This window comes from Eupeodes corollae, chromosome 1, assembly GCF_945859685.1.
Source record: "Eupeodes corollae chromosome 1, idEupCoro1.1, whole genome shotgun sequence".
Lineage (NCBI taxonomy): Eukaryota > Metazoa > Arthropoda > Insecta > Diptera > Syrphidae > Eupeodes > Eupeodes corollae.
The window spans coordinates 235,999,993-236,144,171 of NC_079147.1; the positions used below are offsets into that span (position 1 = coordinate 235,999,993).

Here is a 144,179-nt window from a genome sequence, read left to right on the forward strand (position 1 = left end):
ATAACCCTTCCTATGTACTTTACGAGTCAATAAAAATATAACTATCAAAAGACTAAAAACGGCGTTTTCTATTTAATTCAAATCTTGCGTTAATTTTGGGACACCCTTTATTATGTTAGAATTATGTGATTCATTTGGACTTCGTATTCAAAATGGAACCAGTTTGAGTCATTGTTAAGGAAATCATACATTTTATGGAGGATAAGGGGCATCAGTGATAGATTATTCAATTTTAGGTGAAGATTGGGAGTCTTTTGAAACCCCATACTCGGATAATTTTTCAGTGGTTTTTATTTTCCAATGGCTTATACAACCAAATAAAGAAACCTGTAACACGCTATTACTTCCTAGACTCAAATGGAATATCTCAAGAATGCAGGCATATAGACAACAAGTTGATTTGAAACTTCAATCAAACCAAAATGTAGAGTTCCCTATGTTAGAGCAAATTATAAAGTCATCTTAACCTCAACAACAAGGCTGTGGAAAAATGAGCAAATTTATAAAGGAACCTTGGTTTGATGAAGAATGTCAAAAAGCCCGTAAGAAATCGCATGGTTGAGATTTTTCCGGAATTCCCAAGGATTATTTAGAAGAAACTACTTAGAGGCTAACTCTCAATATGAGGAGCTATGTAAAAACAAAAAGAAGAATTATGAGGAACCGCAGGCTTCTAAACTGGCAACCTGCAAAACCGCCACCGATTTTTGGAAACTTGCGTGGGCATTGAATGGTAAACAATTCGCAGTGCATAAGAAACTATGTGCAAACTTTCTATCCACTCATTTCATAGAATTAACCTTCAAGAAGTGGAATTAACTCTAGGATCTCTTAAAGATGGAAACGCGGCAGGTGCAAATGGTATTCATGTTGAGTTCTATAAATACGGAACAGTCTTGTTAAAATAACGTATGGTAATACTTTTAAATGGAGCATTTGAGGAACATATTTCCGTAAATGAATTTCGAGGCGCTATAATCTTCCAGATACACAAAAAAGGATCCTTGTTGGATGCAGCGAACTATCATGGAATTTCTTTTCTTATTTCGACTTATAAGATTTTTACAACACTGTTACAGAAGAGACGTGGATTGCAGATCAGAATCTGTTAAAAGAGACTCAAGCGGTCTTTAGATCAGGTTACTCTACAATAGATAATATTTTCATTGTCAGGAGGCTGGCTGAAAGCTTTATTAAACAGGGAAGAAAATTGTAAGCATTCTTTATTGACTTCAAAGCAGCATTCGACTCAATCAACCGAGGTGCCTTATTCTACAAGCTATATGATCTGGGCTTGTCTCTGAAGTTCGGACGCGAAGAGCTGTATAGAGGAACACAAGCTGCAGTGTAGAACGGAGCTGACCTTTCTGATTGGTTCACAACCACCCCTTTATAGATGACTTTGTAATTTGGTGTGGTGCTGTCTTTGGAACCTTACAGTCAATACTCAAAAATCTAAGGTGATGATCTTTAAGAAAGAAGGTCGACGAAATGCCTCGAATGAAAAGTGGAATTTCTACGTAGAAGGTATACAATGGAGTAATTTTTTCGAGAAACCTGAATTTGGAGAAACATTTTAGCGAGAAACTACAAAAGGCATAAACTGCAATTAATATTTAGTGGAAAAGATGCTTTATGAACAAAAACATAGCTCACAGTATTAAATATAAGGTATTTGAAGAAGTTGCTGAAAGTATCCTTTTGTATGGCTCACAAGCATGTGGATGCAAAAAGCTGGAGAAACTCTTAACACATTATGTGAAAAAAATATTTCGTCTGCCAAAAAAATACTCCAAATTACGTGATTTGCTAGAAACCGGACTACCGCCTCAATTTATAAAGACCCTAAAGATGCAAGCAGAATATACAGCTGAAGCAGGTGGGTCCTTGTCCAGAACAACTTACAGTAGGCTCAACCATACTCTAGCAAAAAGGAATTACTTCCATGATGCTAATAAGGTAATCGTCATTGCTACAGTGGTCAAGTTAAGAAGCGAATTACTCAACCTGAACTTCATACCGCACATAACCGATTTATCACCGGAGTGTAGGTACTATTTGTAATTTAGCAGGAAGAGAGAACGTCATACATTTCGTCGGAACGTGTCCAACTTTAAGGGAAACTAGATGAAATATTCTTGGAAGTGACTTTTTATCAGAGGAACAAGCTCTATAACTATTTCAAAGTTACGATATAGATCCAGAATTATGAATGAAGACTTTTGACGCTTTAAATTTGTTATTATTTTTATTATTTGCTTAGCTATTATCTTTTTGGCAACACTTGTTTAAAAATCTTTAGCACGTTTCGTGTTTTTTCCACTGTCAAACATCTTTAGTTTGGTCTATAATTTACCCATGAATCGTCTTACAAACTAACAACGCTTGCAAATTATTAAATCTTATTATCAAAATGTGTGCTTTTTTAAGAAAGTACATCTCAAACTTCTTCCATTTTCAGTTAATCGATCCACTGAACGTTTATTGTGACTTAATTTCGTACCAAATTTACATTGTTGTTCATTAAACCACCAACACGCTTACGAAGAGTGCGATCTGAAGAGAATATCACAGCTGTATTGGCCAGTGTTAATGATGACCATCAATCATTGCTTCGTCGCCATTTGCACCAAATGGGCCTCTCTTATTCAACAACTTGACAATTTTGATGGGCTCTTGGAAAGTTGGCCGAAGATCAAATTTTTTACCGAAAAAATTGTATTCAGCGACGAAGCTCATTTTTGGCGCAATGGGTACGTAAATAAGCAGAATGTTCGATTTTGAGGTAACTACCAGCCAGAAGTATTGCAAGAGCTACCAATGCATCTAGAAAAAGTCACAGTTTGGTGCGGCTTATGAGATGGTGGCATCATTGGACGTAACTGTGAATGGTGAGCGCTAAATTGAGATGATACTCAACTTTTTTTCTGCCTAAAATGCAAGAGCTTGACTTGCATGATATGTGGTTTCAACAAGACCACTGCCACTTGCCACGCAGTACGCGCGACAATGGATTTATTGAGAGGCGAATTCGGTGAACATTTTATTTCACATTCCGGACCGGTCAACTGCGCCTAGATCGTGCTATTCAAGGCCTTTAGACAATTTTTGGTTGGTTGAAACTAATCTCGCTTCAATTGACGGATTGGAAGTCAACATTACCGTCCGAAATGTTGGAAAGAGTATGGCAAAATTGGACTTAGCGGATTTACCATTTTTGAGACGTAGTCAAGGTCAACATTTTTATGAAATAATCTTCAAACATTAAATTTTATGGACCGTACTATCGAATCAAAAAAAGATTTCATGAATTTTTCTGAATTGTGTGTGTTTTTATTTTCTTGACAAATTTTCCTACACCTTTTAAAAAAGGACAGACGAAGTTCCTATGATCGAAACTAGGTATTGTTTATAAATAAAATAAATAAGAATGGACCTAGATGGCTGCCCTATGGAACACCAAATTAACTCGAACATTCATTACGAAATATTACACTATATTGCTTATTTTCTAAGAATGATGAAATAAAATATAAAAATTGTCGTTTAAAATTTGAAAAATAGTTTAAAAAATAGTGTTTTATGACACAGCTTCTCAAACACTTTACTTTTCTTGAAAACATATTTTCAATAGATACATTTTGGTTAATGGCTTGATGATAGAGAATTTGAAAAAACAGCCGTTTTTAGATTTTAGTTTTCAAGTTCTATTTTTTTTTAATTTCAGAAATATTAATGCAAGACTCAAGGGTTTAACCAGATTAAAAAATTGCACATAGTTGGAAATTTAATTTTATATGAAAATGGTTTAGGCACTTTTATAAATACAAACAAATTTTACAAAAAATCAAAACTATTTAAATAAAGTTATGGAGGTAGAAGAAAGCCAAGGTACATAGGTACAAATTTGAATTTCAAGACCATGAAAACTTACCGTCTTTGGAGTTAAGATTTCAACTTCAAACTTAAATATTTCCATACAGATATTGAAGATACTGTCAATTTAAATTGTCCAGGAATCAATCCACGGTCTTATAATTTATGCAATAATCCTTAATAAAACCAAAAAGCTATATAATACGAGAAGACTGTAAAAACTTTTTTATGTCATGTACTTTTGGGTATAAAAACTCGCCATTAAACAATCGACCTCTCAAATCAGAATAAAAACAAAAACTTTTTTATGTCCCTCAAGACTACGAAACTAAAAGTAGGTTTTGAATGCACTCGATTTTAATTTGTGAATGGGTTTGTTCTTCATCACCCCGAGCGATAGGTATCTAAAGGTACATACATATAAACAGCATCAGGGTAGAAAGTACGATGGGGTTGCTTTGCCCGTTGGACAACATCTGGTGCATAGTTGCCCGTTGCCCGTATATAGATACAAACGTAGCTAAAATATTCAATTTTCGCTGGCTCTTCCGTAGTTGCAAGTTGCAAGCTCTACAATTCGTATTCGGTTCGGTTCGGATTTCATTTCGTTGTGTGTTGCATTACACTTGTAATTATTTCATGAGATTTATCCTTTTTTGGTTGAATTTTAACTCTCAGGACGAAGTAGGTAATACCCATCGGTGAATGCGACAAAAATTCCATTGGACACATTCCTTCTACTGCTTCTCTGGTTTTGTTTTTGTTCTTCTCTTCCTTTTTATTATACATACATATATATATATTTTTTTATTTGTGGGTTCCTACTTGCTTTTTTGGCACATAAAGTCACCGGAAAGGACATCATGCTTTGCCTATCCTATACACTGTGTGATACTATGTTACCATCATCCAACTTATCGATTCGGTTCTGTGTGATAACTCTCTTCAGCAGTTTCCATCAGGTGTGTTTTTTTGGGCTCTGCGTCGTCCGTCGTCCATATGCCAGCAGGTGATTCAAGCCTTCCTGGAAGGTATGAAGGTAGATGGTACCTACTCGCAAATCCCTACGGAGCACTATTTGTGTAAAAATGATTGGTGATAGGACACTGCACAAATATCCAACTCCTCAGCAACAAAACCATCTGACAAAAAGTCGAAAATTGGGAGGCCATAAAAAAGACATGACCCTTCAGAATTTACTCTCCTGAGGCATTCCAATTTTTACTGCATCATAAATTAGATTACCCTGAAGCCAAACATATCCTATACTCCGTTTTCGTTGTCGTTTTCAAGAGAGAGAGGCAGAGCAGAGTGATCCAGCAAGGATTCTTTGAAAATTAAAAATACGAGCAACACAAAAAAAGAAGACTTGAATAAGCTCACCGTTCGTCGTCGTCATCATCATCATCAGGCTCGAGCAAAAAACCAAAAAATTAAGTATACGCAGTGTAGAACTCTCCTGGTTACGTTACGTGAACCCAACTGGATGTGACATCATGGGTTGCCCACTTGGTTGGCTTTGGCTCATCGTCCTCTTTGTATGGCCTAGCCTAACCTGGCATAGCTGGTTGAATTGGATTGGATTGGATTGGGATGAAAATGGCCTGCAACCGACTATTGGAAACCACTAAAAACACAGATACGGATGCGGAGGACTTACCTGCATCGAGTTTTCGGTCAAGGAGCTCTCTGGGGTGCATTAACTTAAAAGCAACAACCCCCCTACCTGCTGGCTTTTTGGTTCCATAACCATCCTTTATGTGTAGAACCAGTTGCGGCTGCTGTTTAGTTATGTAACATTCCCATGGTCCGTCGTCGTTCGGTCGTAGGTCTTTAGTGTGTTTTTTCTCAAAGGCAAACATATTAGTACTCGCTCGTAGGTAGTCTATGAGTATTCTGGCCTAAATGGTAGCTCACCCATCGCCCACTCCTTTTGCAAAAAGAGATGGGAAACGATAGCCAAAGGAACTTCGAGCAACAACAATGCAAAAGGAAGAAAAACACACAAGCAACAAAAAAGAATTCCTGGTACCATTCCAATATGAAATATGTTCCGTGGATTACCGTTTGAAGCTGAAAAGTAGAGTTCCGGGCGCGGAAGAACCATTCGTCCGTCGTTCTCTTGCCACAAATGTGGTGCACTCCATAATAATAAAACTCACACTTGGGTATTCCTATGATGGCTTTATTTCGCAGTGATCATAAAAATGGCTACACATATGGCAGCCGGGAATGCGGACAATGGTCAACACAACGCACTACCAGCAGCGCGGTCGGTAGTATAGCATCCGTGGCCAACATCAATGCCAGGAAATTGAAATCAAAAAATAAAACCAACGACGACGTCGCGGTCGGTCGACGGGTAAAGTCATCATCATCGTAGTCGGAGTCAGAGTCGTAGTGGTTTGGCACTAAACAAACAATTGGAAGCGAAAAAATGCGAATAGGCTTTCCCGGGAATGCCACAAAATGGACTACACTAAGCCGTCCTACCAGTTCCTAAGAGGTGAGAGGCGAATCTTGATTTCATAATTCTCATTTTTATTGCTTGGCTGCATAGACGGCCGGAATACAAAGCTATAGGCATGGCAGTAACTAACTATACACCTTTTAATAGAAACTTGTGTCAAAGGTTGATTCAAATAGGAGGATTTTTTACAGCTCTTTGCTGGAAAACAGAGTTATGTTGTTAATGTCCTCTAAGGGACCACAACAATCAGCAAAAAGGGATTTTTGTTTGTTGAAATTATGTTGAAAGCAATTAGGTATGATGGTTTTTGTATGGAAACAGAGGCTTTGAATTTAAAACAAAACTAGAGATCAAGAAAAAATCCCTAAAGATATTAACATTTGCTTTGAAAAAATCAGGAAAAAGGGATTTAATTTTATTACAAGATATAAGAACATTAGAAGACTTTCAATATAAATTTAATAATTTTAAAATTGTTGAATCGGTTTAGTAGGAGATTATATTTTTTTTATATTATATCAAACCAGAATGAACTTTATTGTTGAAAAATAAGAGGAACTTCAAGAAATCTAAGCGTGGACAATACCGAGATTAGTATTTAAAAACGCTTAAAAATTTCGATTTTGGGTCCGCTAGCTTAAAACTTAAGCTCAAATTTTCAATAAAAACATAAAAAAAAGAATTTATAAAAATTTTGTGAGAATTCAAAAATTTTTAGGTAGCCTTTGGCTACAAATATTACCTAATCATCAATCCCCTTAAAGAATTAAAAACATTTATAAGTTGGGTTCTAATTTCATAGACTAATAAATTGAAGTTCTGAAGGTTAGGTTTGGTTAGGTTATAGTGGCTGTCCAAGATGGAAACAGACAAACTAAGGCCAGTTTAATGGCCCATTGTGATACCACATGAATCTTGAGGCTTCCTCCTAAGCTCAATGGAACCAGCTTGAGTCCCTTACGAAACGTGAGAGGCTGATTTTGCTGATATGATTAAGATCGTTTAGATCGATAAAGAAGAATTCTCCTAGGTAATTCCTACGTTTTCGAGCCAGAGCAGGGCATGTGCAGAGAAGATGAAGAACCGTTTCTTCCTCTTCGTCGTCCATACAGCTTCTGCAAAAGTCATTTGAGAATACGCCTAGTCTCATGGCGTGCTTTCCTATTAGACAGTGTCCGGTTATGACACCTATTATAGAGCTTATATGCGATCTGCTTAGAGAGAGCAAGCACTTTAAACGTTTTAAATCCAGTGTTGGCCAGATGTTTTTTGTGGCTTGACACGTGGAGATGTTGTTCCACCTGGTGCCTGCCCTCCCCGCAGCGTCTTGCATTAGCAATAGTTTACAAGTAGCGATTGGTATGCCAGTACTTGCCAAACGTGGTAGGATGGGCTGTACTGTACCGTTCCTGGCGAGTTCATCTGCCTTACAGTTACCTGGAATGTCTCTATTTCCCGGCACCCAGCAAAGATGAATATTAAACTGTTGTGCCATCTCCATTAGAAATGATCGACAGTTATAGACTGTTATAGAGTTTGTAGAGACAGAGTCCAGAGATTTGATAGCGGCCTGGCTATCTGAGAAAATATGGATATCAGATGTTGATATCACGTTTTCCTTGAGCCAAGACAAGACTTCTTTAATCGCCAAAAGTTCCGCCTGGAACACGCTACAATGATTGGGAAGGCGGAATGAGAGACTTAATTTCAGTCGTTCAGAGTATACACTTCCACCAACCCCTTCTTTGGTTTTTGAGCCATCTGTGTAAAAATGGATTGACTCATCCTCCAAGAATGTCCTATCCTATGTTGTTAGTCCACTGCGACGAAGCATTGAGGCGAATAGCAGAGCTTACAGCTATTTGTTTGCTAAATATGTCAAAAGGTGTAAGGTAGAGCAAGGTGTCCAATGCCGCAGACGGGGTCGTGCGAAGCGATCCGCTTATACATAGGTAGGCTGAACGTTGGACTTTATTTAACTCTGAAAGTTCTGAAACGAAGAACTTAATCAGAATTATGAAGCTTGAGAAATTGAGGAAGAAATGAGTCAGAACTGAATCGAGTTCCAATTTTTTAATTAACTAAAAACTGGGCAACTCTCCTAGTCTTGATGCGGAGGGTTTCAGAGTGATTGCTTATACGGACGACCTTGCTATAGCAGTTTCAGGAAAGCAACTTAACGCCTTAAAAGAACTCTTACAAAAAGCTTAAGACAGAATAATACTTTGGGCTGATGGAAAACCGACATGGTCTTATTTATTTTATTTTGCTAACCCTCCCATTATTAAAGGAATCCAATTAAAGAAGCTTGTTTAAGATACAAACTAAATTGGAAACGCAATTTACAGGAAAGCCTCAAAGCTTCGTCGCAGTGGACTAACAACAACATTCGCCATTCCGTAATTCTTAAGTACTTAGAATCAATTCCAAAGCACACAGACTAAACCATCCCCTAACTGCAATTCCACAGAAACTTCCAGATTTCTATACCTCCCAATATTTCAGGGAGGATAGGGCATTCCTGCAAGACGAGTCAATCCATTTGTATATAGATGGTTCAAATTAAAGGAAGGGGTTGATGAAGGTGTGCATTCTGAACGACAATTTCGTAAAAATGGGGCGATGAGCTAAAGAAAATAGAATCGCAATTATTGCCTAACATCGATTTTCATCAATGAACATACGAGTAGATGAAGTTTTATATAGAATTTGATAAGACAAACAAAGCCAAGACAACAAAAATCAGGCTTAAGGTCAACATTGTAAGAAGCTTAAGATTGGCTCTCGGGGACTGCATAATTTAATCCTTTAGATTACTTTTTGTGGTCAGAATTGGAGAGACTGCTTAAAAGACTTCTTACAAAAAATGTTTGATTCTTGAGATTAAGTATCAATAGAAACAGTATCATTCATCATAAGTCGATGAGAACAACGTTTAAGGGTTGGCATTAACGCTGAGCTCGGTAATTTTTATTGAAATTTTCTTTTAATTATACTAATATTATGGCCAAATAAATAAAACAATAAATACAAAATATTATGAAGTTCTTGTCTAATAGTATTTTATGCTTATGACAAAACCTATGTCTATTTCTATGACTATGTATAGCTTAATTTCCAATTCTTATACAGTAGAATGCCAAAGAATGCACAAAGCTTTACTAGCGGACCCAACACACGTTGTAATGTCTAAGCTATTGGTATAATTAACTAAACAAATTATAGTAAGTTTCCAAAATTACAAAGCCAACAGAACCGGAATAAGTTCAAACAAGCTTGAAAGACCAGTAACGGACATATACGACAACGCATTAAATATTTGCATGACCAGAAATGATAGTAAAAATTTCTTGTCATTTGTAAAAAATGTGCGCAACACCAAGTCTTCGTCGGTTCCGACGCTCGTTTCCAATGACACTCCTCTTGTAAGCTTGATTCATAAAGCTGATTTGCTTGCAGCAGATTTTGCTGTTAATTGGATGCTGTCAGTGAGTGACATGACTCCGCCTGTACTTGAAAGCGTAAACGATTTTATGACAAATCTTCTTTCGCACTCGTCCAGTTACTAGAGTACTTACTTGACATTCACAAATCCACTGGCCCGGATAGTATCCCCGCTATTGTTCTGAAGAGGTGTTCTTCAACGCTGGCAAAAGCACTGCGTAAGCTTTTCCATCTGTCCTATTCTACAGGTCTCTTTCCGAGTGGATGGAAAACATCATTTGTACAGCATGTCCCATCTAACTATCGTCCACACATTGCACTTTCATCCTTTCTTTGCAAGGTCATGGAAACGCTGATCAATTTTCAGCTTAAGAAATATCTTGAAGAACGGAAGGTTCTTAATGACCGGCAGGATGGCTTCCGTTGCAATAGGTTCACTGCTGATCTCATATGGTTTATCTTACCGAACAGTGGAACAAATCTGTACATCGTTTTGGAGACAGTAAGATTATTGCACTTGATATTTCAAAAGCATTTGATAGAGTTTGGCACATAGCTCTCTTATTGAAAATTCTTGCATTTGGTAATGATGAATCCCTCTTAGTGAGTTAGAAATTACCTTTCGGACCGTTCAATTCAAGTATTATTGAACGGGTTTAAATCTGATATGCACAATATAAATGCTGGTGTTCCCTAGGGCTCCGTTTTGTCTCCGACACTCTTCAACAGCGCTTATTTGGATGCGGCTTCGTCATTGGAGCCAGACTTAGGCAAGAAGTCTGGAGCTATAGGTAAATCAATGATCGCCTCATGACCATACGCATCAAGGCTAACTTTGGCAACATTAGCCTGATATGCGCGCACGCCCCCACAGAAGAGAAAGACGACAACACCAAAGATATGTTCTTCGAGCTCCTAGACAAAACATATGAGCAGTGCCCTAGCTACGATAGTAAAATAGTCCTGGGCGATTTTAATGCCAAGCTAGGAAGGGAAGACATCTTTGGTGGAATAATCGGGAAGAACAGCCTGCACGACAACACTTCCGACAATGGATTCAGGCTCATAGATTTTGCTGCGGGGCGAAACGTCATGGAAGCCAGTTCGCGTTTTCCATACCTCAACATCCACAAAGGAACTTGGCCGCTTTCAGCATCATGGATGTACGAACTTTCCGAGGAGCTAACATCGACTCGGACCGCTACCTCGTTGCGTTGTAGCCAAGGTAGCACTTCGGATTTCCAGACCCAAGGCAAAACAGGAAGACGCTGGGAGAAGGTACAACGTCGAACGGCTACAATCATCAGAGATCGCCAAATTCTTTTCCGACCGAGTTACAAGTAACCTCTCTCGAAGTTCTCTGCCGCCAACACAATGTATCGAAAACCAGTGGCAAACAGTGCCAAGATGCAATCAGAGAAGCCACCTCTGATGTGCTGGGTTTCAAACAGCCACCAACAAGGAACCCCTGGTTTGATGAGAAATGTCGGCAGGCAAATGCAGCCAAACAACAGGCACGCAAAGCGGCGCTGCATAAAAGGACGAGAGCTGCTCATGAACTCTATGAGCAGAAGAGGCGAGAGGAACACCGACTTCTCAGAAGGAAAAAGAGAGGGCATGAGAAGCGTGCGGTCGAAGATGTTGAGAGGTGTAAAAGCAGGAATGGAGTTCGAAAGTTTCATGAACAGTTGAAACGAAATTCACAGCTACATAAACCTGGAACCGAAGGCTGCAAAGATTAAAGTGGAAACATCATAGTGGAACCACATTCAATGCTGAGGATATGGAAGGACCACTTCTGCAGACTGTATAACGGCGACAACGAACTGAATTCCGCTGTCAGGCATTCCATTCAACATAGACGACGAAAGCCAACAATCCCGTCCTCCCGACTTAGACGAAGTAAAGATTGCCATATCTACGCTGAAATCTAATAAAGCCGCTGGAGCGGATGGCTTGAATGCCGAGCTCTTTAAAGCAGCTGGAGATAAGTTGGTTAGGAGCATGCACCAACTTATCTGTAAGATATGGTCGGAAGAAAACATGCCCGATGAATGGAACCTCAGTATTGTTTGCCCGATCCTGAAAAAAGGAGACCCTCTAAACTGCACCAACTATAGAGGAATAAGTCTACTTAACATCGCCTATAAAATCTTCTCTGCCATAATATGTGAACGTCTAAAGCCCATCGTCAACAACCTGATAGGTCCTTATCAGTGTGGTTTTAGACCAGGAAAGTGCACAGTTGATCAAATATTCACATTACGGCAGATCCTGGAAAAAACTCAAGAGCACCAAATCGACACCCACCATCTTTTCATCGATTTCAAGGCCGCATATGACAGCATCTACAGGGACGAGCTGTATAGAGCCATGTCTAGTTTTGGCATCCCTGCCAAACTCGTCCGTTTGTGCAGGATGACCATGGAGCATTCACGCTGCTCCATAAAGGTTGGAAACAACTTAACAGAACCTTTTGATGTCAGATAAGGTTTTAGACAAGGTGATGCGCTGTCATGCGATTTTTTTAACATCGTGCTTGAAAGAATAGTGCAGAGCTCACACGTCAACACTAGAAGCACTATTTTTCAAAAGTCTGTCCAATTACTGGCATATGCTGATGACATTGACATAATCGGAAGAACTCAGCGTGATGTCAATGGGGCTTTTGTGAGTATTGAGGCAGAGGCGGCAAAAATGGGTTTAACGGTTAATGAGGGCAAAACAAAGTACATGCTGACGTCAACATACAACACGGACGTCTAGGTCAAAACGTCACCATCGACAGACGTAACTTTAAAGTAGTCAAGGACTTCGTCTACCTAGGCTCCGCTGTAAGCGCAGAAAACAACACCAGCGCTGAGATCAAACGCAGAATAACTCTTGCTAACCGCTGTTTCTTTGGACTAAGAAAGCAATTGAGTGGTAAAGTCCTCTCTCCATTGACCAAAGTGTTGCTATGTAAGACCCTTATCACCCGTCCTGCTATACGGTGCAGAAGCATGGACTATGATAAAAGCGGATGAAAGCACCTTGGTTCGGTTCGAGAAAAGTTCTTCGTGTGATCTACGGTCCTGTATGCATCGAAGGGGAGTGGTGTAGAAGGGTAAAAGTCCAAGGACTTAGATGACTGGGTCACGTAGAGCGCATGGAAACCAATGCTCCGTCCCGGAAAGTCTTCGAATCCACACTTATAGGACAGCGCAGTATAGGAAGACTGTGGATCAGGTGGCGCGCACAAGTGGAGGGTGACGTCACCCAACTTGGAGAGCGAAACAGGAGACATCTAGCTAGAGACCGAGCTAGATGTAGAAATTTGTTGGGTGAGGCCCTAGTTCACACAGGACTGTTAAACCATCTTTAATAAGTAAGTAATCATATTACTTTAAAGCTTTGTTCCACTGTTCACAGTACAATTAAGACCAGTGCACAACATTTTTCGTCTGCTAAGATTTAAAATTCTTAACCATTTCTGTGTTTAAGTAATGTTAAGGAGGGAGGAGACCTACATTTTTAATGGCGGATAAAAACAGCTTATTTAACTACAGTAACTTGGTCAATTCCTCGCAAGAGACACGGAAAGAGAAAAACAAACTTTTAGATGAGGCAGGAATTTAACTTAATACTTCTGGCAAGACAGTCCTGCGCGCTAATCATCACGCCATTTAAAAACCTTGTTCCAAAACTAAAATCTCCCAAACCATAACTTTTAAGATAAATATTTGTATACGGTCTTAAAACTTTAAATTTTTATAAGCATCAGTTATTTGGAATCTTTAATTGGTAAATTTTAAGCTCTTAACGGGTTCTAGGATTTTAAACAATAGCTATACTTCTGTTTCCACCTTTAGCAAAAAGTTCAAAACACGAATATTAGCAATTAGCAGAACACCTTGTAAGTATAACTGTATACATACATCGCAGATTCAATTAGTGCTTATTGACTTATTGGCCTAGCAAATTACAAAACAATAATTTTATTGTTTTAGTTTTGAATTAAAATCTCAAGACTTACAAAAATACGCGCATAAATAAGTTGACAGAAATAGATACGAATGGCAAACACCTGCCTATGGTATATTTTTGTCGGCTTTAATTGAAATGCGTGATTTAATTTGCCATTATTTTAAACAGTTTAATTTTGGAACCAGACCTTCAATTCGTTCTTATTATAAACATCTTTATTATCTTCAAAACCAAAGCTAAATCGTTTGTATGTACTACACGGCGTATACGTACTTTTTTGATTTTTAACAATTTCTTACTTTTAAGCTCATTGTTTCAGCTTTATATCAAACTATCTAATCTATATTTAAAGGAAAGGAAACTTTTATTCGAAACTAAGCTTTTTCGCCTTTTCAAGTTTTAGTCTTCTTAAATTAAGTCAAAAAAAGAAAATGTAACTCACATTTTTCTTGTTCTGACCTCTGAAAGTGCGAAAACTTTAAAATGTAATTTAAAATTCATACAGTTAGTTAAATTATTTAATCAAAAACTGATAAGACCTCTTTAACTTCCATAATAAACCCATAGTGTCAAAAAATTAGCGCGCAATCAAAAGCAATTGCAGAATTATTATTTTCCATCATAAACCTATGCCTTACCCGAACTAACAACTTCACCCTTAAACAGCGAGTTTCTCATTAAAGAATCCAATTTTATTCCAGAATTTTAATCTAATCTAATTTAACAGAGACACACACTCAATATTATTTTTTGGGGAGGGGCGCTTCTGTGATGTGTTTGCATAGTTAAATCCACTTGGGACAAACCTCAGTTCCACGTTTACGTTCGATTAGCGATAAAACGATTTTGTATTGCCTTAAAACGCATCAAATGCCCGGAAGGACCTCTCGGCTAATTTTAAGCAGCCAAACTATACGACTGGATATAGTAAGCCCAAATACGAGCACGAACACCCCGAAAATCCCCCCAATTAGGTCAACATAAAACTCCATCAATTTCATATATGGTACGAGTACATAGCAAGTTGAAAATTCCAGTCTATACACAAAACGCAAGGATGTACTGTACATATCTATGTATGTACCTTGATGCTTAAACAAACGAGGTCCCGTAACGAACTTAGTGCCGCAAAATATATGAAAATTTAAAATTTCATCTCTCACCGGTTGTTTGGACAATCAGAATCTGTATGCCCGGGGAGGAGCATTTTTCGGGCCGAGGTCGAAAGTTTCACGTGTGAACCTTTAGCCCATGGAATATGGAGTACCGAGTTAGGGTAGGTTTATATATGAGTGAGTATACCTATAATTTTCTAACCCTGTGTCTCTCGCTTGACTGAGTTGGTGATGGCAACAGCGAGGAGAAGTGACGCGACGCGGCGCGACTGGATATGAAATGAGATGAGATGAGACGAGACGAACAGACGACACTGCTGCTATAAAATTAAACAATTTTCTAATTTGCACCCAGCTAACGGCCTAACAAGTCCCATTGGTGATTCCGCCGAACCGAACCCATGGAGGGTGATGGAATGATGATGACGACGACGATGACGACGACGAGTTTAGTTAGGGTTTTCGCCGCAAGTGTGAATACAGTGAATATGTTAGTGAAAGCCGTCGCCATTGCCGCCGCCACCGCCGGCACACCGCTACCGCTGCCATTCTCCGCACCGTTTAGAGCGTTCTTGTGCTCCAAAGCCACTGAGCTCATTTAATGAAATTGGCAGCTAGGTAATCCCAGTTTAACATATAAACGAGTTCGAAGGGAAAGTTGGGAGGGACAGCAGGATGTGCCAGGCCGCGCCACGCCAGGACAAATATGCAGATCAATTTTATCTGCTGTTTGGCGGTCAGGGAATCTAATTTTCAGTGGCTTTTTATTTTTGTTGTTGTTTTCATATATTTTAGTTTTATTTTTTGAGGTGTTAGACACTTTGTTTTGGCCCGACTTGTAGGTTAAAAAGCTATACCTTTATTGGTGAGCGCGTTTTAGATTTCAAAAACCATATTGACATGAGGAAAAATTGCCACAAAATAAAACGTTTCTAGTCTCTAATGAGGTTTTTTTCTGGAATGGTTAGCAAATTTGTTTAGTTTTTGGCTTTTATTTAACAATTTTTGTTGTTGTTGTTGGTTTTTATTTTTGTGCTGGCTCATATAGTGGTTTTGGTGCTTTACAAAAGCCAACTAATTTCAGATTTTATCTAAACATGTTTTATAATGGTGATATGGTGCGGTGTGGAATTTTTCCAACGCAGCTGGTTTTTAGTCGATTTTGAATTGAAATAAAAGCGTGGTAGAGGGAAAAATTCTGGTTGTTGAGGTTCTTTTATTTTATTATTATATTTTTCTAATATTATAAAATTTACACGCACTAAACGTCAGACGCGTCCGTCGGTCTAAAAATAATGATTCAATTTTAGTTTTTTGTTGGAAATAGAGACAAATTCATTGAACTTTTATTGTGTTGAAATTATTTAGCTGGTGAATACAAATGGGATTAGAAGTAATCGAAAGAATGACGTGATGTTAGAATTTTGCAAAGCGTTTAAATAAATTAAGTTAAATGTCATAATGATACGCATTCGAAGTTTTATTGTAGTTTATAGTCTTTCTTTTTCCAAAACGTCAGGCTACAACCTTCTTTTGCCGAGGAAGGAAATGGTCAACGTGTTCTTTATTTCCGACCCTGATAAGTACACTATTCGGGTTCAAAACATTCCCTCCAGCCAACTAATAGGGTCTAAATAATTATTTCATAATCTTTAACAGGTCACTATGTTTCCTTGGAGTGACGTTGAATCCAGCACTGATAAAATAACAAGTTCAGTGTTTTTGAAAATGAAATGAAAAAAAAAATCCGAAAAGAATCAAAAAGGTTATTGGTTTGCCTTACCAATATACGAGTAACTAAGAAAAAACCGAAAAAGTTCAAACAATCAACGAAACCATTCAACACTCATATTTGACGGACCATATTTCTACATGACCAAAAATTACGGCAAGAAATACTGCATTGTCTTAAAATCAATACAAATGTTTGGCCGTATAAAAGACCTAACAAATTCTTAATCTTCCACGGTTCCTACGCTTGTTGTCAATTACACTACATTTGTCAGCTTTTTAAAGTAAGCTTAACTGCAATCAAGAGGACACAAGCATCCACTGGTTTTTCTCAAAGCCCACCTCTGTCTATCAACTCCTACTCTCACCTCCCTGGGGTGAACACCGGGTACCAAGTACCTCAACTGAAGATTGGGTTCTAACGACAGTTTAAAATTGGGGTTAGTAGACGAGAGAGGGGGAGACGTGTTTCCACTAAGACACTTCTCCTTATCCAGACAGAGGATTTCCCGAGATGGAATCATAGGTGGCGTATACAGTTTCGGTAAGGTTCAACTACTTAGTGAACACCTTATAGGGCTCCTACGATTTATTCGGAGCCCGGACCTATAAGGAGCGGTTTATCCGGCTTCCCGTCCTAGTTGCGAAGCACCAACAAGACTCGGACACGGACGTATTTACTGTTGAAAATCCACTCAACCGAAAAAGCTGGTTCTTTGGACTTAGAAGGCAATTGAGTAGTAAAGTCCTCACTCGCGCATCTACAATCACCATCTATAAGGCACGCATCATTCCGGTTCTCATTTATGGCGCTAAGGCCTAGACCCTGTCAAAGAAAGATGAGAGCGTCTTAGGATGCTTCGAGAGAAAAATTCTTAGGGTGATTTTTGGTCCCGTCTACATAAATGGAGAATGGAGGAGAAAATATAACGACCAACTATACGGGCCACCTGTAACAAATCCTTTAAGATTTCACACTTCATCCTCTAAGTTCATACTATGAACTATAGTCTACAGGAAGCTATAGTATAGTCCTATAAGCAAGAATGAAGGGTGTTCCGGTATCTCTTTGGCTGGCATGCTTGTAATGGGCTTAGCTCGTCGAAAATGGCCGGGTTCTTGCCAAGGGATACCAAAGCGTGTGTTACGTAAAATTATGCCGAGTTGTAGGTATAAAAACACAGATAATACAAAATAATTTGGATCTAAAAAAATTTTAGGACCCTAAATTCATCCTTAAGAAAAACAAATGAATTACTATTCGAATTTTGACAAATTGAAAGGGTTAATCGAGAAAGAAATTTCAAGTAACAACCTTAGAGAAGGAAGAACTCGATGTTATGTCCATAAGAGGTATATCCCACCCACGCATCACTAATATGGTACGACCTTGGCTACTGCTACCTACATGTCGTTTGCAGTAACCCCCTAACTGCAGTGACACTGACCTGGTTGACAGAATTAAAGTCCAACAACTTAGATGGCTGGGTTAAAGAGCGGATGGGCAACATCGCTTCAGCCGGAAGGTGTTCGAATCAATCCCGAGTTACGGTGCAGTTAAGGAAGACCGCGACGGAAGTGGTGCAATTGAGAGCAGTAATGATTTAATGGGATTCATTAAACCTAAAGATTCACAAATTAACTGGCCTCGATGGCATTCCCGCTATGGTTCGGAAGAGGCTTTAGTTCTTCATAGGTCGCAAAACTACTGCGTCGACTTTTCATTTATATAAATGGGAACCGATGATTTATCAAAGCCTAGGCCGTTGCCCTTCTCGAGATCAGTTCTTGGAATTTAGGAACGCTATGGGTGTTTTTTTCACTAGGTAGCAACATGTCATTTAAACACTGTATAAAAGTTGATGTTATTATTAATAAGAGCTGCATTTGGCTCGTGATAATAGTCCAATACCAACCGAAGTGATTTTGTGGAAATAAATGGGAAAAATCAGTTCCGAACATAAAGCCAATAATTTGTGTCTTTCATGTCTCAATTTGACAATTGCTCAACAAACTGTGGCATGTAATTTGAAAAAATATCGTGAGACCAGTACTACTAGCAGGAAAAATGGCTCGGGGACCCCAAAAGAGACGAACCCAGTGGAAGATCGTTTTTTGATGTTGTACAGTCGTCGGAATCGGTTCATGACATCGTTGGACCTTACAAACGATATATGTCGAGCTTCAGGAAAATTAATTTCGTCAAGCTCAGTGAGAAAAAAGCTAATGAAAGCTGGATTTAGAGCACTGAAGCTGGATTTACCAAAAAGAGTAAAAAAAAACGATTGCTTTTGGCTCAGGAGTACCTAAATTGCACTCAAAACATGTGGAACAATGTCATCTTTTTGGACGAATTAAAATTCAAGCTCCATGTTGGAGATGGGAAGATCCTTGCGCGAAAAGAACCAAAAGAAACACTAAACTCTGGTTGCGTTTTGAGGATGCCCCCAAACTGAAGTTGTGATAGTGTGGAGATGCTTCTCTGAAGATGAAAAAGTTGAATGAGCTTTATAGGATCCAAAGTCAATGCAAACATTTTAACTTCGATTCCTGGAAAACGTATTGGCGCCAACGGTGTTAGTGCTTTTTGGAGTTTCATTTTTCAGAAGGGCAATGCTCCAAAAAACTACATACTCGGACCTAGAACACGATACCTGCATCCACATGGAAAACCTATCTCATTCAATGTCTCAACGATGTGCACCCTTAATAAAAGCAAGAGGAGGTAAGAACTAATTAGATACAACGTATTTTTTTAATCTTTAAAAATGAGACAGGTGAATAAAAAACTCATTTTTCGGTAAAATCACTTTTTCTCCCGTGACCATTTCAGATGAATCTCAAAATTCTTGTTGTATCCTAAAACGATTTAAACCGCATAATAAAACAAAACCTCATTAAAAAATACGTTGTTATTTCAAAAAAAATTGACCAAATTCGAAAAAAAAGGTTGACAAACATTTTTCGAATGGCACTGTACATCCCGAAATTTGAAGCTTGCTTAATGATTACGGCTTTTAAAGCCAAAGGTATACTGGTTATCTAATGGCTTAACTCACCAAATAGTGTAACAAATCTTTACACAGTTTTGGAGAAAGTAAGATTATTTCGCTGGATTTTTAAGAAGCATTTGATAAGTTGGCATATTTAAAAAGTCTTTGGTTAAGAAGAATACCTCCTATATTGGTTTGGAAATTATCTTCCGGACTATTCAATACAAGTAGTATTGAATGGGTTCAAGTCTGAAACTCTTTCTTATTTTTAACAATTATCTCCTGTCTGCAACTTCTAATTCAATTGATTGTTTTGCTATTTTAAGCTTTGCATATTAATTCTCAGACTCACATCCATTTTTTACGGATGTGGAACTGCAAGGAAAAAATATGCTAATCTCATGAAATTCCGACAGCCAGCATTGCTCAAAGAGGGTACAAAACTACGTGGAATTTAATGATTCTAATGTCATATTCTGTCTTTATCTTTAAAGCGAGGTACATTTTTGACTATCAATAAACTGCTGTTGCATTGTTCAAATCGAAAACCTCAATGTTTTCGGCACCTCTTGTGAAACGATCACATACGTAAAATTCAGCAATATATAAGTTTTCCGAAGTCAAGGCAAGAAATTCGTCTCTTTTTCTGATCTGAGTACAAGACTTGAGTATAACTCGGATATATAGACTGGTATTTAAGAAACTTATTTAAGCCTCTTGGAAAGTATTCAAATTTTCGATTTCGATTTTTGGCCAATAAATGTATATGGCGACAACAATCAGTAGTCCTTAATTTCAAATATTAAACTCAATCGATCAAACGGTTTAAGTTGTAGGGTTGAGGACAAAAAGACAAACGAAATAGCTACAGTCACTTTTTTCGACTTATTTAGCATTTTTATGTCATGTTTGAATAAAATCTCGTATTCAAATCTAATACTCTCAATATTGCAATTAAAAATCATCAATGTTAGCTCGATAACGTAATCCACACACCTTGACAGTTGCACAAGCCTCATTCTCTTTCATAAATAATAGCTAGTCAAACCGCCATCACCAGTCAAAAAACACTGCACCAAATAGTGACATGTTGAGGAACATTGTGCATTGTGCAGGTTCTGAATTGAAATTGGCCCTTATCTTTCAATATGATTTTCCAATGGAAATTTGAAGAATGTTCGTGCTTCTCAGAAACCTGATGACGTTGCTTATAATCTTGTTTTAACTTGAATCTAGAAACCTTGTGATCTAGGACGCTGTTAAATAAACACTGATATGCCGTTTGCATGGGAATCCGTAGATCCAGAGATAGATGAGGATTAGGTTAGGTTTGGTTGAGGGGCTGACAGTTGATGTCTTAACCGTCACACTTTGATCAATGCAGATACATTGTGATACCCGTGAGTATTCCTACTCAAGCTAATAAGAAAAACCTATGTGTTCAATTAGTCAAGCCATTTAGAGGCTTGGACGAAGTTCAGAATGTTAGTACCTGGCGTACTAGAGAGTTCTTCTAAATCCCCGAAGAAATAGTTGCCAAGCAGTTTCTTCCTTTGATGGGAGAGTGCAGGACAGTGACACAGAAAGTGGGGAGTGCCTTTATGCACCTCCTCGTCACCGCATCCTCTGCATAGATCATCTGAACTGATTCTCATCTTTTTCATATGATAACCTTACAGATTATTATGCTTACAAGAGATCGAAGAGATTCCTTGTGTAGCTGCATAATTCTTTCCGTTCTTTTTTTATTAAAACAGGGCCAGATCTTTCTTGTAGTGCCCCAGGTGTCAAGAAGGTTCCACCTTTCATCTGCCTTGATAGTCATTCTTTTTGAGATTTCTTGTTTTGAATAACAGGTAGAGGTGCTAACAAGCTGAACTTGGCTTTCGTCAAGCATTGACCCTAATCTTGCTAATTCATCGGCTTTCTCGTTGCCTAGTATATCGCTGTGGCCTAGGACCCAGCGGAGTCCAATGTTGTGCTGTGCTCCAAGAACCTTAAGCTCATCGCGGCAGCATGAAAAAAGCTTTGATTTTACCTCAGTTGCAGTAATCGCTTTTATTGCCGCTTGGCTATCAATGTAAAAGGTGATATCAGCTCGTGGTATTGTCATCATTGATACCTTTTTAGCAGCTGTTGTCACTGCCAGGACCTCGGCTTGGAAGACGCTACTGTAGTTTGGAAGCCTAAGCGAGGAGGTTAACTTGAGAGATTCAGAATAGAAGCTTGCACTTACACCGGCGTCCATTTTAGAGCCATCAGTATAGATAGCTGTTGACGACTCACTGTAGTATGGGAACTTATCTATCCATTCCTCTCTGCTTGGGATGGCAGCCTTGAATGGTTTATGTAAATCAAGTTCGGGTATTTTATAGTCTGTTGTAGTACTATGACCCATAACTTTATGAAGGACCTGGGCATGTCTTATGCAACTGTTTATCCAGACTTTAGTTTGACTAAGTCTCTGGGCACTTTTGGCCGCAGATTCTTGAACAACGAGGTCTACGGGAATTAGATTGAGTATAACTTCCAGTCCCGCAGTTGAAGTGGATCTCATTGCTCCCGTAATGCCAGTCCACGCAAGTCTTTGAACTTTTGTCAAAGTTTTCAGGTTCCTGCTCTTTTCTAAAGCTTTCCACAATACCAAATTACAATAGGTTAGTATTGGTCTAATTATTATTGCCGAATACATTCATCTGATAATTTTAGGGTTTGGCCCCCAGGTTTTCCCGAAAATTCTATTGCAGGAGTAAAAGGCAATCGATGGTTTTTTGAGTCTATCTTTGGTATTCAGGCCCCAGTTTAGTTTTTTATATAAGATGACGATTAGACAAACCAGTGTTTTTGTTAAAACTACAGCAGATATATTTTAAGACACAAAAGTGCTTTAGTAAATGTTAACAATAAATCTAATGTGATGCTAAAACCTGTATTGTTCAATTTTGACTTAATAGTTCTTACTTGTCAAATTTTGAAAATAAACAGCTTCCAAAGTGACAACTATGACATTTTATCGTATACACTTAAATGACTTAATAATATTTACAATCACATTCTAGGTAATACGAGAATAGCATAAGCTTTCAAACCACCGAATTCCTTTGCCATTTCTATTCAAAGCACACACTTAAGTATAATATGTACTACACTCGTATTTGAACTCTTCAATTCCCTTTGTAACATTTCACTTTAACTCTCAAAAGTTTAACAATGACCATTTTCTAATTGTCATCCTCACGGATTGTCAAGAATACATATACTATAGCAGATCCGCTAAGTTGACCGAAACCTCCTGTGAATAAATTGCCCTAATAATAAATAGACAGACATAGCAGATGAACAGACATTTTAACTTGAATCTGCAACAAGACACAAAAATAAGACTATACACGAAACACAACACCACTCACATACACATGTATCCTTTGCTTCAATTTGAACAAATAATATTCTTCTTCACTTCTTCAAAAAAGTGCCCGATCCACCTAAGTAAAATGAACACGTACTCTTGTGTCCATAAAGTCTCGAATGTGTCCAACTAGAATATAGCAGCGCACACAATGGATGTCGTACCAACTTTTCCCGGAGTATGAGGGCAGAAGAAGGACCATTTCAAGACTTAAATATAGATGAAATAGGAAAGAAAAAACAACAGTGGTACACCGAGAAACATCCCATTTAAAATGCTCATCTATCCTACCCATCCCCCTCCCCCCTCCCCCCTCATCACTCTGGTCTTTATGTTTCTCAAAATGAACCGAAAAATTGTGTCCAAAAATCAACAACAACAAAAAAGGACGAAACAGCGAAAACAAAAAAAAAGATAACAAAGAACAGAAACAACCATAATACACAGGACCATCACAAAATATCCTTTGGTTGTGGATGATTTTTCTTCTTTTTTTTTATTTTCTGTTATTTTTTAAGACGAAACGAATATTTATTTTGCAGACCGTGAACGTGTCTTAAATATCTAAGGATACACCATCATAAGTGTGATGGAATGGGCGCATATCCTCGTACTATTTTTTTTCAATTGCTAAACGATGGCATTTTATCCTTGCAGTGATAATTTAATCCCAGCAACCAATCCACCTCGAAAAGAGAAGAAACTTTTCGCCTTCCCTTCTTCATTCGCTTCTATAGACCTATATTACATATGTATGTATACCTCGCTGCTTATCGTTGTCTCTGTTTCGTAGTCAAAGTCGCCATCGCCAAAGCCATCCCCATTACCATCGTCGTCCTCGTTGTCGTCGTCATCATCGTCATTCCTATTGTTTTCCAGAGTGCGGTTTCCATGAATTTCCGCAATTGCCGCGCTATGCCACGCCACGACCAATTAGCAACTTAAGGAATCACTAAGAGCAAGACCACCAAAAGTCCTCCCAAAGCAAAGACACAAAAACAGAGAAGAGAAGAAAAAAAAAGGATATTCTTTCGCAAAATCCAATGCGCTCATCAATTTATCTGGAGTACCAATGACAACTTGCTAGCCCCAAAGTTTCACAACCCTCACCAGCAGCAATATAGTCTCCTTTCCTTTATTCCACCCTCCTGCATCCTGCCTCTTATCTCCCCCTTACCTCTTTCCAAATAGAATCTTCGCTAATTAAATATTTTCTTAAAACTAACAAAAGCTCTTGCCTACACTCATTGCTACTCCTGGTGCTGATGGTGCTGCTGCCATATCTACGTAGATGGGGGTGCCAAAACCCCCTCTAACTTATAGTCACTTTTCGTTCGCGCGCGCTTTAGTGGCCAACCCTTTGCATACCTATAATGAACCTACCACATTCGGAAAAACGTTTTCCGCAGCATGGTCTTGTAGTCTTAAGTCACAACACCCCCCCACTCCACCCCCTCCAACCGTCGCACATTTTTTTAACCGCAAACACAAAGAAAAGTAGCGCCACATAAAAACAAAACGAAGAAAAAAAAGAACCTGCAACAAAATAAGGGTTGGAAAAAATTTTAATAATCCTGATAAAAGATGAAAAGCCAAACTGGGAGATGGACCGTGCCTCCCTGTCCCTGGCCGGGCCCCATCAGCTCAGGACCCATCCGCAAAGTAAGAGTCCTTCCTGCTCTCCGGCTCACTTGCATCGCCATATCGTATCGGTGCGAGGTTCGACTTGGCTCGGTTTGACTCGGCTGGGTTCGGTTATTGGCAATGGCAGCAGCGGCAGTAAAAAAAGCTGCTGTCAACCAAAAACGTTGGTGGTGTTGCCAACAACAAGACTTGGGCAAGGCAACACGAGACACAAAGTGACGAAAAACGCGCGCACTCCTATAGGTATGCAGGCAGCAGGGGTGGGGTGTTATTATGGGGTGCTAGGCATAGGCAAAGCCTCTCCTTCCTCACTTCTCCCTCATGCATTTTTATGCACAAAAATTATGCTTAAAGAGCTTTTTCGTCCTTTTGCTAGTCGTCGTCCTATATCGTCTATCGTTTTCTCTTTCTCATTCTCCTCTCACTCTCTCTTTCCTTTTTGTGTATTCCTGCCTTTGTTTTATTTTGTATTGGGAGCCAGGATAATAAATGAAGAATGAGCTGAAGGAACGTGAAGTGTTCGAAAGACCGGCTAAATTGAAGCTTTCCGTGCTGTCTATTGTTCCCGCTAGGCGCTAGTCGATGTAGTGCGCTGGGGTCACGCATAAAAGCGCAGTACTTGCATCAACCCCCTTCTGTGCTCTCTATTTTATGCTGCTTCTGCTTCAGTTCTTGTAGTAGTTGTTGGTAGTATTGTTGTTGTTAGTGGGGCTGCTGCATTGGTGAAGGACGACGACAACGAAAACGATGACTCCAGGTTAGAGAGAAGGAAGCTACAACACAAAACGGGGAAAAAGCAATAAATGCTATACTATGCTGCATGCCAAATACAAAAGCACTTACTACTATGATGTGTGCTTCGGTCGGTATTATGTTGTTCTTGTTGTTGTTGGGTTGGAAGAACTGGGGGAACTATGAAGGATGGTAACGGACGGGAGACCGAAATCCAAAATGTGTCTAGGCAAAAAGGATCTCTTTTTCTTTGGGTGTGTTTTAGTGTGTTACAATTTTCTATTATGTTATAAATGTGGTTGCATATGTGTGTGTGTAAACGTTTGTATGTGTTTGTGTTTGAGTTCTAACTACAAGGATATAGATGAGTAACTGCAGGATAAAGTAAATGATATCTCTAAGCTGTGATTCTTGATTTGTTTTTTTCGGTTTAATATGAGAAATGGAACTGCCGCGTCAAGCAGATTAAGAGATAGAAGCGAAAAGAATTTTGTTGATGTTGGGTGAAAATTTGAAGCTTAGTCTTTGTATTTTTTTATTTCGTGAATTGACATTTTTCCATGTTAGTATTGATTGTGGTTAATGAAGACGCGGTTTAATTGTTTTGGGAAGGGCAAAAGAATAAAAAAACATTCTTGGTTTTTAACAAAAGGTTTAAGGAAGAAATTTACTAAGTGTTTAGCAAATTTAATGCACTTTTTAACATTAAAGAAGAATCTTTATTTAATTCGATAGTACGGTCCATATCATTTACTGTTTTAAGATTACTTTCTGCGAATGTTGACCTTGACTGCACCTCAAATGGTCCATCCGCTTAGTCCAATTTTCGCATATTTTTTCCAACATTTCAGCCTCACGAATAAATGCTTTAATGTTGTCTTCCAATGCGTCAATTGAAGCAGGCTTGTCTGTATAGACATGAGCTTTAACATAGACCCACACAAAATAGTCTAAAGGTGGTAAATCACTCGATCTAGGCGGCGAATAGACCAGTGCCGAACGTTAAATAAAATGTTCACCGAACTCGCCTCTCATACTCGTAAGTCGATTGTTGCGCGTGCTGTGTGGCATGTGGCACCCTCGTCCCTCTTGTTGAAACCACATATCATGCAAGTCAAGCTATTGCATTTTGGGCAGAAAAAAGTTGGATATCATCTCACGCTAGCGCTCACCATTCACAGTTAGATATTGATTCGCATCATCTGTGAAGAAGTACGGTCCAATGATGCTACCAGCCCATAAACCGAACTGAACTGTGACGTTTTGTGGATGCATTGGTAGCTCTTGCCACGTTTCTGGCTGATATTCACTCCAAAATCGACAATTCCTCTTATTTACGTACACATTGCGCTAATGAGCTTCGACGCTGAAATCAATTTTTCGATAAAAAAAAGTGGATCTTCGGCCAACTTTCCAAGAGCCGATTCACCAAAAATTTAACGTTGCAGTAGGTCGTTCGGCTTCAATTCTTGCCCTAGCTGTATTTTGAAAAGCATCACACCTAAAGCCTTTAGCAAAATTTTCCACGTTGTTCAGTAACAGAGGTCACCATCGATAATTGATGGTCATCATTAACACTAGCCGATACAGCTGCGATATTTTTATCAGATCGCAATCTACGTAAGCGTGTTGGTGGTTTAATGTCCAACAATGTAAATTTGGTGCGAAATTTAGTCACAATAGCCCGAATGCCGCTTCAGTGGGTCGAATAAACTGACATTAAAATGGAAGAAGGGTGCGATGAACTTTCTTGACAGAACACGCATTTTGATAATAAAATTCAATAATTTGCAAGGGTTTTTACTATTGTTGCCAAAAAGATAATAGCTAAAAAATCACCCTTAGTGGACCGAACAAAATAATGTACTTTAACGACTAGACTGTCGATTTGGATAGGCTTTAAGTCAAGGGAGGAGGGCATAAAGTTATATTAAATCGAACTTTCATACATAAGTGCCTGCATTTAGGGGCAGCTGAAAAAAGTTGGACATTTATTTGAATTAATCAATGAGTATTTATTTTAACTGTTTCCATGTTGCATATTTAAAAAGCTAAAAGCTAAACAGAGACCGTTTTTGTTATTTTTATGATAACTCTTTTGCAGTAAGGCATGGTCTCAAAATTTCGACATTTTCTTAATTATTAAGCAATTTCTAGTTACTCACTTTAAGTGGAGCTACACTCCTGTGTGAACTTGGTCCTCAGCCATCTAGTTCAGAATTTCTACTAGTGTGCGTAACCTTTCCAATAAAAGTTTTCCTAAATAAATTTTTTCAGTCAAGGAGGTATGAACTACACTTGGAACGAAAAAAATATGCAAATAAAATTGTTTTATTTGTAATTTACAAAAAATCTATTTTCATCCAATCAAATACTACATCAACTTAATTTGTTCGTAGAGTATTAGGGGGACTAACTTGACATTTTCGCAGAATATTTTTGAGCCTACTTAAAATTGTAAAAGTTTAATATTTTGGAAATTACCCACTTTCAAAAAGACTACACTAACCTAATGTACGCTAAGTGACTAAAATGAAACCAAAGTTGAGTTAGAGAAATTCGAACGGTTCATATATCTATTTGAAGAGCAATTTGAGTTTGTTAAGATTTCAAACTATTACATACATGCTTCAAATCATAAAAAATATATGATATCTTTTTGACAATCTCTTATCCTACCTTAAAATTAAGTTCTTTTTATTTAAGAAGAATGTTGTTAAAATAATTTAATAGGAATTGATTTGACTTCCATTTACTCAGCAATTAAACTACTAATCTGAATGAATGTATCAATTGTACTTATTCCACAAAATTTTGTTTGATTAACTGCGCTTCTATTTTACTTCACTCATAGAAGAGTGTGTACGTACTGAAGACTTTTAAGCTTGGTCTTTAGTAACAAATTTAAGATGAAAAACAGATATATTCAACTATTGCCAGTCCTTGACCCTGAAGAGTATGTGTTTATTGTTTTAGTAAGAAGGTATAACTGTGAATTGCAAATCAGTTGGAAAACTTCCTGCAACCTATTCTCTAATTAGATCTATTAATAGAGTACACTGATCCTTAACTGACCCAATAGTTATGTAAAAGCCATCCACGTATGTCACTACCATTTCCCTTAAACTATTGACTGACATCAAAAACTATAAAAATGGATAGAAGATATTTTCATAAGCTTTTCCCATATGTTCATAATCGAAGAAGTAGTAAATTCTTCGTTGTTATTTGTTACGTATCCGCCGCGCCGTAGTGCATCTTATTGAAAAAATGACTTTAATTTTTGTTATAATCTACAAAAAAAATAATATGAGATTTCCAAAAACTAGTAACCAACTTCGAAAAAATGTAATATCGTTAATGAGAGTTATATTTTTGCCAGATGAAATCAAATTTGTGGTGTAGTGAAAGAAGAACAAATACATTCTATTTACAAAATTAAATGTTTATCTCAGAACTTATAGATTCTTACAAAGAAAACTACACGACATTTTTCTTAAAGAATATCATGAGTTATAATTTTCACGATCAAACAGAAAACTAATAGTTTACTATTAACTAAGGTTAAATACTTTTGTTGGGAGATATTGAATCCTATTAACAATTTCTTAACAACAGTACAGTAGCACTTCATTCAAGCTTTGTATTTGAATAAGTGTCTAGCAGCTGTATTTTACTACCTTTTCAACTTTTAGCCATACATTAAAGTTCTAGAGATATTAACTTCTTAACACAATACACATTAAAAAATTAGTTCCAACATATGTCCATGGTTCGGAAAAGTATTGTTTTCAATGTCTTTAATATAAGTCTAAAGGACAATTTCTTGGCTTAGTTTTAAAATAAATATAAAACTGAACCTAATGATTCTTTGTTTATTTTTAGAACTTCGTTCTGGAAATATTTAGAACTGCAAATTTGTTCTTATTTTTAAAGAACGCAATTTAAAATCATGTCTGAGTTCTATAACAGGATCTTTAGATATCAATTAAATGGAACTGAATTCTGACTTTTTTTTGTTGATATTTTTGTAGCATCTCAGCTATAGTATTGCTAGTCGCGTCTTGATCTCGTCAAAAAGTTTCAGCCTCGTCGTGATGATGGTAAAAGCACCCATAATATGTTATTAGAAATATCCGGAGGGATTTCATTGTCATTTAATTTATTACTAAAAAGACTCACGACTTTTCTATATAGAAGGAAGGAAGATCGACGAGACTTTCGACAAATTTGGGTACAAAATAAACAGTCTTGTCTCGGTCTCACAGCGGAAGCTTCAAAAGTACTCGTAGTATCGTCTCGGTCTCGTCTCGTTTACAACAATTCTAGCTGAATTATTTTAAATACAACAATAAATATATGCAAGTATACCAGACCGACAATTTTTGTCCTATAAGGGATATTATATAGGGTCTATCTACATACTATCATAATATCCATGGAAATATTGAACATTTGAGACTAAGGATATGAAAGGAACACTTCTGTAGACTCTAAAACAGCGACGATGAACCGAATTCCGCTGTCAGGCTGGATGATCCATTCAACCTAGATGAAGAAAGCAAACAATCCCGTCCTCCTGACTTAGACGAAGTAAAGATTGGCATATCTAAGCTGAAATCTAACAAAGTCTCGCTGGAGCGGATGGCTTAAGTAGCGAGCTCTTTAAAGCAGCTGGAGACAGTTTGGTTAGAAGCATGCACCTTATCTGTAGGATATGGTCGCAAGTAAACATGACCGATGATGATTTTTTAACATCGTACTTGAAACAATAGTGGTAGATAACACGTCAACACTAGAGGCACTATCTTTCAAAAGTCTGGCCAATTACTAGCATATGCTGATGACATTGACATAATCGGATATTCAACGTGATGTTAATGGGGCTTTTGTGAATATTGAGACAGAGGCGGTAAAAATGGGTTTAGCAGTTAATGAGGGCAAAACAAAGTACATGACGTCGTCAAGGAAGGACTTACAACATCGACGTCTCGGCGAAAACGTCACCACCGACAGTAACTTTGATGTCGTTAAGGACTACGTCTACCTTAGCTCCACTATGAACACTGAAAACAACACCAGCGTTGAGGTCACACGAATAATAACTCTTGCTAACCGCTGTTTCTTTGTGCTAAGAAAGCAATTGAGTGGCAAAGCACTCTCTTGAAGGACCAAAGTGTCGTTTTATAAGATTTTCATCATCCCCGTCCTGCTATTCGGTGCAGAAGCATGGACTATGACCAAAGCGGATGAAAACACCTTTTTGTCGTTTCGAGAGAAAAGTTCTTTGCGTGATCCACTATATCGTATGCATTGAAGGGAAGTGGAGGAGAAGATGGAACGGCGAGCTATACAGGTTGTACAGCGAGGTTGTACAACAACTAAGATGACTGGGTCACGTAGAGAGCAAGGAAACCAATGCTCCGGCCCGGAAATTCTTGGAATCAATAAGTCGTTTAATAAAGTAAAATATTGCTTAACCGATTTTCAATATCCTGGAACACTTATTTGAGGGTCTAATAAATAAAAGTTTTAACTCAAATTGAGATCTTAATCGTAAGTTCTAACGCTTTAAGGAAAAGAAATGAGTAACAGCTTAATTAGGTTCGTATTTTTCGAAAACCCGAATTTTAGAAATTATAACTTTCTAAAAAAGATTGGCAATAAGCAATTAGCATTTAACAATTTTTGAATAGCCTATACAACGAAACTATTTGGCACCAATAATGCAGTGTCATCAGCAAATGTGGCATGATAGAGTTGGCATCCACTGGTATATCCCTTGGATATAAAATGTACAAGGTTGGCCCTAGGATAATTCTTTGCGGTAAACCGGCTTCTTTTTTCTTTAGTTTCGAGTAATTTTAGTCGTATAAAACTAAAGAGCCGGTTCGTAAGATATCATTCCAGTGTATCAAAGTACTACTAAAGTTCCAAACCTTGTCAGAGGCTGGAGCAACATCTAAAAATATAGATGAGAATACTTGTTTTCCATTAAATGCTTTTTCACCAAGTCCGTAATTCAAAGTGCTTACTTGGTTTATGGTGTAATGATTGTTCTTTAATAAAATTTAAATAAGTAATTTGTCGGACTCGTAATAAGTCTTTCTTCCATTTATTCAGCAGTTTTTCGTAAACTTCTGCCACGACTAGATAAAGCAATATTGATTTGTAAGAAGTTACTTCTGTTAGTGAATTAAAGTAATCTCAGATAACAATACAGAATACCGATTTCTACAATACAAATACCTCTCAACTACAATTACCAGGAAACTCCTTAATGGGTCTTCATGTTAGGCAATTTAAAGCTCAATTTACATTCCATGTAGGTATCCATGTCTCTCGTTAAAAAATTAAACTATATTTAAAATCCATTAAAACTTTAACTAACTAGATGAACGGTACACACTTGAATATTATTATTAAATAGGTAGGTAGGTACTTCCTAAGCTAACAATTACCACTTATCCCATCTTACAACCACCTAAACTAGTCTCTTTCTCTCTCTTTTCCTCACGGAAAACCCTTAGCATTATACCTACCAAGACCAACCATCAGCAACATATAAATCCCTAACCTCACCCAAGATAATACAAAACAACAGTAATAAAAAAAAGAAGCCAAATAAAAAAAAAAGATGAAAAAAAAAATAAAGATAAAAAACTTCATTGACAAAAATTCATCAAGCACCACCATGCCACATCAACTTCAATCACACGTCTATTATTTGAAGAGTTACTGTCATCTCTCCTCTTGGGGCTTCCTACACTTCAACGTTCTTCAGCCATATCATCCGTTTTCAACATTTCACCGATTTTACTTTGCTTTACACACTACACAGCCCAAGCCCAAGCACTGGCACTGGCAGAACCTAAAGTATCTATAAAAAAATATCTAACATATAGCTTAGCTATTGAAAAGAAGCAGCTCACACAGTCAGTCAGTCTTAGTAATGGGCTCTTAAACATTCCCAAACATTTACAATGATATTTGTTGTAGGGAAAGAAAAAACCATGTCCTCTCTTGAAGGGAATCTCTTCCCCGCACCCAGACACCGAATCCCCTTAAATTTAAGTCTAACAAAAAAAAAACGCGCTATATTTTTCCCCTCCTGCACAAAAAAGTGGACTGTTTTTATAATATCTTCCTTCAAAATCCCATTTTTATTTGTATCTCATAGGTCTTTATTTTTTTCTTTTGGTGGCTTAAGTTCTATGTGCTGTACTGTGATAGCTGGTAGCTGGTATAGCTGCTATTATGCATGCAATCAAGCAAAGCTCATCCCGAGCCCGACCAAAAGACCGAAAGCCGAATGGGGCGCATAACAGAAAACAAATGAAGCAAGCTTGCGCGCGTGTACAACGGTGCATTGAGCACAGTTATACTCGTATTAAAGCAGGCAGAAGTAGCAGCAGCAGCAGCAACGGACTTTCTTCTTTCTCTCGCTGTACTGCTTCCATCATATAATTCTTTTTTCTACACTCCTATAGTCCTATACTCAGGGAAGGACGGTATCGGCATCGGTATCGGTGTTCTTCTTCCATGGTTCACGTGCGCCGGCCAAAGACTTCACAAATACCATAAACCAGCAGCAGCAGCAGCAAAAGCGACAGAAACAACAGACCCAAACCCAAACCTAAAGGCAGCAAAGCTCCAAAAGTATCGTAACAGTGTGTGAGTTTTCCTAACTCCGGTGGAATGTTAAAAATGGTATTCCGTATCTGGATAGGACCGAGACCGAGTTCCTCCACACACAGTCAAACTTTCATCACTATCAAGCAACGTAACATCACAGTTCGAGTTGAGTAAGTCTAAGTTGGATGGAATTCAAGTATTTCAGTTGAAACGGAACTTTCGCACAGAACGGTCATGGTCTTGAAATATTATTCTCAAAACTGGAAATTCAAGTAACCAAACTCACACACAAAAAAAAACAACTACCTACCAGAGTTATAAACGGTTCCCACAGTCTGCTGGCCATAATGATGATGATGGTGATGGGGCATTGGCAAGGCGTTAAGCATAGAGGCATGCACAAGATACAAAGCTTCGTGCTCTCTCTCTCGCAGTCTCTCTCTCACTCTCTTTCGCTCTCGCTCTCTCATTATCATCATCGTTCGTGAATATGGCAGAAGCCTACTTGGACTTCGTGCTGCAAAGTGAAGCTCATTCTCCAACCGACAACGACCACGGGAGGATAGTTCCGACTTCGCGCTTTAAAGTATCTATAAAACCAACAAAATTAAAAAAGTATCTTTTACATGAAATCTCTAATCAGTGTTGTCGGTCTCGGTGTCATTCGGTTGCTTAGTTGCGTACATCGTATACAGCGTACACCGACCTTCGTTCAATAGCCGGAAAGCGGAGCGGAGTGGAACGGCGGACGAACTGTGTCGTCGTTCTCGCCATCATCAACTATAGAGCTTTAATTCTCCATCGAACAACAACAACAGCAAAACGAATTTTAAAAAAATGTCAAATGGAGAAAGCTTTTCAGATATTATTCATGTCTGTGTAGCCCTGCTCTGCTTCTGCTTCAGCTTCGATTCGACTGGCAGTGGCAGCGGTAAAAGGTAGCATTGCCAACTAACATTTTAGTCGTCTGGAATGTATCTGGAGCCAAAGACTTTATTCCTACTCCATCCGGTGTGGCAGAGTCAATATAAAGTGTGTGTGGTTTATTTTTTAAATATTTTGTCTTCTGTGTTTTTTGGTCATTTTTATTAATTGCTGGCGCTTCCCTGCGTGGAGTCGTCGAAGAGTCGTATATATTTTATACCTACGATTTGGCTGAGGATAGAATTAGAGGCTCAGTCGCTAACTGTCACAAATTGTGTTAACAACAACCTTCTCATATTTCTCACCTTCAAATATCAATTGCAATAAATACAAAATATATAAGTGTGAATACGTATCTATGACACTTTATCGGGAATGAGATACGAATTCAGTCTCGTCGCGAACTTTGCACCATGACTTTCAGCAGCTTCGCGAAGTCAAACAAGTCTTAGAAAAAAACAGCCTTTTAAAAAAGTGTGAAAGATAATGGCTAGTTTTGTGTTATATTCTATTTCAAATTTTAACATTAAGGTGTGAACAAGCTTTAAAAAAAATGACGTAGTGCATAAATTTAAATCTTTGCCATTCGTCTCTTTTAATTGCGCAGTTTAAAAAAGAAAAATAAACTCAAAACAATTAATTAACTGAGCTCCAAAGGTGAGAAAAAAAACAAACTCAGTGTACAAAGTGCAAAATGCAAAAATAAAAAGTTTAATCTATCTATCTTAAAAAAAGGACACCCAGCAACAATCTGAAACAAACAAAATACCAAAAAAAAACATAAGATAACATTTTAAAATTCACGAGAACAATTTTGAAAATAAACAAACGCAACCAAAAAAAAAATCACCAAAAAGATAAGATCCACCAAACAACCCCGATTTTTAGATATTATACATCTGCTTGTATCTATGAGATACAACACAAAACACATCATCACACATCTCAACACACAGTCAAGTCAGTGTATTCGAGTCTAGCCATCAAAGGTTGTCTTGTCTTCGTCTTCGTTGTCGTATCTATCTTATTGAGATACATCCGTCTTCATACAAGTTCACATATAGTCAAAAATCAAGTGCCAAACATAAAGAGGGAAACTCCCTAACTTTATCCGCCGCCGACAGATAAAAGATACACTAACAACAAACAAAAAAAAAACTAACTGAAGTTGGAATTTCAAAAAAATTATCTAAATAAAATAAACTTTCAAATAAGATAGTCTCGAAAATCCGTATGTGTCTACAGCAGAACTGTGGCCTTCTTATCTGCTGGTCTTAAATTTAAAAAAAAACCGTAAGTACTTACATATTCTCACATATATATGATATAGATATACCATCTTGCTTAAGCTTTTTAAGAAGATATTTGTAGGTAGGTACTCTTAAAAAATAATAAGACAAATTTATATACACATGGGTATGCTTATGTGGGTATCAGAGTAAGGAAAAAAGTTTATAAAACTTGTAAAGATACATTCAATTAATTTAAGAAGCAGCAGCAGCAGCAGTACACTCGAGGGATCCGGCACCTCTCGTAGAGTAGAAAAGATCACAAAAGATGACGATGACGATGTTGGCTACGAAGTATGGTTGCCAAATGGCAGTAAACCAAATCTTGAAACTTTGAAACTGGGAAAAGTTCCTTAGACACAATTTTATAATATTTCAGTGTTTTGTTGGATTTTATTTAATTATAAAATTACAAAAATCAATGGTTATTGGTTTCAATTTAGTTTTTTACACTGTTCTTGAAAACTCTAATCACTGAAATTAAAACGTTGCATTCAAATTTTAAAGAGTTACAGTTTCTGCAGTCTCATTGGATGCAAGCAGTTTGTATGATAAATTATATTGAAAATGTTTCGGGAAATTTTGTGCTCAGTAGATTCAGATTATTGTCGGATTAAATGTTGCAAAATCAATAAAAGTTAAAAATTTAAAGTATTTGAAAGTATTGTCGTTTAAATAGTATTTAGAAAAAGCTTTTCAGATGAACATGTTCTTATTTATAAATTTGAAGAATTGAACATAATTTTCAAACAGACGAATTTTCTTTTATAAAAAGATATACAGAATTTGTCTACACATTTATCTGGTCATCACTTTTATTGCTCAAAGGAATGTTGAATATTTTAAATAAAACGTTAATTTTCATAGGAATAATTTTCGTTTGAACAGACCCTTTATTCCCGAATGTATCAATAACATTTTGCAGATATGGATTTGATTTTCGAAAAGGAGACCTTTAGAAACATAACAGAAAAGTTTGAATTTTTCGGTTCTACATCGAAACCACTAGACAACAAAAGGTTAAGGATCGATGTCATTATAAACGTTAACTTAATGTCAACGAACCCTTCGACGTGTCCCTGTCCACATTTAAAAAATCGTCCACAATAATCGCTTATAATATGGATATCATTTCCACGTTGCAAATTTATAAATTCGTATTCTTATTTATATTCGCGAAATTAATTTTCTAAAAATTTGTTATCATTGCACATTTCATGACCCAGTGATGATCAAAAATTCATTCCTAAATCAAATTGAGTCCAAAAATCAGGTCTTTGCAAAAAGGAAAACAATTCTTCAACTTAGGATATAGGATATCCTAGACCTACAAATTAGAAAGTCTAATACATAAATCAAAGTCGTATCTCGAACCAACTAAGATCTAGATCAGAGTTCTAACCATTGAAAGCCTGATGAGATATGAGTAAGAACTCAATTTAGCTCTTAATTTTCTGATAAACCAAGTTTTAGAGATAAGAACGTTTTCAAGAAATTGGACGTAAGAGAAAATTAGTTCACAAAACAATGCAAACAGAATAACATTTCAGGAACTTAAACTCGACTTCTGGACCTAGAGCCAGTCTTTATTTTAAGATTAAGATTTTTCGAGTTTAGTTTAGGCCAGAATTTATTATTAAATTTAAAAAAATCATTTTCCCCACACTTATTTCGCTGAGGAATTTCTATTTCTTTTTTTTTCTATTTCCTTTTTTTTTGTAAATTGAGAAAATTTCAACACAGTAAAAGCACTAAAAATGTTCCTTTTCTAAAATACATGCTATCCAAAATGCATAAGCTATACATTTCTCAGTTTTTTAACCGACCAAAAAATGAAAAAGAATTTATTTATATGCATATATTTTATATGTTCAATTCTCGAGATCTCGAAAAAAACAGTAGAAATTAAATGGAAAGCTTTTCGACTTCTAAGTGAAACATTTAATTAAAATAGTCTTAAGAAAACTGTAATTTGTGATTGCATCAAAAGACTCATCGTTCTATCTCACTTACAATAATTTTTCAAAAAAATTAACAAATTCTAAAATTTTATTTTGTCTTAAACGTCAGAACTTAGTATTTGCTTAAAAGCTTATCAAGTTAACTGGTTTTGACATTTCAAATCAAATTTAATCAAAAAATCAGGTCTTTCGAAGAAGGAAAAACATTCTTCAACTTGTTCAAAGTTGTATATCGAACCAACTGAGACTTAAATTAGAGCTATAACATTTGAAAACTTATTGAGAAATGAGTTAGAACTCAATTTAGCTCCAATTTTTTTGATAAACTAAGTTTTAGAGATTAGAACTTTTTCAAGAAGTTGGAGATTAGTTCACAAAAAAATCCAAACAGAACAATATTTCAGAAAATTTAAACTTGACTTCTGGACTTAGAGCCTGTTTTTTTTTTTTAATGTCAGATTCTTCGAGTTTATTTTAGGCTAATATTTGTTTCTAAAACACAGTAAGCGGTATCGAAATTTCATTTCCCTAACACTTATTTTATTGAGGATTATAAACTATTGCGTTTTTTTCTTTGTAAATTGAGAGTGCTATAAAATTCTAACACGGTCAAAACACTTAAAATGTTCGTATTCTAAAATACAAAATAACCAAAATGCAAAAGCTATAAATTTCACAGTATTTCGACCAGCCAATAAATGAAAAAGACTTCTTTTATATAACCATACGTAGTAGCCCCAGGCTTCTAGCATAATGGTTAGTGCGTTGGACAGAGGTCTTGGGTTCGATCCCTGCCTAGGCAACTAAAGTTTCTTTCACGGGTACTGCTTCTTGGGAGGAATTGACAAATTCTTCAAGAGTAATTCTTGTCATGAAAAGTGCTTTCCCATATTAGCCGTTCGAATTCGCCATATAAACTATAGATCCCTTCCATCTCTGACAACAATACTCGCACACAAGAATGGTTAAGAGTTGTAAGTCACTAGGCCCTAGACTGTTGCGCCACCCAATTCATCTTTATTTATATATTTTATATTTTCAATTCGAGGGCTCACAACAAAATCGTAGAAAATAACTGGAAAGCTTTTTCGGCTTCTAGGTGAAACATTTAATTTAAATAAACTTCGGAAAATGTAATTGCATCAAAAAGATTTATTTTTTTGGACTCATCATTCTATCTAACTTCCAAAAAAAATTTCGAAAAATTATTTTGTCTTTAGAACGTCAGAACTTAGTGTTTGCTTAAAAGCTCATCATGTTAAGAGGTTTTGACATTTCGCATGAGTATTAAAAAACGACTAAGACCTAGGGTACTAAATAAAAGCCTTATTTTCTGATTTTATTGTAGAAAAATAAAGTGAAGAATAAGCTAAATATTTGTATTTGCTATTCTGTCATTAAACTTAAAAAAATAAGATAAAATAAAATAAAATAAAATAAAATTGAATAAAATAAAATAAAATAAAATAAAATAAAGGGCTGTAGTACCCGTGGCATGATGGTTAGTGCTTTGGACTGTCATGCAAGGGGTCTTGGGTTCAATCCCTGCCCGTGCCACCTTAATTTAAAAAAAAATTAATTTTCGCGGGTACTGCCTCTTGCGAGGAATTGACAATTCCTTCAAGAGTAATTCTTGTCATGAAAAAGTGCTTTCTCAAATTAGCCTTTCGGATTCGGCCTTAAATTGTAGGTCCCTTCCATTCCTGACAACAGTACTCGCACACAGGAATGGTTGAGAGTTGTAAGTCACTAGGCCCTGGTTCACAACGGACTCTTGCGCCACCCCATTTGATTTTGAAAATAAAGTGCTTGTTATAAAGAGCAAACAAATTCCAAGATGTCTAATTTAAATAAGTTAAAATATATGAGAAATAAATAATATTAAAGGATTCACAATTTCCATACAAAAATGTAGACGAAAATAATATCACAACTTTTGTCTCATGTCTCCTTCTATCTTTTTAATAGTTACAAACAATATCATTTTATGACATTCATTTGTTGCCATTAAATGTCCAAATCTTAGGCTTTTATTTCACAAATGTATAAAATTAAATATAAAAAAAACGAGATAAACAGGCTTAGAAATTTGAACGGATGAATCTTTTAACAACAACTCGCAGGAGAAAATATAGTTTTGAGAATGAAAGGAATTTAATTACTTATCAGCACAAATATTTTTCGAAATCAAACATGAAACGGTTTCACGGTTTCACGGTTTCACAGAAACGTACAAAACCTCACAAGAAAAATAAAATAAAATATTTCGAAAAAAATAAGTATACGCCCAAGTGAACAATTATAATTTCACACATTACCAAAACTTTGACATGTAAATGTGATTTGAAATGACATGACTTAACTTTTTAAATTAAGTAATTTCACATTTTTATTTTCACACCAATTAGGACTGAATATTGTAAATTTGTATGAGTAATTTTACCCCATTTCCTAACAACTCCATCACTGTCCCGTCTATTTAGTCCAAATCTTCAGTTATTTTTGATACCAAAACAACAAAGGTGGGCTTTTAAACGAGTCATAATTCGATCTAAAAATATAGATTTTGTCAACAACTTGATCAACCTTTTTTCCATCAAAAAGAAAAGCTTATACAAATATGTGCCTAATTTATAGCAATCAGTTAAACGGTGTCAAAGCATTTTATTATGGTCTAACTTTCAAAGCCGTTTACAGTCTTCCAAGCTGTCTTGTATATAGATAATAAATTGGCAACCATGTTAAAAATCGAAGCCGACGACGAAGACGACAACAACAACGATAAAGAGACATGTGGAGAGCAAATATTCAGCTGCTTCAAGCATAGCATAGTTTCTTCTTACTTCTCTCTTTAGGTATTCACCAAACCAATGTGTGCCTATACGTTATTCTCAAAACTTCGTCTCCTTACCTTTTAGTCTCCTATCATACTTCTTGTGCATTGAATTTGTATCTCAAATAAGGCGAAAAATACACAACAACGAAAAAAAATATCTGCTGCTTTTTGGTGCTGGAGAATTGGTGTTTTCGGTTGCGTTGCCGCTATGTTCTTCTCCCACACTCCCACTCACCCAAATAGCTCCTCAGATGGTCTCAGAGTTTCTATTTTTGGTAAAATTACGTCAACGTTCATTTTTCTGCACAAAATGTTGGTTAACAAATTTGCTGAGTGATTTATTTTTTTTTTCATTTCATTTCATTTAATTTTATTTTAGTTAAAGGCAAAAAATAACCTCCTCCCCCGCCCATCCGCAGCAAGATCTCACACCCGACAACGAAGACGACACGACGTTCTTCCCCTTGACTCTCACTCAATTTGATTTTTAATGTTTTGCATTAAATTAATTGCAAAAATGACATTGACGATGATTTCATTGAATGTTATTGGTTCATCTTCTTTTAAGTGTGTCTATGTTTTTGACTTTGACTCTAAGTATAGGGGATGTAGGAGTGCTCGTAGAAGTTAAGTAAGTATGATGAGTTCATACGAAAAAGTATGGTAAATATATATCCTTGCTAGGTCATCATAATCTACTTATAATATAATTCTTCAGGGAAAAGATATAATTTCAAAGCTTCAATGAAAATTCAAAATGAAAATGTATATATCTAACCCTAAGAGGGAACGTTAACAAAGATCATGGTTCTGGTTCTAGTTGTTGGAAGGGAGGACTTGCTGTGGGCTGTAGGGCGTTTCATTAATTTCTATTTGTTAGGAAATGAGAATTTAATAAATTTCATGTCACAATTTATTTTAAATTTAATCTTAATCAAATATTTTCCAGAAATTTGTCATTCTTTCTAGAAATTTCTTTACAATGAGTTTTTTATTTTGAATGAGATGAATTTTATCAGTTTAAGTATAAAATATACAAATATTATTAAAAAATCAAAAATGAGAGACTGTAAAATAAACGAATGAGCGCGTTTCTATACTCCCCACTCACCCTCACCCTGCATCTCATCCTCAAAAGCAAATAATATTAAATTATCATGAATTCTGTTTGTTTTGTTGGATTTCAATTTAGGAATATTTTTGCAATGAGAATGCAAATTTACTATCGCTGTTTCAATAAATTGTTATTTTATTTTATTTCTTTTTTTTTTTCTTTTTACATATTTATTGAGAGTTCACATAAAATTAGATTTCTGTTCAATTTAAATAGAATATAATGATATGTACCTACTTACCTACACCTTTGCTCGCCACGCAACGCCACGCCCGCCGCGCAGAATCTGCAGTGGTAGGGTGGCTTTAAAACGTGTACATTTTATTCTAATATATTAACAAAAGGTAATTGTGGAATGCTAAATAAACTAATTAACAGTAGTTTTATTTTTGGTAAATAAAATTACAATTTGATTATTTCGATTTAATTATAAAATTGCATTATTTTGATTTGTTTTCAATCGATAGAAAAAAAAACAAACAAGTAAAAGAATTGTGGTTGGATGGAAAAATATATATTTTTTTAATTTACAAAATCAAGATTTTATGGGACTTTTGTGAAATTAAATTTTAATTGATTTATAATCTAAAAACAAATTTTCTTTTTTTTTTGTAACAAAATATGAAATAATTTTTGGAAAAATTAAAAACATTCACAGGTATTTAGAATGCTTTGATAAATATTTGATTGACAGTTGTATGTTATAATTTATATTCGTTTTTAATTGTTTTTTTTTTTTATTTTTGTTTAGTATTTTAAAATTTTAAATTCAAACCCTGATTTAAGTTCTAATATACGTTCTTTTTGTGAACCATATAGAACTTCAGGATGTGTACCTAATAATGTGTCGTAGCTTTTGTAACTAAAACATTTAGAAACTAAAAACATTGCCTAAAAAAGGTTCAAAATAAAAAAATGAAGCTGGGATGCGACCCAAACTGATGCTTCCACCTGTGTACAAATGTCGTTTTTTTAAATATCCCAAATATGAACGCCAATGTTTTGTGTTAGAAACAAAAACGCCAGAAATTGCTCGAAAATTATTTGAAATATAAAGAATCGGTCATTAAAAAAACTATTCAAGAATTTTAAGTCAATATCTTTTGTTTGTTTTTATAATACTTGAGTGAAAAACCACTTCCTATAAGATTTTAGATGTTTTTGTAGGTTTTCCGTGTTTTGTAAAAAAAAGTTGTCAGTGAAAACTTTTCTAAAAAAAATAACACAAAAGTAAGCAACAATAAATATAATAAAATAAGTTTTCGTTAAAAAAACATTTTTACCATTTTTTAAAAGCTTTTGACAGGTGTCAAAAAATTTTTGTTTTTGATACTTAAATTCAGTATCATTTTTCGTTCACAAAAATTGGAATTGTTTAATTTGAAAAAGAATTTGTATTGATTTTTTCGCTTTAATCACGTCACAATGTATAATTGAAGTCGCTGCCATTATAAGTTCTAGAGATATTTTGGGTCAACCAACCTTTTAACTGTTTTCTTTAATTGCTAAAGTTATCAAGTACCAACATATTTAACCAAAGCTAAAAGCCTTGCAAGGTCACTTAAAGAGTTAATTTAAAATGTAGCTGAGCTTTAATTTTGAAACGCGCTTTTTGGGACCCTCTTACTTTTAATGTTTTCAACTTTTAGCATATGACAAGTAAAACCTCCTCTTCTACTAAAAATACGCGTTTTAACAACGTAATGGAACGTTTTTATAAGTGAAACAGCCAGAACATACTTTGAGGTCATTCCGTAGAACAATTTTTTGTCGATAGTCTCACTTCGCGAAAGACAAAAATCATCAAAGTCATATCGTCAAAACGAGGTAAAAATAATTCGGTGTAATTTAAATTTGTTACTGTTACCATGAAAATTAAGTTATGAATCAGATCCTCTATCTTTTTCAGCAAATATAAGGGTGATTTTCTAGCTATTATCTTTTTGGCAACACTGGTTTAGACAGGTGACGCACGTTTTGTGTTTTGTTTTACTGTCAATAATTTAACAATGATTCGTCTTAAAAACGAACAACGCTTGCCAATTATTAACTTCCCATAGGAAGTTATTGTAATGGGTCCGATTTGTCAAATCCATCTAAGGGTTTTTTTTATAAATCAAAAAAAAACTGAAAAAAAATTTGCCACCTCCAAAATTTTACGACTAAAATATGATTTCATCTCCAAAACAATTTTGCGCATGAAAGAATAATGTTTTTGACAATTTTGAGAAAAATCGAATTGACAGTTTTTTTTACAAAAAATTAAAAACCGAAAAAAAATTAACAAAAGTCGGTAAAAATTGAATATCGATTCAAATATCTTTTCAAAAAGTTGAAATTTAGGCTACAAACTTATTTTATTTTATAAAAAATATTATTTTCAACATTCTGAAAAATTTTGAGAAAAATCGTATTGACAGTTTTTTTTTACAAAAAATAAAACTTAAAAAAAAAAATAATACTAAAACTTGGTAAAAATTTACTTTCGACTCAAATAGCTTTTCAAAAATTAATGTATGTATATATATGTATATTAATGTATGATATGTAGTTTCAACAACGGTGCCACATGTCACACAGTACGCGGAATAATGGGTTTACGGAGAGGCGCATTCGGTTAACATTAGTAATCCCTCTTAATTATCGTTGTAAAATAATTTTGACAGTTAAAGATTGTTTAACGTTTTTGAGTTTCAAAAGAAGACATTTTAATGATACTGGAAACAAGGAACTTGCGAGACGGTTAATGTTCAGCATATATGATTCCAAAACTAAGATCAGGTTGAGACTTTGGGTGGCGTAGACTACCATTGACCCGGCTTTGCACAAAGCACATTATCTTAAATAGCTGCGGAAACAACAAATATTTTGAAATCGAAGTTATGTCCCCTGTGGATAAAATGGAATCTTTATAGAGAAAGTCCGAAATAAAGAAATATGTTTATCAAAAATTATTTAATACGAGGAGGTTAATAGAACGAATATTTAAAAAAAAATCATAAATTACAAATAGGTTTTTTTTCCCATAGACGGAATCGGATCTATATCAATTGGCTAAGAAAAGATGCTAGTTCACAATAATATCAGACATAAAAAGCTAACATTTTGAAATTCAGACTATATGGTACTTGGTGGCAAGAAATAAAAACGGAAAACAGAAAACTTTGAAAATGTTCACAATTTCCCATAGAAAAGTAATAAGTTTGGAAAACTTGGTCACATTTTCAAGCTATCGAACAAGCATTATCTTTCATTTTGACATTTCAGTTACAGTATCAGAGCAGTGATCAATCTTGTACTGAAACGATTGACAAGACGATAATGATACAATTATGTGAAGCAAACTATTGACGATCACGTTTATGATAATAGTTTTGACGCATATAGTTTTGAAAATTACGGAATGACTCTTCTGAGCTTTTGAGACAAGTTTGTGATGTAATAGATCTAAGCCGTATGAGTCGCTCAAAAACAACTTGAAATATTGTTGCAGTAGCATCATTTAAAAAAAAAACTTTAAACCGAATTTTACAGAAGGATTTAGGTCTTAAGGCTTTTAAAGTTTAAACGACACAAGAAAATAAAGTCCTTCGATGCCTTAAAATTATCCGGATTTTTATCACAAAAATCATCTTTATCAATAAAATTTTTGTTCATAGCATTTGAAGCTCAGGAAATCCAAAAATGATTGTTAAAAACCTCTCAGCATTATCAAAGTGTCAATGTTTAGTGCGGTTGTTGTGCTGAATGGCGTTGTAATCTTACATATTCTTAAATGAAGTTAGTGTAACTGTTAAGTTATAATTAATACTTTGGTAGGACCTTAAATGCAAGATATTGATGTGTACAAGAAATTTGTTCAGCAAAGGCAACGAAACACTGCAATTTTGCAAGAAAATTTGAGTGACTGCTTTATTTTGCAAGGAAGTCATTAGTGTTCTTACACTTTTAGAGTTCTTTCTCCAGGACCTCGTGAAAGATGAGGTCTACTTGAAGTTATCGATTACCAATAGCCACAAATTTGCGAATTGGTTATGAAATATTTCATTCGTAATTAATTTGTTTTAAAAAATACAAGTTTTCTTAATGAAAACTCTATTTTATAAATATTATCATGTTTTATTATCACCACAAAATACCTAAATAAATTGTTGAAGTAATTCAAATTGAGCAACAAAAATACTGATTTGAGAGTTATTAAAAGACTTGAAATGGTGTTCCTAAAACAATAATAATTTTTCCATACACGCAATTTTTATCAAAGTGATTAAATGTATTTAAAACGAAATTCTACTTTCCTAAAAAAATATGTAAAAAAAGAAAATTATTAAGCAATAACCATGTTTGTCCACAGGAGAAATAAAATAAGAACAAAAATGAAAAATATTAATTTGGTTGTATGTATTTCAACCATGTCCCATATATTTCCCCCAAAACAAAAAAACCGAACCTCAAATTAAGTCGAATGACTATACTACAAAAATTATGCAAATCAAATAAAAATAGAAAAAAAAAACACAAAATTTCCTTCGCCAAATATGAGAAAAGGAAACCAAAAAGCCAACAAAAACCAAAAGAAAATTTAACGAACGAATAAAAGAAAAAAAGACCAACTACAAATATGCTGCCTTTAGGGAAATACTCTTGCACACGGAAAACTACTTAAGCGTCATGAAAATCATGAAAATTAAATGTCTAAATTGCGCTAAGAAAAATATACACTCACCCCATCAACCTATTCAACCTTCCACTAGAGCCACTGCGAGGCACCATCATCGCATCGCCACCACATTGACAAACAAAAGCTTAAAACCGATTAAGTATACATAAACTATAATAACTATATACACTATTTTTACTTACTTACATTTAAACATACTTATACATTATGTACAATATATATACATACCCGACCCGTATATAGTAAATAGTATACCAACTTCTACTTCTACGTGTTCATCCATCCAACTGATGGCGCCAATGCACACTATGCACAAACATACAGTACTTAACAGTACCTACACTATAGTTGAGAATAAAAATAGTCACGCTAGAGTAAGTATACGCCCCGTAGACCCGCAGTAATAATTTTATACCAGAACAAGAAATGCAAAAAACGGAATATCTGAAAATTAACCCACATTTTCTTCAAACCAACCCAACTGATAAGTTTGCTTTTACAAAAATGTGTCATTTGTCGACAATTAAAATCACGCAGCGAATTAAAATAAAAAAAAAGAAAAGAAGAGAAAAAGACTATGATAATGGCGGTTGTGATGGATGGAATGGAAATCCTCGACCAATAAAACAAAAACACGAATAAAATTTGTTTTAAAAAATTCTAAAAAAAAGAAAACAAAATGGCACGTCGCTCGTCCTAATTCTGTCTCAATCTCAAGACAAATTATAACCATTTCCGGTTCCATAAAAAGAAACCAAATACACCACACACCTCTTTCTTTACGTTTTTATAAATAATTATATTAAAAGCGCATTTAGTTGTTTTTTATTTCTAATATTTATTTCCATTTAAGGAAAATTGCGTTTTCGACAAAAATAATTGTTTTTTAAAATTAAGAGACACACAAAAACCATTCAACGGGATATCATTATTTATTTGAATTGCTAACGGAAACCACAAAATAGGAGACCAACGAAAAAAAAAGAATAAAATAGAAAGAAAGAGGACAACTCTTTGCAATTAATTTTTGTATGTTTTTCAAGGAGGAGTTCGTCGTGTGCGTTTGTGGCAGAATAGAAAAAGAAGGACTTCAGTTAACGCAACAAAATCTAGAAACTAGGAGTTTTGTTTTGAACATTCCAAAGTCCATACACAACACACACAGACACACATAACTATAATAGAAAGAACCATCTTACCAACCACAATCAACATTCACTCCATTCCACTTCCACTTCCACTTCCACTCCGCCTCCCTTAATGCAGTGCAATAAAACAAAATGGAAGAAGTCATTTTGATAGAATATGATAATGGAAATGGATACTAGTACAGAATGGGAACAGATGTACGTACAACAGGGTGACAATGTTTTTGTGTCTTGTTGTTGTTTTTCTTTATTTTTTTTGTTAATGGGAAGATGATGTTAACAAATGGTTTTTCAAGTACTTAGGAAGTACCAAATTTATTTACCGAAAAAGAGTAACTTGAAAGTCTGAATGGTCTATTCTAAATGCTATTGGCCTGATTATTCCCTTTTTTGATAAATGGACTTCTATTCTTGGAGGAAGTAGAAACTGGCAATTCTAGTTTGAAGCCTTATAGTTTCTTCAATTGGATATTATCGTTAGAAATACAGGACTCATTAGACAAGTTTTTTGAACAATTCAAAGAATGGTAATGGCTTAGTTAGAACCCGCCATGAAAAGCAAATTAATTTTAAAAATTGTTCCAGATTCAGATTATTCTTAAAAACTAAGTTTTTGACAATTTTGTTTCTTTTCATTTTTATGAGGAAATCAAGTATTGGATAGGAAAATATTCTTTTTTTTTGAAGACAGGAATTTTCCATTGGATTTTTATAAAAATGAAACAGAAATATTGTTAACATGTTATTACAGCGTTATCCATTTTGCGGTTTCAAGACTAAACGTAAAAAAAAAACAAACACAAATTATTTTTGTTCATAATGTTTCTTATTTATTATAAAGTTTGAACGTTTCCATTACCTGTGTTTTGTTGGAAAATCTATCAATAGTAAAGTAGGATTTTACACGAATAACAAAAACAATATCTGCAGTATGAATACTACCGATAAAAGTTTAAAGTACAATCTTACTACTGATGGGTTTTTGACATTAATACGAGTCTCGAATGGATCTTAGGTGATTTCGTTCTCATATGTTGGTACGATTGATTTTGCATGTGAATTTCGATGGCTGTGTTCGTTGAGTAATTGGCATTTGGAATCATGTGTTTTTCATTGGGGAAAAAAATCAATCTATTACTGTTGATATTATTTAGTTTTATTAGTGGAAATGGACTAACTGGGCTCATTTTGCAAGAGACAACAATAGAAAAAATAATTAAGTTTTGCTATTTTTCCACCAAAGGCTTTTTTCAGTTTCCACCACGGTTCAACACCACATGTTAATGTAGCAGTCTACGAACAAACCCCCTCCTTAAAGCAATTGTTAAATGAGCTTTTTTTTTATAGAATCTCAATTTCCAGCGTTTTCTTGGGAATTTTCCACTACACTATTTATAGAATGCCAAAAAAAAAAACATGTGTGAAACACTTCATCATTGAAATGACCACCACGCGAAATGTTGCAAGCATCGATTCTTTTGAGGTAATTTTCGACCCCTTTTTGGGCAGTATCTCAGCCATAACTTGACGAATGTTGGTTTTTAAGTGCTCAAGAGTTGAAGTTTTGTCTGCACTGCATAAACACGATATGCAGTTGCGGAGCCTCATAAAAACGTGTACAGCGGTGTCAAATTGCATGAATTAAGCGGCCAGAAAATATCTCTTGCAATAAAACCATATTCGGTCGATTTTTGTGTAGCATGTGGCATCGTCTTGTTGGAACCTCATATTTTCCAAGTCGTATTCTACAAAACCAAGCAAACAAAGTCGGTCATCATATGACCATAACGCTTTGAATGGACGGTGACAGTCCTTCTATTGTGGCTTGCGAAGCAGTAAGGTCCACTCACACCTCCGGATCAAAGAGCTCACCAAACACTGACTTTTTGTGGATGTAATGGACTTTCTTCAATTGCGGATTCTCAGAACCCCAAATACGACAATTTTATTTATAAATATACCCACCGAGTAAGAAATGTGATTCGTCGATGAAGAAAATTTTGTTCCAAAATTCGCTGTCGTCCACCGCCTGTTGTTCAAGCACCCATTCGACGTATCAACTCAGCTGGCTTCAGTTAATGTGAGAGCTGAATTGTGTAGATCCAAATGCAAAATATGCCATAATTTGCAATAAGGCAGTCCTCATTCTTGAGAACGACGAGGAGTCGACACATTCGGATCTTCGGCAACATTTTTTCTTTCAGCAACGATATTTTCAGTGGTACAAGCGAAACGATGAAGCACAGGGCTAACAATATCTGTACCGAACCCAATCTCTTCAAATTTCTTCAGAATTTCCCCAATTTGCGTAGTTGGACGATTGTGTAAACCATAATAAATGATATGTGACTGTTTCAGAATCACCATTTTTGTAGTAGGTTTTACCAGTTTGTATAAGTTGTGCGATACCTAGGAGAATTCTTCTTTAACAATCTAAATCATATGAGCATAATCAACCTCTCACGTTTCGTTAGGGACACAAACTGGTTCCATTGATCTTAGGAGGAAGCCTCAAGATTCATGTGGTATCACAACGGGCCATTAAACTGGCCTAAGTGTGTCCGTTTCCATCTTAGACAGCCACTATAACCTAACCCTAACCATGCGTTGTGCGATAGTTAAGTGACTTAATTTCGTTAATGTCAGACTTTCAACTAAAAAACAAAAAAATTGGTTTAACAATTTAGTTTGACAGAAGTCGAATTCCAGCCCTATACTCTTGAAACCGTAAAATGGATAACTCGTTACTTGAGTCAAATCAATTTTTATCAGTTCCTATTTATATTTTGCAAGATTTCAATTTTTGAAGTAAAAAGAAATTGTCAATCGAGTTGTTGTAATTTGGCAAGGTTTTTAATTTGTAACAAAAAATTGCTAAATAGCTAAATAGATTTTACAAAAATCATTGCATAATTTTGAAAACAATATTTTCTGTAATATTTATTCCGAGATTGAGTCAAAAATCAGTTTTTACCAATTTTTGTAGAAAGTTTTAAATTAGATTTTTCTGAAAATTGTAACAGATGTTAAAAATGTTGTTTATGGTTATTTTAAATTATTTAAGAATTAATAACATTTATTTTTCGAGAATTATTCGAGGTCACAAAATTTTAGATATTTAGGGACAACCAAAATTTGTACTTTTTCTAATTACTCTCATAAAAAAACACCTAGTCAATTTTTTTGAAAGTCATTTTTGCAACTTCGGATGTTATTATTCGTAAACAACAAAACAAAAATGATATAAAGTCGATATCTTTACTGGATATCGACATTTGGATGACGAAAAATGCTTTTCCGAACGTACGCACACATACACACACACGGACATCTCTTTAAAAATCTTTGATTTAGATTCTAGAGAAATTGAAACGTAGAGAAATTCTAACACTTTCAGTTCGACATATCGAATCAATTACAAAAACTTCCAATGGGAAGTTCCATTCCAATATTTCTCCGAATTGCTTTTAATGATGGGAATCTATAACTGCACTTTAAAAGTTTCCATGACATTTCGAACTAAATATCTGTTTTTTAAGAGTGTAGGCTTGGAATGAAAGGGTTTAAGGTCAAAATTCGTAATTGATAAGTTTCATGATTGGAATCAAAGTCGAGTATCTAAAGTCCCCTTAAATCCAATTATTGATTTTTTTGGTAGAGACGCATTTGAAGAGGACACTATTCTGCACGAGCAAGATTCAATTTCGGTTCTGACGAGTATTAGCCCTGTGATACCCACCTTTGACGGAAAGGTTGTTCCAGCTTCATTTTCGAAGAAAAACGATCAATTGATGAAGCCACTGATGAAAATTAAGTTCGTAACATTTCTTCCAAAATATTTATCCAATTTAACTGCTAAGCAATACCGACTCGGATGGTAGTGGACCTACAATTACCGAGGCAGTTAGGCAAAAAATCATACATCTTTAAACAGAATTCTTCTCAGTTCTCTTTGGATAAATAGTTATTTAATTTTCGTGAATTTAGTCTCTTCCTCTAGTGTCTCTGTTTTCTTTTGTCAAAAAAAAAGATATTGTTTGGGGTTCACAGCAATTTCGTCTCGAGAAGGAATGATACTGACTTTATGTCAAGATTTTGAGTAATAGACAGTTCTAGGTGACAAAATAACATATGATTTAAAAAGAAACCACTAAATGGCATATCTAAGTTGACCATTGTAGCTTATTTGTTTGCATTTACAAGTGTTTCAGTACTCTTAATCCTGTTTTATATAATTAATATTATTAAAATGTTTGGAAAATATTTGCATTACTGACACTCTAAGGTTTAGTAAACTATTTAACCAAAATACGGGACCGTAACTGTCAATACCAATTTCTTTTTTAAATTCTTCTTAATTAACTAATGCTTTGTATTCTTTTTTAAAACAAAAACCTTTTCTCAAACAAATTTAACTGTCAAATTTTTTAATTTTGTTTAAACTGTCTAAAAACTATTCAATGCAGAAATTAAAGAATTTTATGCTTGCAACTAAGCTTCGAAAAAAAGGAATAAGGAAAGGAATGTCTTGAACGTAATTAATTTTGTTTGTTCTTGCTTCCAATTGTAGATTACTAAATAAATAAGGCTTAAAATGATATTTCAAGGTTCGTTTCGACACATAAAAAGCTTTTTGAAAGTCCACCCAATGAGTCTGCAATATTTCGATAAAGACTCCAATTGGAAGCTGACAAACATGAACGAAGATTTTTTTTAGTAGAACCAATAAAAAAAATATCCTGAATATCATAAAACTATTCCAAAAAATGTAAACATAAAGCTAAATCTTGTTAGACATACCCAAATCCGTTCTGCCGTTTTTATGTCCCCCATATCATTATAATACTCTCACCGCAAACCATGAAACTACTTGTGTATATCTTCCTATAACCAGACACATTTTTACCTCAAAATCACTATTTTCCAATATACTATGTACAAATACGAATTTACGATGACATTCAAAGTCAATAACAAATCACTTAATTTTTATCTTGAGCTAAAAAATAGTTCAATATCCATATGAAGACGAAGACGAAGTCGAAGCCGAAAACGAATTCGACAAACAAAATAAAAATAACTAAGTCAACCTTTTACCTTAATAAAAAGAGAAAAAAAACAACCTTTACATTTCTTTCCTTCAAAACAACACCCGAACACCACCCGATGTCAAAGGATTCTCATAAAATAAAAATTCACCCACAGCCGAGTGGATTTAACGACTCGCACGATATCCGCAAAAACAAAATCTAATACGAAGAAAAAAAGGAAGCTTCCTTTTTAGAAATTCAATGAAGCATCTTTTTTGTGTGCCCGTAAATCTTCCACCCTGACGCTCAAGATTGCTATTTCGATAAAATTAAGTATTAAGAGTCCAGCTTTTATACCTACACCATATATACGAGTACGTATACGTTACGCCGTGTTGTAGGTATGATACAAACCTGCACAAATATATTTCGTCCTTATTGTGAAAACAGAAGCACCACATCGCTCGAACTAAACAACCAACTAACCAACCTATGGCAACGATTGCCTGACCCTAAGTTTCTACTTTGGGCAAAAGGTTTATAACCTTAAGTGTGCGTGTTGCCTTGTTTTGCTTTCTTTTTTTTGCTGTATTTTGTTGTTGTTTTCTATCAGGTCAAAATCATAGACAATTTTATTGGTCATCCTTCCTGTGTACGTGTATCTGTCAAAGTGAACTTATTGTGATTCTAATCTTTTGCAATCAATTAACTATATGTTTGTTTTACTATATTTTTCTTTTGTTTTTGTTTTTCCTTTTTCCTTAGGTTCGTATAGGAAATAATGTTGTTTTGGGTTTTGGCCCTTTTTTTTAATTTGAGTTTTGCGCCATTAGACACGCATGATACCTTTTTTCCAATATCCGAATTAGTTTAGAAAAAGGATTCAAAATCCCTTTTGTAGGAAAATAGAAAAAAAAAGAGGAATACATTTTCGAACAAGTCCAGATGGTTTTTCTAGCAATTTTGGTACAAAAAAGGTAGGTCTGGACAAATTAGCCATCCCTTCTTGGTGTTATTTTCCAGCCTTCTATAACGTAAACTTTCACAAACCTAATTGAATCATTATCATAGATGAAAGCTGTTTTCATATTCTAGAAGGAGGTAAACCAATTTAAGAAAGGAACTAGTTTTTTTTTGTATTCAAATCTAGGATAAACTTTCAAAGCCCAAATCAATTTGTTCCTGAGATGTGTGACGTTAATGATTTAATGTGTGTTACAACAAGAGAAGAGAGGTTAAATAGTTTGTAATGCTTTGCATTTTGAATCAAATTTTACTAAAGATTGAAACGAGTTCAATATGTGACCACCGTCTCCTTCCCACTTTGGAGAGGAATAGATTGGTGAAACGTCAAAATATGTCCTTTTTTTGGCAACCCTCAAAATCAATTTGTTGTCAGTAGCCACAGTTTTTTTTGTCAATCGGCTCTATTGTTGCTAACTCTTAATTGTTAGCTATTAGGGTTACAAAAGTCTCCATTTAGGATTTCTAAAAGTTAGAAAAAGTTAGAACAGAATTAGGATTGCTCAATATCGTTGCACCATATAAACCTCTAATCTCTCCTAATAATGTTAACTGTATGAACTGTACTAGATGAAATTAAATCGCAAGATGACTTACTACTTACCGCGATGGATGAGGACTTCTTACTTGTCCTTTGTCAACAAATTCTTGACTATTGATTGTCTTCCAGTCAAATTAAATGGGACTATCGAAAACTTTAACAAAAAATTGGATCTTTTTTGTACTTTTAGATTCGTTTGAAAAACCAAAAGAAGTTGGTTGTATCTTCAAAGACTTCCGTAAGGTCTTTGATAAATTATGCCATATGTCATTATCTAATAAATTGAAAGCCCTAGTTTTTAACGAAAAATTAATGTGTGGGTTTCTTCTTACTTCAAGAGATCTAATAGCGTTATATTGAGGAATGCAGAGGAATTACAATTTTACACGTGCTTTGGCGTACCACAAGGAAGCCACTTAAGAGCTTTACTATTATTTATAATTTTAAATAAATCGTAATTTTATATGATTACGATTTGCTTTCAATTTTAAAACAATCGTCCGCTTAAATTTACGCTGAAGACATAAAAATGTCTCAATGTTTAAAGTCTATTGACAACTGCTTACGTCTAAAAGACAATCTGTATAGTTTTGGCAAATATTGTAACACAAGCTGTTACTCGCAGCTTCTATTTTTAAGTGTTTTAGCATTGTTTTTTGTTTGTGTATTAGTTGCAATATAAGAACCGCCCAATGATAGGCAACGATGAAAGATCTAGAAACAGAAAGCACCTAATGATATACTACTAACTCGTGTTGTAAAAAGAATAATTAATACCTGATTATAAGTATTACCCGCTCTGAATGCGATATTTTATAGAGGTAAGGAGTAGCTTAAAACAATTTCCTGGCTTGTAATTAGCACTACACAAAGTCTCATGTCATACAATTGTTTCTTTGCGACGTGAAACACGTACAAACAAACAAACAAGCAAGCAAACTTACTTTCTTAATAATGATATTATTAAAGATTCTGACAAATGGTTAATTGTATTAACTTTCAAATATAAAACCAGACTACAGTGGATTGATTTTTGGCAATTCTTCTTAAATATATTTTATTTAAATTTTTATATTTTTGAAATATTATTAAATTGTATTTTTGCTAATCCTGAATTGTCAGCTGTCACAACGTGTTTGTTGAAGGTTAACAATACTTTACCACACAAAGTGTGGTATATTAATATTTTAGACCCGTAAACTTTTTCTGGCAAAGTGTCAGAATAGAAATAACAATATTTTGACACTTGTGTGGTGTAGTGAATAATTTATGAACCAATTCTCCTAACTCTGAGAAAATAATACAAATAAAATAATCAACGACTTTGCGACAAAGTTGTCTTCCACAAAATTGATAAAATCGCAAAGAAATACTGTAGTGCCCTTGGGCGTATACGCACTTTTAGTCATTTAAAATAATTTTCATTTAATGCTAAACATACTCGTAGTCTGTTGGGTCTCCTAGTTTCACTGTCGCAAATAATTTTATCGTTTATCCTTTATTTCAGGTAGTAGCCATTTCGTATTGTTCCTTTAACTTTTAAGTTACTTCCGAACCATAGTTTGTGGTTATTACAAAAAAACCTATAAACCTTTGTAGTTTACTTAAGATGATGGTCACTGACACCCAACAGAAACTTTTCCATTAAACTTAAAGATCTTTGCCGTCTTCATATCTCAAAAAACCGCACCACTAAGCAAAAGCCATAATCGGATTAAAATAATGTCCTTGAAATAAAATAGACACAGACAATTCTCTAATTCTGCATCACCCTGTTTCTATGCAGGTGCGTCATCATCCTCGTCACACAAAAAATCTAAATGAAAATTAGAAGCTCGACAAAATGATACAAAAAAAAATACACCATCAACAACAACAATAAAAAGGACGTTCATACAAAAACCGCATACTTAAGCACTGAGCTCACATTATCGTATATCTGCTCTGACTGCAAAAATTATCGCCAACCACACAGACACAAACAAACACAGTTACGTGTTTCCATATACGTACTAAAGGTAGATATGCAAACTCTACCAATATAGGTATAAACTTCAAAACGTTGTCCTGCACATATTCGTATCGTATCATTTTATATTGTATCCTGACGACTGACGCGATAGTAACTCCATGCCAAAAGCTCTACTTAAGTAAGCACCAATCTGTCTACAACTGCTGTTCTAATTTTATTCTGCAATCATTTTTAAATGAGAGAAGGTGAAACCACCTAAGCAGATGGAAGAGGGGGGGGAGGGGGGTTGAGGGCAACAACAACAGGAATTAAATAAACCTACCTCAGAAAAAAAAGTAGGAAAACCATTTGAAATTCCACAGTCATGCAAATGCAGGGCATTTGGAATGAAAATAAAGTTAAAAGGAACAACAACAGAAACGAAAAATATAATAGAAGTGAAAAAGGACGAAAAAAATATCGCGTCTGAAATTGATGACAACGAGGACTTCGACACCACATATACAAACACATCCTTATTTAAATTCCACGTCCTCGCCGAACGACGAACGATTGTCGGTTGGTCTTCGTCCTCGTCGCAACTGTGCCAGGGATATCTCTCTCTATGTGCGTTGTGTTAATTTCATTCATTATTTACGGTTTACCTCAACAATTCGAGAAACACAACCTATCCCCATCTTTGTACGTGTAGAATGGAATGTAGATGCTGCTATAAGGTGGTAGAAGGCAGGTATCTGATCCGATCCGACCCGACCCTAACTTAACCGACCCAGCCCAGCCCAGCTCAACCAACAACAAGGACTTCGAGGACCGACCCTATCTCTACCACCGCACCCTGTCCTCATAATATCTCGTATACTCTCGTACCCTACCTATACACGTTACGTTTTGTCTACCTTTATAGCAGCAGGATACATGCGGAATCAGAGTTTTAATTAGCATAAGGTACACACATCCTCTCGCATGTATGGTGTGTCAAAGTTCTAAGGACATTTTAAATTAGTTCCTCCTGTGTGCACAGAAATATATACACACAGTATAACACATACTCATATACCTGTGCATAGTACATCTCTGGTAGCAATAAACACAAGAGGACACATGTCACCGCGACATGAGACGAGCGGGGACTTCAAACTTATATTAAGGTGCACTATGCTAAAATGAAATTTAAATGTAGCGGCAGTGGCAGCAGTAGCAGTAAAAGCAGTAGCAGCGGACTATAGCAGCTATGGCTTTAAATTTTAAGCCAACACAATTCAGGACTTATGGAAGTAGGAAAGGACTTGTGAATATAAGTTTTGTTTGAATTGTCACAGCAGTCGTGCCACAACAAGAGACCCAACCCAACTTTTGTATATGTTACACAAGAAGATTGCCTTCCTACACCCTACCAACCCGTTATCACTTTTCTACATTCCAGCAACTCCCCAAGGTTTCGGCACCAAAATGAGTTTCAAATTCATACCAATGATGGGGTAATATGTATGCTATGACTTTTCTTCAAGTTCTTTTGTGTTGATACGTATAAAAAGTAAGCCCTTAGAGGTTTTTTGGGGGTCTTTCGGTCGGTTGGTTGGTCGTATAGAGCGGAGCAGGAGGGGTGTATAGAATAGCACCACTGCACGCCGAAAAACTTTTCTCACACAAATGTCTTGACTCAACTCAACTCGACTCAACTCAATTTCAGAAGCAAGAGCAGGAGCAGAAGCAGCAACAGCAGCAGCAGCCATTTTGTATGCACCACCATGTTACTTCATATGTTGGCTGATGGTTCTTCTTTTTCTTGTTCTTGTTTTTCAAATATATGTAGCCCCCATTTTGGTCATTATTTATGAGAATCTGGCTCCTTGGCGCATTCAAGCAAATGAGTGAGGTAAGGACAATGATAATGGGGACTACAACGATGAAGTCGACTTAGAACAAGAAGACAAGAAGACTATGACGACGAAGACTAGGACTAGGACGACAAGGACTACGAGGACGACGAGGACAACGACTAGGACGACGACGACATAATATAAAACACAACATTGTACTACATTGTTCTCCTCATCATCATATGTTGGTTTTATGTGCATAAACGAGAAAGCCCATACATATATTTAGTTCAAGGAATTGTCCTTTTTGTATATCAGCCGCCATCTTTCCAACAACTTCATTCTTTTCTTCCCACTGCCCCCATTATGGTAAATTTGATTTTATTTTATTCTTTCCATTTTTTAATATTGACGAGTTTGGGGACGGACTGTGGTTTTGCGGCAACGGCGGCGGCAGCCGAGCCGGCGATACGATAGTTCATAAGAAGGTTTTTCTTAATGGGTTTTCTTTAGTCCAGAATATTAATCTTTAGTTGAAATTAATTCGAAAATAAAAGTTTCAGCACTATTTCCGTTTTTTTTTGTATGTTGCAAATGAAGTTTTCAAGTTGCATTATCATTTATAAATATGGGGCGGCTTGTATGTTCGTATTTCAGGGTACATATGCAAGTTAGAAGGTTATGCTTGTCGTAATGTAAGTTGGTATTGGATAAGCTGTTTTGTCAATGGAAATTCCTTGAATGAAAATATCAGTAATGTGGTTTTATAGTATTGTTGTTGTTTGTTAGTTTGAAAAGTTTCTTGAATATTCTAATGAAGAGCTTTAGAAGTGAAATTAAATCAAGTTTATTCTTGACTTGAAGGTAAATATTAACGTAGAGTCTTGGAATTTTTCTAATTTAAAAAACATATGTTTTTGCATTTCAAATGTTCGTTTTCATTTCGGTATTTCGTAAGTGCTCCTATAAGATGTCAAGATTTTATTGGTCCTTTTTGACTTCTGTTTTTGAGAATTGAAAGCTATAGAAAATGCAGAAGATTACTTGAAGTTACTCTTATTTAAACAAATTTATAGGAAATACAAGTTTAAACAAAATAAGAACATTATCTTACAATCAAGGGAGTTTAGTTTTCAACTAAGAAGATTGTACTGAGCCACTATTTGCTCTACTTTTTTCGGCTGAAATTTCGGGCTACACATATTTTCAAACTGAGATTTCGAACTAGTTTAAGACTAGACAACTCTGTTCTGACAGGAAATATTGAGCTTAATCAGTTGTATAAGATGTATGTAAGGCTTATTACAAATTAAGCCTTTTTTAGTCTTTATACATTTCAGTAGAAAATAGCTTTACGGCTTCTTAAGTTTAGTTTAAGTGAAGCCATTTTAGTTAAGATTAGTTTAATAAATTCAATGTATTTATAGGCATTAAGAATATTCTTAGTTACGGTTGAGGTAAAGATTAAATGATGCTTCGAATAGAACTCAAAACTTCACACTTACATCTGAATATTGGGCGTCATATTTCGAGGCTCTCAAGCTACAAAGAACACCATACCAACATCAGAAGTTATATTCAAAGACATTGTACTCCTTAATAACATATAAAGCTTCTTGGCAGTAAAAATATACGAAATACTTGAGTTGTTTAAGTACAAGCTTACAAAATAATCTAAAGTGAAGGCTTTTCTGCTTCTGATGCACTCGGATTTCAGGGAATTCATGGAAGAAAAAACCAGCGAGACATTTCTTCAAACTCCTTATTAATTATGAATGTACAATTTGCAATCAGTCCCCTAAGATCGAACCCTGAGGAACTCCTATAGTGATTAATACGATTTTCTAAAGTATATTTCTAACTGAAACAGCTTGTTTTCTATCTCGAAGATAGTTGGAGGGAAAATTAATTACTTAGGTTGATAACCCATAAAATGATGAGGGTTTCAGACACAGATTAGCATATCAAGAATTCGAATGACTAAATTTGTGTTTAATAAAAGAATTCAAATGTTTAAAACACAGGTTCAGCTCATGGAAGCAATAGTCTCTACTTTGATTTGGCGAAGGTGACTTTTGGATCAACTATATTAAAAAGTAATCGTCAAACGATCCGTTATCGATAAGTAGATAGATAGTTTCTAGATAGATAGTTTCTTTATTTTGAGATATAAATTATTAACAAATGTTTTTCTTTAAGAATATGGAGATGGCAATTCTGCCGTCAGCCTGATAGACGTTTCATAACAAAAAGACAATTTAAATGTAAAGAAGTTAAAAATTCAAATAATAAACATAAGTTCAACTAATTATATACAAAAAATAGAAATAATAGTTTTTTAATGAATCAAGTGCGAATTCAACAATTTTGAGATGATTTTGTAATAAAAAATATATCAATTCTTTCATGATTTGAAACACAAAATAGTAATTAGGAAGCTTTGTTTGAACCTTGAATTGCAATAACTGGTTGTAGAGTTATGGAAAACTATTGCAGTAATTTAGAACATATGTGCAGTATCTATATACAGTTGACCATCCAAAGTCTCCATTAAGGATTTCATGGATCCAAGTTGGGGAAAAAAAACTGAGTTCGAAATACAGCCGTCGAATCTTTTGGAGTAAAGGACACGATGCAAAGACGTGTGTGATGTCTTCTGGTTCTCCGGTGTTACAAAGGCTACAGATTTGTATAGGATCAGTTCTATTTGGCCAAGAGTTAAGATTCAGTATTTCGAATCGTGCTCTAAATATGTAACTAAAAGCCTCAGAAGAAAACTTGTTACTGAAATAATTAGCCTGTGATGTTATTTGGTGGTTGAGGTTTCTATAAACATTTGATTGATAATGCTGTTGAGGCTCTTAAAAGATGTTCACTGAAAATATGTTCATCAGTTGTGGCGATCAGATCATTGAACATGGTGTGCCATTGATTCAAAGTGGACTCCAAAAAAAGTAGATTATTGCCATTTGAAGAAGCTATCTGGTTCCATTCCTTAAACGGGGAATAAATAATAAATAATAAATTTCAATATGTAGTCTGAGTTGGTTTTAAGGTTTGTAACGTAAAGAGGTGTTATGCTAGACTCTACGTTTGAAGAAATACCTTTGCACGGCTTCAAACTCCTCCAATTGTAAATATCCAAAAACTTGGCTACCGTAGCACATGCAGCAGTTCACAGTTGCTTGAAAACCCCGATATTTGCATTTAAGATCAGTTTTTTCATTAGAGTACAATTTAGGCGCTACATCACGTTTAGAGCTACTTTGGCTTCGCTGCTTTTTTCTTTCCCGTACTTCGAAACATTACGATAGTAAGACAATAAAACTCCAAGATATTTTAAATAATGAACGACCTCAATAGGTGCATTGTTTGGGGACCAGTTTTCTTCTGCGAGTCTTCTTTTCTGACGCAGTTCAAAAATCATTATTTTTATCTCGTTGGTATTGGGGCAGAGACTCCAGGATTCACAAAATATATTAATTTTGTTGATTTGCAGCTGAAGCGTAGATGGATTGTCAACCAGTAAAACTAAATCGTCGCTCGGCGTAGAGCAAAACTTTGATTTGTAAAACGGCAAAGAGCATTCCACCGTAAAGTACATCCCAGACGTCATCAATAAACAAGGCGAACAAGATCGAACTTAATATACACCCTTGGGAGACATCTGATGTTGTTTTAAACCATTCAGAGAATTAAGTTCCGCCCCACACTGATGCAGTAGATAAATCAAGAAAGTTGAAATAAAGCATTAAGAATTTACGTGAAGGTCTTAAGGATGACGATTTGTACATCAAGGCATTTCTATTTACCTTGTCAAAGTTTGCTTTAAAATCCACAAAACAGGCATATAATGTCTTCCGATAAGTATTGAAGAACCAAGATTCTTGAATCCCTAAAAATGTTTATCCAACCTAATTTTATGCTGAATCGTATTCAAATTCTTAATTTTTCATAAAGTGTCATAGCAAATAACCCGAAATCACCCATGACTAAATAAAAACAGTCAACTCCTTGAATAAAATTAACTAAACACAAAAAGGACACCAAAATTGTCATATGTAATTTGAATGTTATTTAAACCAAAGAACATCTTAACCATCTTAGCAATGTCTTTTTATATTTCATATTTTATTAGAGAAAAAATATGTTAATGATTATGCTAATGCTGGAGTCTTTTTTAAACTAAGTGGTATAACCTAGGAAATGTATCTTTTATGTTGTGGTAATATTATTATTTGTTTTAATCTTCTTGAATTCGATTTGGCTATAATTTATGTTCGTTTATATGTACATAAGTTTTAGGGAAGCCAGAAACCACAAACGCTTTTGGCGTCAAAAGGGCTAGACTCGGGCTTCATATATTACATTGTTGGTCTCGATGGGATGATGTGAAGATGTTATTGTTGTTGTTATTATTATTTTACGCTCAATCTGTGGTGTTGGTATATATTATATGTAGAATGTAAAATCACAATGTAAATGTATCATCATATATGTACTCGTACATATCTTAAGTGGTTTCTGGATTTGCTTGGTTTCATCCAACAACATCAGGCGAAACTTATTTAATTCAGAAAATTAAATCTATATTTCAAATTTTGCCAAAAGGCGAAACAAAGTATGGTGTTGCCAACTATTGACTTGGAAATTACTTTTGTTACTGAGAAATGATAACTTTTGTGGATTGAAATATTGTTTATGTGCGTTTAGACCGAAGTGTAGGTTCATGTATGTGTGTGTTATTGTGGTCTTGATGTAAATTTAAGGGTTGGTTGGTTGGTTAGGTTTTTATGTTGCCAGAAAAGAGGTTGAATGAAAATGTGATATTATGGTGAAAATGTAAGTTGAATTTTATGAAAATGAGGTCATAATATAAAATTAATGTATTTTATTTGACTTGAGCTTTTATTTCATTCATTTATAAGGATTACAAAAATGGTATTAATTTTAACATATTTAGAACATTCACATCAGTATAACGTGTTTATTACTGTCAAAAGATTTTAAAGTTATTTATGTAGTTCGTGCTTATTGACTCTTTTCGTACGAACATTTGTATGTTAAGATAAAGATACAAAGCCTTAGAATATGATGGTAATAGATGGTATCAAAGATCTAAGTATCTAAGAAAAATGTCATATGAGCTTAAGGGGTTACATAAAAACATCAAGTTCTTCTAAAAAGAGAGCAGGAAATAGAATACTGGAATGCGACTTATACTGATTATAATATCCTTCTATTGGTATCCTAAAAGTTTGCACTTGTTATGAGCATTTAAGGAACTTTAAAAATATGCAATCAAGAATTATATAGTTTAAGCTGTTTTCAAGATATTAGAGAGATTTAACAAATTGAACAGTATTTTTGTAATTTGTGTTTCTAAAACATTTTCTGAAACATAATTAAATAGTACGTCTTGAAAAATGATGTATATTCTAACGTATTTTCTTATTGAAATCTACGATCTTTGAAGAGACTTCAAAAATATTATATTTCACATAGAAATCTTCAAAAGACACTCGGTAAAAATTGGTATCAAGTACTGTAGGATTCTTACCGTACTAACACCAACGGCTTATCAGGATCAACCTATGAAAGATCGACAAATGATTTTTCTTTTTTAATTCAAACTTTCCCACAGCTTTTAAACTATCTGCCCATTAGGCTTGGTTCTTCTTAATACATCCGAACTTTACTCGTCTTGTTCATTTAAGAAAGTCTCCATTTTAGAATTAGAGGATTTATCAGTTAAAAGAAGAACTTTGTTTTGGAATTTTGTAATGGGTTAAGCATTTGTTATCTATGTACAGTTCCATAGTTTTATGTCATAAGTCCAAACGGTTTTTTTAGTACTTGCTTATGGACCATATATTTTGCTCTGGATAGATAGGTCAAAATTCTTTCTTATAAGGTTAGGTTAAAGTGGCTGCAGATTCAGAATACACACACTTAGGCCAAAAGAAAAGGCCCGTTGTGATACCACATGAATCTAGAGAATTACTTCTTACTAGTCGAACCATTTTGAGCATTTTATAAAGCGTAGAAGATATTTGATATCCTTTTTAGCTAGTTCACTGGGATTATCAAAAGAGTAATCTCCCAGATGAAGTTTGCGTCTTAGTGAAAGAGCATGGCAAGTGCAGAGAAGGTGAGAGATTGTTTCCTCTTCTTCCTCGTCCATAGAGCTCCTGCAGAAGTCACTTGAAGCTACACCAAGTAGTATTGCGTGTTTGCCTATAAGACAGTGTCAATGACCATAGTTATAATCTTGTTGGGCTCCTTAAATACATCACTAAAAGGTTTAGTGAGAGGTACTCTAGCAATGTTGGGAGTGCTTGTGTTCTGCACTTTGGGTTTTTAGGAACGGGAGTGGACTCCTCCATAGACCATTGTCGCTTTGATGTGGAGTTGTAGTTGTTTTTTTCTAATATGGATTTAGCCCACTCTTGCTACTGATGGGATAACTTCCATCCCCCAATATTGAACCAGGGGATTTTAGAATCCTCATCGCATAACGTCTGTGTTTGTAAGAGATCATATGTTGGGTGGCGGTATTCGTAGTGGAGATAGGGTCGTTATTCACGACGCTGCTAAACTTACGGAGACCACCACTAGGAGCATCCTTGAGAAGTTTACTCTCTTTGGTAGTATTATTCACGAACTTTCCACTACCGACCTGCGGAAGAGTTTTCGTCAATGATACATCCTGTACCACACTAAAAGATGGGCAGTGACTCAGCACAAACCCTCCTGCAGTGCTTTTCACAGAAGAGAAGTTCAATCTCTGCCTGCGTCACTTAAGGTTTTTATTCACGGTACTGCCTCTTGCGAGAAATTGAAAAAATCCTTTAAGAGCAATTCTTGTCATTTAAAGTTCTATCTCAAATTAGCCGCTTGGATTTGGCATAAAACTGTTGGTCCCATGGATCAATGACATTATACAGACACATGAATAGTTTTGAGAGTTGTAAGTCACTAGGTCACTAAATATTGCACCCAAAGCTATTTCAATGGATTTGGCAATATTGGAGAAAGCGACTTTTGTAGTGTTCAAAATTATTATTATTATTTATGATTTGTTTGTATGATTTGGTATTTTGCGTCAATTTTGTTTTTATTTATTTTGATTCCCTAATTGTGCGTCCAAACACTTATACTTTATTGTAGGTGTAAACTGGAATATCTCCTGAATATAAAATAGTACACAAATAGTCAGTAAAAGCCTTATGGGTGAGGTGTTTCTAAGAAGAAACATGAGTACGCCAATGAAATTGCTTAAAAAACTGTTGCAATTTTTCGCGAAAATGTGTTCACTCGACAAGATCGTTTTTTCCAATTGCTGGTGGGATATTTTCAAAACAATTTTGCGATTTTGATCTACATCTCAATAGAGGTAAGATTTGCACTCTCAATTGCAAGCAAAGAACTTATTTAGTAGATTTGATTAAGGAGCTTTTGGTTTTTGGAGCTTTTAAGAACAAAACTCTGCCAGAGCTTCAAAAAGGGACACACTTATCCAAGCCAATGCAATTAGATTGAGAGGCAGATGTCTCTGAACAGAGTATACACGATATCTTTTAAAACATTAGTTTCTTTTTATTAAAAATTGCACATTTGAACACTTTAAAATAGTGAAAGTTCAAGAAAAAAAATCAAACTAGCAAAATTAAATCTTGAGTGGATTCGGCTAAGGTGATTGATAACTGACTATCATATTTTAAAAGTATCAGAAACTTACTTTATCAAATTACTTCAGATTTAGAAAGGTTAGAAACTCTTAAGAGACATTAAGATGATTCAATTGTTTTTCATAAGACAAAATTATTTTCAAATTATTTTAGTAAATAATTAAATTATTATTTACTAAAATAATTTGAAATTTTTTTTAGATCATAAACGTATATCGTTGGTCATAGATTGGAATTTTGTTTTGCATTTACAAAACTTGCCATTCTATTTTAATTTATTGACTTTCCATAGGAAGTTATTGTAATGGGTCCGATTTGTTGAATTGAAAATTTTGACATTTCTCGACGTTTCAAGTCGAAATAAAAGATTTTTAGAGAGATGTCTGTGTTCGTATGACCGACGTTTTTTTCGTCGTCCATAGCTCAAGAACCAGAAGTGCTATTGACTTCAAATAAATTTTGTTTTACAGATAATAATGCAAAGATGCAAAACGGGCTCTCAAGAAAATTCTGTGGATGGTTTTTGTACCATATCAGTTTTAAAAAATGTTGAACATTTTGGTTAACCCTAAATATCTCACGAACCAATGACGCTTGAGACTTGAATTAAGTTTTATATTATATATTGTAACGTGGTACCAAAAAAGTATATTTTTGGAAAAAAATCAAATTAACGGTTTTTTTATACATCAAAAAAACTTAAAAAAAATGTTCCACTTCGAAAATTTGACGAATAAAAAATGATATCATCTCCAAAACAATTTTGTGCAACGAAAACTAATATTTTTAACATCTGGAAAAATTTTGAGAAAAATCAAATTGACAGTTGTTTTTATAAAAAAAAAAAACATTACTCAAAGTTAGTAAAAATTGCATTTCGACTCAACAAATATCTTTTCAAAACTTTGAGATTACGGCTTAAAACTTATTTTATCTTATAAGAAATATTGTTTTCAACATTCGGTTAAATTTTGAGAAATATATAGTTGACAAGTTTTTTATAAATAAATAAATTGGGTGGCGCAACAGAAAGTTTGAGAACTAAGGGCCTAGTGACTGACAACTCTTAACCATTCCTGTGTGCGAGTACTGTTGTCAAGAATGGAAGGACCTACAGTTTTAAGCCCAATCCGAACCGCAAATTTTAGAAAGCACTTTTCATGACAAGAATTACTCTTGAAGAATTTCTCAATTCCTCGCAAGAGGCAGTACCGGGGTACAGGTTTTTTACAAAAAATAAAAACATAAACAAAATTAATAAAAGTTGGTAAAAATTGATTTTCGACTCAAATATCTTTTCAAAAATTTAAGATATAGGCTTCAATTTAATTTTATTTTATAAAAATATTGTTTTCAACATTTTATAAAAATCTAACAGTCAGTTTTTTTATAAAAAAATTAAATCTACAAAAAATGATACGCACAATTGGTTAAAATTGATGTTCGGTTCTCGTTGTCTCGTGAATTATTGAAGACATTGACTTAAAACTAATTTCATTCACCCGATTTGTATTGGATTGTATATTAGAAATAAAAACTTTTGAGAAATATTGCTACAGTTGGTAAAAATTTGTTTTCGAATAAAAACCTCGTTAACCAAAATAGTTTTTGAAACAAACTCTTTTATGTATTCAAAATGGTGTTGGTAATTGTTAGATTTTTTTAGAATAATTCAACTGGTAATGTTTTTTAACAAAACACGAAAACCTACAAACCATTTAGTCAAATCGACAAACGAGATGGGAAGTTATCAGTGTGGGTCGCATCGCAGCCTCTTTTTTTTCTTTCCTTTCTACTTTAATTGTTGTATTTCGGATTTATCTCGCAAGTCCTTGCAACTCCATCTCAAAACTATACTTCTTTTCGAACATTGAGACGAGTAAGAAGCCATTTCCTTAAGATACCTTCATTATTTGTATCGATAGCAATCTTAAGAAGCAACAGAATGATAATTAATCTTTCTCTAACTCTTCACAATTAACCTTCCATAACTATGTACCATTTAGATACCATCAATCTCGACTATTCAAAAAAAAAAAAGAAAAACAAATCTCGAATAAAAATCTTCTCTCATGGACATTAACAAAATGAAAATAAAATAAAGCATCACTTTCTCTTCCAAAAGAAGCTACATTTAACAACCATCGTCTCGTCATCGTCGGTCATATCGTCGTCAGTCGTGGAAATCATCATGAGAGAAAAATTGTGATTTACAATATTCTTCTACATAAATTACCAGTTACATCGCGCGCCATTAACTGATAATTAAAAATCTCATTTCCACACAATTTGTAATCGTAAAAACAAATTGTAATCACTGCTGCCCTTTTACTTTTTATATTTTCATACACCAAATGAATATCTCCTCGCTTGGATAAATCGTAAACCTTATCCGACTACAAAACCATTCCGAAGCTGCAAAAAGCGCTTTTATAGATACTTTACTTACTACACAAATGAAAAAACAAACAACAAAAATATGCTTTAAATTAATTTTAATGTGAGCACACTTAAAGTGGCCATTTTTCTGCGGCACTTAAAATAGATACTCGGGGAAGAAAAAAATTAAATTTTCATTAAATTACTTAAAAAAAAATGAATATAAAAACAAAACAAAAACCATGACCGAATGCAATACTATATTTACTTTATAAAACCCGAATTAAATCATTCATCAACAATTTTATTTTATTTTTTGTATATTTCCAGAACGCTCTCTCTCGATGTTCTCAAAAACATATCACAAAAGCCTCAAGGGACGGAAGGAAGTGAAATAATACAAAAAATCCAACACAAAAAAAAAAACAAAAATGGTGGAATTCGAATTAATTTATATGATGCATATATAAGTACAAAACATATAAAGCTACACTTAACAAAGTTAACAAGTTACACTCAAACAAAAGAGCCAGAAAAAAATGGTAGGTTAAATATAATAATATTGTTTATTTAATTTTAATTTTCTAGTGGTTGCCTATGCATTACTTTATTTCATCCTCTTAGCACGCATTTTAATTTAATTCAAAAGGGGCTTTAGAAAAATAAAACACCAACAAAAAATAAAATGGTTCCCATGTTGATTTGATATAAAATCCTTCATCCTTTAAACTACGAAGGAGAGTTGAATTGGGAAGAGGTAGGATTTGGATACAAATTTTAGTCGTTCTTTTTTGTGGAATAAATTTACGTCAAACAATTTGCATATAGAAAAAGTATTGCAATAAGTCAACCCACGAAACAGATAAAGCACTCTAATCACTCTGGGCGGGATATCGCCTGTCAACTTGGCTATTAGAATGCAAAATTTTCTAACTGAATATATCTACAAAAACTACCTTCCTTTATGCCTACATATAATAATATCTATAAAAGGAGTTAGAAGCAACTTGAATGAAAGGCTTATGCAGTGGAATATATATTTAAAAAAAGGTTGCGTTGCATCTAGCCTCAATGCAAAAGCAGCTACGAGTAAAGCAAAATCCTACAGGATAAAAATAAATGTTATAGCAATCCACAAGAGTCTATGTCTAGAGCAGCAGCAACGGTTAAGCAGGATTTTACTTGAAACTATCGTTTGATTGCAGCAAGTGCACAGAAAGTATGCAATGGCGATGTGTCGAATAGCAGTGGGGTCTAACAAAAAATATGAGAGGGTCTTTAGACCCAAACGATTTTTATTAGTCAGGATTTACGTCGAAATTCAACAAAATATTTTAAAATAGGTTTTCCTCTATGAATTTGGTCGAATTATTTGTTTAAGTAACTTCAACTTTATCGATTAGTATACCACAAGGAGGCAAAAATGGCTCCATGAAATAACACCTCCCGAGAAACAACCTCCCAAAATAATAATTAAAAACTCTCATAAATTGGAGCTTTATTGTATTATGAATTTGATTACCGAAATCGAAAATAAGATGAACCCTCAAAAAGGCATACAATTAGTCTCAAAAACGGATTGAAATGAGTGTCCCCAACTTCTCAGGAAATAATCTTCCAAAACAATAATTAAATAACCCCTCCAAATTGTTTGTTTTTTTAAGAAATTCGATCAGAATACAACAAGAAGGAGAAAAGAGCTCCGTGAAATACCTTTCCAAGAAATAACCTCGCAAAATAATAACTAAATAACTCCCCCAAATTGGGGCTTTATTTCATTATGAAATTATTTCCCGAATTTGATTTAAGCGGTTTATGGGTTGACCTGGGAACCAGTAGTTACTACTTCACTGGAGATTCCTCGGTTGATCTCATGACGAGATGTTCCTGGGGTGATGCCTTGCACCACTACCATTTGTATAAAATGGTGGTCGTGCCTGAAGCTATATTCGGGTAATACGGGAGACAGGAGCCACTGAGTCTTGAAGGGTTCTGGTGTCTCATTGACACTGGTCGACTTGGCTCAGCCTGTCTAAGAGGTAGGCCCCCTATTGAGAGTATCGTGGTGGCTGTGTGCGGAGCTAAATGGTGTACTAAGGGTTCTGTATTACACCTATGACCTTTAGAATAGAAGAGGTGTATGATAGACCTCGATTTTCAACAAGGGGTGAAGTTCATGTCTTACACATGACTGTGAAATTGTACTGGGGTGTTGACCAACACTTTTCTTGGTCCTGATATTGTGGGTAGGCTCACCGTGAAATGAGTCTTAAACGGAAGGTTTTCACGTTAAGCATGTTTATAATATCTGTTCCCCAAATTCTGAAATAAACTCCCAAAAAGACATGAAATAAGCCCCCAAAAAGAATTGAAAGTTCCCAACTTTAAGAACTTTACAAAAGGGAAATAACGCCAATTTTCAAAAGAAGATCATTAGAAACAACTCATTATTCCCATACAATTTGTTTGGGGGTTATTTCTTGGCGAGCTACTTCACGTAGCCGGTGAAAATTATACTAATCAGGTATTGGAGTACCAAAAAAAATTTTGTACAAGTTTCTGATCTATAGGACCTAATCTTAAAGTTTCCTTTTTGAATCATTTTTAAAAACCTTTGAATAAAGACTAGAAAACTTTCCAAATAACAGGTCGCTCGGCTCGTTTAAAAAATGTCCATCGGCTTCTGTTATTGATTCCGCTTTATCTTGTATGGTTGTGAACCAAATTCTTACGTAAAATAAAGCATAATGTGGTCTGAGCGATGTCAAATTTTTGAGAATGCCTTGACGGATATGGATCCTTTAATACGAATGCCTGAATGGCACTAATTTTTTTGATAATTCGACCAACCTCTCTCACTGACATGACCAATATCGCATAGACTCAAATTTTTGCTTTGAACTTGTTGTTAACTTAAAATTGGAGTTTCGAAGTTCGGACGAACATTTTTAAATTTTGCAGACTTTAATGGTTCGTCTATTTCTATTTCACCATGATGAAAATGTTGAGTGTACTGAATTTATTGACAATGACATTTCAAAGATGAGTGAAAAGGTCCGTTAACAAATTAAATTCAAAATTGCCAAGCCCTTATTGGAAAAACGAAATTAGTTCAAGAACAAAGTTTCTAAAATCCAAATAAAATTATTAGTTATTTTGGAGAAATCGCTGAGTAATTGAATCAGCTGTTTGTTATATTTTCTACAATAAAGTCTGTGAAAGATTAGGCGTGTTAGGATTTCGTTGCTATTTTTAAATGGAGAAAATCTCACGCAACTAACCGAAATCAGAACAAAATTAGTCACATGCAGACAAGTTTTGTTTTAAGGAAGAATAAATGAAGGAAGTTCCTTAGTGATAGTTCTTGATTTTTGTCAACTTTTAGCCCCGAAAGTAAAAAAGGGGAAACTGACACTATTCTGAAATGCTAAATCTAGAAAACATTTAATCCCGAAAACGACAAATCCAAAAAAAAACGGAGTATCTTAAAATTTCATGATCCCCTTATTCTCTAATTTTAGAATATTCGAGATTTTGGATTTTGCGGACTTTGGATTCTCGGGATCTTAGGATTTCAATGTTTTTGATTGTGACCCCCAAGCGATAGAAATGGCATAAAGTTGAACTCACAAATGTAAAACTAAAAAAATAATATTGTTATTTTTAAGTTCTTGAAAATTCATACTAAAACGGTTCTCATTATAAAATCACAAAACGATATAAAAGAAATTTTTGGACTTATTATGAATTCGTTATCTTAAGAATTTAACATCAAGCTTTGGAATATATTGAGAAAAAAAATATAAAAAAAAAACGTTGAAAACGGGTATTTCTGAGTTTGAGCTTATAGAAGTTTGGATTCAGCATCAGTTCTGAAAATTAACTATAAAACAAATTATTCAAAAACAGCAAAGGATAAGATTTAAAGAACCTAATGTAGTAGAAAAATTAAAAGAAAAGATTCCACAACGGAGCATTATACCCCTTTGAAATGTTTTTTTCTTGTAAAAACGTAATTTTTTTGACTAGTTAAACTATCAAAGTCCTATCATGTAAACGCAAAAACAACCGATATGGTTTTCAAGACACTTAATTTACCGAATTTAAAATTTAGTATCTTAGGATTTTGCATTAATACTCTTATTAAGTTCTCATTGAAAGTTATTTTAATAGTCTGCTTCGTCGAATTAAACATTTTGACATTTCTAAACGTTTGAAGGTTCCTTGAAAGAAATCTAATAATTTTAAGGAGATTTCAATGTGTGATACTATTTTAGCCATCCATATCTCAAAAATGGTGACAGTTCTGTTCTTATCAAAATATTGAGAAAAAAAATGCTTCCAAGAAAATTAAGTTCAAGTTGAAGTCACAAATAAAGTTCTAACTCAATTTCCAAACAGCTTTTGAAACCTTTTGAATAAACCTTAATTTTATCACGTTTTCATAACAAAAACGAAAAGTCTCGAAAAGAAGGTACCTACATGATCTTAAAACACAATAATGTACCAATAATTTTGAACTATATTGATGTTGGTGGTTTCATCCATTAAAAGCTGTGCTTGTGTTTTCTGAGCTACGGAAGATTGTGCCTTTATTTCTATACACCTTAATATTCATCGACTTTTCGGCCTAGAATGTTTCTTATACTTAAATTTGATTGAGTAAATGTCATGTGAAGACAAGCCGAAAACAATGCAGAAGTTTCACTCTTTCAAAACTATAGAAAGATGCGTACTTACGATCTTTTCTATTAAATTTAATTAAGTTTTACTGAAATTCTCCATGTAAGTTTTTGCATATCAGGTAAACGTTGTCCTTAAAAAACATAACATCACTATTTTCGTACCTGAAAGGTAAGAACAACATCTTCCTGTTTAACAAAATGTTCCTTATTCAAATGACCGAATCTCTGAACTAATTTCTATTGACTTTAGACAGTTAATGTCTTGTTATATTTATTTTTATTGTGAAAATAACATATTTAGAAATTATATGTTTCCTTCAGCTGCATGTGTCTTAAAAAACAAAATACTACACATATCCTGGAGGATGACTTCGATCAATTATAATTCTGTTTTTTTTTTTTTTCTCTATCCTCTTTATAACCCTCCTGTAGGTGTAATCGTACACCACTGTAGGTATACTTATTTCTTATTTTTAGTTGTTGACTCCGGCTTGGCTAGCTATGCTCTATACTCTAATTCCACCTGCACGTTCGTCTCTGATGCTTGTCATGTGCATCGTTTTTCCTTAGTCCTGCTATCTGCTATTTGATATGGTCGCTTTCGCCTTCGTCATCATCGTCGTCGTCGTCGTTGTAGTCTTCGAAGTCATCGTTGTCCCTAAGTCCTAACTGCTTTTGCTAACGTTGCAGGTATCCATGAGCCAAGTGTTCTATATATACTCGTATGTATGTAATCGTCTACCCCTGTTCTATATGCATCCACTTTACTGTTTCGCTGTTTTTAGAGTAGATGAAGGACGACGTACCTATACCCATACATTCCTCTGGAAGTATCCGTCTTCTAACATTCTGGCCATCATTCCTTCCCCCACAGTCTCATCTTGTTCTTCTTTTTGTATCATGTTTTTATGTTCTTCGTCCTTTTTTTATATTTTTTTATTATTGCTTCTACTCATTGTCTTGTTCTATTGCATCGTCCTTGTAGATTTTTGAATCAAAAGCCAAGACATGCATATACTAGCCGAACATACACACCCCTCAACACTGCCACTGCATCATATACGTATGTATGTACGTACGTGAGGCGAGCGGGCCAGGCCAGGACGGCGTGATATAATAATAGAACAAGTCCAGTGGTGGGTATAATAAAAGTACTACTTCGTGAGCCTCTGCCGTCTGCCCACTCTCTACTCTCAGCACTCTACCACTGCCTAGTGCCTATGCCTTCAATACCTACTTGCTCGCTACTAGGGTTCTATAAAAACACACAATCACCCTCCCTACAGTTAAAACGTATTCTATACTGCCTTGCCTCTTGTCTATATATCCTTTTGCTGGCTGTTTTCATGTCCTGTTTGCGTTGATTCTAATTACAAAGTTGGTACTTCTCCGTCGCATTTTGTGCACTGCAGTTTTGTTTTTCTTCTTTTATTTTTAAGTATGGAAGAGTTTTTGTGTGTGTGTTTTTTCTTTATTTTCTATGCCCCACTAATACACTAGCACTTAACCAGGCTTGCCAGATTGGCTTCTTACAAAATCTTCCACAAAAAATTTCGTTTCACAGCCAAATCCTAATTGGGCTTTAAGCAGCCCAAATGTAAACTTTGGCTATTCTCTTTCGGCCACGTTTTTGAAATATTCTTATCCGAAAATGTAGAAAAATACATAGTACACTTTTTTAAAACAAAGGTAAAATATTAAGATAGTCCTAAACAAAATTTTGTACGATGTTTGCATAAAGTACAAATCTTTAACTTCTAAACACAGTTTAAATCATCTAAGTATCGCACTTAGTTCTCGTTAATTCTCATTACTTTTGGGTCTTCATTTCACTCGATTTTATCTGAAGTATTGAAAAACTTTGAATGTAATTCTCTTATATTTTGAATAATGTGTTGAGAGTAAATTTTTGGTACCGAATCTAAACTTTGATTTATGCTCAGAAATATCCGTTTTCGACATTAACTTGTATACTTTTTTTAAAAATATATTTGAAAAACTTGATGTTATAACATGAAGACAATAATTCAAAGCTTTTTAAATCCAAAAACTGTACCATAAGTTCTAAATTTCTGCTGTACAGGTCTATGGTTCTGCAAGTTCTCACAAAGGATCCAAGACTTGGGTTCAAAGTACAAGGCATTCCAACCTTTTTGCTCGAGAGGAAGGTCTTAACTAGAATTATTGGCTTCTTTTGTAAAGAATACCGATTCCAAAGATTCTATAATGAGGAACTGTATAGGCAATCTAACTCAAAGCTGATATTGTGACAAAAATTAAGCTCGGTAGACTCTTATGGTGGGCTGGACACCTAGATTGTATGAGTTAAGAGGAACCAGCTCGAAAAGTCCTTTGTACTACATTTTATGGTAGTGGACAACGTGTCAGATAATACTTGAGCTGGAGAGATGGAGTAGACCAGGTCACTTAAAACCTGGATGGCGTCTACTCGCGATCGGGATAAATAGAGGGACTGTTGCATGATATTCCAAGACCGAGAACCAGTTGTCAAGTCGATGATTGATGATAATTGAAGTAAAAGATTGTAGATTTGGAAAATCATTAAACCAATTGTATTGGAAATCAAAATTACTTCATGAATTTAAATATACTCAAAAAGTCAAATGTTAGGTTTTTTTTTTGAATTATTAAAGGCTTTATCTCAAAACCCACACATAGATTTTAAAGTTGGTTTCGAATTAAGACCATTAAAATCCTTAGAAAAAAGTATAATTTCATTAAAAGCTCATAACCTTGTTGAAGAGTGTTATTTTACTTATCCGTTAACAAGACTTTAGTTTAAGGACATTTTTCTTTTTGAATTGTGTTTAAACAAAAACAATTTTAACCAACCATTTGAAAAATATGAATGTCACATATTTTTATTAAAATTGGTTCAATTTGACGTCTTTCTTAAACTACGGTTTTCGGCTACAAATATATCGAGCTAGTTGGGGAATGGCAACCCTACAAAGAACTAGCTAACTTTGTGTGGGTTTTTGCAAGGATAATGTGCCTATTTCCTTGTTATCTCTCTTTCTCTGCTACCATCACACTTTGTTCGCTGTTTGGCTGGTTTGCAACGCTGTCGTCCTCGTCATCGTATCCTTTAGCTTTTTATAGACACAGTAGCACAGCAGCAAATAAATATTGTTTACAGTTTGCATTAATTTTAAATTTGTTTTCCTTCGATCGTTAGAGAAGGATATACGTAGCGTAGGTAGTTTCTTTTTTAGTTGTTGTTTTAAATGGAAATGACAAGATTGAAATATAAAGGACGAAACTCTGAGGTGGTGTTTGTTGTATATTGCACATTGAGGAAGAATATCAAGACAAAGAAAATAAAGAATATGGATAAGATATGTAGAGAAAAGAAGGACTCTCTAAAGGACTATAATAACTTTTTCTTTTATATGGGGTTTTTTGGTGCATCATGATATTTATTGTGGGGATTTTAACGCTCAAGACTCAAATCTTTAAATGCGATTTGGTGAGGAAGAAAATTGAAGAAGTCCTCCATAGTTTTGTTTGTGTATTGTTTTTTAAGAAATCCAACCAATAACTAATACTGATTTTGAAATAAAGTATTTGAAAAAACAAAATAAATGATTTCAATGAAAATGTTGGATATCGATGGGGAGGTTTAAGTGCATTAAGAAAATTGCAAGCCAAGTAAGATATCTAAAATCCTAGAAGTTATATTTTATTGAATAGTTTTTAATGTTCTAAATTTAGTGGAATTAACTTTGAGATATGTGAATATAGATGTTTTTTTTCGAAATCGTGTCAAATCACATGATCTTGGGGCCCAGTTGATATTGCTATGACGAAAAATTGCGCGGCCAGAAAATTTCTCTTGAAATAAGGCCATAATCTCTAAAGTTGTGTGGTAAGCGGCGCGCCCTTGTTGAAACCACGTATTCTCCAAGTTATGTTCTCCAATAAAAGGCAAAACAAAATCGGTTAACATATGAAAATATCGCTCCGAATTAAAGTAAGGTCCAATCACACCCCCAGGCGCACAAAACAGTGACTTTTTGTGGATGTAATTGCCTCTTCAATTCTTGAGGATTCTCAGAACTTCAAATACGTGGCTGTGGTAGAATTACCATTTTTTAGTAGGTTTTAACTATTTTTAAGCGTTTTGCGATAGTTAAGCGACCCATTTTCGTAAATGCCAGACTTTCAACTAAAAAAGAAAAATTGGTTTAACAACTTAGTTTGACAGATGTCGAATTACAGCCCTATACTTTTGAAACCGCAAAATGGATAACCTGTTATAAAATGCGGACACTTGCTCTTTTCTGGTTTAGATTAACGTTTTATTAGAACTAGAAGAATTTTAGAAAAGATACTAATTACAAATGTTATTCTTATTCCAGTAATTCAATTGCAACATTAAAGTTCTGATGTTTTAAATATTCAAATGGGATAGCAAAACACGTTCTTAATGTACGGCTGAAAAAAAAATCTCATTACTTGATACTTGACAGTACATTAATAATTCAAGTCTTTTTAAGTTTGATTTTTTATTGGGAACTCGGAAGCCTTTGAGCTCTTCTGAAAGTGTAAAAATATAATGAGACTTGAATTCTAATTGAAATCCGTTAAGCCAGACCAGATTTTGCCTAACAAACGAAGTTCTTCATTGAATGGATGTAAATTGTGGAAGAACCTGCGTAACGTTGGTATTGGTAGGGCAAGAAATATTACTAATAACGTTCTTGATGTTAATAAACCATTTATCTCAGTCCCATTAACCACGTCTTTGTCCGATTCATCGGAAAATATTTCGTTTAAGGAAAGTTTAGACCACAATAGTTTCAGTTTTTGTTCTGTGGATGCTGCTGATGTTGTTCAAGGTCTGGATTTCTGTGAAGTCAAGTATTGTCGGTCTCCTAACTCTAAGTTTTTCAAAATGATTTTGCCAATTTTGCTGCTATAGATTACATATTCATTTAATACTATTTTGATGTCTGGAGTTTTTCCGGAACTTTGGAAGACAGCAAAAATCATACCACTTCCTAAAAATGCTGAAGGATCTGAATACAATTCTACCATATTTGTCTAAAGTCCTTGCGGTAATTTTGCAGATACAAATCAATGCTTATCTCACAGCAAGCTCTTTGCTCACTTCAAAACAATCTGGCTTAAAGAAAAACCACAGTCATAGAACAGCACTTCTTTAAGTGACTGAAAAAATAAGACAAGCACTAAATAAGGACGATGTAACTTACTTAGTCTTGCTTGATTTTTCTAATACTTTTGACTTGTCAACCATATTATTCCTTGTAAAAAACTTATGCAGCAATTAAATTTTTTTGCAAGTTCCGCTAAGCTTGTATATTCTTATTTGACTAATAGAAAACAAGCAGTTCAAATTGGTGAATATTTGTCTAGTTTTTCACCTACTTCGACCGGTGTTCCTCAAGGGTCGATATTGGGTCCTCTACTATTCTATATCTATGTCAATGAACTTCCAAGTTTGATCAAAAACTGCTCCTGTCATCTGAGTGCTGACGACTTTTAACTTTACTTCAGTTGTATTCTTGAACTCATTGAGCTCTTATATAAATGAAAACTTTAACGAAATTTGAAACTGTTCTAACTTAAATGGTCTTTTCTTGAACCTTAAAAAATCAAAATGCATAGAGGTTTCTAAAGAGATTCTTGATTTCTCTTACTATCACTCGATTTTATTGCCGCCATTGAATATGTAGAAACTGCTAAAAATCTCGGCGTTAATTTTAACAGATCTCTAACATTTGACAACCATTTTAATGGTAACAACAAAAGACTGATGAGAATTGGTTTCCAACTCAATTATCTTGAAACAAAAAAAACTTTCAAAAATACTGTTATTAATATTTTGGTAAGCTTTTAGAAATATCGACTAAGGACAAGAATGAGAAATTATCAATATGAGCCTCTTTTTCATAACATAATTATACGAATACTTTTTTTTTAATTTTGGATTACCAAATAAAAACAACATAAGACTTGTTGAATTAAACTTCTTTGAAAATAGCTAAGGACCTTTTCTATGTCTATAAATAATATTTCACAATATAATATTCATTCTTCAAATTAACATTTCTAAATCGTGACAAAGTCTCAACAGATGTTTCCTCCATTTCTACTCATGTAGAGTTCTTGATCTAATCAAATGTACCACAAAACTCTTTTTAAATTCAAGATTCCTAATACTTTATCGTTCATTTGATTATTTGAAAGAAAAAAATGTGTTTTAAAGAAATTTTGGGGAGTACATAATTTGACTACAAATGTCTTTTTTAACTTGTGTCACAATCAAAATATATTTAAGGAATCAGGACAAATCCTTATGTCCAACCAAAGTGGAATAATTTATTTTGAACCCTTTTTTAAACTGCTTATAAAAGACGTGAGATGTGTTGCAAAATTGTTCAAGCAACAGTTATTTCAAGAAAAATATGGAAAAGATTTTCAACATTTAATTCAGAGCTTCACAAAATTATTTGCTTGGACAATGTTCAGAAAAGAGCTTTGAAAATGACTTTTGAAAATAACATCGTTATTTATTCATATCGTTTAAACAGGAGCCAAATATTTCCTGTTAAACTTTTTTACAACGTTATTCTACCGGATCTATCTTTAATAAAACAGCCAGTTACATATTCCTTCCCTTAAGTTACTAATCCGTTATATTCATTGCTCCAGGAATTCTCATATATCTACCCTTCAATTCCAACTTCACTGTGAGAATCATTCTTTCACCGTACTTCACGAATGTGCAATACTAAGTTGGAATGCAAATCATTATTTCAAAACATGTTGGTGTAGTGCAACTTTAAGGCAGGACCCATGTTTAAAGTATAAAATCGTTTCAGTTGTTTTGTCTGTAAGGTCGAATGGAGTAAAGATAATCTACGAACTTGCTTTGTTCGCTGATAATTTAAAGCTTTCCATTTTCATACAGTTACTTAATATAACCTCTAAAATTCAATTAACTCAATGTTTTATGTACTTTTGAAACATACAAAAAGACAATAGAACCAAAAATCATGAACAGAAATGCAATTTAAAAAATTCTCCAAAAATTCTAAAGAACCCAATTACTAGAAAAATACTTCAAACCCATTTAAGCGCAAACTTAATTTATCTTCCATAGATATCCCCCCCTTCCCGAAAAAAAGGAGAAGAAAAAAAACTCTCAACTTAAAAGACGTATTTTAACTTCAACAGTAACTACCTAAACTGAAAAACAAATACAAAAAATAAAGTCTAATATGAGCTTCAGCACAAATTGGCAAAAAGATACAAGGAAAAAACAAACCACAAATCTCCCATAGGAGTTCAAACAGGCGAGTTTTAGAACAGGAGTATCTATACAGAGATAGATACAATCAAACATAGTATAGTTACATAGTTTACAAAAGTAACAGACAACTATATTTTGTACTTACTCTTAAAAATAAATATAGGTAGAAGAATAAAGAGAAAAAAAGAAAAAAAGGACTATTGTCAAGCGTAAAGTCCACATCCCAGTTTCACATGTACAGCATAAGACTTAAAAACTTGTAACCTATTTAATCTATAACCCTTCAACAGAGAGTTTTGTACGTACACAGTCCTTTAAAAAGTTTATACCTACCTAAGTATAGTATGTTTGAAAGAATGAGGGAGTTCCTTGCAATCTTCGGTGGACAAAGGACGAATAAATTCAGGCATGTCCACGAGTCCACAGTGCACTGTAAGGTACTATAGATGTGTACACTGCACTTGAAATTGAGGACTATTACAACACAATAAGCCACCTGGAGAGTTTTGTGCTCTGGTTGTGCCGGTTGGTCTTGGTCTACGATATGGTCCTGCAATAGATTTTTTTTCTCTCTACCTTCGTCTTCCAGGACCAAATGGAATTTTTATTTGTTGGGTGAATTTGTTCCCTCGGGCTATACGAAAAATGTTTAGCTAGGACGAATATTACAACAATGGGACCAGAAAGGAAATCCACAATGCACACTACTCACAAACACACACACTACAAAACACAATCACATACATTTACACAATTGTAAAAGAAACAAAATAAATATGCATGCAATTGTTCATTTAATATAATGTACTTTCTCTATTCATTGTTAAATTGCATGCCAGTTAGAAAACACAATATAATTTAAACTAAAGAAAGAAAAATAAAGCTTTAAAATGCATTAAAAAAAAGGGTTACCACCACGGAGAGATGTTTTTTTTTTAAGTATAACAAAGAAGGGACGAATATTTTTACAGTCAAGCTTATGGTTTCTTAAATAATTGTTAAGTTTATGACCTCTTTAAGAGTTTAACATTAGGAAACAATTTGAATAAGTAAATTGGAAAAGAAAACTAAACATTCAATTTTGTAAAGATACAAAAGTTATGGGGACCGTTTAGTTTTACTGAATCACTGCAATAGTTTCGTGGACAGTTGGCGTTTTGACATTACATAATTTTTTATACAAAAGATCTTTTTGAACAATCCTTGCAAAATTAAATTATTTATTGTTCTCGTACCAAAACTTGTTGAAAATTTAATTTCTTGTACTACAAGTCTGATACTTGTTTTGTTTTTACAAGCATTTTGATGATGAAGTTAAAATAACGGCTAGAGTTTAACTTTTTGGCTAATAACATTTCGTTTTATCAAATACTTTTTATTTCAATATAATAAAAGATAAGATTGGAGAAATGATAATAAGTTACCATTGTTGATCGTAAGGACACTCATTTTTGTTCAGCAAGGAAAATTGTCATTTGAAGAATATGTTGTCACTGATCTGAGCTTTTTTCTATTTTTTAACAAGACATTCAAGACTTTAAACTAATTAAGTAGTATTATTCAATATGAATTCATTGTTTTAATAGTTTTACCAAATGTTAACAACAGTAAGTTAAAGTTAATATGGCGCACAATTTTAAACATACAAATGACCAACATTTTGATTTCTTGGCTCATTTGAAAACCCGTGTTTTTCTCATTCCAATGATACTTTATAATACTTAAAACGAGATTTAATGCCTCAGTTTACTTTTTAAGCTGCTCGGTTGCTTGGAAAGTTAGGCATTTTTAAACGTCTTAAAGGTCTTTTTGTTGAAAACTTAACAATTGAAACCGTTTAAGATGTCGCCACAAAACTTAACATAATTATAGTCATAATATCAACACCTACATCAAATTGAAGTTATTTTTACTTTAGCCTTAAAACTACCCCTGAAACATAAATATACAAATTTTTTAGAGGATGAATTCTTTAGCACCATTTTAATTCGAATGTTGTTAGATGGTGAGGTATGGACGAGGTGTGTTCAAAAAGTACCCTGAATTTTCGTTTTTTTTAAAAAAAATATATTTATTTATTCGTTTACATAAATGTAGTCCCCTTCAAAGTAGCCCTCCCAGATATAATACACTTATATCAGCTTTGTTTCCAATCCTAGAAGTACTCTTGATATTCACTTTTTGATATGTCCTTAAGCATTCTCAGCTTTTCAGCCTTAATTTCTTCAATCCAGGAAAAACGCCGTCCTTTCATGGGTCTCTTCAACTTTGGAAACAGGAAAAAGTCATGCGGAGCCATATCTAGTGAATATGTAGGTTAGGGCATGAATACGGTATTGTTTCTAGTCAAAAAATTACGAACAAGCAACGAGAAGTGGGCAGGTGCATTATCGTGGTGCAAAATCCATGAATTGTTTTTCCATAAATCTGAGGGTTTTTTCGAAATGCTTCACGCAAACTTCGCATAACTTAAAGGTAATACTCCTTATTAACCGAACAATTTTATGGTAAGAAAGAACTCTTGATGCACTATGCCATAGTAATCAAAGAAGACAGTAAGCAAAACCTTCACATTAAATCGAACTTGACGTGTTTTTTTCGTTAGTGACGTTGGATGTTTTCAGGTAGACGATTGTGCTTTGGTTTCTATATCATGACCGTATACCCATGTTTCGTCACCAGTCATGACCATTTCAACTCGGATCGTCTCGTTGACGGTTTTAAACAGCTCCTGAGCGATGTTCATGCGGTTGTTTTTTTATTCAAACTTTGTTTAAACAAGCAAAAATAGCCGAGCTCATAAAATCACGTTGAACCTTAGCAACTACCACAAACAAAGTAAACAGTGAATATAGCTGAAAATTGCATCATACTTTAGGGACATGTATACCAACACAATACAAAATACATTTTGACCTTCGGAATCTCCAGACTCGGTAATTTTAAAAATTCCGGGTACTTTTTGAACACACTTTGTACATGTCTGGAAAAATTCTTATTCGGTTTTATTTAAAAAAAACCGTCACAGTTCGTGAATATAAATAAATCTAATAATAGGAATTTCCAGCAATAGAGGTGACCATTCCATCCATAGCTTGTACAAGATTGATCATAAAAATGTACAACCGAACCTAGTGTTCTGTTAAAAAGCTTATTTACACACATCAGCCTAAAGAATGATTCTTAACAGAGAAATGTTGTGATCCCGATAAAACCTTAACCTAACGATTTGTAATTTGGTCTTAAGTTCTTATATTTTTAACCAAGAAACGAACCTAAAGTAAAATTTACCATAATATAGCTGCTCGGGACATAGAAAACGGTATTGTTCAGCGCAAAGCCGAGTCTTCAAATATTTCGAAATCTTCGTCTTCCGAAAATGTTTTCTCAAAATAATTGAAGGCCAAGAATTATTAAAATGAGAAAGAAATTTAGTCAAGGATAATGACCTCCTAATTCCACATTAAAAATCATATTTCAAATCCATTTTCTATACTCTTAATATATTTGTTTACAAAGCTAAACACCAACTCTGTACTTAATTAACTTGATAAGTCCCAGAGTTTGAAATTAATAGAAAAATATTTAATTTATTTTTATTTTTACTTATTTAAAAATATTGACAGTGAATTTAAATCTATAGTCAACAATTTTTCTAAGAGCACTGGCATCAAATTATTTTCAGATCTAATACAAATATTCAAATGTAGAACTCTCATTTTTTGATGAAATTTGCAAAGTTTTGTTACCAAGTTTGCTTCTGAGATCAACGATATCCCCTTTGGATTTAGAAAAGTGCTAAAAGTTAAAGTTACCTCCGTGATTTTGAATCTAGCAAAATGTTAAGAGATAAGAAAAAAGTTTAGATCGTTTAAAATTAGGTCAATTATCTTTTAAGCTTAGCTAGTAAATTGCTAAAAATGTCTTTCACATTTTACTAAATCGTTTAAAATTTTAAGCCAAAATCTTTATAAATGTACAAATAACAAGAGATTCAAGTCGGAAAACATTTCTTTTTCTGATTTTGTTAATATATGATTTTCAAAATATTTTACCAAATGTAAATAACTTCATCAATACAACTTTCTACAATAAAATTATTCAGCTGTTAATACCATCTTTTTAATATTGGTAGAAAACATTTACAAAACTGTCAATCAATTTTTTTTAAATCAATATCAATTTTTAATATAAGAAAAAACCGAAATTTCTACTTTTTTTAATATCTATACATAAAAACTACCAAATGAAGTCCTAAAGTCTATATACAAAAACTATATGATGTCCTTACTTAAGCAAGACTTAAAGATATGGAGAGCAAAATAATGTATTTCAAATGAACAACCGTATGCACCGAAACACAATGTAGCTTATAGTCGATTCAGTATAATTTTGCACGTCTGCCAATAAAAGTGGCACTTGCATCAACGTAACATAACACCTCGCAATTCACGGTAAGCGTTTCATCAACCAACGTTTGTGGAACGATGTCTTAGTTTCTCGAGACAATGCAAGAAGTTTTGTATCCTTCTTCGATCTGGCTTCTATCAAAAAAAACTTAGGCCGGCCATTCACGACACGAAATTACTGCGGAAATTGACTTGTTTTGGTTTTTACACAGTAAGCTTCGCAAACAGCACAAACAATCTCACGGACATCATAAGTTAACTGCTCAAACTCTAGTTTATAAAGAAGTGGAATTGTGTCTCGAATGGCCGGGTTTTTATAAGTATGTCCAAAAATTTGAGTATTTCCGGGTTGTGATCCAGTAGCTCATTTAATTCTCTTCGAGAGTATTCAATAAAGACGTTCAAAATAAAGATTGGTAATGACATCTTCGATTCATTTACGTCGCTTTCAAAGCATCATAATAGCATCAACCGTAATACTTCCATTTCTACAAATACTCATCAGTATTTCGTTCTTTAGACGTACTACACGAATGTCAAATTTTTAATTAAACTCTATTTGTCTCTGTCATTGTAATATTTTAAAATTTAAAACCATATTGCACACAGAGACCCCACAACCTACCTTCCTGATGCTCCTATTGCTCGCAAAGTTCCTTACAGATGATATTTTTCATCATCTGTTAAGAGATGTTATTTACAACTCATTCATTTATGATTCCATAAAAGTTGAAGATTTAAAGTTTATTGTGTCACGTAACCAAATTTGAATTTTAAATGACATTGAAAAGCTGCTGCTTTGAAGGATCACAGTTCTGGCGGTACTGAAATATGAAGCCGAGACTAAATGTCAAGAGAGGTCCTGAAATTTCAAAAGAGGTCTTCGAAAATCAAGGCATGTCTAGAGATTTCAAGGGAAGTCTTGAAATATCAAGGAAGGTTCCGAAATGATTAGACAGTGTTATTAGGTTAGTTCCAAAAATAATATTTCCTGGCTACAGAATCTTTGGCTGATTATTCAAAGGGTGTAAGACATTTTAATACGATTTACCAATGGATTCAACGTTTAAGGGGCCATTTATACTTATGATTGGTATTATCATTGAAACCAACCATTGAAACTTTTTTGACATGTAGGATATGTTTTCAGTTGACATTTTTTCGTCCAAAAAAAAACTTAAAATTTGTGTTAAACTATTTCTAGAAAACGACAAGCTGTCAAATTATTCTACTTTACTACCCCTTTACATTTAAGTATAGTTAAAATCATAAAATGCAAAGGCACTTTGATTTTTAGTACTGTCTAGTAAAAATTGTACTAAAAATTAACAGTAATATTTTTAAAAACGAGGAAGTATAGATCGATAAAGTAAATATTAAGGAAATATAAATTAAGAAACATAAAACGTTCAACAAACAAAAACTTGACTAGAAAGTAAATAGACTTTTGAGTAACTACGCGCCAGTTATAGCTATCATTGAAATCGATCAGGAAAAATGTTTGGATCGATATTTGACGTTGTTTTCCTTAGACTAGAAATGAAAATTATATGCTGATCGATCGGAAATCACAAAGATTTTTTTTAGGGAGAAAAGAAATGTAATTGCGCATTTATTTTTCTATTTTCGGGCGGAAAATCATTTTCCTGAACAGCTGATGCTTTTATGTTCAAAAGTGAAAGGAATCGTTCCACTGATTTGTGTCCAAATTTCACACAATTCCAAGGTCAGATTTCTGTCAGTAAAGGTTTTTCGGTAGATTTCAATCTGGATTTTTTTTAATGACAGAATTTTTGTTAATGTAAGCTATAAATGACCTGTCAAAAAAAAATTCCAATGTTTGTTTTCAATGATGACAACCAATGATAGCTATAACTGGGGCCTTTACATGTCAAATTAATAGGACTGTTCCCAAATTAGCTTCGTTTGTTTTTTTAATTTATGAACTGTCACTGGGCGCATTCACTAATGTAGTCAAAACGTAGTGAAGTCATTCTGATTGGCTACTTCCAAGTACAAAATGAATTAAAATGCCCCCTTTGACGTAATGTACACAATTTCGGCTAGTTAGTTGATAATGATTTTGACGTTTCACAATCAGCTGTTGTGTCGTTACACAAGAATTCAAAGTGAAATAAATCGTTCAGTATTAAAATACAAATATAAATCACTCAAATTATGTCTTAGATATGATTTTATTGGATTCAAAAACACAAAAGATTATTTAAAGTTATTGCATTTGTCAGTAATAGGACAGTTCAGGATTGGCTAGCTTTGTAGTCCAATTTTGCATTCACAAAGCTAATTAAAGTATGACTACTAGATTAATGAATGCGACCACTATTTGTAAATGTCTTAAAAGTTTTAATTAAATTAGAAATTATTAATTTATTCGGTAGCAGACTAATATTTTGAAATCGATGGAAAATATTGTCTAGAAAATTGCTTACTAGTAAAAAGCAAATTCGTTCATTTTATTTAAAAATCAAAAATGGTAGACTATACACCAAAACAGGCCTTAAGAGAAAGCTGACTTCTAGTATGGATTTCTATCTAAAAAAATGTCAAAAAATATAAAAATTCCTAGTTTAATACTAAATCAATCTTACAGATAGCCAAAGAAAGTCTTGTGCATATGTTCGAATCATAGAATTTCATATCCTTCTTTAAAAGTAAATTGGAAATTAGATAGTGAATTTTTGTTTCAGCCAAAAAACTATTGGGAAACCAATCACATGCCAAGCAAACAACTTTTAAGCTTTTGAATTTCTAAACTAATTTGTTATTTATCGAGATAAAAAATTGAATAAACTATGCCCATAGGTACCCCCAACCATCATCGCCTTAAATGACATTTTACCATCATCAGTTGAACTTGAGAAAACCAACCAAATATTAGTTCAAGTCTATAATTTAGGTCATCAATTTTTTAGGCATAGAGTTTGATAGAATATAAAATCCTGTTTAAATGAATCAAATCAAATATTTTATTCTCGACTATGATGAAGGACGAACAAGGACGAAGCGGATAATAAATGGCTCGGAAGTTAGAATAATTCATTTTTAATCGATAATTTTATATGAATTAAAAGGAATACCGAAAAAAGGGAAAAAAAAGTAACTTGAAAACACTTTTTTCAAAGTTGTCGGTAATAGGAAGTATATAAAAGAAGGATGTAATTTGTAGTTTCACTATCGAAATACAAAACAACAAAAACACCAACAACAAAAAAAAATACTTATAATAATATGTTGCATGCAAATCATCAATTATATTAAGAATTTGTTGTTGTTGTTGGTGTTTTTGTTTGTAGTTTTTGTTAAAAGGAAATAAAAGGGACTCGCAAGTGAATAATAATTATGTGAAAACTGAGGAGAATGGTGAACATTAAAAAAATTGTGATTATGTGAACCTAATGTTTCTTTCTTTTTACAAAATTTGTATGGATATTTTTGGTTAATGCTTTAAAGGGCAATGGTCTAGCAACTATATTTTTGTATGGAGTTTTTCCTTAGTGCTTTTATTCACGCACTTAAATTTTGACATAATCACCGTGACATTGAACCATAAATTAACAAACAAAGCACCATCATGCCCCTATGATTTAAAACCTATACCTTTCAAGGTTTTAAAACCAAAAAAAACATAAAACTGTCACAAAGAAATAACCATTTCCCAAAAGGAATCAGAGTTTTGGTAAAATAGAGCCTTTGGAAACAACAAATTTAGACCAAAGAAGCTCCTTAATTTCATTCAATTCAAAACACCATGCCATTCTCTCTATTTCTCTATGTCCCTTAAAAGATCGAATCTATCAGATATTTAGATAGATAGTCCCCGGCCCCAGTATAAAAAGTTTAACAAAGTACCAACTGAGACGAAGACTGGAACTTTCAATAAATCTAATAAGTGTCTCAAAATCCAAGTGCCAGAGTATTCAACTACATCCAAAAATAAAAAAAAAAAAAAGCAATTGCAAAAAAAAAAGCAATAAAATTCAAGAATTTCCGAAAAGAAAAAAAAACGCAAATAGCCAACATACGAAAATAAATATACCCCAATGACATCAGTGTCCGGATGGAGCTCGAAATGTGTAAAAAGTGTAGTTTAAGTTTATTTGTGCTTTATGTAGATATAGCCCAATGAAAATGTTCAACATCCACACCACAACACACAACACAACACACCACACGGCAACGGCAAAGGCAAAGTCGATGACTTCAGTTTAGTGGAATTTGGCGAAAAGTTGCGTCACCGCCAGCAGCGCCAGCGCTACCGCTATACCGCCAACCTCTGCCATTCACGCCACCTCACGCCACTTCCACTACCATTACCACTGCCACTTCCACTCTCTGGATCTCCAATATTTTTAACGAATGCCATTGCCATACTCGAAATTGGATATTGGATACTCTTTGAAGTTGCGAATTTATTTGGTTGTTGGTTGTTTTTTTTTTTGCTTTTTCTCTTCTCTTAAGAGAAAAAGATTGTTTTTTGAAAATAGCGGTTTCATGTACATATCTGTGGAATGGATGGATCTCTGGATGGATGCAATTGAGTTATTACACACAGGACGAGGAAGGACCCATGTGAACGATTGGTTTTCATATTGTGTGTTAACTATATGTAGTTTTCGCATAGAGTATACAAAAACGATAAGGACTATCGAAACGCAGCAAAGGACGAACACGACTACGACTACGACGACGATGAGATACGCAAGAGATACGAATATGTAAAACACTTGGGATAACATGATTGAGTTCGGAAAATATTTTTTCAATAAATCTTTGTTTCTGGGGAAATTTACCTGTCAGGATTTTTGTGTACTATAAATATTTACCTATGGAAAGAAAAACTTTGGAAAATTGACTTTAAATTTACTTTCGAAACAAAAGCGAATTGAGTCGGTCTTTTTTTATTTTTAAGTTTTTGAACTATGTAATGAAATGGAAATAAGGTTGCCAAGTACTACAAACATTGGAAACAAAGGTTATGTTTGAAGTATGTCCTCAGTACTATACCCATCTTGTTTCGAAGGCATGTTTGTAGAGCATTATACGTATTTTGTTGTTTAGTGTTTATATTTTTTGAGATTTCATGTTTTTATGCAAATAGACTAAAGCGAATCAAAAATGAGGAAGTATTCAAAACGCACCATTTTGTATTGTATTACTTACTAGCTTAAGGTTGCACTATAGTCCGAGGCGGACAAACATGCGTCTCCAGCCAACTCGGTCCCTAGCTAGCTGTCTCTAGTTTCGGACGTCAAGTTGGTTGAGGTCTTCACCCACCTGTCTGCGCCACTTGATTCGCGATCTTCCTCTACTGCGCCGTCACTCGGGATTGGATTCGAAGACCTTCCTGGAGCGTTGATATCCATTCGCTCTACATGACCTAGCCATCTAATTGTTGGACTTTAATTCTGTTAACTAGGTGAGTGTCGCTGTACAGTTCGTCGTTATATCTTCATATGGGACCAAAAATCACCCGAAGAATTTTTCTCTCGAAGCATCCTAAGACGCTCTCATCTTTCTTTGACAGGGTCCAGGCCTCAGCGCCATAAATAAGAACTGGGATGATAAGTGTCTTATAGATGGTGATTTTACATGTTCGAGAGAGGACTTTACTTCTCAATTGCCTTCTAAGTCCAAAGAAGCAGCGATTTGCAAGAGTTATTCTTCGTTTGATTTCAGCGCTGGTGTCGATGTCTGTATTAATAGCGGTGCCTAGGTAGACAAAGTCCTTAACTACCTCAAAGTTAAAGCTGTCCATGGTGACGTTTTGTCCAAGACGTCGTTGTTCAGTGTCCTTTCTTGATGACAGCATATACTTGGTCTTGCCCTCATTGACCACTAAACCCATCTTCTTCGCTTCCGTCGCAATGTTCAAAAACGCTCCACTGACATCACGCTTTGATCTTCCAATTATGTTAATTGGATGGACCTTTGGAAGATTGTTCCTCTAGTGTTGACGGTTAAGTTTTGCACAATTCTTTCTAGAACGATATTGAAGAAGTCGCATGACAGTGCATCGCCTTGTCTAACACCTTTTTTGACATCAAATGAATCGGTAAGACCTTTTCCGACCTTGATAGAGCAGCGTGCATTCTCAATCGTCAATCTGCCTGCATAAACGGATAAGTTTGACAGCGATATCTAGACATTGCTCTGTAGAGCTCTTCCCTATGGATGCTGTCACGCAGCTTAAAAATCTATAAAGAGATGGTGGGTATCGATTTGAAGCTCCAGGGTTTTTTCCAAGATCTGCCGTAGTGTGAATATTTGGTCGATAGTGGATTTTCCTGGTCTGAAGCCACACTGATAAGGATCTATCAGGTTGTTGACGAACGGCTTCAGACGTTCACATAATACGTGAGAGAGAATCGTATATTTAATATTAAGGAGACTAATGCCTCTGCAGTTTTGTATCGAATTGGTATCATAAAAAGCTGTGTAATGTCTTCTAATTCAACGCGTTTTTAAAAGCAACAACATAAGGTCCTTTTTAAGTAACTCATGGTTCATGTGCATTCATACGATAAAGAACATGTTTTAAATATTTGTACAGTCCTTCAGAATTATGTAGCGGCTCCATAGCAACTATGACAAAATTTTAAAATTAAATCTTAAGATACAGTTTTAATAAAAATCTACTAAACGTGAAGATCTATATACTAAGAAGACCATAATCTACGAACGAATACCTTTCCTTCAGTTCTTGTTTAACTCAGCTTCAATTTAAAAAATAAAAATAATTTATTATATTTCTTATTTATAGATATTTCTTATATTTTCTTAACGCATCCTCTTTAAAAAAAAATACTTTTTATTAAGTTAAAGTTAGTTCTGGTCTTAGTTTCACTATTTTTCTACAATTTTGTAATAAATTCTTCCGACAATTGTGCAACTGTATCAACCACATGCCAATTGTCCGAGTACGGTTGAACCACCCTAACTTTTACATGCTGATGTAGTTAGTTAGTAACCTTATATTCCACCTTGAAGGTTTTAAAGCGATAGACCTTCTATTTCACGTGACATATAGTAGTAAGTCTAAGGGTTTAAATCAAAAGATCTCAATGACCAATTCTGAACTTCTTTTAGTACACTATTCTTATAAAACTCTGTTTATTTCATTTCTTTGATTGCGTGGCTTCATCAATATCTTCTGAAACATCATTAATCATATCTTGGTAGTCAAATCCATTCACTGGAACAATTGAACAAGCTTAAATCTGAAATAAGAAAAGTCCACCAAAGTATTGATGACAGAAAGGCTTTTCAAAAATTCATTATTGGATATTTATACGAATCATTTTGATGCAATTCAAGGACACAATCAGTGAAGAAACGACGTAGCTGGTGATTGAAAGCTTTGACTTTTGTTGTTATCTAGACCTTAAAAGAGTTAAGAATAGCAATGTTATTGTTTGTTCTAGAGTAACGCAAACGGTTTTGATTCTTTACATAACTTACGCCAAGTAAGTAACAACTCAAATATTTTTAAGAGTTTTACTATTTCCTACTAAGACTGAAATGTTCTTTAAAATAAATAAATTAGTTGGCGCAATAGTCCGTTGAGAACTAGGGCCTAGTTACTTTTAACTATCAACCATTTTTGTCTGCGTGTTATTTCAAGAATGAAGGCCACCTACAATTTTATACCGAATCCGAACGTCTAATTTGCGAAAGCACTTTTCATGGCAAAAATTGGAGGATCTGTCAATTCCGCAGCAGCCGTGGAAAAAATACTTTTAATGGCACAGGCTGCGATAATACTCCTCACATGCACTAACCATCATCATGCCACGGGTACCACAAAATTTCATTGGCCTCAGGAATTTTGACTACAAAATGTTCATACATAATTTTCTTAATGAAATTTAACACTTTCAATACGTTATTTAAAAAAAGAGGCTGGGATGCGACCCACACTGATAACTTCCCATCCCGTCTGTCGATTTGTCTTGCTTAAAAGTTTGTCTTTATGTACTCGTATCAATTTTTACCAAATTTGCGTACTCTTTTTGTAGATTTTATTTTTTATATGAAAAAACGGACTGTTGGATTTTTATATTAAAATTACTGAATATCGAAAACAATATTTTTTGTGAAATAAAATAAGTTTCAAGCCAATATTTTTAAGTTTTGAAAAGCTATTTGAGCCGAAAGTAAATTTTTACCAAGTTTTAGTATTGTTTTTATTTTAGAGTTTTATTTTTTGTAAAAAAAACTGTCAATTCGATTTTTTAAAAATTTTACCAACAATATTTCTTATGAGATAAAATTACTTTAAAGCCAATACTAAAAATTTTTAAAGAGATATTTGAGTCGAAAATAAATTTTTACCAACTTTTATACATTTTTTTTAGGTTTTTATTTTTTGTAAAAAAACTGTCAATTCGATTTTTTCAAACTTTAATTGAATGTTGACAGCAAGATTTTTTGAAAGATAAAAGATAATTAAAGCCAATATCTCAAAGTTTTGAAAAGATATTTGAGTCGAAAATCAATTTTTACCAACTTTTATAAATTTTTTTTTTAGGTTTTTATTTTATGTAAGAAAACTGTCAATTCGATTTTTTTAAAACTTTAACTGAATGTTGACAACAAGATTTTTTGAAAGATAAAAGTAAATAAAAGCCAATATCTCAAAGTTTTGAAAAGATATTTGAGTCGAAAATCAATTTTTACCTTATTTTATAAATTTTTTGTTTAGGTTTTTATTTTTTGTAAAAAAAACTGTCAATTCGATTTTTTTCAAACTTTAATTGTATGTTGACAACAAAATTTTTTGAAAGATAAAAGTAAATTAAAGCCAATATCTCAAAGTTTTGAAAAGATATTCGAGTCGAAAATCAATTTTTACCAACTTTTATAAATTTTTTTTTTAGGTTTTTATTTTTTGTAAAAAAAACTGTCAATTCGATTTTTCTCAAAATTTTTCAGAATGTTGAAAACAATATTTCTTATAAGATAAAATAAAATTGAAGCCTTAATTTCAAGTTTTTGAAAAGATATTTGAATCGATATTCAATTTTTACGAACTTTGAGTAATGTTTTTTTTTAGATTTTTATTTTTTATAAAAAAACTGTCAATTAGATTTTTCTCAAAATTTCATCAGATGTCAAAAACATTATTCTTCGTTGCACAAAATTGTTTTAGAGATAAAATCATATTTCAGTCGTAAAATTTTGGAGGTGACAAATTTTTTTTTTCAGTTTTATTGATTTAAAAAAAAAACCGTTATATTGATTTTTTTCAAAAAATATACCTGTTTGGTATCACGTTACAATCTATTATATAAAATTTAATTCAAGTCTCTAGCGTTTTTGGTTCGTAAGATATTTAGGGTTAACCAAAATTTTCACCATTTTTTCAAACTGCTATAGTAAAAAAACCACCCACGCAATTTTCTTGAGAGCCCTTTCTGCATCGTTCTGCCTTATTATCTGTATAACAACATTTATTTGAAGTCGATATCTCTTCTGGTTCTTGAGCTATGGACAACGAAAAAAACGTCGCGAACGTACGGACGTACGGACGTACGGACGTACCGACGTACGGACGTACAAACGTACGTACACACGCACGCACAGACATCTTTCTAAAAATCTTTTATTTCGACTCTAGGGACCTTGAAACGTCGAGAAATGTCAAAATTTTCAATTCGACAAATCGGACCCATTACAATAACTTCCTATGGGAAGTTAAAAATGTTTGTATACCGTTCTGTTCTTAGTACTGGATTAGATTTCATTTATCAAATGTCAAAAAATGACAACTTCAAAAGTGACACATGTCAAATAGAAGAATATCAAATGGTAATTGATAAATTAACCATCTTCTCACTGAAAACCAAAATTATTTTATATTATTAAAAATTCTTCAGGTTAAAGTTTCGTATTTATAAATTATCAATTGGTATTCTGTCACTTCTCCTCAAATCGAATCAAATTTAAAAAAAATGTTGGTGTATTCACTTCAGAGACATGGAGTGTATAACTATAGAATTACTAAAGAACCAACCATAACGAAACCAAAAGAAATACAAAAAAAAAATATTGAATGGTTTTTCTCAAAGGACGACCAACAGGACCTTAATAGGCAAAAAAGAAGCAATTAATCAAAAAGACCTACAAAAAAAGCCTCTATTCTAGCCTGGCCTTGTATGATGCCACAACCAATACAATTGTGTGTTCACTTTGTGTAATGGTTATTTTCTTTTTACTTAACTGCGCCTTATTCTACTTTGACTTTGGATAGAAATTGTTAACTTTTTTGTTCGTAGATAGACCGAAGCATATTTCCTGCAATTGACATAGATTTGATATGCTTTTAGTTTTCAAATTCACATTAGGACATGGGAATAATTAGATCTAAAGACTTAACATCAATTGATTAATGGAAAGTCTATTGATAAAACGGGTGTTTTTGACCATGTGGTTTTCAATCTGGCAATACTTTTCTCGAGTTGGTCTTTTTGACAGCTGTCACTTGTTTTATGCTTAATTTAGGTTGCAATTTTGTAATAAATAGACTTAGTCCAGAACAACGTTTTTTGCGAATGTATATTACCCAAATAATTGTTCGGTTTACGCCACATAAAATTTTGTTGAACGTATGGCGCACAGTGACCCGTTTTCACTTTTTTGGTTGCAAAAATCACTTCTCCTAAACGAATAAAGATATTGCTTAATTTTTTTTATCTTGAAGGAAATTTCCAATTGGGACTATCAAAAAAAAACTATCAAAAAAACTTGTTAACGGTGCGTTTCAGAAATTTGTATTAAAATAAGAAGTTTTAAAAAATATGATAAACAGAACTGTATAAGGAAGAAATAAGTGGATCGGAAGAGTTTGCAAGCATGTTCAATAGGTCCTCATTCTGCTCAATCCTTGAATCTTTACAAGTATTCTGATATCGATATTTTTTATAGTCTTTATTTTTGCATTCCTGGGCTTCTTCTGACAGCTCTTCAAGTGGTAGTAATTAATATTCAATGATATTTTGACTATGAACCAATATTTTGTGTAGAGAAGATGTGAGTAGTTTTTCAGGATACTTTTGTTTTCAAAACTCTCCCGTTTTCTTAGTATACTTCCCAAATTTAACTGCATTCAAAGCCTTGAACATGTGTGCGTCTATTTCACCATCTGTTGCATTTATTTTGTGCTTGTAGGCACTTTGTCCAGATGATCCATCGCAGCCCCATTTACTCTGTAACGTTAGACTTCTTGGAAGTGAAATTATCAGATCTTCCGTTTAGCTCTCTATTAGCCGCATTGTTGTATGACCCATCATGTTTTGAAGTTTCACTTTTGGTAATATTCTCGTGACTTCGCAGTTTTCGGGAACTGCTTTTTTTCGCAACCGTAATCTATATTGTGATGTCTTAACGAAGTTCTCAGGATTTTATATTTTTCGTTTGATAGTCCCAAATCCATAAACAAAGCTAATGGGTTCTCATTGGTATATTTTATGGTATTGTGTTGGGGAGTGTGAATGTTTTCCTTGACTCTTTTGACACAAAGTGGACTTGCAGAAGATAATGCCTGAATTATATCATTCTTCCTCTTGGACCGCGAAGTCCTTATTGTACCTTATACTCAAAGTTTTAGAGAGATTTTCGGTACATATCTCCTATGTAGCTTTGATTCGTTTTTGTTTTTTAGTAAATGTTGCGCACTCATTGAGTGGCTTCCTTGGTCTTCCTCTTGATGTAGTTGGGAGATCACCCGTTTCTTCTGTTTGTTAGGTATTGATATGCAGAGATAAGGAAAGCTATTCTGCCTTCTTTTTGAAGTTATTTCTCGATCTTTTCGCTGCTATCAATTTTCTATCAAGGTTGAAATAAAAAAAGAGTCGAAAAAATGACTGACAATTCAAATCTCCCTAGCCCAGTTCGATGCAAAATGACGCAATTGATCTTTTGGATTTATGTGAAGAACTATATATAAGGATTATGAATCAATTAAGTTCCTAGTACCTCAATTTGAAGTCGAAAAAGTGTGCAAAAAGTAGTGTTTCCAAAAACTTTAATTCAAACAATTAAAACATTTTTTTAATTTATCAATATAAATAATATCAAAACATATTATGAAGACAACAACGAAAAGCATTTCGAAGCCCTTTTTCTAGTTTTTACATTCAAGGTTAAGAAAATAAATTTGAAAAAATCTTCAACTTTGGTCTGCTCTATATGTTACAACAATAAACCAAATTTTTCGATTATTCGAGCTCCAAATATTTGTGAATCCAGTGAACTAAAAAGTTTTGCATTATAGACCCGCTAGAAAAATAAATATTGCAAGCAGTTTTGCACAAACGGGCCACTGTGTGGCGTTCAAGATAATGCGATTTAATACCTCGGGACTATTTTTTGAGAGATCTTATGAAATCGCTTATTTACACCGATAACCCCGAGACAATTGTCTCCTTAAAAGGAAATATTCGGCAAGTTTTTGTTGACTTACCGCCTTAAGTGTGGGAAACATTTTTGAAAATTGGGCCTCTTAGCTAAATGAAGGTAAATTCTTGACCATGACTTTAAACTTAATGCGTTTTATATCTCCTTGAAAACCACACATTCGTACGTCCGTACGTCCGTTCGCAACGTGTTTTTCGTCCTCCACAGCTCAAGAACCAGAAGAGATATCAACTTCAAATAAATGTTGTTATACAGATAATAAGGCAGAAAGATGCAGAACGGGCTCTCAAGAAAATTGAGTGGGTGGTTTTCTTACCATAGCAGTTTGAAAAAAAGGTAAAAATTTTGGTTAACCCTAAATATCTTACGAACCAAAAACGCTAGAGACTTGAATTAAATTTTATATAATATATTGTAACATGATACCAAACACGTGTATTTTTTGAAAAAATCAATATAACGGTTTTTTTTTATAAATCAATAAAACTGAAAAAAAAAAATTTGTCACCTCCAAAATTTTACGACTGAAAAATGATTTCATCTCTAAAACAATTTTGTTCAACGAAGAATAATGTTTTTGATATCTGATAAAATTTTGAGAAAAATCGAATTGACAATTTTTTTTATAAAAAAATAAAAATCTAAAAAAAACATTACTCAAAGTTCGTAAAAATTGAATATCGATTCAAATATCTTTTCAAAAACTTGAAATTTAGGTTTCAAGCTTATTTTATCTTAGAAGAAGTATTGTTGAGAAAAATCGAAATGACAGTTTTTTTACAAAAAATAAAAACCTAAAAAAAAATGTATAAAAGTTGGTAAAAATTGATTTTCGACTCAAATATCTTTTCAAAACTTTGAGATATTGGCTTTAATTTACTTTTATCTTTCAAAAAATTTTGTTGTCAACATTCAGTTAAAGTTCGAAAAAAATCGAATTGGCAGTTTTTAAAAAAAATAAAATTAAAAAACCGAAAAAAAAATTAAAAAAAGAAGAAAAAGAAAAGAAAAAGAAAAGAAAAAATAAACAAAAAATGATTTTCGACTCAAATATCTTCTAAAATCTTTGAGATAATAGCTTCTTACTAGTTTTTTCTTATAAGAAATGTTGTTTTCAACATTTGTACAAATTTTTAGAAAAATCGAATTGACTGTTTTTTTACAAAAAATAAAAACCTAAAAAAAAATATATAAAAGTTGGTAAAAATTGATTTTCGACTCAAATATCACTTCAAAAATTTTAAATATTGGCTTCAAACTAATTTTATCTTATCAGAAATATTGTTTTCAACATTTGGTAAAATTTTTAAAAAATTCGAATTCACAGTTTTTTTACAAAAAATAAAACTCTAAAAAAAAATAATATTTTTTGGTAAAAATTTACTTTTGGCTCAAAAAGATTTTCAAAAATTAAAAATATTGGCTTCAAACTTATTTTATTTCACAGAAAATATTGTTTCCGATATTCAGTAATATTTATATAAAAATCTAACAGTCCGTTTTTTTTAAATCTACAAAAAATAGTACGCAAATTTTGGTAAAAATTGATGCGAGTACATATAGACAAACTTTTAAGCAAGACAAATCGACAGACGGAATGGGAAGTTATCAGCCTCTTTTTTTTAATGGACCCATCAGTAAAATCTAGGAACTTCCTTACTATGAACTGGTTTCTTCGTATTTCTGCCATCAGGATGTCTTTTTGAAAAAAAAAAATACGATCTTTCTTAACTCATTAACTTTGAACTTAATAAAATATCAAAGAACAAAGATTGGAATCATATACACCGACACCCTAAGGACCAAATGATTTCTGTCACCAATTTTTTTCCCTTTACAAAAATCACCCACAGGAGTGTAACAATTTACTTGTTGTCAAACATCTACTATCAACAAAAGGAAAGGAAGTAAAAATTATTATGTATTAATCACGCCCACAAATAAAATCCCGAAAAATAAGATACTCGAATAAAAATGATGGCGATGATGATTAAATTAAAATCGCTTGATTAAGTAGAAATTTCCTCATCCTTCTGTACTTATTTTTAATATAATGTTACTTTAGTCCTTTATACGACTTCAGGAGGAGACTTCAAGCACCGACGCGACGAACGTACAGAAGGTTGCTTGCTCCTTTTTATTGCGATAAGTATATTTCATTGTGTGTGCTTTGGGACAAAATAATCCAGATTACAGATGTATACATTATTATATCTTCAATATAGGTATATACATACATACATATATATGTAGTTGTATATTGGTATACTTATATATCAACGGACATAATTTAAGAGCTTAAATGCGGATTTAACGATTAATCAGGACATGGCTGGTAGATATTTCTTTTTTATTTGTTCGATGACGGTAAAAGTAATGATTTTATGATGTAATTTATTTATATATTTATTTTGTGTATAAAGACATCAGCAACAATTTAAAGGCTATTAAAGGAACTCGAGTAAATAAAAAAGGTACAAGACTCAGTTACTTCGTTAACATCATTAAAAAGAGGATTTGGTAAAAATGTATCTTCTTTGGCAGTAGATTATTTGCAAATGGTTGGTTGTTTTTGGTGTAAGATGAAGAAAAAAAGACGCTATTGTATTTCATAGTGTGTGAGTGATTTAACAACAATTAAATGAACTTGTTTTAGAAGATTTAATTTCATCTTAAGACAAAGAAAAAGGCTCTGTGGTGAGGGGACAAGTTTCGGGCCAATATCAATTTACCCAACACAATTTAATGTTGGTAATAAAATAATAAGAATCGATTTCACGAGTAAAACTTAAGTACGACGCTATCGGTGGCTAAAGGCCCTATTTATGCAGTAAAGCATTCAGGAATGTATAGTGAAATCTTCAGAAGGCGCCACATAGAAGCTTCTTTTTAAAAGTGCGATAAAATGAAGAAAAAAAAATATGTACAAAGAGTTTAAGAACAAGATTTCTCATTAATCAAGAAACACAACGTGGTCGCGTCGTGCGTCTTTTAAGTTGCTTCGCTGTCACTCTTATTTTTCAAGACCTTGTTGATTGATACAATAAAAAGTCCAAAGCGATCAAATCATATTGACATCGCCAAGAGAACTGGTAACATGATTTAAGAAATTGGTTAGGAAAAGATTAATTGTAGAATTTTCTACTTGGTTTTGGTCGCCATCGTGCATAATTAACAGGTCATCCAAGTTTATATCCTCAATTTAGGCAAAAAAAGTCGGTTAATAACTTAGGCCCTTTTTAAGGAATAAATAATCCAATGATGTCTCGACTCAACAATCCCCACCAAACTGTCTTTTTCTGAGGATGCATTGCCTTTTCGACATTGACAATAACGTGTAAGTGTTCAAGACTCAGTTGCAAAGTTTTTGTTTGTTAACCGAGTCTCACCAAAATGAAATTCCACTCTGTTGTCCAATTGAACTTGGTCTCATAAGCTATAAACAAGTGAGTGGATGTCTTCCATCATTCTCTATTCCCTCCATCTTTCACTATTGGTAGCACGATACCTCATCTGGGACCACGTCTCCAAGTTTTGGGACCTAGCTTCCTTCATGGCAGATGATCTCTATGTTTCTCTTGGCCTTCCCAGGGCGCCTTTTATCTTGAGGATTTCATCGAGAGCGCTGCTTTGCTATGTTGGTGTCCGGCTTCCTCAACAACTTTAACTTGGTACGGAGCGCTATTTTAAAGGAGTTCCTCACTTTAGAAAGCTTTTCGAATGCACTACGAGCTTTATTTATTCTATTGGTGACATCCAGGTCCGTTCCATCAGCTATTGCCAAATAGCTTCCCAGATAGTTGAACTGGGTGACCTCTTCTGCTGCCACTTGTATCCTGTTGTTAATTTAAATAGAAACCGCTAGATAGCCTGTAGTCTGTGTTAATAACAAGCTATTGTGAGGTAAGGTATTCGAAAAGAATGCCCTTTATATTTCTAGCCAAACCGTAATGATACAAATTCTGACTATGTCGTCTTAAATGGTGTTATAGTTTTTAAAACTTTTGTCAAACCTATAAGTTTTTAAAACATTTTTGCTACTCTAAGAAGAATTTAAGACTTTTAAAAAAATGAAAACAACAAAACTTTCTTCTTCTTCGAAAACCGTTTTTTTTTTCGAACGAAAATTTATCATAATATTTTCGAACAAGAAAAACTCTTTAGATGTCAAATCAGGGCTGACAACTTCGAAAATTAATTTTTTTCAACTGATTTCTTATATTTTGTGCTTAAGTCGTCAATAAAAAAAAGTCATTATGTTGATTAAGGAGAACTACAGGTTATCAATTAACAAGTACTGGGACCGTAAGATCCGATCAGTTAATTCCAGTGACCCTAGTATGTTCCCTAAAATCAATAAGGTATTCAGGAAAAAAAACGAAACTTCAAAGAACTGAAGAGAACAGCGACGTACTTAGGACAGCGCAAATAGATCCAGAAGAAGCCATCTTTGACGATGACTTTTATATAATTAAAGATTTGAAGGAAAAATTGGAGGCGGTGGGAACTGCTTTCCAGCAAGTGTAAAAGGTGAATGTTAGCATTCGCCCCAACCACGACCTGGAAAACAGAGCCCTACTTAATCACTTTTACCTTCGTAATGATATCACACATTGGCGATCTGAGAACCGCGGTTTCAATGACGATTCCTTGGCAAATGCCATAATTGCCGAGCAAACGGGACCAAGTCCCTTGTTAGTGACGAAGGTTGAGCTTCAACTCATCTTCAATTCAATATAAAATAAAAAGTCAGCAGGTGTCGATGGTATATCCAACGTTGTACTGAGACATTTACCGATGGAAGCAATTGACATTTACACCACACTCTTCAACAATGCACTAAATAATGAATATTATCCAGTGCATTTGAAGACCGCTGTGGTTGATCCTCTCCCGAAAAAGAGGAAAGGACAACTCCAACCCGATAAGCCTTCTTCCGAGAATCAGCAAAGTTTTCGAAAAGATCGTCAATAGGGCTCTGGCTAAGTGGGCTGCGGACAACAAAATAATTCCGGATAACCAGTTCGGGCTCAAGGCGGGTCATAACACAATTCATGCTGCGTCTAAACTCGTTTCTGATATCCAATGGAATAAATCAAAACAACAAAGTACAGGTGCTGTTCTGGTTGATTTCGAAATGGCTTTTGATACCGCATGTTTAAAGGGTCTTCACCTAAAACTGAGCAGGCTTGGCATAAGCAAGCCATTGTTGTATATACTTTATGATATGCTTAACGGTAGAAAATTTGTTGTCAAAAGTGGCAATGTAACTTCTACCACAACATTCTTAATTTAAAATGGTCTTCAACAGGGAGCGGTGAATTCGCTGATTCTTTTCAGCATTTACACTGGAAACTGAAAATAAATGTCCAGAAGTCGGGGACAATTTTGTTCCGTCCACGAGGGATACGTGCAAGAATTGGCGCAAGATGGTCATCGTTGATCTTCACGCACAGCGATTAACGAGCATTAGTGTAGTGAAGAACCTCTGTATCTGGTTAGATCAGTATTTCTATTATAGGGCCAGAGAAGCCTTCGCTCTGACGAAACGGCTATTTCACAGCAGTCGGCTTGACCCCAAAATAAAGGTAATTTGCTGCATGGCTATCATACGGCCGATCACCTGTGTGGTTCAACGTTGCCCCTTTCCAGATGGAGAAGTTCGGGTGTTCGAGCGATAGTGTTTACTATTCCAACGAGGTCCTATACAACGGGGCTCGAATCAACAGAATTGACTATTTCGTGTTAAGACTTGTTCGAGGTCACATTGCAAAAGCTATGTCTTCGACCAACAACTTAATTTTCGGGGCGTTCTATCCGAACGACGAGTATTTTGAAAGTGCATGCTTGAGCGGCTTCATTCCACCAGGGGTATTCCTCTTCTTAGATAGATGCGGTCTGATACAGGAAAAATTGGCAGTTCCGCTAATCTACCACGTCAGACGAAAAACCGTGGATAGGCGACTCCTGTACAATCCGGACGTCATGGCACAAGGCGAAGCAGAGCTCCTTCGGTTCAGTACTGTATCCGAACGGGACCGAACTGATAGGGTGAGGTAGGACAACCAGTTTTGGTGGCAGTTAGTTGGGATGGAGTTTTAAGCCATGACCGCCTTACACACTTGTTTTATAGCCAATTTAGCCGTTCGGATTCGGCTTAAAACTGTAGGTCCCCTCCATTCCTGACAACATTACTCGCACACAGGAATGGTTGAGAGATGTAAGTAACTAGGCTGTTGCACCACCAAATTTATTTTTTTAATAATATTAAGAAAGAAGGACTTATTTATGAGCTTGTTCTGGTTCATTAAGGGGGTATTCTGGTCTAGAAATAAAAAAAAATCGATTTTTTTTTCTTTTCATATTTTCATAGTTTAACTATTTAAGAATATGTCTACTAGAGGATTTTCCCAAATTCAAATTATTTTCGGAGAAATAAGTATTTTGCTGAGCAGCCATCCAAATCGGTTGGGCTGCAACTAATAGAACAAAAGACATAATGGGGAACTTTAAACGCGTTTTTCTCAGAACTGTCTTTTTGAATCTGATACCCACGATTTCTCAGGTTCTGCCGAACCGATTTACTTGAAATTTTAAGAAAGTCTTCTTTAGGGACTTGTCTACGTCCGGAACTACGGCCATCCCCAAATTTTTATTTTTACTATTTTTAACAAATCGAAGAATGTTCAAAAAAATGGTAAATTTTTTGTATTTTTCTTTAGACAGCCGCCATTTTGTAAAAAAAAATGTTTGTAACTTTTCCGTAGTTCCAGACATTGCGACATTATTGTAGATTAATAATCTTTTTTAGTTTTTGATTTCAGATTTCTAGGAGAGTTAAAATCGTGGGTATGGTCACGCACCAAATTTTTGAGACGCACTACTCTATCAGCTGATAACTAACGGAATTTTTATTTTTTTTTTACTTTTTTATTTTTTTTGTATGCTTCTAATGTGAATAAATAATGTATAAAAAAATTGATGGTAAAATTGTAGCTTGCTTTTTTCTACAGCACTTCAAAAATTACATAAAATTCATGTCTCTAGACCAGAATACCCCCTTAAACAGACGGACAATCACCCTTTCAAAACACAATTGATATTAATTACATTATTGAACAAGCAATTTAGGGATCAAAAGCTTACCCCTAAGAAAAGTACATTATCACGTCTTAGTTATAATCCTAGTTGATTTAGTTTTCTAAGTACTTCACTTCGCCTTTTATGGCCAATCCTATTTCCAAACAACCCCTACTTTTCTTTTAACATCATTTTATAAGTCTGTAAGGCTATAAAACTTATAAAGACTCATAAATGCATATAAACTTTTATGTGCACCTCAATTTTTCGAGTATGCGTGTGCGTTTGTTTTGGACTCTTTTATTATTTTATTTACAAAGTTTGTTTTGTTTCAAAATGATGATGCTTCACTTTTCGGAGTTATGAAAAATCGGCTTTAGGGAACGGCGCCGCCAAGACTTGCCGTCAAAGGATCTCATATTAATAATGCTTCAAACTTGCTCCCTGCAAAATTTTATTATAAGTTCTTAGCTTGTTTTTAAATACTGAACGAGTTTTTCGCACCACCTACCGTCTCTTGTCACACTCGCAACACACTGCGGCGTGGTTGTCTTTCAAAAACACATGGTGCATGCATGTTTTTAACCTACTCGTATCTAACAACGCATCGGCTTATTCATACAAATGAATAGATACTTTTGTAGCTTATGGTTACAAATGCGTTTTTAATATTAATACAGAGAGGCAGACAGGCATACAAATAGAACACCTCCCTTCCCTTTGCCTTTTGAATCATCCACCCTCTTTTATGTTTTCAAAGTCGGTATAATTGACCCAGAGACGCATTTTGCATTCTCTTTCAGATTGCGCTCACAAAAAGAATTGAAACGCGTTTTTTATGAGACTCATATAAAAAAAAGATGCCACAGAGATCATAGACCAAAAACATTCAACTGCATTGTCATTTAACAAAACAAAATGATAAAAAGAAAAACGTCAAACGCCAAACGTTGCCCAAGAGGCTTTTTAACTCTTTTTCTTTTTTGAACATGCCTAGCCTATACTTTAAAGCCTTCCTACAATAGGGAATAACATAGAAAAAACTTACTCACTGAAAAAAATAAAATATTGAAAAAGAAAATAAAGATACTTTGAAGTGAAAAAAAGTCAACAGCACCCACTTGTGTCGATACGTGTATTTTTATATTTAACACGAACGTCATGTGCGTAGTATAAAGGGCCCTTAAAACAGTGGGACTTAAAACCATACAACTTGAACAAATTTAATTAATAAAAAAAGGAATTCTTTCTCAGCAGAATTAGACAAAAATTCAAGTTGGAATTTGAAAAGTGTTTTTGGACATCTCTGAAACGTCTCTGAAATCTAAGTTCTGAAACGCAGTTTTGATGATTTTTTGGTAAAAATTATTTTAGTTTTGAAATTTATCAATATTTAAAATGTCAACGCTAGTCAATTCTATTTTTTAGACATCTTTCCAATTTAATTTATAATTTTTAATTTTTTTTCTCTTTTCGTCTTCAACTTGGTCCACTGTTTAACCTATCGTTTGACATAATGACGCTAAGTTAAAAGGAATTTATTCGCTTGGTGGTGTCACGTGTGAAATGAGTGGGTACATTTTTACACAAAATAATAATGAGTGTGCATATTTTTTCTTTAGTTAGTTAGGTAAGGCGAACAAAAATGCCTATGCATGATAAATATCAAAAGAATTTAACTTTGTTGAATTTTAAGCTTTACAAACCCGCATAGAGATACAGACTGGCATTCACAAAAAAATTAAAGTTTTCTTATACATAAAATATTCAAATCAAAAGTTCAAACATTTTATAGATCAAGGTTTTTATTTTATAACCTTTTAATTCGTGATGTTGATGTTGTGATGTTGCTTTTGAATTGAATAGAATATTTTTTGATTGATAAAAATGAACATTACAAAACGATTTTTCATGTTTTTATCAAGGAAAGTAAAAGAGAATCGTACTTCAAAAAGTTGGTTTCAGAAATCAGTTTTAAAAAACGAATCGAAAATGACGAATCGAAACGTCAAAGAGTTTTGATTAATCTAACTTTTAAATTTAATCGCTTATTCATCCAAAACTCAAGGAATTGAAGAATATTCTTTGACAGCTAAGATAAGCTAATTTGTCCACATTCGTGCAGTTCAACAAAAGAAAAAGTCTCTTTATTCATTTTATTACTCTTACTTTTATATTTTACTGCTTATTCATCCAAAACTCAAAGAATTACAGAACATTTTTTGAAAGCTGAATTAAGCTAATTACAAAACGATTTTTCATGTTCTTATCAAGGAAAGTAAAAGAGAATCATACTTCAAAAAGTTGGTTTAAGAAATCAGTTTTAAAAAATATTATGACGAATCGAAACGTCAAAGAGTTTTGGATAATCTAACTTTTAAATCGCTTAAAACTCAAGGAATTGAAGAACATTCTTTGACAGTTAAGGTAAGCTAATTTTTCCACATTCGTGCAGTCCAACTAAGGAAAAGAAAGAGTCTCTTTATTCATTTTATTACTCTTACTTTTATATTTAACTGCTTATTCATCCAAAATTCAAAAATTTCAAGAACTTTCTTTGAATGCTAAGATAACCTTATTTTTTCACATTCATGCAGTTTAACAAAAGAAAGAGTTACTAAACTAACCTTAATATTTTACTGCTTATTCCTCTAAAACTCAAAGAACTAGATAATATTCTTTGAAAGTTGAGATAAGATTATTTTTCCACATTCATGCAGTTCAACAAAAGAAAGGGTCTCTTTACTTATTTTAATAATTTCACTTTTATATTTAACTGCTTATTCATCCAAGACTCAAGGAACTAGAGAACATTCTTTGAAAGCTGAGATAAGCTTATTTTTCCACATTCGTGCAGTTCAACAAAAGAAAGAGTCTCTTTGATTTCACTAATTTTGAAATGAAGTTAATTCTTGTTTCAAAGAACGCTGTTAACGAAGAAAAAGGAAAAAGTTTATAACTAAATAAATATTAGCGAGCTCAAGAAGAAAAATGTTTCCTATTTGTTCTGTCTTATTTTCTGAATTTACAAATACAATGAAACTCTAGTCTGCAAAACATTTTTAAAAAGAATATTAACTGAAAGTTACTAATATCTAGAAATTAAAAGAACTGGACCAAAAAGAGACCCTTGTGGTATTCCAATTTCGCTTTATTGTTTTCAGAACTGGAATCATTCAAAAAAGATAATTTATAATGCAAACGAGAAACAAGGTTTTTTTTATTTTTCCTACTTTAGACCAAGCATGGCAGTCTTAAAACTTAAAAGGTTTTTATGGTGTGAAAACAGCTGAGTTGTTGTTCCAATTTCTATGTGGTTTCTTAGGAGAAAGGGAGTTGAATTTTATTTAACGTCGCCGTCTTAAATGAGCGTTAAAGTTTATACTCAAAATGTTTTTGAATATTCTGATTACCATGTTTAGGTTGAACTTTTCTATAAATTTGCAAATAACTTGTAAACTTCGTAAATAAGTATCTTTAATCTTGACAAAGATGTTATAAGAAGAATTTGTTGATTCTTGATCAACCAAAATGATTTCAATCCAACAATTTAAAATTATTAAGTTTGATTCTCAAAAGGCTAAGATAACCTGCGATTTAAGGAATTGTAAAAAAAATTAAACTTATAAAAAATTCAAGATCCTAACAAAAGAGGCCTTAAAAAATGTATATTTACTAAAATGCAGTGACATTTTTCAAAAACCGAAGTTAATTCAAATTGTTTGTCATCGATTTCGTTAAACTTGGTGCAAAAGATATCGGGTGCTGTTCGACACGTTTTTACTCAAAATCCAAAGTTTTTAAAACTTTATTCTAAAAAAAAAATAGGAAATTAGAATTGCATGTATCCAAAATCCAAATTTAGTAAAAAAAGTGTCATAAATTGATGACCGAAATACTTCTTGAATAAAGTTAATGCAAAGAAAAAAATTACGTATACGCCTTAGTGGACTAAAATTATTGTATTGTTGTTTAAGAGATGTGTAGCCTTTGCAATAGATCTATTTTTTACCAATATTGCACTATATTATCAGAAAAAGTGGCCACAGCATTATTCTAAGAATATACAAGATACATGGTTGGTCCTAGGACAATTCCTTGCGGTACTCGACTTCTATTTTCTTTAGTGTCGAGTAATTTTGCGCTAAAAAGTCAGTTTGTCAAATAAGATTTCAGCCTGTCAAGCAGTTTGTATCAAAAGTCCCAAGTGCCCATACCTTGTCAAAGTCTTGAGGAGCAACAACACAAATATTTAATTTAATTAAATGAAAGTTTAAAAAAAAATGCTTTTCAATAAACGACAATTCATTATTTAAACCATATGCGTGTCAAAGAACCCCCAAAAACACATAGGTAACGAATTTAATAAATTCCTATCCTAACCTAAGTTGGCTTAGGGAAGGTAATTTATGTATATCGAATGAAGGATACGAATAAGGATACTCTCTTGTATGCTAAAAGTTTATTATTTAAATAATTGATGACTTTCTCTCTTCTATTGAATTCAGATTTATTTACTTTTAAATACATCAACTATACAAACACACACTCACACCTAACCCTGTACACATATTTCTTCATTTAATTTTCTTTTCTAAACAAATTTTCAATTTGATGTGTTTCCTCTTTGAGAAAAAGAACAGGTATATCCGTATACCGTATCCTTATAAGGATCAATCTATTTTATACCTTCATTGAATATTAAAATCTTCTCTTTTTTCTTTTCTTTTGTAAACAAAACATAGAGCTTTAAATTATATACATAGATCTGCAGTATGAGTACGTATATAACTAAAATTTTCTTCCTTTTCTTATTTTCTTTCAGAAGAGAAAACACAACTTCCTTATTGGGATCCTTTTTGATTCTCAGAACTTTACAAAAGACGACCAACAACATCAAAACGAACGAAAGAAAAAAACACAAAAATGATGTCTTAGACTAAAAAGGTAAGTACTTACTTTGTATATATGAAGGTACTCCTCGTTCCGGCTCAAGGCTATAACCAATATCCTTGAACATCAAGAATTGCAATCCCATCATTATTCAATTAATTTCCTTACAAAACATTAGCTCACATAATTGAATAATTGAGAGGATACAAATTACTCAGTGGCCTAATGCTAGTCAGTTGTGTATGGCATATCCTTCCGGGATCCTATATAGATCCTAGATCCTAGGATCCTATACACTCCTCCTCTGGTATCTGCTATCTGGTTTCATGGTACATATTTATCACCATTTGTGCAATTAAATGCTACTTCTACAATTCGAATTCGGTTGGAAGCGTGATGAGGTTCGGGGTGGTAGCCAGAGGCGTGAGGCGATATATAGTCAAGCAATGTCTCTCATTGGGTTCTGCTGAGTTTCTATACTTATATAAATGAATAAGCTTGTGACGCGTGATGCGGGGAATGTCTGGCTACACACATTGCCAGAATAAGCAAGGACCTCATTCCCCCAATCCCCTCATATGTATGCATGTCGACATCATATCTCGGTAGGTATGTATAGTTATATAGCTTTTCTAGGATCGTTCCCTGAATTATGCATTTGTAAGTTTATTATAGGCCAACTGTTTCGACACAGCTTTATCGTTCCAGGTTAAAATTTATATAAATAGGCAAACATATGTACATACTTATATATGGTAGAGATTGCCTAGGTGTTCAATTAAATTATCGCCCGGACATGCTCTTCGAGAATTCCCAATAAATTTATGCGGTCAACCGATGTTCTGATATGGGAGTGAAATGTACAACCTCCATAGTTGGTTCGCTTGGCCAGTTTTATGCTTTCATGCAATTGCCACCGCAATATAAAGCTATTTATGTGTATAGAACATACAACACATGCTCTGCTCATTCATTACCGCATCTAGATATGTGTATGAGTATCTAGCGATGAAGCGCAGTCCATTGGAAAACTCAATTTTCTCTGCAGCTTCCTCTTTTTCATCGACTTCAATATGGACTCCTCCTTTATCGCAGTCCTCACATCATAGATCTTTTTTTTTTTTGAAAACCATCATTCCCTATATACCTACAAGCTACAAATACAAGCTCGAGCTAGCTAGTGGTACAAAATATATTTAATTGAAAATAATTTCAACTTTGTTCAAACAGCAAACGATGGAAAGTTTTTTATCGTTTTTGACGAGTTGCTGTAGGTTTGTATCGGGAAATAGGATGTGTGTTGGTTTTCCCATCTCTCATCATAGAAACACCAGAGAAGCAGGCAAGGATTTGAGCCTGCAACAAAAACAAAAAGGATCAAAAATAAAAATAAAATAAAACTTTTTAAGTGCTGTGAGGAGAGACAAAGTATAGTAGAAAAAAAGAAAATACAAAACCAAAAAGGAAGTAAAATAAAACAAACAAAGTCTCCTAATAGGATAATCGATACAAAAGTTAGAGTCCAATTAAATTGGAATCGTTCTTATAGTTAGGTCTATCTGTACATACTACGTCCCATCCCATCCTCCCATCCTTTCTCACATCGCGTCGCTCGTCCTTTTTCATTCTCGTTCAAGTCTATACTGCGATGCCTACACGATGAGACTACGATGTTGAAGGCAAAAAAGGACTTTTCGAAAAATAAAGTTTTTGTATCTTTTATCATCAAATATTGAAATAAAACTAACGCCAAAGTTGCTCTTTATTTGTTTGTTACAAAATATTAAGAGATAGAAAAAGTCCTTCGACGAGCTTCGATGATTATGATGATGACTTAAGTCAATATTAAATGTTTCCTGTATTTTATATAACATCAAAGGGCATTCCGGAATGAGTTGTGAATATGAATATTTGATGGAAGTTCTTCGCTTTTTGTTTGTTGTTGTTTTCACTTCCGATTTAAAATAAGTCTTGAAATGGGCCCTTGATTGTTGGTATGATAAATAAGGCAACCTTAAAAGCCTGTAATAGATCAAGATGTAGGGATGTTGAAAAGGTCTGGTTCTGTTGTGTGTATATATATTTTTTGATATTTGAGTTGATAGAAAAAGTCAATTTAGAAAATAAACTGATAATTACCAATTGATTTGTTTTGCCTTTGAAGTTTGTCGGAAACAGTAGGGTTTTCATCTTCTTTTTTTAAGGAGTGAATTTTTTCAACCCCTGGAGAAAAAGGCAGCCTATTTTGGTTCTGTTAATATCCAATTTTTATACGAAACAAGAAATTTAAGTTTGTAAATTCATAAAAGTTAATGAAATGATAGCTTCGGGTTAGGTTTGGAAAGACCAGTGCTTGATTAAGTGTAATCAAGCAAAAAAGGATAATAGGTTTTTTGGCAGTTACTTATATTATAAAAATATATCCTATTTTCTTATATTTTCGAAAGAGATATAGATCAAAAAAAGAGTATTTGTTATTTTTATAATTTTCATTATATTTCTTGGCACGTTTTACATTAAAAAAACAACAAAGAAAACATGAAATAAAAAACATAAGTCGTCTAATGTAAATTTGATTTTATGTATGTTTTTATTTGTGAATAGGGATATGCATATTTTTGTGTCTAAAATTGTGCTTATCTTTTAAGAAAAAACAAAAAATCTGTTGTTACTTTTGTGACTCATGTAACGCTCGCTTATTATTATGAGATTTCTTGATATTTATTAAGAATTGTATTATGATTGTGTAAAGTTAACCGATTATACGCGTAGATTTGTTAGTTTATTTGCAAACAAACATAAGCATCAGGATACGTGACTAAGAAGTAAATTATACACAATCACGTCCTTGTAGGATAATAATTTGGAAGAGAGAGAGGAAAAATAGAACAGAATCTTCAATAATAGATAATAATATTATTATTCGTATTTTTGTACGTGATGATTTTCTGTCCAAAAAAATTATCGAATTATTATAAGAAATTCATTAGGGGAAAAATGAGAGAAATTTCATCCAAGAATTTGATATTCCAAGGTCGAAGGCCTTAGGAAAGTGTTACTACTTAGACCATCAAATTAGTAACGTTAAGAGCACAGGATTGTTTTAGTGAATTTATACATAGGGTTCTCCAAAAACAGGTCTAATTTTTATATATGAAAGGGTGCAAAACGTCACCATCGACAGACGTAACTTGGAGGTAGTCAAGGACTTCGTCTACCTAGGCTCCACTGTAAACGCAGAAAACAACACCAGCAGTGAAATCAAACGAAGAATAACTCTTGCTAACCGCTGTAAACTAAAGGGTTTATTTCTTAAGAGTAACATTCTATGAATGATTATTTCTTTGTTAAGAGAGAGGTATGCCATTAACGACGGAAAAAGATATCAGCCAATTACCACCACGATTACAGTAGGAGCAACATAGCTTTAACATACAATTTTTCATGGCCGATTCCCACATTCGGGGCTAAATGTCTTCGATAATTTCGAAAATTCCATCTTAAAGTTATTAGATTGATTGTGAAGCAATGACTTAAGAGATACGAGTATTACTTTACGTTTCTCTTTAAAAAATATTAGTCTAAAGGTGTTATACCACAAGATCGCTGACATGCAACGTTACGATGGTCTTTATGTTTCAAAATTCTAGGCATTCTTATAAGTGGCGCAATCCATTAACCATATAACGATTGCACCAGCTTCATTTTCAATTAAGTAGGTTCCAATCACAACCACACCTAACAATGACTGGTTAAAGATAACGAGGTTATTCAATAATTATTTTCAAATTTTCTGAGTCCAACTTTCTGAGTGAAGATGATTCTTCGAGGAAAATCATATTGAAAATAATTCCGGAAAGAAAAAAATGACACGTCTGTTTTGGGCTATGCCTTTATTTCAACTCAATTGTTCTTAACCTACTTACAACTATTTATATCTACTTAAATCTAAGGAACATGTGATAAGATACCGATAAAAATAGAATAGAGATTTCCGCCCAATGCTATCTTTGGGCATTTGTGTGTACCGTACACATGTGTTCCTATCCTGTCAGTATCTTATCCTATGATGATACGCACTTTCACAAGATTATATTTTATCTGTCTTGTGGAAATGCGCTGCTGGACCCTCGTAAGGATCATGTTCATTTATGAACATTCTGTTAGCAGCCAGAAATGAAATAGAAATAGATGTTCATTTATAAAAATCCTGAGAGTGGTCAATCTTCAGCTACTGTCCAAGCTGAGTTCAATCAAAAATACCTTGCGACGGTATTTCCAAAAACTCCATTTCAAACTTATGGCAGAGATATCACGTGGTAACTTAAGTTTTGTCCTAATAAAATTCCCCTGAAGAAGGCGGCAACCCCTTCCGAAACTTTGGGATAGTTAATTTAACTTAATTGTTTCATTGCGAAAATTACAGTGACCAAAAAAGCCGACAGAAAACTATACTTCCACTAATCACAATTATTACACAAATTGGTCAATAAATAAACTCAGTTGTAACTAAAGTTCTATTTGTATCAAACTGTTTTAAATTGTGTCACTTGTTAAATTTGCTGAGGCGTCGGAAATAACACGAAGATTTGCAGTGGAACTTTGTTTCCGAACTGCCTGGTGTAGAAGAATTTACTTTTGACATCAGGTGCCTGCTCTTTTGTTCGTGTGTTCAAGATTGATATTTATGTGATCTTTGTACTGACTCTCATCTTAATTCAAATTTCTCTGCGTCGAAATGGAACCAGAGGATACTTGTTTTCGTAAACCAATTAGTTCTTAAACTTCTTTAAATGGAAATAAATCAGCCTTGTCTAGATTTTCAATTACTTTGCACTTTGATAAGAACACACTATTTTCGTCAACCGTTTTTTCTTCGGTACGTATCTCTTCCATTTCCAGTTTAATATTTGCTAAATCAATTGTATTTGGCGTTAGCAATACATTATTGTGTAATTGCTTTGTATCATATTTAAACAATTCATCAGTCTGCAATCTGTTCAAGTGAAGAAAAATTACTTCTTCGTTTTCTTCACAATTGATGAATACATTTAGAGTAGCCTCTGATACCAATTCGAATAGCGACTTCTCATCATTAACTGCCTGCGTTCGCGTTCTGGTACTGGGGGTTCAAGGGTATCCTGGTCTGTAGTCTGAACTTTGTTAGAATTCTCTACGGTTTGCGCATTAACTTTGAGACCATCTATGTTTGATTCTGTTGAACTGTGTGCAATTTTTAACACTTCATTTTTTAAACCATATTTTAGTTTGGGAAACTCTTCAAAATACTCTTCTAGCATTTTGTAGAATAAATCTCAAACTTCTATACTATTATATTTGGAGAGTTTACCTCACCTTATTTTGTGTGTACCAACTTCTTCTACTACTCGAAAGTCGCCGATTCTTTTTCTAAGGATATTTATTATCCTTTTTAATTGGTTTATCTCAAGGTCCCGAGTTGCTGCCGCGATCTTTTCTAAACCCATGCTGAATTGTTGATTTTCGTTGGAGGTGTTTTTGTTTCGGTCGCTAGGTTGACCTAGCTGTGCCTCGACTTATACCTCGTTGATCGACGAAGTTATTTTTATTCTTGCAGTAGCACTTTTTGGATATCACTGAATTAATTTTAATAACATTGACAGCACATCTTGTCAGTATTTGGTTCTGATAACACTGTTTTTATTAATGATTATTTGGTTTCTTACTCTCTTACCACTGGTGGGGGAAAACATAAGAACAATCAAAAATCATTTCGTCTCACTTAGAATTTTCTAAGTATTTTTTTTATGTTGGCTGAGCTCAATTTCTGTGCTCAAAATGCTAACTCTGATAAGTTTTTAACTAAAGCTTTTTGTTTTAGTTTGAATTTCTTTACCTTATTGGTAATTAAAAATTCAAACTATTTTTTCTTGTTGGTTCAATCGCTAACTAGTAATCTGGCTCGAAGGACCAAAGAAAATACTTTTGGAAAGAAATAAAAACACATATTGATGCATTTCATAAAGACTCAATCAGCGGAGATACGATGCTCAACTGATGGACACCCCAGATTTGCTTTAGTTTTGCAAACTGGGGTTTGGAAAATTGTCATCATTTTTATACTGAATTTCCACAACTTCACTTGAATCTTGAAGCTAGTATCTTTCTAGCGTAGTAACGTAGTTTTTACTTGCCAAATGACAAAATGAGAATTTCAAAAGTGATAGCTTTTTTAATAGGGAGCTTTTCAAAATACAATATTTCATTAAAGAAACGTTTATTAAGTTGACTTGGCTAGGGTCAATTTTTCACAGCTTTCAGTCGAATTTCAACAATGCTTTTTACGTGTACCACTAGACACACCAAAGCCTTATTTCATAAAAATTGACATGTGTAAATTCTAAAAATTATTCACTTTTGTGTGACAACTCTGTAATTCACAAAATATTGACAGGTGACAAATTAGTCAGAAAAATACAATGCCAAATTTTTCATGGCCATAACTAAGTTTCCTAACGCAATCGTCAATTAAATGCTGACAACTATGTAAGTATATTGTATTTTTTTTGTTCATTTCATAAAAGAATTGTCAGTACAAATTTGTCGGAAAATTCCTGAAAATTATGGAAAAATACCTGACAATTCATTGTCATGACAATTTTGTTATGAAACGAAAAGATGAGAATTGTTGGGTATTGTCAAATTGTATGAAATAGATTTTATCAATTGTCAAGTTCTAAATTAACAAAATATCTTCTGTTGCCTGTCAAGGCCTTATAAACAAAAAAACAGGCTCTGATGCGAACCACACTGATAATTTTCCATTGGTACCCGTTTTTCTATATTTTAAAAAGCGTTGCTTAACTAAACTTAAGTTTATGTTATACATAATATAGATCCATTTTTAAACTAGCCTGGAGTCTAAAACATATATACGACGGAACATATGTTTAAGCTATTTTTAAATCTAAAAAAACGTCAAAAATAAACAAACTTATTGAAAATTTAAAAACAAAAATTAAAATGTCAAAATACCTAAGCATATATGTAAATTAAATACCTACATATGTATGTATGTATCAATATTTTGATATTTTACTGGATGTATGCATGCTAACATCCAAAAGAAAACGAAAGCTCTACTTAACACTAATCAAGCCATTTTGTTTAAAAAATATTTCTTCTATTACTTGAGCCAAAAAGCGTTTCGAATCAGTTTTCTGTGGTTCGTGTTTGGATTTTTCTTAACAAAAAAGAGGCTGGGATGCGACCCACACTGAAAACTTTCCATCCCGTCTGTCGATTCGTCTTGCTTGAATTATTCTTAAAAAATTTAAAATTACCAACAATATTTTTCATATAAAGAAATAGTTTAGTTTGAAAATCTAGTCTTGTTTAATAGATTTTTAGTCGAAAACAAATTGTTGCCAATTTTATTAGCATCTCCTAAATGTTTACAAATTGGATTAATTAATTTATGAGATATCGAGATCGGAACATCAATATTTAACAAATTTGCGTACTATTTTTTGTAGATTTTATTTTTTTATGAAAACACAGACTATTGGATTTTTATAAAAAAACTACTGATTATTGAAAACAATATTTTCCGTGAAATAAAAATATATTTTTTAAAAGATAAAAGTAGTTTAAAGCCAATATCTCAAAGTTTTGAAAAGATATTCGAGTCGAAACTCAATTTTTACTAACTTTTATTAAATTTTCTTTTAAGTTTTTATTTTTTGTAAACACTGATTTTTCTCAAAATTGTATCAGCTGTTAAAAACGTTATTTTTCATTGCACAACATTTTTTGGAGATAAAATTATTTTTTATTCGTAAAATTTTCGAGGTGTACAATTTTTGTTTTCAGTTTTTTTCGATTTATAAAAATCCGATAATTGGATTTTTTCCAAAACTATACTTGTTTGGTATCACGTTACAAAAACATAATATAAAATTTGATTCAAGTCTCTAGCGTTATTGGTTCCTGAGATATTTAGGGTTAGCCAAAATGTTCAAATTTTTTTAAAACTACTATGGTAAAAAAAAACCACCCACGCAATTTTCTTGAGAGCCCTTTCTGCATCTTTTTAAAAACTCTTTATTCTAGGGACCTCAAAACGTCGAAAAATGTTAACTTTTTACTTTGACAAATCACACCGATTACAATAAATTCTTATGGGAAGTTAATAAAACAAAATTTACTTTTTTTAAATAAAAATAATTGTTTTTTCATTGCAAAAATCTTCTCCTATGACCAGAAAATAAAGCGAACTCTAATCATTCCGGATTAATTAGAAAAAAATTGACTACCACTAATAAAAATTCACAAAAGGACCTTACAATCATAGAATTACTTATTGTCCTTTGAATATTAAAATAGCTCCAATATTACTCAAAACCCAATAAAGAAAATCAGTCTCTTGAAACCCTAAAACCGTTAAAATTTCGCTTAGAAACAGTTTGAAAATGACAATAAGTATGCTTAATTGTATTTATAACTTCTCCTGGGATCCATAATAGAAAAGTATGTCTTTTTGTTAGAACATTAGAATCCAAAATCTGCCTCAATAATCGATTTAAATTCAACTCAAACACACATTAATGTGCTACTTTTGCCCTTACTTAAATTTTCACCCAATCTTATGTCCCACAAAATACACACAATTAAATCTATTTCAAAATTAAGTACTTTAAAACCAATACGATTAAGTTTCTAAAAACGCCTTGATTTTAATGCAAATTAAGCAGCATTTCAAAATGATCACTTCTGTTCAAATCACGCACTTGGTTTGGTTTTGGTTTTGTGTTTGGAATGCGTAATAAACCATCCCCAAAAAACAAGAAGCTGAATACAAATCTCAATTGACAATCTTAAATTAAATTTTCTGTATTTTTAAAGAAGTTCATATATTATTTATACTTAAGATAAGAAAAAATACACCCCATTTTTTACATTTTATTATTACTGGAACATCTCTCTACAAATCGTCGCTCCCCTATGGCCAGTGGTTAATTTAAAGTCAATCACTTCGCCCCAACTTTTTTGTATTCCTTTAGGAACGGCGGCGCGGCGGTCGTGGCGGCTCAGCGTGGCAGAGAAAAATACAAGATGGAACATTAATAATGCAAAAGCATAAAGTTGTTGAAATTAGAAAAATTTAGGAAGAAAGTAGACAATTTGCTACGCTCAAGTAATCGTAAAATCAAATGTCTTAAATGGAGGCTAAAATAATTTTATACACAAGGTGAAACGTGATGGGGAGGTTTTTCAAAATGTCATGTCGTTTTAAGTAGCAGTTTTTTTTTCTTCTTTTATTTGAACTTTAATAAACTTTTGTTAAATGTTGGTACATAAATATCTTATAAGGAACACAAATTGTGGAAGATCTAAAAATTATTAAAATTTTATTTTGTTGAGTACTTTTTTAAATATGGAGTTTTCTTTAAATTATAAATATTTAAAACTACCTTGGATAAAATTTTTCAAATGAAAGTCCGTCTAAAATCAATTAGAAACATTTGAAGAGAGACTATGAATTTTATTTTTGACACTGACAGCAACTGTCACGAAAATTGACACAAGCTTGTTTATAAATTATTCCAGCAAGATTTGACAACTGAATATTGCTTGGTACAAACTGCTAAAGTTTATGAAAATGTGCTTGTATAAACCAAAAAATCTCCTCATCTTAAATGCAGCCCGAAATTGACAATGATTTTTCCATTTTTTTTTTACTGAAGTACATATTCATCTTGTTGGTTTCCAAGCACTGAGAATTACGGTCTCCAAAATGACATCTTGAATGACTTTCATTTCAATAACAAGCAATTATTAACTAATCTTTTTTCCATTACAATTACAATTATTATTTGTAATTGAAAAAGTATACATTTTAATTACTTGTAGTTGTAATTGAAAAAATATACTTACTAATTTCATGTAATTGAAAATTGTATTGTATTTTAATTTACAATCAAGGTAATTGATTTCTTTATCAATTCATTAGTTTAAAACAACACAAATACAAAACTTAGTATTTCAGGAAATTATTTTGTAATATCACTAAAAATTTAATTGTTATAATAATATTTATTTATATTTTTGTGTAATGATTACTGGAAAAAGTAGTCATTACTGGTTTTTTGATAAATTACTTTTGGGTCCAATTACATTTACATACGCAATTGAATAGCAAGTAGTTGACACTTTTCAATTACATTTAATGAGTAATTTTAATTCTTTAACTACATTTTAAATTAATTGTTAAGTTTTATGTAGATTTCGATTACAAGTAATTGTAATTATAATGTCCAATTACATTTATATAATTGAATAGCAAGTAGTTGACACTTTTCAATTACATTTAATGAGTAATTTAAAATCTTCAACTACATTTTAAAGTAGTTGTAAAAGTTTATAAAGATTTCGATTACAAGTAATTGCAATTGAATTTGTTTGTAATAATTTTATCACAATTCTTCATTGGCTATTAAATTTACTGTGCAATGATTACTGGAAAAAGTAGTCATTACTGCTTTTTGATAAATTACTTTTGGGTGCAATTACATTTATATACACAATTGAATAGAAAGTAGTTGACACTTTTCAATTACATTTAATGAGTAATTTAAAATCTTTAACTACATTTTAAATTAATTGTTAAGTTTTATGTAGATTTCGATTACAAGTAATTGTAATTATAATGTCCAATTACATTTATGTAAATTCTAAATAGCAAGTAGTTGAGACTTTTCAATTATATTTAATGAGTAATTTAAAATCTTCAACTACATTTTAAAGTAATTGTAAAAGTTTATGAAGATTTCGATTACAAGTAATTGCAATTGAATTTGTTTGTAATAATTTTATCACAATTCTTCATTGGCTATTAAATTTACTGTGCAATGATTACTGGAAAAAGTAGTCATTACTGCTTTTTGATAAATTACTTTTGGGTCCAATTACAGAATTACATTTATGTAATTAAATAGCAAGTAGGTTAAACTTTTCAATTACATTTAATGAGTAATTTAAAATCTTTAACTACATTTTAAAGTAGTTAAGTTAAGTTTTATGTAGATTTCGATTACAAGTAACTGTAATTATAATGTTCAATTACATTTATGTAATTGAATAGCAAGTAGTTGACACTTTTCAATTACATTTAATGAGTATTTTAAAATCTTCAACTACATTTTAAAGTAATTGTAAAAGTTTATGAAGATTTCGATTACAAGTAATTGTAATTAAATTTCTTGTAAAAATTTTATCACAGCTCTACATTGGCTATTACAATTTTTGAACTGCAAAAAGAAGTCCTAGGAGAAAACTTCCACAGTTAGTTCTTCTTGTTTGCCAAATGCAATGAACTCGTTAAAACTAATCAATCAGAAACCTTTTTCGGCTAGTTTCAAATTTAAAGTAACTAAGAACAAATACCTTTAAAAATATTCAAAACCCAATAAAATACTTCTGAAATAGTGTAGCTAGTCACTTACAGGAAAAAAATTGATTGGCAGCACTGTTTCTTACGATATGACATTTAATTTGACAGTTTTCTTGATTGTTTTTAGGTTAGTTTGATTTGGCAATTTATTATTCATACAGAATCACACCAGAACAAACGTTAACAAATTAATCAGATCTACGAGAAAATCATCAGACATTAAGTGCATTTAATGCTCATAACTGTCGATTAGAGTAATTAATTTGAGAGTAACTAATGATTGTAATATGTTTCCTTATGACATATGTCTTTACGTCTACGTCTACTTCCTAAACGCACAACAATTAACAATAGCTATTAATGGTGAATTAATTGTTCCATAAGTCGTATGAGAAATGATGATGACAAAACGTTAGAGTCAACAGTCAAATTCAATAGTTGGCAAGCAATTATGTTACAGAACGATTCCGGCCCAAATGTCAGGCATTCAAGGAAGGGGTAGTTTTTGAAATGGTCCTGATGACTGGTCAGGCAATCAATAGTTCGTGTCATTTGACACCATAAGATTGATTTCACAGGAGTTGCGAGGATGCTGATAAACTTTGAATATTTGAGTACTTGGAAGTTGAAATTAGGCGTATTATTTTCTGAAACACAGGGTTGTCCTGTTGTCTTCATGACATTTCTTTTTTATTATAAAGTTTTAACGGTGACATTATGTGTGAAGCACTACATCATTAAAATGACAGCCACACGAATTGTTGCAAGCATCAATTCTTTTTAGATAATTTTCGACCACTTTTTGCCACACATTGGACCGTATTTTAGCCATAACTTGAAGAATGTTGGTTTTTAAGTGCTCTAGAGTTAAAGGTTTATCTGGATAAACACGGTTTTTCGCGGAGCCCAACAAAAAAAAGGTCAGCGGTGTCAAATTGTCGATATTGGTGGACAGTAATGTCCAATCACATCTCCGGACCAAAGAGCTGACCAAACAGTGACTTTTTGTGGAGGTAATGGCCTCTCTTCAATAACTTGAGGATTCTCAAAACCCTACATACGACAATTTTGTTTACTAACGTACCCACGGAGTGAGAAGTGTGCTTCGTCGCTGAAGACAATTTTCATCGAAAAATCGCCGTCCACTGCCTGCTGTTCAAGAATCCATTCGACGTATCTACTATTTTGTGATTGGTCAACTGGCTTCAGTTGTTGTGTAAGCTGGACTTTAAATAAAGGATGTAGGTGTAATAATGTGCCGTAAGGCAGTCCCAATTCCTGAGAACGTCGAGGAATCGGCACATTCGGGTATTCGGCAACACCTTTACTTACAGCAGCGATATTTTCTGTGGTTAGGTTAGGTTAGATTGAAGTGGCTGTTGGTTGGTTGGGAAGTCTAACACACTAAGACCAAAGTATTGTCTGTTCTGATATCACATGGATCTGTTGATCAGCTTAACCCGTCGAACCAATTGGAGCTCCGAATGAAGAGTAGGAGACAAATAATGTCAGCATTTTTTTAGATCGCTGGTATCGTTGAAGTAGTAGTCTCCAAGGTGGATTCTACGTCTTTGTGATAAGGCAAGATATGTGCACAGAAAATGAGAGATTGTCTCCTCCTCTTCCTTGTCCATGCAACTCCTACAAAAATCATTTGCAGGGGCTCCAAGTCCAATAGCATGCCTTCCTATTAAACAGTGCCCAGTCAGGACACCTATAACGTAGCTAATGTGCAATCTACTCAGAAAGGTTAATTGTTTTGAGCGCCTGGCGCTAAGATTAGGCCAAATTGGTTTTGTCTTTAAACAGGTGGTGGTGTTATTCCAGCTGAAGCTTGTTTTCTCTATGGTATCTTGCTTTAGAATGAGTTTTTCGTGTGCTAAGGGAATACCTATGCTAGCATCGTGAGCCAGCAGAGGTAAAGTTGTTCCGCTTTTTGCAAGTTCGTCAGCTTTGCAATTTCCTGGAATGTCTCTATGGCCCGGCACCCAGAAAAGGTGAATGTTGAACTGTGTAGCCAACACCGTAAGAAATGATCGACAATTTAGGGTTGTTAGTGAGTTAGTGGAGACAAAATCTAGGGACTTTAACGCAGCTTGGCTATCCGAGAAGATGCGTATATCATTAGTTGATATAACATTTTCTCTAAGCTATGATAGGACTTTTATAGCCAGGATTTCAGCTTGGAACACGCTTCAATGATCGGGTAGACGAAAGGAGAGACTTAAGTTTAGTCTATCTGAGTTACGCCTCCACCAACCCCATCCTCCGTTTTTGATCCGTCTGTATAAAAGTTTATAGAATCATGGTTCAAAAATGATGTGTTCTCCTAAGAAGACCTGGAAGTTATAGTCACTTTGAAGCTATAGTTATTAAACTGAGGATGGGGTATGGTGTAGTCAATATAACTGTTTAAAGTTCTGAACGAGTTCAAAATAGTGGTGTGGCCAATTCCATTATTGATCCACAGAGAGAAGGCTTGAAGCCGTATGGCTGTATAAGCGGTCGTTTGCTTGCTGAAAATGTCCAGCGGTATTAGATGGAACAGAACATCAAGTAAGGCGGAAGGGGTAGAGCGAAGTGCTCCTCCCATACACAGGTAGGCTGTTCGTTGGACTCTGCTGAGTTTATCATCCACCATACCGCTACTCCATAAGTAAGGATCGGCCTTATCACCGAGATATATAGCCAGTGTGTAATGCGGGGCTGTAGGCCTAGACCCCAATTATTACCAATGGCCTTTTTGCAGGAAAACAGGGCTACTGTGGCCTTGTTTATTCTCTCTTGAATATTAGGTTTCCAACTTAATTTCTTATCCAAAATGAAACCCAAGTATGTTGCTTGTTGTGGTACACCGTTTATGATGGGATGGTCAATGAGTGGGACTTTGTATTTCCTCGTGAAGAGGACAAGGTCGGTTTTTTGTAGGTTAACGCCTAGTCCACACCGATTTGCTCATCTGCAACATCGTCCGCATAAGCAAACAATTTTCAGTGGTATCAGCGAAACAATGATGCACAGGTCTTACAATGTCTTTTCTTCAAGGACGATATGTGGCTGTAGCAGAATCAATATTTTTGTAGTAGGTTTCAACAATTTCTATGCTTTGTGCGAAAGTTAAGCGTTTCATTTTCGTAAATGTCAGTGGTTCTGAAAAAAATGGTTTGACAGATGTCGAATTCCAGCCCTATTCTTTTTAAACAGCAAAATAGATAACCCGTTTTATTTGGGCTATGATTTACTGTGAAAAGTTTATGCTTAGGGCGTTTTACGGAAATAAATACCTTAAGTTTACGACTTTGAATTGTCATAACATTCAAAACTCCTAATTATAGAATTATTTGACAACTTGTCTACGTTCTTACTTCACAATGAAAATAATTCATATTCAGTAACAATAATCCCAATATTTTTATTTCTGATAATTTCTCCCTATCCGCAAGCTATAAAATATTTTGACAGCTGGATGTCTATTTTATGTTTGACAGTGCTTTTTTATTGCTTACACGTACAAAAACTGTGACTATGTTCACATTGGACTCATTTTGACGTTTCAATTGTGTATCTCATTCGCATTTTATGATTAAAAAGAGATAGGAAAAAGTGAGACAGACAGTTAAACAAAACTACAAATGATTGAAATTAAGTGTGAAAATAAGTTTAAATTACCGAATGAACTATAGCTTCTACAGCACCCTCACTTTTTTAATTCTGTGAAGTCTTGAACCTTTTAAGGCTATGTAACAATACAAATTCGAGTATTCATTAGAGTGTTTGACAGTTACACAATGATTTGTGAATAGTGACACACCTTTTTTTTGCTAAACGTCAAATGCTTTCAAATCCAATGGAAAACAACATTTTATTGCAATCATAGATTCTCGGAGATATTTTAAATCATTGATTTGATGTAAATCGAAATTTACTTATATACCAAAGCGAACGTACAATTTATTTACAGGAAGGTAATTTATACATGAGCATAATGGTTTATTTTATTTTTTTATATATCCAAAAGTTCTTAGTCCTCGAAAACAATTGTAAACAAAACAATATCTATACTCGTACAATAAAAAAATAAAAAAAAAACTCCATCAAACATTCATTAATTTGAAAACTCTCTCTGTTCAGTTAAAACCTCCTGATGCAATCATCATTCATGACAGTTCAAAAATGTAATTTGAACTTTTAATGATTTTCCTATGTACAAAAATATATCTACCTATAAAATACCAAACAAAAATAAAATGAATATAAGAAAATACAAAAAAATAAAATCTCGCAACAGTTGTTGTCGATAAAAATGAAAGAAGCAATAAAAATATACAACAACATGAAAACAAATTTCCATTCTATTTTATATGTACCTTTATATATTGATATAAATGTATCTACGTACTTTCAATATTAAAATAAAAAAAAATAAAAAAAAAAACACAAACAAAAATTCCGTTTTCAAGCCCCGGATGTAAAACTCCATTCAATATCCGTTTCCATCCCAAATCATCGCATCGACAGAAAAGACACCAGAAAGTGGAAAAGTTTAAAATTGTTTTCAAACAAAAATAAAAATAACGAAAAAAAATGTTATACCTATCTCGGAAAAGGAAGACCTTTTTCGTTCGCCGTCTTTTATTATATTGCTTCTCTTATTCTCGGCTATTGTCACATTCATTGTCAGCGATTGAAAAAGATTGAATAAGGATTTCATGCAAAAAAAGACAGAGAGAGGGTGTGTGAGTGTGAGAGGATCGTGAATGACTTTTCATATAAAAATATATTTTCGAAATTCAAAAAAGGATCAAAAAGAAAAAATCATTGGCCACTTGTCCTTCTCCTCAATGAGACCAAGACACACTACCTACCGCCCACCATCATCGCCAGGACACTTATACATCCATTGCGATGAATAATGTGCAACAACAAGCCCATAAATTAAGGATATTTTTTTTGTTCTCCTTAAAAGGAATAGTTTTGTCCGGAGTCACTTTGCTTTTAAGAAAAAAAAAATAAAACGATTTTCGTGATTTTTTTGTTTCAATTGAAAATGACTTAGTGACACATATGGCAGACGCGGGAAGGACGAAGGACGAAACAAAACTTTTCAACCTCCTCAACAAAATGCCAGGACAAAGTAAAGTTAATATTTTCTCTTAAATTGATTAAAGTGTTGGGTGTTAATTTCGCCAAAAAGTTTCGCCTTATTTTTAGCACTTTTATTTTTTGTTTGTTGTTTTTTTTTCTTTATTTTATAGGTTATAGTTTATGGTTTTTAGTTTGTGGCACTTGGGATTTTCTTGATAGGTAGATCTCAAGCCCCCGCCCTGCATTTTTGTGCAAATATTGCAGTTGAAAAATGATTTAGTGATATGGTGTGTGTAATGTGTATAGTGGAGAGTTTTTCTCTGCACAAAGTGCTCTCTCATCATTTTAAACTTAGTTTAGAAGGAAGGAAAGGGTTGCCAACGTTGATGTTTGTTCTTTTGAGATTTTGTTCGACTTTTGAAGGCAAGTTTCTAGTGTTAGGCTGTATTTGGACTAAACTCAAGAGCTTGTACAACTTACTTTTTATCCAAGAGCTTTTAACTTTTAAGTCTATTCCACAAAATATTGTGATGAATTGATATTAAACGAAAATGCTTAAAACTTTGAAGACGCTTTGCCCTAAAAGCATTTCCTTAATACAAATATTCTGAACGTGAATAGTTTTCAAAAATGTTCAAACTGAATAAGTCGGCATAAGGGAACAAAATTCCAGTTGGATGGAATTAAATTCAATTTGTAGATGGGGGAAAATATAACGTGTGCCCAAGTCGCTGTATCGTATTCTGTCACACAAATTTTTCAAGACCTTATTGATGGCTTCAGGCTGCGCAATTGATTGAAATCTCACACTCTGCTGTTCAGCAGCCACATTCCCGTTTGTGCACAGCTTACGGCAACTTAAGTTAAGGTCAATTTGTTAGCCTTCTATATCTATTAAAAATGTAAGCTGGAGTACCATATGGATCCACTTTAGGACCAATATTCTTTTTGCTTTGCAAGCAAATTAACTTCTATAGGTTTTTTCAATAAGGGCGGGTAGATGTTATTTGTAGATGTCGTGGCGTTTGCTGTGTGGCACGTAGAGCCGTCCTTCTATAACCTCATGCCCTCAAGGTGCATATGGTTCAATTTGGGCCACAAGAAATTAGTTATCATCGTTATGTAGCGCTCGTTGTTGACGGTGGCGGTGACCGCCTAAATAACTTCGTTTTCATGAAAGTACGGACCAATTACTCCGCTGCCGGCTCAAAATCAACACCAAACGGTAACTTTTTGAGGATGCATTATCGCTTGGTGAACCACGCGTGGGTTGGTGTCGTCTCATATCTTGCTTTTTAACACATCCATTCATCTTAAAATGCGCCTCATCACTAGAGATGATTTTTCGGCCAAAAATTCGTTTCCTCTTCCAAACGATTCGAAGTCCAGTCAGCGAATGAACGGCTTTGTCTATGGTCATAAACTTTAAGCTCCTGGGTCAGTTGAATCTTGTACGGGTGCAGGCAAAATTCCTCAAGTTGAAGCCTGCGACACCTGAGTTCATGTGCACGGCGACGAGAATTAGACTGCCTCGAGTTCTGCTGTATACTTTCACGGACTGCGGCGATGTTCCCGGTCGATCTTGCGTTTCTTGAAAGTACGGCTTTTGGCTGATTGTTTACTGAACCGGTCGTCTTAAATTTGGCCACCAAACTCTGAAGAGTCGACTGTAAAGGCTCACATCGTCTACCGTAACATGGGCGCAGTATACGTTAACGAACACTCATTTTGATAATAAGTTTTGACATTTGAACTTGCTGTTCAATCGTTTAACTTGCCATGATGATTTGCAATAAACAACTGAATAATAAACAAAAATTTGACAAAGATGACACCAAAAAATGGCGGCCACTAGGTATCAAAATCTACCTGCACCAATTTAAAACCCCTATATTTTGATTGCATGTAGTTGTTCTGTACGCCAACCCCTTCTTTTAAAAGAGGCTTAATTTTTATTTATTGATCTACGTTGGTCTTAAGTTAACTATTTTTCTTCCATTACTAATTTTTTTAAAAACCCTTTCTTGAATTTTTCTTACTTTTAAGGCGGATTGCCACATGGATCCACTTTTGGACCAGTATTCATTTTTTCAAAATTTGTATTTTGATTATTTGCCAAGTTCTTGTTTTCAAAGTAGAATTGTTTTATTTTTTTAATAATTGAACCTCATCTACGTTTGTTCGGAGCTTACGACAACTTATGGTAAGATTTCCTATTTAGTCTTATTTATCTATAAAAATTTAAGCTGGAGTTCCTGTAGTCCCCTTGGCGTGGCGGTTAGTGTGCTTAATTAAAAAAGCAAAAATGTTCATGGGTACTGCCTCTTGCGACGAATTGACAAATTTTCCAAGAGTAATTCTTGTCATGAAAAGAGCTTTCTCAAATTATCCGTTCGGATTTGGCCTTAAAACTGTGGGTCTCCTCCATTTCTGCCAACTTTACTTGCACACAGGAATAATTGAGAGAAGTTACTAGGTACTAGTTCTCAATGGACTGTTGCGCCACCTAATTTATTTTATTTTAAGCTGGGGTGCCACATGAATCCACTTTTAGACCAATATTCTTCTTCGAACGAGCTTTGATTTTGATTATATGCAGGCAACTGTTAGATGACTTTTTAACAAGTGAATCTTATTATTTATTTCACGTTGATCAAAGTAAACCATTCTTCTTTCCATTACAAAAATTGTTAAAAACGCTTATATGCCACATGGATCCACTTTTGGACCAGTATTCTTTTATAAATATTGTATTTTGATTATATGCCTCGCTCTTGTTTTAAAAGTAGAGTTGTGTTTTTAATAATTGAACCTCATTTACGTTTTTTTGAATCTTACGACAACTTATGGTAAGATTAACTATTTAGACTTCTACATTTTTACAAACTTAAGTTGGGGTACCACATGAATTCACTTTTGGGCCATTATTTTTTTTCAAATTTTGTATTTTGATTGTATACCAAGCTCTTGTTTTAAAAGTAGAATTTTTTTTAATAATTAAACCTCTTTTACGTTTGTTCAGACCTTACGACAACTTATGGTATTTAGTCTTCTATATTTATACAAATTTAAGCTGAAGTGCCACATGGAATCACTTTTGGGTCAATATTCTTCGTCAAAGAAGCTTTTATTTCGATTAATTGTAAGCAACTTTTGGAGCATTTTTTTAACATCGAACCTCATTATTTGTTTCACGTTAATCTAAAGTTAACCATTCTTCTTTCCATTACAAAATTTTTAAATCACAGTTTTACAGGACTTTTGGACTTTATTTCCCACATCTGATCTTTTGTAATTTTTGTTAGAAATCCTTTTGTACCTGGTAACCATGTTAAGTGCATATTTCTTAATGCAACCGTGTGTGTATTTTTTTTATTTGTTTAAGGATAATTCAAGCAACGATGAAAACTACCGACAAAACGTCCAACGAGTTGACTCTGACGACAAACGTGACAAAAAGTTCTCACACAAATTTTTGCGCTCCAAGGATATCATTTCCTCATATATTTGCTAACTATACCTAAACTTACCTATGGATATACGAGAACCATACGTAGTTTTATGTGCGACAAGCTGCTGAGGAGGAAGTTTTTGAGTTTTAAATTGAAACATAGCTTCTGATTCGCATCGACATGTGAGAGGACGACTAAAATATATACGAGCGCGGATATGGTTGGGCGCCACTCGAGATGTGGAGGCACAAGTCATCGTCACATATTCAAAAATGCACACCAAATATGTACCTAGCTGGTTGATGGTTGCTACTCGCTGGTTGCTGGTTTCTGATGGTGCTGCGTTTTGTGCTGCGCCTCGAGAGAGAAAAGTCCGTCTTATTTTTTTTGTGTGTTATTTTTTGAATATTTGCACATAGTTTATAGCTGTCGCGTCTATATGACGCCACTAAACGTCGTCGTCGTCGGCATCGTTAGTGGTAGTAGCTGTATATAGGTTTAGCTGTAGCAGCAGCAGCTAAAGTCAAGCAGTTTTGTTTTCACAGGGTCGTGTCTTATCAGGGAATTTATAATCATTTCAGTGCGAGGTATTTTTAGACACCGTTAGCGATAGTAGTATCGAAAAGGTGACTTGACATTGCCATCAACCAACGACAGCAGCTGAATTTCAAAAATAATTTGCTCGAATTTTGTTCCAAAAAAAAAAAATTATTTGTTGTTGTGCAGTGCATGCATAAGTTTGTGCATACGTAATAATATAGCAAAAAGGATACACGTATCTGTGGCAGGGTCCTTAACAAACAATCCCTTACATGTCAAATAGATAGTGTGTATAGATAAAGTTCATGTGTCAAGTGATGTTTTTGGGTTGTGTTCGAGCGGTCGTCGTTTGATCGGTCGGTGAGGTTGGTGGGGTCTATGGGCCTCCTAGAATCGAGAGAGTCAGCACATCAGGCCGGATGGAAGATGGTTTTACGAAAATTGTCCTTATAGGGCCGAGGTGTATAAGTATACGTAGTATATTTTCATATCCTGTTTATTGGGTTGTGTTTTTGTATATGATTTTCTCTGAGGTTTTCCGGTACAGAGGTTATATTCCCTAAATGGGAAAACTTGTCTTTTGCTTTTCTCTCATCTTGTTAAACAATATTATGCGAAAGTTTGTGATGTCAAACGCACATAATCATGTATATCAGAGATATTTATACAGCTCCTGCTCTAAGGATATACAATAGACAGCCCATCAACATCACCATACCAAAAAGGATACGGATATCTCTAATACATAAAATATAAAGTAGAAAGACTTTGAATTGGTGATAATCTTAAAATTTACAGGCCTTTTAGATTTTCATACATCGAATTTAATCTGACAAACAAAAATGTGTATGTATACAACAAAATACACATGACATACACATTTTTGTATGTTGTGTTTTGTATTTTGTATTTTGTGGTGAATATTTTAAGCTTGACTAGGTCGTTCGGTCTTTCAGTATTCTCTCTCCGTTGGGTTTCTGATTTTGATTCGAAAGTTCTTTTCTGCCGGCGTCATTCTAAATCTTTTTGAAACTTTGCTTCTAAGTTATTAAGGAATTTATATGTATGTACACAAGTTTGAGTATTTGTTTGTTTTTTTGAAATGTCTGATAAACTTTTAGGCCTAAATTAGGTATTGGAAGCACGAACTCAGAAGTGTTGTGTATTGATATTAGGAAAATAGATGTATAATCCATAGACACGTTCTCCTTGTATACCCTATGTTGATTAAATGATTGATAAAAGTGTTTTCCTGGCACATCCTTAAGGAAAAGAGAAAAAGAGACAGAGGGAAGAAGAAAGGATATAGAATATCCTGACAGAGTGTGGTTAATGGTGATACTAATAAATAACGTAAATAACATGAAGTCGATTAAAGAGAAAATATATTGAGCTGTGTTTCTTTTTTCTTTTCAAAAAAGGAAAGTTATCGTGAGAATATTGAAGAATTCTCCAATATGTCGGCAGTTTTCTTGAGATTGTTTTTATTGGACTTTTGTATAATAGTAATTTATCATCTACTTAATGAAAAAAAAAAACAGAAACAGAAGGATTTTTCTTTTTCATATATTTATCTTAAAGATGCTCTCTATAGAAGGTCAAGCTTTCAAAGATATTAAAGGCATGATTATAAGTTGATATAAGTTGAAAATATTTATATATGTATATTCTGGCTTAAGAAGTTAACCATACGAAACTCAAGGGACAAATTTAACGTCTTTCATAGTTTTGAAGATTAATTTATTACAATTTTTCATTATTTCACTTTTTGAGATGAGTCCCAGGACACTTATCTAGATTTATATCGTATATCGAATATTTTGATGGTATATAGAATGGTTTTTATTTTATTTTATTTTGTGAAGGAAATAAGGATTATCATTGTATAGGCAGGTAGTGTACCCCAAGGGTTTAGGATTAAGGGCTTTGATATTGTTCACTGTGATTTCTTTTAGGATGAAAAAGGCATCGTTTAAATCGTACAAAAATCAGTTTTTTTTTTTAAACGTTATAAATATTGAACAGTGTCGTTAACTGAAATTTAATTTGTTTTCTTTAATTTTGAATTTAATGACAAACATTTTACAGGTACGAGAATTTTCTGTGGGAAAAATGTACAAATGTTTGATACTGTTTTAGAATGTAACCTAATGACTTTTGATATATCAGACCTTTGTTTATTGACATCTTAAAGTGGCATTTAATAGCGTTATTTATTGCATTCTCAAAACTTGTCTTTTATATCAGACTCAAAGCGACCTACGTATGGAGCTTGTTAAATCGATGACTCTTCCTTTGATTCACTGAATTTTGCTAAAATTCTCTAATTTTAGCAAAAAATATTTTCTACCTCAAATTGGTAACATTTAAAACTTGAACTATTAATTTCGTCAGACTATTATTTAGTGACGTCGGTCTAAGTTGTATGTGAAAATAAACAAATGAAATATTTTAGTGAAGTCTTAAATCTCAAACCGTCATGTAGTGATAAGTACATATATTTTACCCTGTAATTTATTGGTAAGCTGTATGTCAATTAGGGCAGATTCTAATGAAGTCCGAATATCAATTAATGACATTAAAACTTGTCAGCTTAAACCTTATAACTTAATGATAAAATCTGTCTCAGACTGCTCTTAAGTGACATCTGTCAATTTTTGTCGTGAAAAATCAAAACATGCGAACTTTTAGAGAATTGAAGTAACAACATATTAGAAATAAAGGCATCTAAGAGTTCTTCTTTTTAAAATAAAGACGTTAATACAATACACGTGTTTCGTTGGAAAATCTATCAATAGTACAGTAGGATTTTACACGAATAACAAAAACAATATCCGCAGTATGAATACTACCGATAAAAGTTAAAGAAGAGTTTTTGACATTTATACGAGTCTCGAATGGATCTTATGTGATTTCGTTCTCAAATGTTGGTACGATTCAATGCAATATGCAATATCGCATTTGTATCACGATGACTGTGTTCGCTAATTAGTTATGCATTTGGAACCATGTGTTTTCCATTGGGGAAAAAAATCAATCTGTTCCAAAAATGGACTAACTGCACTTATTTTGCAAGAGAAAACAATAGAAAAGATAATTTAATTTTGCTATGTTTCCACCAAAGGTTAATCTCAGTTTAGATTAAATTAATCTTTTTGGTATTTCCACCCCACAAGAAGTTTTAAAAATTATTAAGTTTGACAGCACTTTCTAAAATGCAAATGGTGTTTCGATGTTTTTTTATGAAGTGCAAGTGAGATAGTTTGATTCGTATTAAACAATAGAGAATTGAATAGTTCAGTATCATTTAAGAATATGCTACCTACTACATGAGCCATTTTTTTAACTTCCCATAGGAAGTTATTGTAATGGGTCCGATTTGTCAAATTGAAAATTTTGACATTTCTCGACGTTTCAAGGTCCCTAGAGTCGAAATAAAAGATTTTTAGAAAGATGTCTGTGCGTGCGTGTGTACGTACGTTTGTACGTCCGTACGTCCGTACGTCCGTACGTTCGCGACGTTTTTTTCGTTGTCCATAGCTCAAGAACCAGAAGAGATATCAACTTCAAATAAATTTTGTTATACAGATAATAAGGCAGAAAGATGCAGAAAGGGCTCTCAAGAAAATTGCGTGGGTGGTTTTTTTACTATAGCAGTTTGAAAAAATGGTGAAAATTTTGGTTAACCCTAAATATCTTACGAACCAAAAACGCTAGAGACTTGAATTAAATTTTATATAATAGATTGTAACGTGATACCAAACAGGTATATTTTTTGAAAAAAATCAATATAACGGTTTTTTTTTAAATCAATAAAACTGAAAAAAAAAAATTTGTCACCTCCAAAATTTTACGACCGAAATATGATTTTATCTTTAAAACAATTTTGTGCAACGAAGAATAATGTTTTTGATATCTGATAAAATTTTGAGAAAAATCTAATTGACAGTTTTTTTATAAAAAATAAAAATCTAAAAAAAAAACATTACTCAAAGTTCGTAAAAATTGAATATCGATTCAAATATCTTTTCAAAAACTTGAAATTAAGGCTTCAATTTTATTTTATCTTGTAAGAAATATTGTTTTCAACATTCTGAAAAATTTTGAGAAAAATCGAATTGACAGTTTTTTTTACAAAAAATAAAAACCTAAAAAAAAATTATAAAAGTTGGTAAAAATTGATTTTCGACTCAAATATCTTTTCAAAACTTTGAGATATTGGCTTTAATTATCTTTTATCTTTCAAAAAATCTTGTTGTCAACATACAATTAAAGTTTGAAAAAAATCGAATTGATAGTTTTTTTACAAAAACTAAAAACCTAAAAAAAAATAATTTATAAAAGTTGGTAAAAATTGATTTTTGACTCAAATATCTTTTCAAAACTTTGAGATATTGGCTTTAATTATCTTTTATCTTTCAAAAAATCGTGTTGTCAACATACAATTAAGGTTTGAAAAAAATCGAATTGATAGTTTTTTTACAAAAAATAAAAACCTAAAAAAAAATAATTTATAAAAGTTGGTAAAAATTGATTTTCGACTCAAATATCTTTTCAAAACTTTGAGATATTGGCTTTTATTTACTTTTATCTTTCAAAAAATCTTGCTGTTAACATTCAATTAAAGTTTGAAAAAAATCGAATTGACAGTTTTTTTACAAAAAATAAAAACCTAAAACAAATGTATAAAAGTTGGTAAAAATTGATTTTCGACTCAAATATCTCTTTAAAAATTTTAAGTATTGGCTTTAAAGTAATTTTATCTCATAAGAAATATTGTTGGTAAAATTTTTAAAAAATCGAATTGACAGTTTTTTTTACAAAAAATAAAACTCTAAAATAAAAACAATACTAAAACTTGGTAAAAATTTACTTTGGGCTCAAATAGCTTTTCAAAACTTAAAAATATTGGCTTGAAACTTATTTTATTTCACAGAAAATATTGTTTTCGATATTCAGTAATTTCAGTATAAAAATCCAACAGTCCGTTTTTTCATATAAAAAATAAAATCTACAAAAAGAGTACGCAAATTTGGTAAAAATTGATACGAGTACATAAAGACAAACTTTTAAGCAAGACAAATCGACAGACGGGATGGGAAGTTATCAGTGTGGGTCGCATCCCAGCCTCTTTTTGTTTTTTAATTTGATTAAAACAAAACTAAATTTTTTGTACACAAACATGCAACTCCTCCACACAGGTTTTTCTGCACAAATTTTGTCTCGACTTCGATCCCCGACCGGAATCGAGTCAAATGAAGCTCATTTTAACTTGATTCAGGTATATAAAGAATTGAGGCGAGCTTCAAGCTCCATTCAACACCACATGGAAATGTAGTAGTCTACGAACAAACCCTTCCTTGAATCAATTGTTAAATGCACTTTTTTTTATAGAATCTCAATTTCCAGATGTTTTCTTACCATTTCTTTTTGAAAATTGTCCATTTTATTAGTTCAGTAAGTTTTTTTTTGCTGAAGTTAATTTTAACTTTTGATTTTCACAAAACTTTCTTGTGTTTGTGTTTTTTGTATTATTATTTGGACAGATCTTCTTTCAGTTGTACCAATTTTTAAATACAAAAATCTGGCTACTGCCGATGGGTTTTCTTGGGAATTTTCTACTATACAATTTATAGAATGCCAAAAAAAGAAGGGTAATGTAACTTGTGTTTTTTTCCTTTTAGGAGTGGGTTTTCAATTTGGAATACATTTTTGGGAGTTGCCCTCTTTTTGACAGCTGTCACTTGTTTGGCATTTCATAATGAGAAGATTTACTCCTTTACAACGTTTGCAACTTGAGCAAATATATTACCAAAATAATGTTTCCATTATAATACGGTGAGCGTATTATCTCGCGTCGGTCGTAAGCTTCAAATATCGTACGATTTAATACTGCTGGACTATTTTTGTGGGGTTAGGTAAAGCCTTTTATTTAAACAAATAAGACTGAGAATTATCAACACGGTGTTGCTGATATGTGGTCTTAATTAATGAAAAAAGTGGTCGAAACTGGGCTTCGCAGCTGGAACTTATTCGAAATCATTTATCTTTACTAAATTTTAAATGGGAAAGTCAATTCGTTTGTTTGTTTGTTTGTCCTTCCTTCACCACACAACGGACCTATATTGTGACATGATTTTTTGTGTGGAGATAGGTAAGAGATTAGAGAGTGTTTTAACCGCAGTTAAGTATTTCATTTACAGCTCATTCAAGCAGATCCAAGAGTAATTAGGTACTCAATGTGTTAATTTTGTTTTAGAACACAAATTAGTAGCATATCATTAGGTGTTGTCTGCTTATAGACCTATCATCAATTCATATCCTTTGGTTTTTCTTATAATGATATTAAAGAACGAAACTATTCTAAAACACTATTAAATATAGAAGATGGGTGGTTAAGAACCTAATTATGTGATACTAGCGAAAGATTTTTGTAATTTTAAACTTTTGAAGTGTTACAAAATATCATAGATGACCATCAATTTCTATGTCAAGTATCGATTCTTATGCCAAACAATGTTATTGATTTGAAAATAGATTCAAACATATTGGATGAAGTAGCAGGAGACTTGAGGAAGTATTTGTGAACAAATATTGTCAAGGTTTCAAAACAGAGCACTTCATACCCGTAAAGTTTCTTAACTCACTTTAGCTGTCTGGTGTGCCCTCACATAAGCTCCAATTGAAATAAGGCTTACCGCAAAAATAAAAAAAATAAATTGAGTGGCGCAACAGTCTGTTGAGAACTAGGGCTTCGTTACTTTCAACCAAGTACTTTTGTCAGGGATGGTGAGGACCTACAGTTTTATTCCGACTCCAAATGACTTATTTGAGAAAGCACTTTTCATGGAAAGAATTTCTCTTGGAGAATTTGTCAATTACTCTCAAGAGGTAGTACCCGTGAAAAAAAAACTTCAGATGGTAGATCCAAGACCTCTGGCATAACAGTTCAACGCACCAACCATCATACCACGGATACTACGTGTCCCAAAAATGCCAATGTAAAATTAAGATGGCCCTCGATTATGTAACGATACAAAACTTTGAATCCTACGACTTGGGTGAAACATAAATTATTAGTTATAACCGGCCGGGTTCAAAAGGGTGAAAATGTTATTATTACTCGAATCCCTATAATTCCTAAATATTTGTCATTTGGACTCAAAATGATTCATCAGCATCAGTTTTTGTCAGTTTAAACTTTAACTTAATGGGGTAAGCTATCTCAGACTACTCATTATTGACGTCTGTCAGTTTTTCTTGCGAAAAATTGACATGCAAACTTTTGAAGAATTAAGGTAACGACAAATTGAAAGCAAATTTCAAAGCGCATCCAAAAGTTCTCTTACAATAAGTTTAGTAAGTAATGCTTTGCGGTCCAACAATCTACTTTAGGATATGGATAAACCAACGATATCGATAACCACGGGTAATTTAAAAGGTGTTTTTTTTTTAAATGAATAAATTTAATTTGATAATTCTTTTTTTGGTCAGCTGTCACTTGATTGATGCTCAGTTTGTTGTGCCTTTTTAAACTGAACAGATTTACTCCGGAATAACATGCAACTTTATTGCAAAAATATTGGTTCAGTTCAAGCAACGCATCGCAATCAATTTATTTTTAGAAGAAAATTTTAGGGAGCCTATTATCTCGCACCTTGAGACTATAAGACGTGGTCTTCAAGATCGTACGATTTAACACCACTGAACTATTTTTCGTGAGGTTATGTGAAGTCGTTTGTCTTCGCAGAAAAACCCTAGACGTTTAATAGATTGGAAGAGCATATTCAGAGCCTTATTGTTGGCGTCCGTCAAAAAGTGGAAACAGTGGAAAAAGAAAAGCTGAAAGTCAATTTTTGAACATAATGGCAAAGCCTTATCTTCATAATTACGCCATACAACTGAATCATATGCGTTTTATTTCTTTTTGGAAACGACATGTCTTAAATAAATACCCTTTACATGTTCATATGAATGAAATGGAGCATTTTTTCGAAATTCAGTTTTTCAGAACAAGTTTTAAGGATTTCATTAGCAACTTTGAACCTTCTCTGAGCATCTGTTTCACTTAATTCATACAGCTCAATGGCTCCATTCACTGCTTATTTCAACACAGTAGGGCAAGAGCACAATAAATGAAAATTTTAAGTTGGACCACTGACCAATGAACTACAACAATTAAAGAAAATTAAAACCGTCCCGCGACATGATGACTATTGCGTTGGACTGTCATGCCAGAAGTCTTGGGTTTTTTCACGTGTACTGCCTCTTGCAAGGAATTGATAAACTCTCCAAGAGTAATTCTTGTCATGAAAAGTGCTTTCTTAAATTAGCCGTTCGGATTCGGCTTAAAACTGTAGGTCCCTTCCATCTCTGACAACAGTACTCGCACACAGGAATGTTTGAGAATTATAAGTCACCAGGGGCTAATTCTCCACGGACTGTTGCCTACCCCAATTTATTTAAAAAACCTTCCTTTGAACTCAAGGAGTAACCTATAACAAACTAAAAAATAAGTAAAGATATAAAATCAAGAAACCATTTTATTACCAAATTTTCGAAACAGACCTACCATCCGACCCTTCTATTAATTACTCCCAAAATCTTTTCAAAAACTAATTTATTGCAATTTACCTTATCAAAAATAAAAACGACTTACCATAATTATACTCTATTTCCTAGAAAATTACCCACATTAGTCAAATGGCTATAGCTACGAAAAAAAAAATAAAACATCATCATCAAATTAGTAGGTATATAATAATTCTTCAACTATAAAATGGTTTTTCCATGTTAATCCATTCAGACTACATAATTACAATTTTTTTGGCGATTGCATTGTTCTAATGCTAAATTCTTATTTAATTCAGTTTGTTGTAGTTTTTCTTTTCTTTTTCCAAGTTTTCTTTATGCTAATTTCATTACATATCCTACTACATTGTAAGATTTTCTTTTTGGTCTTCGTCGTGTTTTTGTGGTTATCATGCCAAGTAGCGTGAAATAAAGTTACAAAACTTAGTTCACAACTAAAATTTACATTTGAAAAAGAATAATATTCATCATGCAATACACTTGAAGTAGCAACATGCAAAAGTCCCTTATTCACAATTCACAGCACTATAGACATAGAAGGACAAACAATGCGACATTGTTGGAATAAATTCAAAAATTAGTCAAAGTGTAAAATTAAGAACTCAAAAACCAGAAAATTCGTAACTTAACTACTGAATAGCAAATAGAAACTTTCCTCTAAAGCTGTTTTGGGTTCCTTTTTGAAATGAATTTGTAAGTTTTTTAAAATTGAATCAAATTTTAAATTTCTCTTCTCATTCATTTATTTCCAACTTTGAGACTAATTCGTTCCACTGTGAGCAACCACTTTTGTATTAAAATTAACTTAATGAAATAAAAACTTTCACAGCTTGCATTTCGGGATGTTTAATATAAATAATATTATAAAAGTAATGAAGTAGTGAGTACGTACTTAAAATAAGTAGGTGTGGTTTAATTTTACACCGCCCCGTACAAAGTACCTCGTAGGTAGATATATGTAGATACTTAAAAGCCGATTAAATTATAAGTCGAAAACCTTTGATGGTTCTTGGTTTAATTGTTTATGTTTATTTTTGTAATATAATAAACATATAAACATGTGTTGATTTCCTTTTGAAAACTCATACCATTACAAAAACTTATTTCACTGCGAGTCCTTTTTATGTTTGATCCTGTTTTTGATTGTAGGCACAAAATTAATTTATTTTATTGGGTTTACGAATCCGCAGTTAATTACCTAGGATAATAATATTTCTAAGTTCTCACATTTCATTTAAGTCGGTCCCATGAGAAGACTTGACAAACTTGTAGAGGAAACTTAATTTACTTCTAATTTGACATGGCACGGAAGTTTTATATACATAGGAGTATATGAATCCTCTTGGGTACACCTACTCGTCACGTCGTCGTTGTGTCGTCGTCGTTCTTCCGTTTGTTTTTGTTGTTTTTATTTGAAAAGATAATCGTCGTCCAAAAGACAGTCATTTACATCATGATCATCATTAATTCGTTTCATGTCATTGTTAGTTTGTTTTAACAAGGATATTGCATGTGAACATAACAAAGCCTTAAATGAAATTGTATACTTTAAGAAGGTGTTGAATTGAATAATTTCGAAGGTAGCTTTAAAGGTGAAACTAGTGATTTAAGTCAATAGTTTTGGGGAATTTGTTAAGTACACTGGTAGAAAATAAGGCTATTCTTTTGTCAATCAGTTTGAACTTTTCATATGGGTTCAAAACCGCTGTTTCAGGACAGATTTATGATTTTTTTTAAATTAGAAAAAACACATATACGAGTACAAAGCTTTTTGAAGATATCTACATTCATTTTTGTCAATTCAAGATGGTTCTCAAATCATGCAGTACCCGTGGCATTATGGTTAGTGCGATGGACTGTCAACTCTTGGGTTCGATCCCTGTCTATTTTATCCAACAAATTTCAAGGGTACTGCCTCTTGCGAGAAATTGACAAACTCTCCAAGACCAATTCTCGTCATAAAGAGTGCTTTCTTAATTTAGCCTTTCAGATTCGGCTTCAAACTATAGGTCGCCTCCATCTCTTGAAACAGTACTAGCATTGAGAGTCACTAGGCCCTAGTTCTTATTCCCAATCCATAATCAATATCTTCGATATTGAGTTTAAACATTTATAGTTTTTCATAAAATTTTCGAAAACGCTCAACTGCGTATGCAAAAACGGTTTTTAACAGAAAGCCTAAACAATTTTATCACGTCTAGTTTTTGAAATACAGGGCCTGGCCTAAAGATTTCCCATATTTTAAAAGGGGATAACAAATAAATATACAATTTAACAGAAAAATCCCGGAAGTTTTCCATTGCTGGTCAAGTCATTTGTGGTGTAATGGATGCCACTTCCTGAGTGATTGTCTTCTTAAGTGCTTTCAAAGATGTTGGGCAATGACTTGGTCCTTTAAATGTCCCCAAAGAAAAAAAAACACAAGGTGATAAATCGGGGGACCTTGGTGGCCAGGTAATGTCTCCTAGTAAAGAAAGAAGATGCCCTGGAAACATCTCTCTTAAAATGGTTAGTGAACGCCATGAAGTGTGTGCTGTGGCTCCATCTTGTTGGAACCAGACTTCTTCGTGGTTTCTAGTAACTGATTTAAGTTTGGATAGATGATGGTCTCAATCATGTGACAGATCCCCATTAATTGTAACTTTTTGCCCAAGTTGAAATTGAATGCGAAATGCATAATGATTACAAAAAACGTAGGCACGTAGACCTCTATCTATCTAAAACCAGAATACCATTTTATATATAAATAGCTTTAAATAAAAACGTCTAAAAATACGAGAGGCTTTTTTGCCGGACCCTGTATATTGAAAACATACAAAAATAATTTTAAAAACTGATATTTTCAGTTCGGATACAAAATCAGCAATAAAATTATACCTTGAAACGTGTTTTTCAAAATGATGAACGCATTCAAGCATTTTCAAAACTTCGAAAGACTTGAAACTTACTCAAAATTCCCAGAAACTAAGTAAGATACATACTTAAACGATTTAAAGTGTATTTAGAAGAGAGAGATTTATACTTTTTTTATACAATGATCACACAATTTATTGTTGACAACAATGTTGTGTTTTAAAATGACCGTTTTTGGATGTCTTTAACATTTTTAAAGAGACATATTATAAAAACCTAATATTACAGAAAATATTCTTTTTAAGATCTTATGGGCAAATATTAGGAACTAAATTTTAAACAATCTGTCTAAACTAAAGTATTTGACTGACACTAAGGAAAGAGTGAACTTCTTGAGCCTTTTATAAAATAAACTATTTTTTAAATAGAAATATCATCAAATTACGAAACTAAACAATTGATTCTATTTGTATTTCTTTTTAGATAAATAAACCAGATCGAAAGTATAAAACCTACTGATCAATAGCCATTGAAATGGACGACGACGAACGTCAGTGTATTCTTTTAACTTTAAAAGGTAATTGAAGACTCTTTAGCAGATATCCTTTTTAAATACAATAGCCGTATTTTTTAGAAAGTCCATTCATAACTTATTATTTATGCATAGAACGTTTTTATTTTGATGCTTAATAAAATAAGAACTAAAAGAAAGGGGTTCGTTCGTAGATTATAGTATAAATGTGATCTGACATTTACGCCTGCACCAGATGGCGCTATATATTCGTGAACACTCATTTTACGCAAAATATTAACAAATATTATAGCGTATGCTGGTTTTCGTGTAATTTAATAACTTTGTTAATTCAGATTAGAAAAACAAACCTATAATTTGATTAAGTTTAACAATAAATTATTTAAAAAATAACAACAATGAGCAGAGAATTTAGAAATCGATTTTTAACTAAGCAACGTTGAAAACCACAGTGTTTTGAATTTTTTTTACCTTTATCTCTTTTTGAAGGCTTTGCAAAGTTCATAAGGTTTTATTCTTTAAAAAACGTTGGCTAAGGAGAAATTACACGGTTTTCTATAACACAAACACGATACAAAATGCAACGTTTTTTCTCATAAAAATGTTGTCGATAATTCTTTCGCGTCAGTTAAGTTTCACATAAAACCTAACTTCTATTAAAAATACATCAAGCAGTAAAAATTTTAGAATGCTAGAGCGCAAAACTATTTACCATACTCTATGAACATGCCTTCGAGATACTTCAATTATATTCGAGACTCGATCAAACGTCAACATTCTATCTGCAGTTGGATATTACTTCTAGTTTTATCTGCAGTAAGTCTGAAGGGTTTGTATTCGTTGTAAGTGTAAATCATTGGTCACTACAAGCATTTTGACATATTAGTCAAATTGGGTTTAAGTACTCAATTTCTTTTAGTCAACCAATACCCGTGTTTTTTTTGCATTCTATAAATAATATAGTAGAACATTCCCAAGAAAACCCATCGGCAGTAGCCTAATTTTTGTATTTAAAAATTGTAACAACTTAAAGTAGACCTGTCAGAATAATAATACAATAAAAAAAAACACGAATACAAAAAGCTTAAATTAACTTCAGGAAAAAAAAGCTAATAAAATGGACAATTTTTAAGAAAACATCTGGAAATTGAGATTCTATAAAAAAAGGTCATTTAACAATTGTTTCAGGGAGGGGGTTGTTCGTAAACTACTACATTAACATGTGGTGTTGAAGCGAGGCTGAAGCTCAATTTTGTATATACCTGAATCGAATTGAAATGAGCTTGATTCGACTCCATTGCGGTCGGGGATCGGAGTCGAGTCAAAATTTCTGATGAAAAACCTGTGTGGAGGAGTTGGTTTTACAGATAATGCATCATGGTCTGTTTATTTGCATGTTTGTGTACAAAAAATATAGTTTTGTTTTAATCAAATTAGAAAATAAAAAAATTGTTCATGTAGTCGGTAGCAAATTCTTATACGGTGCTCAGCTATTCAGTTCTTCATTGTTTAACACCAATGAAACTATCTCACTGGCACTTCATAAGAAACATCGAAACACCATTTGCATTTTAGAAAGTGCTGTCAAACTTACTCATTTCTAAATCTTCTTGTGCGGTGGAAATACGAAAAAGATTATTTTAATCTAAATTGAGATAAACCTTTGGTGGAAGCATAGCTAAACTTAATTATCTTTTCTATTGTTTTCTATTTCTCTGAAAAATAAGCCCAGTTGGTCCATTTTCAGTAACACATTGATTTTTTTCCCCAATGGAAAACACATGATTCCAAATGTACAACTACTCATCGAACACAGCCATCGAGATACAAATGCAATATGAATCGTACCAACATTTGAGATCGAAATCACATAAGATCCATTCGAGACTCGTATAAATGTCAAAAACCCATTCGTAGTAAGATACTGTCAATCAATCGAAGGCATAAAGGACTCCGCAAGGCTCAGCAATGTTTTATCGAACATTGTAATCCTTCATTTTAAAAAAAAGCCTGATGGAACCTGGACAGCCTCTCCAGCCCAATCTCTTGAGCTACTTTTGAAGGCGAACTTTCCGGGTTGCGAGAGTGATAACCCCGAACCGCTTGATTACCATATTAAAGAAATCCTAGTTGGACGACCTCTTGAAAGCTCTCAGCATGCTTATCTTAAGGGCAAATCTACGGAGACTGCCCTCCATGATGAGGTAGTGCGTACTGTAGAACAAACAATCCATTATAAAGAATTTACTCTTGCCACCTTCCTAGACATAGAAGGTGCTTTTAACAACGTCCTTACAGAATCCATAGAAGAATCGCTCGTTAAGTTCGGTGTTGAAGACTTCATTCGAGAATGGATTATTTCCATGCTCAGAGGTGCGAAGATTCGAGCCTCTCTAGGCAATACAATCGCAACAAAACACGTGAGTAGGGGAACACCCCAGGGTGGTGTTCTTTCGCCTCTTCTATGGCTTCTGGTCATGGATACAATTCTCGTTAAATTAGTGAGATGTGGAGTGAAGGCGGTAGCCTACGCGGGTGATTTGGTGCAATTGGTGTCAGGAAAGTACACCTCTGTGATTAGTGAAATCACGGTGTCAGCTTTGAAGAAAGTTAGCAGCTGGGCCACGAGTTGTGGACTAGGAGTTAACCAACGTAAAACTGAACTGTTGCTCTTTACTACCAAAACTAAAGTACCATCCTTCACGCTACCTCGACTCAACGGTCAAATCCTATCATTGTCTTCCAGTGCAAAATATTTGGGAGTTATACTCGCCCCTAAAATAAACTGCAAACTAAATATTGAAGTACAGGTTAAGAAGACCTGTGTTGCCTTCTACGCCTGCAGCAAAACTTTCGCCAAAAAGTAGTGACTTCAGTCGAAGATGATTTTATGGACGTACACAGCCGTAGTACGTCCAATCTTAACATATGGTTCGATTGTGTGGTGGGCTGCTCTTAGCAAAGCCTATAATATTGATAAGCTAAAGAAGGTTCGGAGAACAGCTTGCGTGGGCACCACAGGGGCCATGCGTACTTGCCCAACGGACGCCTTAAACGTTATTTTGGATCTTCTACCAATCGACCTTTTTTATTAAATACATAGTTTCCTGCAGCGTTATTAGGCTGAAGGACTCAAATAGCTGGTTGTCAAAACCTTATGGTCACAGCAACACTACGAAATTAATTCCCTCATTTATTAGACGGTAGACACTGACTACTGCACTCCTACTTTGAGCCTTAGTAAGGGTTTTAAGGTTAATTTCCAGGTTAATTTCCAGAGAAGATTGGGAGGATGACATCGTGTCGATAGGTTTCGACACAACCATCTTTACTGACGGCTTAAAGATGGAGTGCGGAGTTGGTTCTGGGATCTTTTCTGCGTCCCTAAATGTAGCCAAATCCTTTAGGCTTCCCGACTTTGCTAGCTTTTTTCAGGCTGAACTGCTGGCAATAAGGGAGGCATGTAAG

At 33.7% G+C, this 144,179-nt stretch overlaps 1 long non-coding RNA gene across 1 annotated transcript; it reads left to right on the forward strand.

Annotated features, from left to right (window-relative positions):
• Positions 1 to 33,220: 33,220 nt before the first annotated feature.
• On the forward strand, positions 33,221 to 111,671 carry LOC129943460 (uncharacterized). The gene is made up of 3 exons (XR_008781250.1): positions 33,221 to 35,232; positions 67,755 to 67,966; positions 108,159 to 111,671. It is a non-coding gene; the product is annotated as an uncharacterized LOC129943460 (long non-coding RNA).
• Positions 111,672 to 144,179: the final 32,508 nt, after the last annotated feature.